The 144,179-nt window shown below is 47.0% G+C and overlaps 1 protein-coding gene across 1 annotated transcript; it reads right to left on the bottom strand.

The window, feature by feature from the left end:
- Positions 1–42,447: 42,447 nt before the first annotated feature.
- RAB18 (RAB18, member RAS oncogene family) lies at positions 42,448–116,606 on the bottom strand. Its single transcript, XM_082257727.1, has 7 exons — positions 116,383–116,606; positions 84,685–84,740; positions 81,505–81,566; positions 73,988–74,060; positions 70,826–70,944; positions 56,602–56,668; positions 42,448–42,903 (listed from the first exon to the last, which is right to left on the bottom strand). The coding sequence occupies exons 1-7, from the start codon at positions 116,448–116,450 to the stop codon at positions 42,731–42,733; spliced, it is 618 nt and encodes a 205-aa protein (XP_082113853.1). The 5' UTR covers positions 116,451–116,606; the 3' UTR covers positions 42,448–42,730.
- Positions 116,607–144,179: the final 27,573 nt, after the last annotated feature.

Genomic DNA, 144,179 nt, shown 5'->3' with positions numbered 1-144,179 from the left:
ACACACTCCGGGCACCCCACGGGTCATGTCGCCGCCGAAGAAGCCCTCGGATGCAGCGGCCAAGCTCGAGAAGTTTCGCCGGCAGGCTGGGGAGGCCCCGATCCAAGATGGCGCCGGGCCGTCCACGGCCGCGGGATCGAAGGGTGGCGCGGACACAGTGACAGTGCTGGAGGCAATCTCTGCATGCCAGGCATCCTTAACCTCTAAGATCGACGAGGTAAAGGTAGACATTTCTTTAATCCGGCAAGATATGAGGCAGTTGCGGGAGAGGGTCACGGAGGCGGAACATAGGATCGGGGGAATGGAAGACTCCCTCCCCCCGCTGCAGCACACCACCGCTCGCTTGCAGGACCAGGTATCTCAAATCCTCGCCAAACAGGATGATATGGAGAACCGCCTGAGACGGTGTAACCTCCGCTTCATTGGGCTCCCTGAGGGATCGGAGGGTAGAGATCCCAACACATACCTGGAGAATCTCCTTATTCAAACATATGGCCGGGACTTATTCTCCCCCACGTTCGTGGTGGAGCGGGCACACCGCCTGTCAGGCCGACCTCCGCCCCAGGGAGCTCCCCCCCGCACATTTATCGCCAAATTCCTCAATTACCGAGATCGAGACACTATACTTCGTCTGGCTAGGGAGAAGGGGAACATCCCAATGGGAAACAGCAGGGTGGCAATATTCCCGGACTACTCGGCTGAAGTACAGAGGAAGAGAAAGAACTTTATGGAGGCCAAACGCAGACTCAGGATTAAACATCTCAAATATGCAATGCTCTACCCGGCCAGACTCCGTGTTGAAGGAGAGGACCGGGTTCACTTCTTTGACGATCCGGAAGCGGCCATAGCGTGGCTGGAGCACCTTGAAACCCGCGACTGAATTGGGAAACCTTCTGACACTGGAATCTTGCTTCCTCATGTTCTTCTCCCCCTTATTAATTTAACTTTACGTTCCCCCTTGTTTTTCTCCCTTCCCCTTTTTTTTTTGTCCCCCCCTTTTTTTTTTTTACATTCTACTCCACTCGCTGTGTCTCTGGCTCTGGTCCGAGCCTCGGCTGTCTCTCCCCCTCCGAATCACCAGCTGCTGAACTCTGTGCCTTGGCCGTGACCAGATGGAAACTGTATACATGCACTAGCCACCTGACACCGAACAGTACTGCTTCACCTCCCCTGGCTGAGAGGGTCCATTTCTAGGTGATGGGGCTAGCGAGCCCTGCTACGTTCCAACACGCCTCAAGCCCCGGGAGAGAACTGTGACATGCTGACCAGCGTTATTTCGCCCCTGACACCTGCTGGGGCCAGGTGTATGGCCCCCGTCTGGCCAAGACTCCCAATTTTTGTTTACAAGATCTCCCTTTTCCCCCTTTGTTTTTGGATGGCTATGGCGGGGGCCTTGCTGTTGTTTTTGGGTTTTTTGGGACTACAGGCCCGCACAAGTTGGGGTGGGTGCAGTGCGGGGTGGGGGGTTGGGGTTTTCTTTTTTTTGTTACGTTATACTGCAACTGTTTATTGGACCGTGCATGGATGTTTTCTGATACCATTGCTTTTCATTTACTGTATCCCCGGTGTCGGCCCGGGGGCTGTGTGGAGCGACTCGCCTTGTGGCCTGGTTCGCTGCTGCGCACGCGCCCGAAGTCGACAGGGGACATGGCATTTCCCGAGATCCCTGGGTGCACTTGATATCCTGCTACAACTGTCCCATGATGGCTAATATTAAACTAATGACGTGGAACGTCAGAGGACTGCGTGATAAGGTGAAGCGCTCCGCGGCCTTTGCCATCTTGAAAAAACATAAGCCTGACGTACTGATTCTTGTGGAGACGCATTTGGAGGGCCGTATCCTATCCCTTAAGCGTCCCTGGATAGGGTGGGTATATCACTCTGCCCACACCTCCCACTCCCGGGGGGTGGCGGTGCTGGTATCCAAACATGTCCACTTCCAGCTCCAGGGATCTCGGGTTGACTCTCAGGGACGATTTATTTTTATGTCTGTGCTGATATTTGGTGAACCGTGGCTGCTACTGGCTTATTATGTACCTCCGCCGTTCGCAATGGCTGTGATCACGGAGGGATTGACTTTTATGGCTCAAAACCCGGGAACTCCTGCGGTTTGGCTCAGGGACTTTAATACTGTGATGGACCCGAGCGTTGATAGGATGCAGGCGACTCCACACGCGAGTGGGACCCCCACCTCCACCCGATTCGCACGCTTGATGGAGAGTGTGGGCCTGGTAGACACGTGGAGGATCAGGTACTCAACTAGACGGGAATATTCTTACTTCTCCACTACCCACCATTTGATGTCCCGTGTTGATTTGATTCTACTCTCTAAAACTTTACTTCCCAGACTGCTGACAGTAGGGTTCCTCCCCAGGTCCTTGTCAGACCACTGCCCCTACTGGGTGTCGATCGGGCTGCCACACGACAGGTCGCCCCCGGCCTGGCGTCTGCGCCCGCTTTGGCTGTCACTGTTGCCGGCGGAGGCCTCGCTCGACACCCAGTGGGAACGATACTTTAGTGACAATGTGGGTACGGCGTCTCCCTTAGCGATATGGGAGGCCTTTAAGCTTCACGCCCGCACTACCCTGATATCCCACATTAAGGCCTTCAAGGCTGGATCGGCGGCGGCGCACGACAGTGCGGTAGCCGACCTTCGGGGGGCGGAGGCTGCCTTCGTAGCCACTCCCTCCAGCGCTGGGGCCTCCCGCCTTAGGGAACTGACGAGAGCAGTTGCTCAAATTGAGCTTGAACAGGCTAATAACAGGATGTTTTTCCAACGCCAGAAGATCTTTGAGCATGGTGAGAGGGCCGGGAAACTGCTGGCTTATCTGGTTCACTGTGAAGACAGGCCCCCAGTTGTTATCTCACTTCAGACCGAATCGGGTGACTTGGTGACTGACCCCGTGGTTGTTGCTGACAGGTTCCGATCATTCTTTGCGGATTTGTACAAGTCTCGAGCCCCTGATGACCTCACGGACATGCATTTGCTACTGGATGAGGTTGAGTTCCCTAGGCTTACTGATGATCAGTGTCTAGTTAGAGGCTCCGATATCGGCAGATGAGATTGCTGAGGCCGTGTCCAGGTTCCCCAGGTCTAAGTCCCCAGGGACGGATGGACTCCCCATTGAGTTTTATGCCCATTTCTCCGAACTTCTCCTGCCGCAGCTACTGAAGTTGTTTAATGCCATCTTTGAGGAAGATAGGTTACCCGCGTCCATGAAGGAGGCATTGATCGTGCTGATTCCTAAGCCGGGTAAGGACCCCCGATTCCCGGAGTCGTACCGCCCGATCTCCCTCCTTCAGGTGGACGTTAAAGTGCTTGCAAAAATTCTTTCCATCCGCTTAAATCGGGTCATCTTGTCACTGATACATGGAGATCAGACAGGCTTCATGCCCGGAAAAAACACATCTTTTAATCTTCGTAGATTACATATGAACTTACAGGCTCGGCATGAGAACTCGGGTAGTAGGGTTGTGGTGACACTGGACACGGCCAAAGCTTTCGATTCTGTGGAATGGGGCTTTCTCTGGGCATGCCTTGAGAGGTTCGGGTTTGGCCCGCGGTTCATTAAGTGGATCCGCTTGATGTATAGTGCTCCGGTCGCCAAGATTCTTGCGAATGGCAGGACCTCAGAATCGTTCCCGCTTACCAGGGGTACGAGACAGGGCTGCCCACTCTCTCCTTTACTATACGCCTTGGCGGCCGAACCACTAGCCATTGCTATCCGTAACCACCCCGGTATTGAAGGACTGCGTATGGGATCCCTGACCGAAAAGCTTAGCATGTATGCGGACGACACGTTGTTGTACTTGGCGGACTCAGACGCTTCTCTTACCACGGCCTTGCAATTGATAGAACGCTATGGCAGATACTCCGGCCTGCAGATGAACTGGGACAAATCCCAGATCCTGCCTGTTGATCTTTCCACCCCGCCCCGGTCCCCCTCACCCTTACCCCTACAGCTAGTATCGAAGATCAAATATCTGGGAGTCATATTCACGACTGACCCCCGCGATTACATCCGGGATAACGTCCAACCCCTTTATGACCTGATCAAAGCCAAAACCCAAATTTGGGCAAGGCTCCCCCTAGGTGTTATGGGGAGGGTGAATCTTGTAAAAATGGTCCTGCTCCCGAAAATACTCTATATTCTCTGGCACTCCCCGATATACCTGCCGTTAAAATATTTCAAACAAATGGAATCCCTTCTTAAAGCTTTTGTGTGGGGCCAGAGCAGGCACAAGCTTGCCTGGCGCAAACTTAAAAATCCCTCGAATCTGGGCGGTGTGGCCCTGCCGGATTTCAACCTCTACTACCTAGCCGCCCAATTGTCCCACCTGTTTCACATAGATAAAACCGACAGGACACGTTTTCTGCAGCTCCTGTGCCCCAGGTGGTCCCAAATGACTGACGAACCACTGACTGTTATCCTTCGGGGGGTGAGGGGCTCCGAGATTGCAGGCGAGACGGACTCCTTGCTGTATCATTATGGCAGGGTCTGGGAGGTGGTTATGACGAAGATGCAGTACCCAGCCCTACACACTCATACCCCCCTCTGGCACAACGCGACACTGGCAGAGTTCGTGTCTGTACCGGACCCTGAGCTCTGGTGTAGTAAAGGGATTCACTCCCTCTCACACTTGCTGCATGAGACGACCCTGCGCACATTCGCTGACCTGAGCTCCACCTTTGACCTCCCAGCCTCTATGCTTTTCCGATACTGCCAGCTTAGACATGCGTTTAGGGCCCAATTCCCGACCCCTCCCCACCCTTTGGAGACCCCCTCTATGATAGAATTCCTTAAGAGTACCGACCCCCAACACATGATTTCCATCTTGTACGCTGAACTCCACACTCCCAGTTCCACGGCGCTCGCCTATGCAGCTAAGACCCCCTGGGAGGCAGATGCAGGAACTATAGAAGATGATGAATGGGATGATGCTCTGGGGTCGTGCAAAACTGTGTCTCCCAAACTATCGGACCGACTCACCCAACTTTTCATTCTCCACCGAGCATATCTAACCCCCATTGGCCTCCAGAGATACAGGCCTGAAGTGTCACCCAGTTGCCCAATGTGCCGGTTGGCTGTGGGCACCTTTTTCCACCTCCTCTGGAGTTGTCCTCAGCTCCAGGGGTACTGGAAACAAATCGTTACTTTCCTTCATGACAAGATGGGCTCCCCGGTACAGCTGGTCCCCAAACAGTGCCTGCTGGGTATATACCCAGATGAGGATATGGACAAAAGCATACTTATTTTCCTTCAGACCACATTGTTCATAGCTCGAAAGCTGATCGCCCGACGGTGGATGCGCCCACTTTCGGTGCCTGGAAGGCTGAAGTCAATGCGGTCCTACCGTACCATAAACTCATGTATAAGAACAGGGGAAATCTAGCCAAATTCACTAAGATATGGGATAGGTGGGTCCAGAGCCCGGACACGGGGAGCTGAGACGCCTCCTGCCCATGACTGTGACCCCCGCAATTAGCAGATTCTACTTTATGTGTGCTCTGTGCCAGTAATGTTAACCACTGTGCCCGACTGAAGTGCCTTGCTTTAACTGTACCTACATGCATGGTCCTTGTTGACACTTGTTGAATTTCTATGTTTATCGTTGTAAAACTTGTTTTAATTTTTTTTTCCAATAAACTCACTGATTTGTAAAAAAAAAAAAAAAAAACACACAAGACCTCTTACTAAATACCTTGGATTGTCTACTTTCCAAAAAGGGATCATTTGGGAGGCATTTGTACTGTCCTGGCATTTTAGGGCCTCAAGAAATGAGATATGCAGTCAGTACATCGATTTTCAAATTTACTGTATATACCATAGTTTGAAGACTCTAAAACGTTAACACAGCCTAAATAATGTACACTGATTTCTGATACACAGAGTACCAACAAACTATAATTTCATTTGGGTACAGTGTTGCATGCCTGAGTAATTGTTATTTAAAGTGTGACAGTGCTGAAAACTGAAAATTGGTCTGGACTTGATGTGATTAATATTTATTAATGGGACACATAACTGGGGATGTGGCGGGTGCTGTGTCCTTTGCCTACACACCTTGTCCTTTCCCAGAAAGTTGGGAGGTTTGATTTACATAAAAAGGACTGGGGTGGCAAGTGGTGAGCAACAACTCTCTAGGCCTGGAATTCTTTTTACACAATGCCCCCCAAAAAGAGAAACTTTTTGGTTTCTTGTAAAAATAATTATTTTTTTTTAAACAGAACTATCACAATATGGAACACAAAGAATTTATACAGTAATGTGAAATGCTCCCTGTTCCTTGAATATCAATAAATGTCTTGCATAAAGTGAACATGTTTTAATTTAAAGTGACACTAAACAATATCCTCATGGGATGGCAAGCATCTATATTATAGATTTAATAAATAACTTACACCAGACAGCTTTCTTGGATAATAACTTGGCCACGGCCTTTATTTATTGGTTTATAAATTAATTAACTCATTAATCCATCAATCAATAATTTTTCACTTTTACCATTAGCATAACTTTGCAATACATAACACAACTACCCAGCTTTGACGCTCGGGTTATCACTTAACCATATAAAGACACCTCCATATTTTTGTCCCCCTTCCGAAAAAGGTGACCCTACCACATAAATTTATAAGGCCGTGACTTAATATATATTTGGGCGGGCGGGCGGGAAGCTCCGCTCCGGCTGATCTTCTGAGGCGACTGACTCCACGCCCTCGCTCCCACTCCTATATATAGCCTGCCTCGGTTCCAGAAACTTCGGTCACCTGACCTTCCGCAGGCAGCTATTTTAGCCAATCAGAGTCCTCCAACCTCCGTATCTCCCGCCTAGACGCTCTATACAGGGGGGAGCTAGAAACTGCCTATCTGCAGCCCTCCCATGAGGAAAAAGTAGGAAAATGGGGTCCTTGAAACCCCTTTCCCTTTTTCCATTCATGGGATGGCAAGCATCTATATTATAGATTTAATAAATAACTTACACCAGACAGCTTTCTTGGATAATAACTTGGCCACGACCTTTATTTATTGGTTTATAAATTAATTAACTCATTAATCCATCAATCAATAATTTTTCACTTTTACCATTAGCATAACTTTGCAATACATAACACAACTACCCAGCTTTGACGCTCGGGTTATCACTTAACCATATAAAGACACCTCCACTAAGTCAGGAGGTACTAACCTCCTGACTACCCCACCAGCCCGCGGCCAATTCTATAGCTGTCTGTAAGCCTAAATTCATTATATCCAAACCTATATCCGAAAGATGTATCCCATCTTTCCAATACAGGCCCGGAATACCCCCTTCCAAGTCCATATGCCTAAAGGATATGCCATAACCTATACTCATGAATTTCTCTATTCTATGATTGATTTTTCTCCTCATCTTCTCAAACACCTTTCCTACGTTATCTTGCAACCAAATAAGTCGAGGGATGATCTCAGAAAATACTACAACCGTACCAGGTGAAAAAGCCTTCCATTTTTTGATAACAAAACATATTTTAAAGAATAGGCTCACTGTTTTTATTCTCCCGATGTCATTACCTCCTAGGTGGATTAACAGTATGTCCGGTAATGGCCAACCATAACTCAGTCTACCTAGCTCGGTCATCAGATTGTCCCAGATCATCCCTCCCTTACCACACCAATATAATTCAAATAAACTTGGGTCCAGATCCAGATTGGTTCCATAAATTCTTTCTGCAGCTCTTTTGTGGGCCCAGCGGACATAAGAGTGCCCAACGATCCAAACTATTAACTTCTTACCTGGAATTAGAATGCACATAGTTAGATCTGACATATCTCTGATAGACATTTGACTTCCACCTGCCAATTTTCTTTATGTTATCCTCTCCCATTCCTAAGTTTGCTGCAGCCGTGGCTGCCCCAATTCTGAATGAGTGGCAAGATAAACCTTTATTGCACAGCCCTAAGACAGCTAAAATTTTTCCAAAGATCCTTCGAAACTGAAACCCAGTCAGAGGAGACGAATCTCTATGAATAAAGAGCCGTGACCCCTTTCCAGGCCTCACCTCCAAGTATGTCTTCAATGTTTTTAACGGGCATATGGATTCCACTGTACACTTTCTTAGTAATATCCATGTCCCCTTACCTGACTGGTCTGTCTTAGACTTGCGCAAAAATAATTTTAATTTATCTTTTTCGAAAACTACATCCTCAAATAACAAACCACCCTCATCTCTTTTCGATCTAGGAACCAATTCTGATATTCGCAAGGCTGCAAAAAAACAAACAGAAAATGCTGCTCTCAACAATTTAACTTCATATTCTGAAAAACATACTCTATCAGCATATTTACAAATATCTCTTAAGTTATTCACAGAGATTGGGCCTTGATAATTTATCCTAGTTTGTTTCTTTTTGTATCCTTTTAAAGCTTGCTGAACTGAAAAGAAGGATAATATAGACTCAAAACCCTTCAGTTTCATAAAATACGATACTCCATATAAGGTTTTGTTAACATGTGACCAAGACCATTTCTTTTGAAGTAAAGATTCAAGGAAACACAATACCAATCTCTCTGAAATTGCCATCCGTCCATCATTGGTCTCATGTAAGAATGATAACCACAGTGACCAGGAGCTGCAATAGCTTTTCCATGTTGAGTACGCCAGGGAGTTACGAATATTCTCTTGGACTAAACTAAGTCCCATAGATGCCCGGGACATTTCATACCCACTTTGTTGGCCTCCGGCACCAGTTCGAAGAATTTGCTCATCTGTAAACGTGAGAGAGCGTCAGCAATAACATTTAGTTTACCTGGAATATAGCGTGCTTTTAACCAAATGTTATACAACAGGCACCTGGAAACTAAATATCGAATCATTGAAATAACTGGTTGTGATCTAGAATTTAAACAATTTATTGCGAATAATACTCCCTTATTATCCGTACTCAATAGGATTCTCCTGTTCTGAAACTTCCGTCCCCAAATCTCTACTGCCACTATGACTGGAAATATTTCCAACAATACAATGTTTTGTAACAGACCTTTTACTTTCCATTTTTCCGGCCATCTCTCCGCACACCACTCATTTCTCCAAATGGCAGAGAACCCGATAGAACCTGCTGCATCCGTGAACAAACAGAATTGTGAGTCTGTAATGAATTCTTCTTGGATCACTGTTCTACCATTGAATGTTTGCAAAAAATGTGTCCATATCAGCATATCCTCACGAATATCCTGAGTCAGCCTAATATGCGAAAATGGACTTTTCAATCCTGCCATTTTAAGATACATACGCCTTGAGTATATTCTCCCAACTGGCAGGATTCTAGTAGCAAAAGCCAGATTACCCAAAAGCTTCTGCAGTTCTTTCAGCAAAACCTTTTTCTTCCTAATCAATATTAAGATGAGATTGTAAATTTTATCCAACTTGTTCTTAGGTAATCTAAATTCCATGTTATTTGAGTCTATCAAAATTCCCAAAAATTCTAATGTTTGAGAAGGGGGTACAGTTTTTTCTTCAGCTAGTGGGATGTTGAACTGGGCACAAATATCTCTGAACGAGTTTAATAGCTGTAAACAGCTACTAGAATTTTTTGGGCCCAGAAATAAAAAATCGTCCAGATAATGCATTGTATATTTGGAACCTGATTTTTCTTTCAAGACCCATTCCAGAAAGGTGGCGAATGTCTCAAAATATGCACACGATAATGAGCACCCCATAGGTAGAAACATGTCAAAATAAAATTTATCTTTAAACATGAAACCTAGCGAGTTGAAACAACTCGGGTGAATGGGTAACAACCTAAATGCTGACAAAATTTCAGCTTTGCTCATCAGTGCTCCCTTGCCCAGTTCCCTCAATAAAACTATCGCCTGTTCGAATGAAGCATATTCCACCGAACAATCGTTCGGGTCTATCTGGTCATTAAGGGAACTGCCCAAGGGAAAAGATAAGTGATGGATTAGCCTAAATTTATTCAGCTCTTTCTTCGGCAGGATACCCAAAGGAGAAATTCTAAAGTTATTAAATGGTGGATTACAGAATGGGCCTGCAACCCTACCCGCTGCAATTTCTTTATTTATTTTGTCTTCTACTATATGCGGTAATTCCTCAATTGACTTTAAATTTCTCACCTTTATACAACCTTTTCCTTCAAAAATAGGTAGTCTAAAACCCTCTGCAAAACCCTCATAAAGTATGTTGGCCCTCTGTTGATCTGGGTATTTGCACAGCCATGTTTGCATTTCTTGCAGGTTCACCAGGAGTTTGCCCCTTAAGAAATGGCTCTTTTCCTGATTGCGTATTGGCTGCCATTTTTTTAAAACATTTAGACACGCTATGTGCTCCAGCGCAAAAAGCACACTCGTGTCTAAAACGGCAATTATGTAGCCACTTACAATTAGAATCATTAAATGCAAAGCATATACCTTTCTTATAACTTGTGACCTGATTTGTTCCCATACTTACTGGTCTGGCAATTTGTGGTCTCTGTGGGATTAATAGGTTAAGCCACAGACCCACATCTTTACAACCCCACTGTAACTCTTTATGCACAGACAACTTTTGCCGGAAAGATTCATCGTATGAGAACCAACCAACACCTCCAAAATTCTTGTATGCCTCAAGAATGATTTCCACATGATGGAAAAGGCCTACTGCTTTACTAGGCTGTTTTTCACACAATACACCTGCAAATATGCAGAACGCCTGCAGCCAGTTACTAAAAGTTCTAGCAACCGGTCTTCGCCTATCCTCATCATTTTTCTCCGGCTTTAGGAATTCCTTGCTAGATGGAAGTAGGGATAAGATATCCACGAATTCCCCATTCCAAATCTTTTCTTTAATACCTGCACCCAGGTGAAAGCCCAGAGGAGAAGGTGAACAGGGCATACTTTCCTTCAACACAATTTCAGGTACTTTCTCCCTGAAACCTGTTGATTTCTCTGGCACCAATTTCCCCTCCTCCGGGTTTTGCCACACTGAAGATACATTCCCCGGTTGTACTTTACTGTGTAAACTATTTAAGGAATTGACTATAAGATTTAAGGACTGGTTCAAGTTTTCAAATATAGCCACATTTAACTCACCCGGCCCGGCAGTACCCGGTTCTTCCAAAACCTGCATTTCTTCTGCCGGCCAATACAAAGGGCTGTCTTCTCTATCGCTCCTCCGGCAGCTGCCACTGAGGCCAGCAGTGGACCTCCCTGCGACAGCTCCGGCCTCTGTTACTTCATGTTGCCATGACGCTGCACCCGCCTCTTCTTCTCTCGCTGCTTCTTGACTTCCCCGCCTTCTACCAGCCTTCCGTTCTTCCACCGGTGGGCTGTATTGTCTTCTTGGCGTCCTTCTTCTCTTCAGCCGCTCTTCGGTAGTTGCGGCACTGTCTTGTTGTTCCAGTCCCGGTCCTGTAGTATTCTGGTCCGTCATGTTTTCTCCTGCAGACACCTCCTTTTTGCCCCGCCGTCCTCCGCTCGGCCTGCCTCTCTTTCCGCCTCTTCTTCCGTCACCGCTGGCTTCTCCCTCCGCCGTCCTCTTCTTTTCTTCAGGCAAGTCTCTTCTTTGCGGCCGTCCTTCTTCCGTCTCTTCTTCTTCCGTCAGCTCCAAACAGCGCCGCAGCCACTTCTCTCCACCCTCAGCTTCAGCCTTCTCCAGCAGCTGGCGAAGTAGTGTCTTCATCCTGAAGCTCCGCTCCGGCTGATCTTCTGAGGCGACTGACTCCACGCCCTCGCTCCCACTCCTATATATAGCCTGCCTCGGTTCCAGAAACTTCGGTCACCTGACCTTCCGCAGGCAGCTATTTTAGCCAATCAGAGTCCTCCAACCTCCGTATCTCCCGCCTAGACGCTCTATACAGGGGGGAGCTAGAAACTGCCTATCTGCAGCCCTCCCATGAGGAAAAAGTAGGAAAATGGGGTCCTTGAAACCCCTTTCCCTTTTTCCATTCATTCTCCAAAATGAATCCATACACATCCACTACTTAATGGCCTTGTAATCTAGGTCTGATGACATTTTTTTTACATAACTTTCTTAACTCCTTGGAATGTCCTTCGTGAGCGTCCAAACCTCACGTTTTCCACCATACTTACAAAAAAAAATAATATTTTGGAGATCTGAGAGCAATAGAATGTACTGTTTGTGTTAAGAATACATACTTTAACCACTTGTTGCATAAGGCTGTGTATATATATATATATATATATATATATATATATATATATAGCCACAATCCTGGTATTGTTTTTTAGAGCTGGTGATTGGCTTTCACATAAAAGTGATCAAAGCATCTCTACAGTTGCCCGATCACGTTTAGAGGGCACAGAAAGGGGTCTTCCCCTCCCATCTCTACCCATCACCGGGCTCTCCTGATCCTGTCGCGCATGCATATGTATATGGTGATTGTAACACACGTGAAGTATCACTGCAAACGTAAAATTGAGAACAATAATTCTAGTGCCAGAGCTCATGTTTAATTTTAAACCTGTAAAGACTTTTTTAAGGGTTGCCTATGGATAGTTTTAGGGTACCCTAGTTTGTTACCATTTCACAAGGCTTATGGCATACTGTGCCAGGGGGTGAAATAGATATTAAATTATAAAGTGATACTAAATAGCATGGCAAAAGGGGTGTGTGTGATTCCTGCGCTGTCTGGGGTGGTGAGAGACTCCCTGATGCTGCGCCACTGATACTGATACTACACAGTCAGACAGATATTGTTATGGGGGTAGTGGTGCGCTTCAGGGGCTAGATGTTTTGTCTATCTCTAAATTTAATTGGTGAGTACAAGATCTGGGTGTGTATTAATAAATTTCAAGCAAAGTGCTAGGTGCTGGAGTGGTGCCGATGTGTTATAATATTGAAAAAGTAATAAATAATAAATAAATAAATGAGTAAAGTGCGTTGTGTTTCCAAAAACTCTCTGTGAGACCTTAATCGGTATGTAGTCGTAATCGGTATATAGTAATGCACTTACAGTGTTGAGAAGATAAATTTGCGTAACGCGTAGGATGAGCCCTATACCCGGAAGTGACGTTACGAACGGAACTCGATCTATAAAGCGGCGGTTGTTGTGGTTTATGCGAATTTATCTTCTCAACACTGTAAGTGCATTACTATATGTATGGCAATAAAAGTATAGATTTACTGCACCATGATAGTCCTTTGTTCTTGAGCCAAAAAAGGAGGATAGTACAAAGAAAGCGGACCGAACCGGTCATCTATAGGAGTCCAGGATACTCTAATTTAAGGGGAAAGAAGACCGGTGACCGAGATCCAAAACGGACAGAGGCCAAAGGGAGCAACATCTAGCCAGAGTCTGGATATATATCAGAGGCACATTTTTCTTGCCTTTAAGGTGAGAGTTTAGCGCACATAGAGGTGACACACAAGGTGGAGGACACAGTCACTTTATTTATACATCTAAGCACGTCCATAAAAGAATAACAACACGTTTAAACTTTGGAACACTTTGGATTTTATTTCTGGAAAAGACTTTTTTATGTATTTCTACCGTATTTATTTATCTTAGTCTCACTTATTGGGAGCACTTTGGAATATTTTATAAGGTTACTGTAGGAGGCATGCAGCACTTTAAATGAGCACCTATATATATTCAATTTTTATCGATCGATTTATTTGATGTTATTCATTTTTGATGATGATGTATGAAATTGATGGTATATTTATTTATTGAATTTGTGAAGAAGACACCGTCAGTGTATTTGGATATCTAGTCGATTTACATACCGATTAAGGTCTCACAGAGAGTTTTTGGAAACACAACGCACTTTACTCATTTATTTATTTATTATTTATTACTTTTTCAATATTATAACACATCGGCACCACTCCAGCACCTAGCACTTTGCTTGAAATTTATTAATACACACCCAGATCTTGTACTCACCAATTAAATTTAGAGATAGACAAAACATCTAGCCCCTGAAGCGCACCACTACCCCGATAACAATAAATAGCATGGCATCTCAGTAGCAAATTCTGTGCAATCAACTGAAGCAAACACCTTCCTGGCATTCAGTCATTGCCCCTGAAGCACTGGCAATACATGCGACAGCAATAAATGTGCATTTTAATCTATCTCTCCTTCCCATTCTCTTCTAGCCCATCCTTCCCGGTGTTACGCTTTGCTTACCTGGTGAAGCCAGTTATACTCACCAAGTCCCCCCAAACAGGTCACTCGCTACCACTGTTCCCACCAGCGGGGATAGCTAATCTAGTGCCACACATTAACCCTCATCGGTAGGTCCCCTTCACTTCTCTTGGCCCAACATTAGTCCTCTTCTGGAACCGTGAGGGAGCTCCCTTTGCTGGCTGGCCAAAGGGAATAGTCCATGTCACCCGGAGAAAGGACCCCTTTCAGGAAGTGAATAGAGAGAAGGACCAGGCGCTGGATGAGCACATGACCACATCTTAAGCTAAGTGAAAACTGAGATTTTGTGAGTTTTTTTTAAACCCAGCAGTCAAGAGTGTGGGTGAAGAATGTTCATTTTATCCTAGAGTTGGGCTTTAAGGCTTATCCATCTGCTGGCAACCGGCTAAACATGCACACTTGGCATGTGGGGGAAGGAGGGAAAGCAGTTGCCAGACACCTTTGGGGCTGACTTATCAAGGGGTAGAATCAAGAGCACTTGTTATAACAGGAATGATCAGTATTTTCCCCCAGATGTGTTGCCCAGAGGTAACTGGCAACATCTGCTGCTGTCCATAGAGATAGGATTAATGCTTTATCTAGCCGAATCATGCAAATGCCATATCACATTTATGGTTATTGCTAGTCTAGTTCTTTTTATATAAATGAAATAGACTAATTAGGCTTACAAGCTATTAAACTTGTTTCCAATCTTCAAGGGTTTTGAAGATACCTTTAAAAAAAAAAACAACTCTTTTCAGACAAAGTGAATTTATTTTTTTATACCTTCCTCTGTAGACCTAATGCCCCATACACACCTGCAGATTATCTGCAGACTTTTGTCTGCAGACTTACCTTTTCTATGTAGTGCAAGGGCCTGCCGGATTGCATACAAATTGAAAGTGTTTAGGTTTGACCTCATATTATATGGTTTTGGTAAGTCTGCAGACAAAAGTCTGCAGATAATCTGCACGTGTGTATGGGGCATAACAGATCCCACTCTCCCCATCCACAGATGTATACTTACTGAGAGCCAATGCCCTCTACCTCCTGTGATTGTTGGAATCCTGCCCTGAGAGCCTCTCCTCCTGGCTCTGCTTGCACAATAGAGCCGCATGGAAGTCAATGGGGCTTATCCTTTCATCAGGACAACGCGGTGGTAGATAAGCCCCATAAAAGGCTATAGGGCAGTGATGGCGAACCTTGGCACCCCAGATGTTTTGGAACTACATTTCCCTTGATGCTCATGAACTCTGAAGTGTAGTTGAGCATCATGGGAAATGTAGTTCCAAAACATCTGGGGTGCCAAGGTTTGCCATCACTGCTATAGGGGATCTACTGTGCAGGTACAGCCAGATGGAGAAGGCTTGGTGCACTGGATGCCAAATACAGGAGGCTGTAGTATGCATCTGTGGAGAGGAAAGTGCGCTCGGTTAGGTCAGCTGAGGGGAGCAAAAAGCGCTCGCTCTCTAAAGAGCGCTTACTTTTTAAAGCTAGCTATACATACATAGATTTTTCTTGTTTGGCCCATGTGTTGAACAAGAAAACTCTAATTGAGCCCCCATCCATGCTAAATAGCCTGAATGGAGGAATCTCTCCTGCTATTTAATGTATCCAGACAGTCAGTACGGGCAGCTGTCGGAATACCTGAGCAGTGACTGTACCTGATTGGATGCAGTCACTGTACGGCTGACAATATTCCCGAGAGTCAGGGTCACCCCTGGCACAACCAATTCAGCTGGAATCGTCTAAAATTTAAGCTGCACATGCATGCACAATCTAGTTCACCATGTGAGAAGAAAACATTTATAGCATGCATTCTTCAGTCAAGCAATTCAAACCTTATTGACAAAATATGTCCAAAGAACCATTTGTAAGCCCATACCCATAATGCAGACATCTTCATAGCCAATCATTTTGAACACAAAGCCCCTGTGCTAATTGTGGAAATATCCACCACATGCAACTGTCACAAAACTTTAGTTTAAATTGTAGATACTTGACCTCATGAAATGTATATGTCCTATCAATGTGGGTCTTCTAGAGCTCAGCTAATTTTGTGATCCCTGCCATATGTATTTGCTCCTGAATTATAGCTGTACACCAGTGCTTAATCTGATTTATAAAGCAGTTTATTGCTTTCACGTTCTCCAAATGTCTTTATACAGGTTCTTTAGTATCCACACTGACACTGAAGCCAAGAGGTTTCTCCTCATTATCATTTTTAGAACATTCCTTGTGTGGACAAATATGGTTTTAATTTTTGAGACATTTAGGATGCTGTATTTCTTTTCTACAGGTTATAGTGTCATTCAGAGTTATATGTACATCACTGTACAAAAAAAAAAGCTCTCAAATCCAGCCACGGAGCCAGGGATAGCATGTGGTTCTGATAACATGTCCACCACAACACGGTTAAGTGCATAGGCATAAAACAGACAATGCAGAAAATAATTCCAAATCATTTACAGTTCAGGAATCATTGCAGGTATACCCAATAAAATTCTAAGGCCCCGTTCACATAGGGGCGACGCTACTTCGCACCGCGACCTCCGAGGTCGAGGTGCGAGCAGCGCGCCGCGACCTCGGAGCGGCCGCCACGGACTTCATAACATTGAAGTCTATGGCGGTCACTTCGCCCCAAAGAAGCTCCGGACCCTTTTTCTAGGTCAGAGCGACTTGTGTCGCTCCTATTAGAACGGGTCCGCAGCTCCCCTATGGGAGGCGACCTGCGGCGACCTGTGAGGCGACCAGGTCGCCTCACAGGTCGCCCTAGTGTGAACCGGGACTAAATGTGGTAAAACTCTCTGAAACCCTTTACATAGGTAAACACCAATATTCCAAGGAGGCACTACTTTCAAAGAATTGAAAAAAAAACATAGTATGTGTGTTGGTATTTAACGCGGTTGTAAAGCTTAATTTGTTTTTTGTAAAATAACCAAAATGTTATACTGACCTGCTCTGTGGGCAATGGTAGTGCACAGAGCAGCCCCGATCCACCTGTTCTGGGGTCCCTCACCAGTGCTATCAGCGCCTCCTTTTTTTTTTTTTGGTGCGCCACCATAGGAAGCCGCTTCCTGCGATGGTACACCCCCCTTCCCCAGAGTTTGCTGCACTTGAATGAAAACAGCGGGAGGCAATACCTCCGGCTGTTACCTTGGAGAGAGGGGAGAGCTACTGCATTTGGGCACAGTGCTGGATCAATACAGGACTCAGGTAAGTATTTTACTTTAAAGTGGTTCTAAAGGCAGAAGGTTTTTGTATGCATTAGGCTAATCAATAGGCTGTCAATAGATGCAGATGGCAAGGCTGAGAAGCTCACTTGCTTGAGTGTCCGCATAGAAAACTGAAGCCAGAAGACCCAAGAAGAGGAGCATTATGGAAGCTATGTGTAAAACTTTTGTAAAGAGCAAGTAAGTACATGTTTATTAGGTTAACCTCTTGCCAACTAGCTGCCGCACTTTTACTGCAGCAGGTCGGCTCTAATACGCCAAACGGCGTACCTGTACACCCCCGGAGGCGCGCGTGCTGGTTGGCCAGAGGGGGAGCCAATCAGCAGGTCCCCCTGCAGGGACGACAAGGGCTTTGTTTGCAGGTAAGTGTCACATAATGTGCTAGTATGCAATGCTAGCACATTATGCCTTTACTTTGCAGGTAAAAAAAATAGACTTTACTTCCTCTTTAACTTCTTCCTGACCAGCCGGTCGTCTCTATTATGCGAAACTACATACCTGTACACCGCCGGAGGCGCGTGTGTGCGTGCTGGTTGGCAAGAGGGGGAGCCAATCAGCGGGTGCTCCAGCAGGGATGACGAGGGCTTCATTTGCAGGTAAGTGTCACATAATGTGCGAGCATGCTATGCAGGTTACTTTGCAGGTTAAAAAAAAAAGCAGTCTTTACTTCCTCTTTAACTTCTTGCCAACCAGCCGCCGCAGTTTTACCGCGGCAGGTTAGCTCTATTGTGCGAAATGACATACCTGTACTTTGTTTCATGTAATAGACGGGGCGTGCGCTGATTGGCCAGAGGGGGAGCCAATCAGCGGGTCCATCCGTAATCGCTCCCCACAGACACAAAACGGCGGTCTGCCTATGTAAACAAGGCAGAGCCCCGTTCTGGCACAGATGAACACAGGGATCCTGTGTTCCTACTATTTAGGAACACAGATCTCTATGTTCATCAAGTAAGTTCATCCCCCACATAAGCTAATACGGGTACCTGTGCTTATGGTGATATAAATTGAATAAATTAAGTAAAAAATAAATTAAATAAATTAAATAGTTTAAATAATTTAACGAGCTGCAGCTAGACAAGAAGGGTTACTTCTAGAATGATAATAAATATAAGTGTCAGCACTGCTCAAAAATGTATAATTAATTATTAATAAAGTGTATTAGTGCTAAATCAATCCCATAAATATAAAGTGCTAAATACTGTGAATAAAGTGTATACGTGCTAAATCAATTGCTCATATAACACAAAGTGCAATATATGCTGTGCAACAATATTTTTTTACTTTCTGCTATTAACACTATTGCTATTACACCGCCAATTAAAAAAATAAAAAAATCAAATTTTTTCATCAATTTAGGCCAATATGTATTCTGCTACATATTTTTGATTAACAAAATTCCAATAAACGTATATTGATTGGTTTGCGCAAAAGTTATAGCGTCTACAAACTAGGGGATAGTCATTTATTTTATTTTTATGTTTTTTTTTTTTTTTTTTACTAGTAATGGCGAGAATTAGTGATTTTTAGCCAGACTGCGACATTGCAGCAGACAGAACGAACACCTGACACTTTTGAGGGGAACAGTGACATTACTACAGTAATCAGAACTAAAAATATGCAATGTTACTGTACTGACACTGGCAGGGAAGGGGTTAACACCAAAAGTGATCAAAGGGTTAAGTGTGTACCTAGGGGGTGCTTTCTAACTATGTGGGGGATGATAATAAATATAAGTGTCAGCACTGCTCAAAAATTAATAATGAATTATTAATCAAGTGTACTAGTGCTTAATCAATCCCATAAATATAAAGTGCTAAATACTGTGAATAAAGTGTATACGTGCTAAATCAATTGCTCATATAACACAAAGTGCAATATATGCTGCGCAACATACACAAATAAATAAATCTATCAAACAAAAATTATTTACATTCTATAATAATAAATGTGCATAAAAATAAGTTATTTATATACTGTGCAACATATGCTCATAGATAAATAAATGAATAAATATATCCAACGGAAAGTCTCTTCATTTAATAATTATATATGCAAAGTTCCTTGCCTAAATTCTTCTGCAAAGTGCTCTTGTGCTCAAATAAGTGAATCCTCTTCACAAAAAGTGCCAAGTGATATCACACAGTGCTCCCCTCTTGATCCCTCACTCACCAGACTCAAGCGGGTAATATGCCTGTCACAGCCATCCACGCTGAAAGCTCTAGCTAGTAAGCACTTGTAAACACTCCAGGACACTCAATTAAGCAAGATATGTGGCTAAGGAATACTTTTTCTCTCTGTTCAAAAGGCTCCCCCCATAATGAAAAGAAGAATCTCCATAGTAAAGTACCTTCTGGCAGTTTTATTGCAAACAATTAAAAGTTACACTTACAAAACCAACGATATTCAAACGTCTTTACTGAATTTCCTGGTGTTGGACGCCGCTTCCACGTTCTGCGCTCCAAACACCGGATATCTGATCTGTCCCGATCCTCCACAGGAGTCTTGGCAGAAGTTTGAGAGGGGGGGAAGGTGTAAATCAGATGATACTGACTTCAAGGAGCCACTAATGCATCTGTGGCTTCGGGCAGAGGATCCCGAGGGCGTGCCACAAACCTCTGTACCTTCCTTGAAATGTGTACAGCAGAGAGGGCTGGAACAAATCGGTCTGCCCACCTTAGAATGCCGATTACGATTATTGTGCCCTCTTGGTGATTGACATGTGGCATTGTCCAATTGAGTTTGTAGCGGATACCCCTACAAATTGTCCAATGATCCAGACAAAGTTTGATCGCACGGAGTTCCAGTACATTAATCGGCAGTCTGGACACTTCCAGAGTCCAGAACCCCTAAGCACAATCCGTGCCGAGGATGCCTCCCCACCTGGACAGGCTTGCATTCGTTATGACAACCGTCCAGTACAGGGGGGGGGGGGGATTTTCGCTGTCGAAATGCCGGAGAACGAAGCCACCTCTAGAAACTGTGGATTCCTGTGCCATTTCACCAAGCACCCGCATGCAAGCCCGGAGGGATGACCATCTGCTGGACAACAGAAGCTGAATTGCCTCCTGCAAGGTCTGGAGTTTTTCCAGAGGAAGTAACACTCTGGCTGAGGCCGAGTCTAGAGTCAGACCCAGATAGTCCAGTTTTGTGGACAGAACCAGAGCAAGCTTCTGAAGGTTCAGAAACCAACCAAACTCCCTCAGTTCGCAGAGTAATCTCCAAGTTGTTCATCAGAGCAGTCGGAGGCTCTGCTCGCAGAAGATCAACCAGGTACCCCCAAACCGCAATCCCCCACTGATGCAACAATGCTAGCACTGGGGCCAACACTTTTGTGAAGACCCGAGGAGTGAAGACGAGACCAAAGGGTAACGCCACAAAATAATGCTCCTCGGCTACGGCAAAGTGGAGGAAATCCTCCTGATGTAGGGATGCCACTACCGTGTGAATGTACTCCATTAGGAACTTCTGTACCCGCACAAAGCAGTTTAGTGCCTTGAGGTCCAGAATTGGATGTACCTTGCCTTCCTTCCTGGGAACAGGTTTAAGTACAACCCCTGAAAATGTTCAGAAGTCAGAACCGGAACAATCACCCCTTGAAGTAACAAGTATTTCACTGCCCCAAAGAGACCCCGTAAGCGATCTGGGGACAAGTGCAGGTTTGAAGCGAAGAACCTTTTCAGAGGATCAGACCGAAACTTGATCTTGTAGCTGAACCAAATGACTTTGCGGACCCACTTGTCCTGTAACAGGGAGGTCCACGGATCTGGAAAAAAAGCGAAGACATCCCCCCATCCCAGATACGGGTGAGGGCGCCCCTCCATGCAGAGGAAGCCTTGTCTGCAGGTCTGGAAAAGCCCGCTTGTAGCTTGCCAGACCAGGTCCTCTTGGAACCTCTGGTGGAGGCCCTGAGGGTCTTTGATCCTTTGTCTTGAGACCTTGAGAGGCAAAAAGGCCTCTTATGAGCCAAGAAGAATGGCCCACGTTTACGATGGGGCTCCTTGCCCTTGGTAGCCCATGGAAGAAGAGTACTCTTCCCCCCTGTGAGACCAGGGCCGTCTTTTCCATTGGGCACGCCCGGCAGTTGCCCGGGGGCCTCACTTGCCTCACAGGGGCCCCACACACAGGGTGGCAATTACACTGTCCCCCCCAGGCCAGTCTCCAGATTAGTTTACCTGGTGGTCTAGAGATAATCCCCCCCCCCGTTGTCCGCCGGGCCCCCCCGCTGTCCGCCGGTGGCTCTGAGTCTCCCTGCACACTGGTTGCTAGGAAGGCCAGCCGATTGGCATCTAGCAACCAGTGACGTTCTGAGAGGACCCATCATGCACAGCGGAGGAGGACCCTCCTCGTCGGCTCGTCCTCCCCTCTCCGCACCTAGAAGATGGGCTCCACCCACCTCCTCCCTTCATGTGCTGTGCAGTCGTTGTGGAAGGTAAGCAGACTGCTGCAGCTGCTTGATTTCTTTTTTCTCACTATCTCTCCATCGACTGTCTGTGCCATCCTTCTCCTGCCCTATATATCCTCTGTGTGTGCCATCCTATTCTCTCTCTCTCTCCCTCTCCCTCTCTCTCTCCCCCTCTCTCTCTCCCTCCCTCTCTCCCTCCCCCCCCCCCTCTCTCTCTCTCTCTCTCTCTCCCTCTCTCTCTCCCTCTCTCTCTCCCTCGGAGACCCAGTGCACTGCATTGCCTGGGGGCCTATAAGGCTCTTAAGATGGCACTGTGTGAGACCCTTAATGATGTCATCCAAGGAAGCCCCAAACAGACGATCCCCTACAAGGGGGAGATCAGATAAGGCCTTCTTAGAAGTGATGTCCGCATACCAGAATTTCAGCCAGATAATACACCTAAGGACCACTGCTGATACAAACAAACAGACTTGAAATCAAAAGGAGCCACATCCAAAAAGGCATCACAGATAAAATGTTGCCCCTGGACCAACTGATCCACCAGCTCCGCAAAGGCAGGGGGAAGGTGTTTCCCCCTCCAGGTCCCCGCGCAAAAGTTAAGCCCACTCGGTCAGAGTTTGTGACACCAGAGCAATAGTAAATACCGGCCTAAGTGCCGAACCAGCCACAGTGAACATATGGTGGGCCGGATCGTCTGCCTGCCTATCAGGCGGAGCTTTATTTAACCTGGAAACTGGCGAGTCCACCACAGGTGGGAACATCTACTTTCTAAGCAGGGAATCCTTATAAGGATACCGCATAGCAAAATGCTCATGGGCCACAAGGGTGTACTTTGGACAACCCCACTGTTTTGTAACAATGTTGTCAAAGTAAGCGGAAAACGGGAACACTCTTGCCGCTTTGGAGGGCCTGTGGGTGCCAAGAGGGACCGGCGCTTCCAACACAGAATCAGCCACATCCTCCATCTTTAAAGTTTCATGCACTGACACGATAAGTGCATCCACCAGTGCCCTTCCATGCGTGGCTAGAGGAGCAGAGGAATCATCCTCACTATCTGAGCACTCAATGCGTGAACGTAGACCCAGTAGGGTGACTCTCGTCCGCAGCGGCTGAAACAGATTCAGGATCTGCTGAGCCAGATGAGGCAGAGGAGGGTGGGGGGCGCTATATACTAAGCTCACCCGGAAAACATAACAATCCGGGGGGGGCGCTGACTGCGATCCCGTTAAGGGGGCGTTGACCAAGGACCCACGAATAGATCACCTACTGGACCCCGCAAAAAAAACCAAGGGGGTCGCCCTCTGAGCCCCTTCATAGAGGCCAGCATAATAGGAAATGGCCCCCTTATAAGGGGGGCCACCAGCCACGATGCGGACGCGCAGGCAGGGTTCCCTGATGGGCCACAGCGCTAAAAAAGGGGCAAGTGCCCAACACAATAATAACGCCATGGCTGCCATCAAAAAATAAACTACCCCCACAGTGCCACCCCTCCAAGGGAGGAGCTAAGCTGGCCGCATAGCCTAGTAGACAGCAAGCTGCAGCCTAAATGTTTGTGGAGGCCCAGCCGCAAGCGCATGGATCCCAGCCAGGCAGGGGGCTTCAGTGTCCTCACTGGGGCCATCCCCCCAATGGAGACGTTTGACTCTGCTGCATTGCTAGTAGGCCGCGGCCTAATTTTTGTGGATGCCCAGCCACTTGGGCACGAGCCAACCACCCAGGTTTAGTGGAGGGGAGGGCGGATACCCAAACAGAGGGTAGTGGCTTCAGCCACCCTCACTGGGGCCGCCCCACATAGCTCCCAAACAGTAGGCTAAATTTTTGGCAGGATATGGCCACGTGAGGCGCAGACCTGCGGATGCTAAACCATCCATTTCCCTAGCCCAAAAACTGCAGCAGGGAGCCCTGGGGACATCCCTGCCCTAGTCACCAACCCCCAGGGTGGCAAGGAAACCTGCTCAACCACCCGTTGCGCATTCAGAAAAACCTGGAAAGACTGGGGGGACCCTCTGGATCTAGATTATCCAGTCCGTCACCCAGTCCAGCAGTTGATCGTAGATTCTCACAGGAACAAAATAACATAGATAGAAAAAAAAATTGCCAGGACCACTGGGTCCTTACTCCTGATTAGGCAGTAAAAAAACTGAGTGCCTATAGCTTAGAGTGGGAGTACACTCCCTGGGAATGCCCCATAGGCGTAGTCAAGCTTTTTCCTGCCTAGTGTCCTACTCCTGTAGGGGGCAGTATACACAATGGTCAAGAAGGTAGGGAGCTGTGTCCATCAATGAATGAAAGAGAAATGGGATTTTTGACTTACCATAAAATCAATTTCTCTGATGTTCATTGACGGACACAGCTCCTTAGAATTCTTGACTATTGGGTTATACTGCACCCTACAGGAGTAGGACACTAGGCAGAAAAAGAACTTAACTATGCCTGTGGGCAGTCCCAGGAGGTATACTCCCCCTCTCTGCTATAGGTACTCAGTTTTGTTACAAGAAGTGTCAGAAGTATTACAACTCCATAGAGGGGCGGGTGCTGTGTCAGTCAATGAACATCAGAGAAATTGATTTTACGGTAAGTAAAAAATCCTATTTTCTCTTTCATTTATTGACCGACACAACTCCTTAGAATTCTTGACCATTGGGACGTCCCAAAGCATTGTCAAACATGAGGGGTGGGAACAGCAAAAAAATTCCCAAGGCTAAACATTAGCCAACCAGGTAACAGGTTCAACAAAAAACAACTGGAGGCCACCTGAACAATGCTCCCCCAAAGATGGAACAGACCCTTTAAACAGGAGCCTGCAAAACCTTGCGGCCAAAGGAAGCATCCGTAGATGCCAGCACATCCACTTTTTAGAATTTTGTGAAAGTGTTCAACGACGACCGGGTGGTCGCCATGCAACCTGCGTGACTGATGCCTGATGACGGAAGGCCCAGGAAGCACTAAGCGCCCGAGTGCGCCGTGACAGGGAAAGGAGGAACTTGACCCTTGATAGAATAGGCCCGAGTCACCATTAGTCTGACACATCCTGAAATGGTCGCAGAAGAAGAGAACGGTCCTTATCTTGGCCCATCGGTGAGCACAAATAGTAAATCTGACTACCGAAAAGACTCTGTAGCTGCGGACACTCATCCCATTTTACCAAAAACTCCCTCGGGAAGGGATCTCGTATAGAACTGTGCAAGCTGAACCACTTTGAAGGTAGATAACATAAAGCCCAGCACCCGCATGCAAGACTGGAGGGAGGGGAAGACCACCTGCTGGAAGGTGGTAGATGAATAGCAGCATGCAACTTCTAGAGATTATCCAGAGAAAGGAACATTCTGGCTAGAGCTGAATCCAGAGTCAGAATCAAATAATCCAATTGTTGTCACATAGCAACGCCAGACCTGGGCCAACACTTTGTGAAGACCCGAGGAGCGGAGGCGTGACCCAAGGGTAATGCTACAAACTGGCAATGCTTCTTTCCGGAGGAAGCGCTAGTGTCAGGGACACATTGGAACGTGCAGGGAAACATCCTCCATGCCGAGAGAGGCAGAAAGTCCCTGATGAAGGGATGCCACCACCATACGGATGGACTAAATTCTGAACTTCTGTACCCGCACAAGCAGGATCACAGCCCTAAGGTCCAGAATTGGAGGAACCTAGCCCTCCTTCCTTGGGACCAGGAACAGGCTTGAGCCGATGCCCAAAGCAAAAGGTCATGCACCGCCCCAAAAAGAGCTTGCAAACGGTCCAGGACACACATTGGTAGAGAGAACCTTTCCGGAGGGCTAGAACTAAACCGAAACTTGTAACCCGGACAGTATCCATCGTGGACCCATTGGTTTATTTACCAAGGAGGTCCACAGGCACTGGAACCCAGCGAAAAATGCCCCCACGACCGCAGGCACGGGTGGGACTGCACCTTCAAGCTGAAGTAACCTTCTCTGTGGGTCTAGAAAAAAATCCTGCACTCTAGACTCTAGGCCTGCTAGACCAGGGCCCCTTGGAACCTCTCGAGGAGGACTTAAAACCTCTTGTGGGAAAAAAGAACGATGGGTCACGTCTGTGACGAGGTTCTCCTTCCTTCCCCGACAGTGGAAGAAAGATACTATTCCCCCCGTAAGACTTTCAACAATGTCATCCAGGGTAGTCCCAAACAGGCGAGTGCCTTGAAGGGGTAAGGCAGTCAGAGTTTCTTTAGAGGTGTGGTCCGCAGACCACATTGAAGAAACAATAAAAGCCTAAGCCCACTGCCAAAACAGATAGCTAAGAAATCAGGGGAGCCACGTCCAAAGAGGCATTGCAGACAAACTGCAGCCCCTGGACAAACTAGTCCGCCACTCAGCCAAGGGAGGGGGAACCTGCTCAATCTCAAGGTCACAGCGCAAAAGCGTAGCCCACTCAGTTAGTGTTTTTGATACTAGGGCAATGGCCAGGACTGGCCTAAACGTTGATTCTGCAATAGAGCATAATGCGGCCACAGGCCCCACCTTCCTGTCAGCCAGATCCTTAAAGACCAGAGATTCCTCTACCATAAACATGGCTGCCTGTTCAACCTGGAGACAGGGGAATCCACCACTGGAGTAGTGACTCCGCAAAGGGGTACCTCACAGCAAGGTGTGTGGAAACAACAAGAGAGCGTTTTGATGCTCCCATGCAATATAGACAAATTTGTCAAAAAAGGAAGGATAAGGAAACACGTTTGCTGTGCGAGTAGGCTAGTGAGTGCCAAAAAAAAAGGAGGGATGGCCACCTACGCAGCCCCCTAAGCTGCACCCTCCACCTGCAAAGTAACCCGCACAGATACAACCAGTGCATCAATCAGCGCCTCTCGAGTGTAGCTGCAGCTGTGGAGGAATCATCCTCACAAGCAGACAGGTCAGGGAACGTGCCTACCAACCCGGCAGGATGGGCACGTCCGCAGCGACAAAGCCAGATTTAGGATCTAGCAACAGATAAGGCATGGGAGAGCACTGCGGGAAACACAAACAAAAAAAAATCAGAGGGGGCTTGCCGATTGAGGCCTCACACAGAGGATGCCGACTGAGACCCTGCACAGGCGCGCCGACCACTGATGCTTCTCCAGGGGGAATCATCCTAACCATCTCCCACAGATGAGGCCGCAAAAAAAGAGCCCCCCCCAAAGGAGGGGCGCCTGCCGCCAGTGCCTTTCTGATGTGGGTAGTCTCGCAGGCAGAATCCCCCCCCTAGTGCCCCACAACACAGACAGGGAAGAGCGCCCTTAGCCCAATGGTGGCTACAGCTGCTAGTGACCTAGACCATCCCCACAGCGCGGCCCCTCCAGAAGCAGGGGTCCGGCTCAGCCATACAGCCTAGTAGGTCGCAGGAAGTGGCCTACATATTTGGGCCCCCGGCCGCGAGCGAGTGGACCGAGGGGACCTGGACCGATCACGGGAGCGCTTTTAACAGCCAGGCCATTAAGAGGGGAGGGTGGATATTTGCCCCCAAGAGTGGCATTTTTAGCCGCCCTCAATAGGGCTACCCCACAGAGCAACCGGCTGGTAGGCCGCAGAGCCGCGGCCTCAATTACCGGAGGGTCCGACCGCATGGATCGTGGACCCGCGGAAGCTCGGTTACCCGCCCTCCAGGCCTTACAGCATAAAAGGTAAGCCCATGGGAGATCCCCCCCCCCCCAGCACAATCAACCTAGAGGGTGGAGGGGGGACAGTGCGCCCACTAGATACCAAGGCCAGTGGGACACAGTGCATGTGGAAAAACCAGCACACAACCCCACCAGAGGAAGGGGGGGTGGAGGTGAACTCCGGAGGGACCGACCACCCAAGGAAGTACCCACGCCCCACTTACCATCCAGGAAGGAGGGAGGGGTCCATCTACTTACCAGTCCAATGTGGGTGCGGGTAACAATCCTGACAGAGCCTCCTCGCCACCGAAGTGGGGGGCTGTCGGCCAAGGCAACACTGAAGTGGACTATTGGCAGCCAGTCATATGTGTCCCCGTGAGACGTTTAACTTGCTGGCTGTTACATTGCAAAATGAGTCGGCGCTAATGGGAGAAAATTTTGCAATGTAATATCGATATTGGTATTTAGTGAAAATACTAGAGCTGGCTGCTTGTGGGATAGGATTTGATCCTAATCTCTTAGCCGTATAAGTTTCTTTATCAGCTGCAACACATTATATGAATTCCTCCTATTTGGATACCCAAGTGACAGCGCACATATCATCCCCCATCCTTACTAACTTGCTGGCTGCCCCGGTCCAGGATGGGGCCTGTCGCGGCTGACCTAGTACGGAGCTGTGGTCTGCTTGCACTCGCTGGCCAGACTGGGGTGACTACTGGATTTAGAATATCCAGCCTGTCGCCCAGTCTGACAGTTGATTGTAGATCTCGCAGGAGGAAAAAAAGCCACTTAAAAGAGAAAAAATTGCCAGGACCAGAGATCCCAGCAGGGAACTAGGTCCTTACCTGACTAGGCAGAAAAAAAAGCTGAGTAACTATAGCAGAGAGAGAGGGAGTATACCTCCTGGGACTACCCATAGGCATAGTCAAGTTCTTTTTCTGCCTAGTGTCCTATTCCTGCAGGGGGCAGTATAACCCAAAAAACGCAGAGGTGATCAAATACCACCAAAATAAAGCTATATGTGTGGGAAAAAAGAAGTACAGTAATTTTTTTTTGGGTATAGCATCGTACGACCGTGCAATTGTCATAGCAACGCAGTGCCGTATGACAAAAAATGGCCTCCTCATTAAGGGGGTAAAACCTTACAGTCCAGAAGTGGATTAATTAAGATTAGAATCACTTTATTGCAGGAAATGCATTAAGGTAAAAAAAATGCTTTGCCTTTAGAACCACTTTAAGGGGAGATAAAGCATATCTAAACCCATAAATAAAACATACATAAAGAGTTTTCAGATCGCCAATTCTTGGATACAGTGGTCGTATTTGTTTTCTTTTTTCCAAGTTTTATGTAGAAAATTGATGGCAGAAAGAAAAAAAAAAAGTGGTCCATCAAGTCTGCCTCCCTCACTTTTTACAATAACCTTTTATCTCAAGTGTGTTTAAATTCACCTGCTGTTGACCCACTTACTAGCTATGCTATTCCAAGCATAAACCACCACTCTAAGGTTAGTTTTGAACTTTGCCTATTAGATCATATTGGAAATAGTGCCCTTCTGAACCTTGTTTGAGGTATTTAAAGGTTTCAGTCTTGTCTTCTTTCCTGAGGTTTTAGATATCTTGCCAGACCAACCTTTTAACAATCTATGAGGAGGAGAGCTGTAATTTGGATACAGGAAAGCAAGTGGATGTAGTATATCTAGATTTTGCTAAAACATTTACCAAAGTACCCCACAAATGTATAATTTACAAACATAGCTCTTTTGGCATTGTTGATATTGTATGTACCCGGATAGAAAACTGTTTACAGATGCGTGTCCAGAGTATTAAAGTATTACCAAACCCACAACAGTAAAATCTGTCTGTATATGCAGAATAGCATGCTTGTTATACTCACTGTGGAACTTAGGGGTTAATCCTCTGCATTGTGTAAAAAGGCTCTTTGATCCTGTATACACAGATCCCCCCCCCCCTCCTGTACCATCAACCTGGACAAGCCTAGACAAGACACAGTCCGAGTAGTCGGCTGCACATGCTCAGCTTGGTCTCTATTGCTGGAGAGAACATTTCCTGTTTGATCAGAGCTAGTCAGGTCACATGGTATTGACATCACACATTTGGGCGTGTATACAGATCCTAAATGACAGCCCAGTCCCTCCCTCCTCCATGCCCAGAAACTAAAAAAAACACAGTGGGTGCGATGTCACTTCTTGATTCATGAATGATCTGCCTCCCATAAAAGAGCATGAGGACACAGGCTGTAGTGGATTTCAAAAGGCAGGGATTCCCATAAACAAGATAATATCACTGTACATGTTTTAGCAGTGTTCTTTTTTGACCTCTCAACTGCATCAGTTACAGCCTGCAGACGTGCATATTAAGATTAATATATTTAGAAACTTTTAAAAATAAATTTCCCAATTTCTAAATTCAATAATACAGATTGTGCCACAAATGTGTTTTCATTTTTTCATATTTGTGATCCTTCTTTCTGTGCCTTTCCCCTTTTTCCTCCCTCTCTCCCCCGTCATCCTCATTCCACCTGGCACCCCACTGCCACCTTGCTAACACACTACCCCCAGTCATCCTTATCCCACCTGGCACCCCACTGCCACTTTCCTAACACACTACCCCCTGTCATCCTCATCTCATCCTGGCACTCCACTGCAACCCAATCAACAACCTTCCCCCTGTCCTCCCCATCACACCTGGCACCCCACTGCAACCTTGCAAACACCCCACCCCATCATTCTCATCACACCTGGCACCCCACTGCAACCACCCCACCCCATCATCCTCATCACACCTGGCACCCCACTGCAACCTTCCTAATACACTACCCCATGTCATCCTCATGTTCATCACACCTGGCACCCCACTGCAATCTTGCTAACACCCCACCCCGTCATCCTCATCACAACTGGCACACCACTGCAACCATCCTAATACACTACCCAAAGTCATCCTCATGTTCATCACACCTGGTACCCCACTGCAACCTTGCGAACAACCTACCTCCTGTCTTCCTCATCACACCTGGCACCCCACTGAAACCTTGCTCACAATCTACCTCCTGGCATTCCCATCACACCTGATATTCCACTGCAACCTTAACAACCCACTCCGTCATCCTCATCACAATTGGCACCCCACTGCAAACTTGATAACACCCCACCCTCTGGCATCCCCATCTTCATTACACCTGGCACCCCAATGCCACCTTGCTAAAACCCTACCCTGTCATCCATCCTCATCCCCCCTGTAATCCACTGCTAGCTTCCAAACACTTTGACAAAGCAGCTTATTCCAATGTTAAGAGGACAAGGGTTTCTTCCCCACAAATGTGTCATGGCGGGTAACGTGGTCTGTGGACGGGGGCATATTGAATTATGGAACAATATGTTAACAATAGAGATGACACTCCAGGTAAATCTGTATATGCAGTAATGCATGCTTGTTAACCCCTTAGTGTGGAACCAAAGGGGTTAATCCTCTGCATCTTGAAGCCCAATAGGACAATCGTGGGGGAAATGAACATTTCTCCTACAAGCTTTTAGCACACACTGATACAAGTCATAAGATTGCTCTAACTACTATATACCGCTGCATATTTTCTGAATGGTTCAGATTTGTGAGTGTTGTGCCCCAGGACTCTCTTGGGACCAATTCGATTTACCTTGTTCATAAATGATGAAGAGCTTGGAATAAATTGTTTAATCTCAGTGTTTATTAATGATACAAAGATGAGCAGGGCAATAACGTCACAATATAGCAACTTTACAAGAAGACAGTTAAAAAAAGAGGGGTGGGCAGCTACTGCATGTGGCAGATGAGGTAAATATTCAAAAATGTTAAGTAATACAATTGGGAGCTGAAAATATGCAATCAAGTTACTCACTAGGAGAACCGCCAGGGGAATCAGGGATGGAAAAGGATCTAGGGATCCTTGTAGCTCACACAATCAGTAATAGCATGCAAAGCCAGGCTGCCGCAGGCAAGGCTATCAGTCTATCGTCATGCATTACAAATGATATTTACAAGCCTCCTTACATAAGGAAACAGATCTACAAATGTTTTGATGTCTGGGAATCCTTTATTTGAGGGGTACTGAATTAAAATTCACAGATTTTCAGTCAAATTTTCTTCCAGCAAAAGGTCCAAATTGCATCTTTGCACAATGACTCAAGATCCTTCAGAGCACAGACCCCTCGCCTGTTAGGAAGTTGAAATCTCTGCGGCTAGGCAATGCGTTCCCAACCTGCAGAGAAATGCATTGCACTGTAGCAAATGCATGGGGATGCCATTAATTCAAAATTTCACCTCCATGCATCAGCACCTGCAGTGCTTCTTTGCATGTATCAAACTGCATGGGGCTGTAGCACCGTGTGGTTCACTCAATGCGGTGCAATAAAAAAAAAAGTGGCCAGGGACTTCTTTCCCCATGTTTCTCGTGGATAGCGTAGCCCATTAAAATGAGTGGTCTACCCTACCCACAATGTGCACACTAACGTGCATGCACGTGTCTGAACTAAGCCTCATTTCACAATTCCGTTCTTACATCAGTGTCCTCGGTCCCCCTGCATAGTTTCCTCCACTTCAAAGTAGTGTTCTCACACCTCCCTTCACTTCAACCCCCCCAACAGTAGTATCCTTTGAGCCCCTTTACATCACCCCCTGATCCTTCACATGCGACCCCCCTTCTTCAGACTAGTATCCTCACCTCGCCTTTACATCGTGCTCCTGCCCTCTTTCAATGTACTACCTTATATAGAGTGGAATCTCCAATCCACCCCGCATCCTAGCTACCCATCATGTGCTTGTTAACTTGAGCAGCTCCTGCCCTACATCCAGAACTGCCATTCACTCAACACTCACTGCTTACTGTCCATTTCTGGACTTAGTATGGTTTGAGATTTAGTTAGTGTTACCATTAGAAAGCATACGGTTATTCTTTCATCATTATATTGGCCAAATATTGCAGCCACTTGTGGTTGTAAATCCTCACATATACCCAATGAAGTGAATAGCCTCAGATGATACACAGAGATGAAACAAATCCTCCTACATACATTTTACTTGTACATCTGCAGTCTTCCCCACTCTACACTCTTAGGAAAGTGCAGATCATGTTAAAAATCTTTATTGCTCTTTCAGCAGCATGTGGGTGGGAATACTGGACACACTGTGTGAGAGCTAATTGGAGGAAAGGGACCCCCCCCCCTCCACATAGGAATGAAGGAATATGCGGAGCTGTAGTCTGATTAGACACGGCCCCTGCTAATCTCCATCTAAAGCTCCCTCCCCGACACAAATTTCCAGCTACTGTTATCTCATGTGTCGGAGAACTTCTCAGAAAATGCTGATGACCAAGGAAAGGAGCAACGGAGAGAAATTACACTTAGAGCTTTGGAGAGAAAGAAGTAAACACTACATATATATGTGCTTAGCTCAACTCTTATGAATGGGGTTTACAACCACTTTAACTGTAATCTCATGCCAAAAATAAAAAAACTTAAAATACAAACATATCTATTAAAGACATAAAACTATAAATTATACTACTATACAAAATTCTGGTTCAGCCACATCTTGAATATAAAGTCCAGTTTTGGTGTCTAATTTTCAGGAACTGAACTAGAGAGAATGGAAATACACTCACCAGATTGAATTGCCTTTCACTCGCATGAAAATGCAAATAAGCTTTTAGGTCAATATCCACCTGGTAGTATCACTCCACAATCAGCAGGTCTCATCTCATGGCATGTGTGTGAGAGAAAACATAAAGCCTTCAATAGTGCATTAATTCCATAAAACATTTATTAAAATCCAAGTAAACCACTCACCTTTAAAATCATCTTGTACCTTGCGTGTAAATGGGTAGGTATCAGATAGGCAAAAACTCATCCCAGTCTCACCACCTCCACTCTGGTTTCAACTGTCATTGTAGTCACCTTCCACACTCCCCCATGATCAACACATGATGATTTTAAATGTGAGTGGTTTACTTGGATTTTCATAAATGTTTTAAGGGATTACTGCACTATTGGAGGCTTTTTGTTCATACTATCCGCTGGATATTGACCTAAAAGCCTTTTTGCCGTTTCATGGCAATTCAATCTGGTAAATGCATTTTAATTGGGGAGACATCTCTAATTTATTTACACTGCAATTCCCTACCACAACAACTGAAACCAAGGCTTGACAAATTTGCTTGAAATCTAGGAGCCAGCTAAAAAAAGTTAGCAGCCAGTTTTTTTTTTCACGCATGCCAAATGCTGACTGGTGGCCAGCTTTTAATGATGTTACCCGGCCTTCGGTCTGTGTCTACTTGGCTTGATGGTGTAAACGTCAGTGGTTCACTAGGAAAGGACAGTGCAGCAAGTTGGAGGTGATAGGAGAGCCAGTAACTGATGCCACCTTTCACACGTGTACCTCCGCTAAGCAGAATCCGCTTGCTCGGTGGGGATTTCTCTGCTAATCGCCACTGAGCAGGTGGATGACCGTTCTTGTTCGCTCCGCTATGCAGAGCGAACACTGACACAGTCCCGCACTCCTCTATGGGGCAGTCAGATGAAAATGCACTGCCTGTCCATTTCAATCTGATGCCATCTGATTCGAACCGTCTGACGGATAGAAAGTAGGACCACCATTCGTTTGTTTTTCGGCCACCAGGATCGGATGGCAGCAGTGGTCAGCGGACATCCGCCACTCCATAACTGAGACAGGAGGGTCTGATCAGGTCCAACTGAAAAACTGACAGACAGACCTGATCAACAGCCCATGTGATAGGGGCCTTCGGCTGTGTGGCATGACAGGGAGAGAATAAAAAATAATTAAAAATTAATTTTAATGGGGGGAAAAAAAAAACTGTTGCCATCTCAGCACCGCCAATGACTGCTTGTTGCAGCCCCGGCCACCACAAGAGGGCACCCGTTCCCCGATGAAAGTGTCTCCCTATAGCAGGCCGCAAAGCCTCAATTACTGGCCGGCGCAGCATCTTAGTCCGCACACCCGTGGGCAGGAGCCGCAGTGTAGCCCAGGCACCAGGCCACTAATTCTAGTCGCCAATGTGACCTGGCACCTGGGGTTTGTCAAGTCCTGAGTAAAACTAATGCCAGTACACATGATCGTAATTGATAACTGGACTTACATCAATATATACTGTACTGAGTTAAGCCTTTATACACATTAAAATTTGGACTTGCCCTCACTTCTAATAATGCTGGTTTAAATAGAACACCAACACAGAAGCCACATATATACATACATAGTTACATTTGTGAGGTCGAAAAAAGACACCAGTCCATCCAGTTCAACCTATGATGTGTGTGTGTGTGTTTGCTGTTAACCGTACATTGTATACCCCTGTATGTTGTGGTCTTTAAGGTGCCCATCTAATTGTTTTTTGAAACTATCGATGCTCCCTGCTGATACGACTGCTTGTGGACGAGAATTCCACATCCTTACTGCTCTGACAGTGAAGAACCCCCTACGTATTTTAAGGTTAAACCGTTTTCCCTCAAGTTTTAGTGAGTGGCCACATGTCTTATTGTATTCCCTTTCTCTGAAAAGTTTGTTCCTTATGCTAGGGTCGCCAGTACAGTATTTGTACATTGATATCATATCCCCCCTCAATTGTCTCTTCTCCAGAGATAATAAGTTCAGTGCTTGTAGTCTTTCCTCATAGCTGATGTCCTCCATTCCCCTAATTATTTTTGTTGCCCTTCTCTGGACTCTCTCCAGTTCCAGCACATCCTTCCTGAGGACTGGTGCCCAGAACTGGACAGCATACTCCAGATGTGGCCGGACCAGAGTCTTGTAGAGTGGGAGAATAATCTCTTTATTTCTGGAGTGAATCCCCTTTTTTATACATGCCAGTATTCTGTTGGCTTTGCTTGCAGCGGCTTGGCATTGCATGCCACTGCCAAGCCTGTTGTCTACCAGTACCCCCAGGTCCTTTTCCATCCTAGACTCACCCAAAGGTTTCCCTCCCAGTGAGTAGCTTGCTTTCTATTTCTGACACCCAAGTGCATTACTTTACATTTTTCAACATTAAACCTCATCTGCCATGTAGTTGCGAACCCCAATATTTTGTTCAGATCCGTTTGTAAGGTTTCCATATCCTGCATAGAAGATATTGGCATGCTTAGTTTAGTATCATCCGCAAATACTGAGATTGTACTCAATATCCCCTCCTCTAGATCATTTATGAATAAATTAAACAGGATTGGCCCCAGGACAGAACCTTGGGGGACCCCACTTTCCACACTCACCCAATCAGAGTACTCCCCATTAATCACCACCCTCTGTACTCTCCCCTGGAGCCAGTTCTCTATCCAGGTATTCACCCTATGGTACCTTCCTTAGTTTGTACAGTAAGCGTTTGTGGGGAACGGTGTCAAGGGCCTTTGCACAGTCCAGATACACCACATCCACAGGCTTACCTTTATCTAGGTGGCAGCTCACTTCATCGTAGAAAGTTAATAGATTGGTTTGGCAAGAACAATTTTTCATGAATCCATGCTGATTACTACTAATACCGTTTTCATTACTAAAGCCTTGTATGTGGTCCCTTATCATCCCCAAATCTTGCAGACTACTGATGTTAGGCTGACCGGCCTATAGTTACCCGGGATATATCTCAGCCCTTTTTAAAATATTGGTACTACGTTGGCTTTTTTCCAATCAGCTGGCACCATACCCGTCTGTAGACTATCCTTAAAGATCAAGAATAATGGTCTGGCAATCACCTGGCTGAGCTCTTTAAGAACCCTCGGGTGCAAGCCATCCAGTCCCGGTGATTTATTTATGTTAAGTTTCTCTAGTTTAGTTCTAAGTCTATCTTCTGCAAGCCATGGCAGTACTTTCTGAGGTGTTTTATTTAGTTTAGCCTTACAAACTGGGTTAGTGTAGCCCCCCGATTCTTTTGTGAAGACTGAAGAGAAGAAATTATTTAACACTTCCGCCTTTTCTCTGTCCTCTGTGGCCATATTCCTTTGTCGTCTTTTATGGGGCCAATGTGTTCTGGCCTTGCTTTCTTACTGTTTATATACTTAAAGAATTTCTGGGGGTTCTTTTTACTCTCTTCCGTTATATGTCTCTCTTGTTCTATTTTAGCTGCCTTGATTTCATCGTTACATTTCTTATTACACTCTTTGGAATGCTTGAATGCTGCCAATGACCCCTCAGCCTTGTATCCTATTACTAATACTGAAACTTATTGACCTATGGTCACTGTTTCCTAAGTTGGCCCATATTTCTATATCCGTGATCAGGTCTGTATTGTTGGTAATCAGTAGGCCAAGTACCGCATTGTTTCTTGTCGGTGCGTTCACCATCTGACCCATATAATTGTCCTGCAAAACATTTAGGGACTGCCGAGCATTGGCTGAATGAGCGGTTTCTTCTGCCCAGTCTATATCCGGATAATTAAAGTCCCCCATTATAATGACATTTCCCATCCTTGCTGCCAATCCTATCTGTAAAAGGAGGTCCGCCTCCCCCTACTCCCTCTGGTTGGAGGGCCTATAGCATACGCCCAATATTACCTTCCCTATAGTGCCTTTCCTTTTAAGTTCTACCCATAGGGATTCTGCCTCGTCCATAGCTCCATTATTAGCGTCATCCCTGATATTTACCTGTACACTGTTCTTAATATAGAGACATACCCCTCCCCCTTTTTTACCTCCTCTATCCCTGCGATAAAGGGAATACCCCTGAATGGTCGCCATCCAATCATGAGAGCTGTCGAACCAAGTCTCTGTTATCCCCACAAAATCTAAGTCCTCCTCAAACATCAGTAGCCCCAGCTCTCCCATCTTGTTGGCCAGGCTTCTGGCATTGGTATACAGACCTCATAATTTTGACCAGTTGCATACTATATCCTCGTTTGATGTTGTTTTTAGGCTGCTCTTGTGATTTTTTCCCCATACCCACCTTGGGTTTAGGAGCTCTGAACACCCTACCGTTAATGTCCCTAATTGTGCCCTCTGAATCTTGCTCCCCGCTGGCTAATTCTACATCTGTACCCTCCACCCATCACCTAGTTTAAAAGCCCCTCTAACTTTATGGCCATCTTCTCACCCAGTACGGCTGCACCCTCCCCAGGTGCATCTAGGGGAACACCACTACTCCGGTCTATTCTATATGTGCGAATATTAAAGGGTGCACCCAACCTCCACGTAAACATTAAAATAATAAATCATATTTTCCCATGCTAATACTATATTTTAATTTAAATGTGCAACTCACCACGGCCATCCTTTCACAATTCATATAAATCCAAAAATAAGAAATTATGAAAATATATATAAAAATATATGAGACACAAAAGTAAATAAGAACCATTACTTATCCAAAAAAAAAAAAAAAAACAATTCAAATCAAACTCAACATTAAAGCCGGCAGGAACCATGGCCTTAGTTTCAAAGATCCAAAACGATTTCCTGTGGCTTAAATGTCTAATAACCCCCCCCCCTCTTCAAATTCTTGTCACTTTCTCAATGCCCCAAAATTTGAGGCAACTGGGGTCCCTCTTGTGATGACCTCTAAAGTGTTTTGATACACTATGGATCTTAACATGTTCCCCTATTCAGACATGAAGGGCTCTTGAAGTTCTACCAATATATTGTACCCCCACCCACATTCTAACATATAGACCACACCTTGGGTGGTACAAGTGATCAAATTTGTAATGCTATCTTGTTTTCCAGTCACTGATGCTACAAAGTCTTTACGTTTTTTATTATTCACTTTTGAGCTGCTGCAGGTCGAGCATTTGCCACATGCATAAAAGCCGGAACAAAAAAGAAAACAAAACAAATGACTGTCCGGGTTCTTAGGAGGGTCAATAACTCCCAGGGCCTATTCATCCCGAAGCATTTTAAGCCTTTCTATAAATAAATTGGGGACGACTAGGCAATAATGGCCCAAGTACCCTGTCCTGCTTAAGTATAGCCCAGTCTTTGGTTACTATCTTCTCAAATTTCCTGTATTGGACATAATAAACCGAAATTACAGGGAAATCATTATTGTTCCTATTTTTACAAACACTGGTATTTGATACAATGATGTTCCTATCCAAAGTTTTAACCTTTTCCATTTCTCTGTCTAGGAAATCTTTAGCATACCCTTTTTGGTTGAATCTTTGAGCCAATACCCGAGACTGAGCTAAATACTCATCCTCAAATGGGCAATTCCACCTGAGACGTATAAACTGTCTCCTAGAGATATTGCATAGCCTCATTTCATGGTGACAACTATCCAATGGAATGTAAGTGTTCCTATCAGTAGGCTTAAAATGGTTACAAATTTGAAAGCTATCCCCCTCTTAAGATTTCCAAATCAACCAAAACCATATGATTCAAGTCAATATTCCATGTAAGGGTAATGTTTTAATCATTGTTATTCAGTTTACTCACAAAAGATTCCTAGCTAGAAAAATCGATTTCCCAAATCATGATTAAATCATCAATAAATCTCTTATAACAGAGGAGTTGAGGTGGGCGATTTTTAAAAACCACTTCCTCCTCCCAATGGGCTAGAAATAATTTAGTCAAACTTTGGAGCAAACTGGGTGCCCATCGCTACCCCCCTTGTTTGTAAATAGAAGGTCGGTCAAACCAAAAGACAAAAATTCAAACCATTGAGAAGGAACTTTCTATGCTTCCTTGGCAAATCAGAAGTGGTCAAAGTCAATTTTACTGAGTTCAAAGCATCATCATGGCCAATGATAGTAAAAAGCGAGCCAATGTCCACTGTTATCAAATAGCTAAAATATGTACTGGTAGGAGTGTCTAAAATTTGCATCAGATCTTTGGTATCTTTAAGATATGCATCGGTTTTAGTAACTAAAGGTTGGAGGGAAAAAAAAAATCAATGTACTGTCCCAATATTACGGTGACAGAGTCTATCCCAGTAACTATCGTACAACCAGGGGGTTGTTCTATACTCTTATGCATCTTAGGTAAAAAATAGCTAATGGGAGTTCTACAGAACAGTGGATCAAGATAAAGGGCTTTCTTATGACTTAGAACTCCTGCAATACTGTATGCCAACTGGAGAATCTTTGACTCCATTGGGAAAGGCATATTGGGACCTGTCTGGTCATATGAAGGAGGTGAAAGGCTGCTTGTGATTATGGTGGAGGGATTCTCACAGCGGCACCGGCATGTCCCAATTTCAAGCACTCATACACAGCGGTCATGATGAGGATCCTATGTGATGGACTTTTTATGATTATTTTATGAATTTAGGTTTAGTATAAATTTTGCACTGCACTACTTTATCGGATTGAATTTAGTTAAAGTTAAGGTGTTGTGTTTTGACTTTGAAGTGTTCAGCTTGCATATTTAGTTGTTATTTATTGTAAATTGCGCTGAATATAATTATTATTTCACATGCTTAGATAAATTAGGAGAATCAATATACACATGCTACATACTAAATGAGCAGCCAAAAGGAGAAAAGCAAAGCCAGTGCATACACAGTTTAGAAAACCATATTGTTATATCTGAAGTTTTATTCATAAATGCAAATAAGTTAGAATGTGCTTTCGGTAAATGGAATATGTCTTATTAAGCTGAAGGCAATCCTAGGTCCATTGTAACAGTGTAAACATTTTCAGCACGACAAATGGAGTGAAGCTTTTGGTATTAAATGAAAATAAACTGCAAGTCCATGTGATTGTTGTTATAAAAATGCTCCAATCCAACTAGATCAAAAACTACCAACAACAGGGAGTTTTTTTTCTAACAGTACTTTTACCTTGCAACAATATTGTTAGTGAAAACATTAGCATGTTCTTGATATGCCAGGGTTACACACCTTAATAAAAGGTTTTCCCTATAATCATTGCCTACATTTATTGTAATAAGACTGAAAACCACACAAAGTGGAGAAGAGAGGAATACTTTTCACAACATGCAATATAAAGATATCATTCAATTTAGTGTTACATTAACATGAAGAAGCATTTTCCAGTAGACCTATAATTGTCTGCATTAAAAAATTTGCTAATGATACTAATTATTTGGTATTCTCAAAGCTATGCATAACACGTGAAATAAAATGTAAAGACACTTGCCTAGAATTATTTCAGCAAACCTGCTAATCAGATTGTAAGTGTGAGATTTTCCTTTTAAAATAGAACATTTCATTTAAGAGACCCCAGTGTCATGGTAATCTCCCATTTGTTTCTCATACTGTAGATTGGTACTATGCAGAGAAAACTTATTCTGCTGTCAAATACAGTCCTCCAAGGAATACTTTTGCCTTGCTAGCATAACACATTTATTTTAAACCATAGAAAGTGCTACCTAAACTTACAAGTGGCAGTGAAGATTGGAAATACAACTTTTGATCTTGGTAAACCACGGGAGTAAGAAAGATTCTCCCTCTCATCTCTTATGTCAACAGAACTGGCCAATCCAGAGATTTACATACAAATTGAGATTACAGCCAAGTTGATATGGATTGAGCAAAGAATTTTTTGTCTGAGACGCTGTGGAAGATATTTCCCTACTTCCGCTCCTCAGTCCTCAAGGACACTGCTTTCAGATGAACTTTATGTTTACCGTCTATAGAATGCATTCTTCATAAAACGCCTTTAGAGAATCCACTGTGGAACCAATAACATCCACCAGTCCGTAATATCTTCTACTAGATAAATATACTCTAGCGATGAAGGAAAACTGAAAGTCTGGTTCACAGTAATGCCTGGAGATCCCCATGACAGGAAGTGACATCTCCTCAATGGGACAGAGGCAGCAATATTAACTGGAAAATTAACCCTTTCACACACTATTCAAAACCTAAAGTGGTTGTAAACTCTTACAAATACCCAGTAATGTGACTAGCCTTTAGATGATATACAGGGATAAAAAATAAAAAAATCATACATATCTTGCCCGTTTATCTACAGCCATTTGTCCTGTATAGCCTTCCACAACTCGCAGGTAAAATAATTTTTCTCTGCAGCACAAAGCAGGGAGTTGGAAGCTGATGTCACACAAACTGCAGCTCTAGAGCCAAGTGTAATTTGAGAACTGCAAGAAAGTGAAACCAGTTTCTCTTCACAGGCTCAGAGAAATCGAGCTGAGGGTATCTGCTGTGTCCTGGGGGGGGGTTGCGGGCATCTCCTGGGAGGCTGTAGTGTTGGCTTAACCTATTAGGAGTAAATCATGAAGATAGAGAGAGGAACGACACTTGATGCTTAGGATTCAACTGTAGTGGGATATGCTTTGTTCAATTTTCATGGCTGAGGTTTACAACCACTTTAGATTCTCTTAAAAACTAGTGCATTTGATCTTGTGAATGTCACTTCTAGCTCTTTCACATAACCCATGCTCTAAAGTAGGTTTACTGGCCTTTATCGATTGACATGTGATAGGAAACCATGGCTTTGCTAGAACATCTTCAATCACTTCAACTGTTTACTCAGGAGACAAGTACGAAGGTGAGAAATTCTCAAGAAATAAGTGTGCGGTGTACAAGCATTTACATACTACAACATTAATAATTATTCATCAAAAAGATATTGATTTCTTGGCAATATTATAGACATCTGCTCATACATACTTTTGTGTGCATCTAGAAACAAGAGGCGGTTTGGCTCAGCAATGGTCTCATAAGTATGTAAAAAGAGGAACTTCACAGCCCCTGTGCTTTCATTTTTTTATCCCCTTTCATGCAGAACTTTCTTCATAAAAACATATCTGCCAGCAATCTAGTGCTATCCTGCTGTGATCTGATGCCAAAAGCCAAGCCCCACAACTCCACATATCCTTCCTACTGCATCAGGAAATGTCTGTTTCTTCCAGGTGGTTGCATCAGGCTCCCAATGACACGTCGCCAGGTCCACCCTCCAACCACTGCGTGCCCTTGCTCCAGTAACCTCCTTAGGATATAACAGGGAAAGCAGGACACATCATTCTTACTTAGGCAAGAATGGAGGATTGGGGGAGGGGGTTCGACTTGTTTGTGTTTTCTTGAAGAGTGGAAAAATCAATTTTGGGACTGAAGGTCTGCTTTAAAAAGCTAAACAGATAAAGACAGCCAATGCGTGGAGGGGAAATAAAAAAAAAAAGACATAGAACACAAAGCTTAGAATGGTGAAGTAATGTATAAGTGTTAAAAAGTACATGAACAGGTGGCACTGCAAATAATGCACTGGCTAATGCAGCTGGCCACAAATAAAAGTTCAAAAAGTTTCGTGCATTCTTTGACTGCAAACTTGCTGGACAAAATTCTACAAATATCTGCCTCATGATACAAATATGTGCACACTGAAAAGGTCCCTAGATTAGCCATAAATGAGTTTATATATACAGGAAACTGGTATCACAAGATTCAGATTAAATAGAAGAAAAGTACAACTAGTTTATAGCATGGAGCAATATCCGCCGCATGTTCCTCCTCGGCCACCAGCTTCATCAGACAATCTGACGCCTTTGTTATGGGACTCGCTTTCCCAAAGTCCAGGAGTTTGTATAATCTTTTCAACAAGTTCTTCGAAGGCACACTGTACACCATCTCTGGTTTTTGCACTGGCCTCTGAAACAAGAGACAAACCAATATTAGGGTGGAAAACAGCAATAGGTTAAACCAGCTTCAAAGCTAAGTGATCAGTCTATAAAAGCAGTTACATAACATATAAAACAAACCGAAAACAATCTTTAAAGGCAATAAAGACAAATGTTAAATATTTTTAGGTGAAAATCTTCTGATTAGGTTGACTTTATCATGATTTTCTACTAAATCTGCACACAAGTGGAAGGCAAAGACAGATTCCCGAATCTGAAAAAAAGCGGTTTCCCATAATCAAAAGAAAACACATTAGATATAGTTAAAATTTACAGCTACAGTTTCTGGGGGTCAGCCTTGTGATTCTTGGCATACGGCGGAACACATTTGGCATCAAACATGAAACCATGAAAAATGGGTGCTGGACCTGGAGGTTAAGAGCCTGACCTCAAGAATTCTGAAAAGGTATGAGAAAGGTGTTTTGCTTTGTCTAGTGTAAGAGTCTTATTTCTGGTAACTCAGTCATACGATGAATGATGGGGCTTAGCAATTAAGTAAGCTCAGGAATTACAAATAGCAGCCGATGCTGCGCCAAATCACAGACTGTATGTAGGCCAAAAAAAAAAAAAAAAGACGACTACAAACAAAACAGAAAATTATAGGAGATGTTTAACACAGCCCACCAAACGAACCTGAGGGAAGACGGACAAAGACAAACTTGTATTATTTGCAAGAAATGAATCCCAGCTATAGACCAAGATTGTGAACACTGCAACAACAAAGGAGTGAATCATACAAGAGATCTAAGAATCAGCCCTAACTTAGTGTGATGTCATGCCCAACTTTGGCCAGCATTGCCCCAGGAAAAAGGATATCAAACACACAAGGCTCAGGAAGTGAGTCCACTCTTGGAAAAGGTGAACTTACATTGTGTCAAAACCATTACACAAATAATGTCTTCAGGGAGCTGTAGGCACCAATACGAAATATGTGCATGTTTCTAAAAGACAAATCAATAACATATTGTCTTCTCCAGATGTGGTCTAACAAAACAGAAAGGATGATCAAATGTGGATGTAGAACATACAAAATTGCTGTGGGTAATGACATTTATTTTTTTGTTTCCATTACAAATTAAAGGTTTTACAGTCAGATCCTATTTAAAAAAGATCACAAGAAATGTATTTTTAAGGCCCCTTTCCAGCTAAAGCACACATCTCTCCAGACTGTGACCAATATGTTTTACCTTTATCTAGATTGCAGATGAAATCTGGAATCAACTCTTGCACCAAAACTCCCGATTGCTTTTCAGAAAGTGCACCACAACCACAAGATGCAATAGAGGTCTATGGCTTTGTGCAGCTAAGCCACAGGAAAATTTTTAGTGCACTGGGCTGCACCCATGGTGCAGGTAAACTGCAGCACATCAGTGTGAAAACAGCCTTATAGGGGGCTCAGGACAGTAAGAGCATGTTTACATTTGCGCTTTGGGGGGTGGTACCGATTACCAAATCACTTAAGTGGCCCTCACTCTTCAAAAGGTTGAGCAGCCCTATTAAATGTAAATAGTACTTCGGTTACCATGGTTGTGAGTCCCTGGACTGCCCCCTCCCACACCATATTATCCATTAGCAAAACCACTCGTCACAGTGATCGATGGAAGGGAAAGGGGCCACGATCAGTGTTAAATCACCCCCCCCCCTTAGAAATCCCTCTCAGGGAACATGTTTAACCCTTTGATCGCCCCTGATGTTAACCCCTTCCCTGCCAGTGTCATTAGTACAGTTACAGTGCATATTTTTAGCACTGATCACTATATTAGTGTCACTGGTCCCAAAAAAAAGGTGTCAGTTCGTGTCCGATTTGTCCACCACAATGTCGCATTTCCACTAAAAATCGCTGATCGCCGCCATTACTAGTAAAAAAATTTATAAAAATTCCATAAAAATATCCTATAGTTTGTAGACGCTATAACATGTGCGCAGACTAATCAATATACGCCAATTGGTATTTCTTTTACCAAAACCATGTAGCAAAATACATATTGGCCCGAAATGATGAAGAAATTCAGATTTTTTAAATTTTTTTTCTTGGGTATGTTTTATAGCAGAATGTAAAAAATATTGTTTTTTTTCAAAATTGTCTGTCTTTTTTTGTTTATAGCGCAAAAAAATAAAAACCAGAGGTGATCAAATACCACCAAAAGAAAGCTCTATTTGTGCGGGGGGAAAAAAAAAAAAAAGGACATCAATTTTATTTGAGTACAGTGTTGCACGACCATGCAATTGTCAGTTAAAGTAATGAAGTACCATATTGCATAAAATGGTCTGGTCATGAAGGGGGGTAAACCTTCCGGGGCTGAAGAGGTTAAAACACTCTAGATATTGGGCTGTCGATGCACTCTACAATACATCAGAATGAACATGCAGGCATCCAGGAGTTTAAATGGAAGTTTAGGAGATTTAATCAGCCCACAGGGTCCCAAAATCTGTGGAGCAAAGGAAACAAAGAAAGGAGGGAATCTCTATCTTACTACACATATGCAAATAAAAAATATTATTTACATTGGGAGAGAAGATCTTCTTATGTTACAGCGGTCGTAAAGCTCATTAGTTCAAAGTAAGCATCAGCTTCCATACTGCTTAACTGACCTTTGAACTAGATCATGTGATTTTAGTGCAGGTCTTTTAGCGCTGACTTATAAAGGATATTTTTGCATTATGTTTCTGGTGTATATTCCATAATATAATGCCTTAATTCCAGAATTTCTGTAATCGGAGTTCAATTAGGGACCCATGGTTTAGTAATTATTGGACAAATATACAGGAGGATTTGGAGAACAGCAAACAAGTTGTTGGCTAGTCAGATAAAAGCCCCTCCAAATCTCATCATTCTTCAGTTTTGTACAAAAGCAATGCTATGAGCAGATCAACCCAAAGGGGTGCAAGCGGTTTCCCTTATATATCCTATTTTGTTTCTCATTTAGTAAGGGACATAGGATTCATAAATTCTTTGACAAATAGGATGTCCAAAGTAGTTCAAATGAGGGGTGGGCAACCGTAACAGGTCAACAACAACAATACGGTCAAACTAAGGGCAGTCTGCAAGTCAAAGAACTGCCTGAACAACCTTAAAATGGAGTTCCACCCAAAAGTGGAACTTCCGCTGACCTGCTTCATTTCCCCCCCCCCCCCCCCCCTCCAGTGACACATTTGGCATCCATGCGCATTAGGGAATCGGTTGTGAAGCTTAAATCCCCTGCAGCTACCTCTATAAGCCAGCATCCCTCCTCTTCCGCCGGCTTCAGGTGCTGCTGGCTCTTGGGGGGGGGGGAAATCAAAGACTGTTCTGCCCGACAGGCTGTACCGCCCCCCCTCCCCCATACCAGCCCCTGCACCCTCCATCCGCCCGGAGGCATCCCTCCCTCTCGCCCCCTGCAGCTGCTGACCGGTACTGTGTCCGGCCACCTGTCATGGCAAAACGGGGGGTGGGGGGGCTGCCCCCTCCCTGGAGCACAGTGGATGGATGCAGCCATCGCTACTGATGGCTCCTGTATCCACTGGCAGCTCAGTTGTTCACATAGTAAACCGAGAGTTTACTATGTCAGACTGTCAGTTTATGAATGAATAATGTCTCTATACGGACTCCTTATTTTATTCATGCAAAGTGCTGCAGAGAAAGGGACTTTAAGTCCCTTTCTCGGTCTCAAAAAAAAAAAAAAAAAAAGATGTGGGGTCTGTTTAGACCTTCGATATCTCACTAAAGACCCCCCCCCCCCAAAAAAAAGTAAAAAAAAAAAAAGACAACAGAAAAACTACATGGAGAGTACTCTGTCAAGCAGATCCGCCTGCTCAGCAAGGGATCTCTCTGCTGATCCCCACTGAGCAGGTGGATGAGAGGTCCACGTCCGCGCCGCTGATGCAGAACGGACATGGACACAGCCCGCTATTTACTATGGGTCAGCCGGATGGAAACGGCCTACCTGTCCATTTCCATCCAATCTGCTAGATGGATGGGGAATGGGATCCCTGTCTGTCTGTTTTTAGTGGACCGGATCGAATGCAGGCGGGGGAAACAGGCACATGTCCATTTACATCAGCTTCCCAATAGAAAACAATGGGCGGTCTGATTGGGCCCCCTTGAAAAATAGACAGGCAGACCAATCAGTCTGCTTGTGTGAAAGGGGCCTTGTTCACACTGGGCATACACAGCATACTTTTACAGGGATACACGGGCATACACAGCATACTTTTACAGGGATACACAAGTGTTCCATGCAACCCTGTGCAGGCAATACCATTGAGGTCATTTGGGATGTTGCAACTGCACGAACAGAGCCCTCGCTCTCAATTAGACATAAATGGGACTGCACGGAATACCTGTGCATCCCTGTGCAGGTAAACATAGCCCTCAATGGGCGTCCACTATAGTATGCCGCATGTGAATGATGCTTTAGTAGTAATTTAGCAGGAATTTTACAAGTCATGTTGTGTTAGTGTATTTTTTGTGAAACAGCAATATGATGAACATTTGCGCAATTATTGCAGGGCCCAAAAAAATCAGTAGCACTTTTTTTTAATTCTTCAGGTCATGTGCTATCAGAAAATGTCTGGTTTGATGGCTGGTTCACACTGGTGGGATGCCAGACATCGCATGTGATTCGCACCGCATTGCTCTGCAGATCACATGCAATGTCTGTGTGATGAGAATTCAGCCATACAAACTGAATTTGCATCGCATTCGGACTAAACTCGTGCAGGACCCTTTTTTTTATCCACACCAGAATTAGATCGCATGAGGGTTCTCACCCATGCAATTCGATTCCTGTCTCAAAATCACAGTTCGCACTGGCAGTGTGAACTGATGGCAATTCCGGTGCGAAGCTGGAACCCGCACTGGATTTGCAGGGTTTACCACATCGCACCAGTGTGAACCATGCCTGAGGGGCCTTATCAAATTCTGAAAGCTGCAAGTGAAAAATGTAACCTCTGGATTTTTAGAGTAAATGGTTTTTATTTTGTTTTGTGTGCATTCAGTTTTCACCATTTCACAAAAAAGGTACAATTTAAAATGTATAAATATTTGTTCAAAATGTTACTCTAAAATGTAAAACTTATTAACTCAATACAGTTTTACCTTTTATATTCAGAAGGAATGTTGTACATTTTGCCATGTATGAACCCACTATTAAGGATTTTAGTGTATTTTTAGCAAAAAAAAATTGATCTGGTAAACATTTGCGCAAATATCGTGGGCCTTAAAAATCTGTAGCACCTTCCTTTTATTATACTGGTCCTGGGCTTTCAGAAAATATATGGTTTGGGGGGTCTTTAACAAACTCTGAAAGTTGTAAGGGAACACTGAAAACCTTCAGATTTTTAGAGAAATGTGGTTCTTTACATTCAATTTTCACCAATGTGCAAAGAAGGAGTCATTTAAAATTACAAATATTTGTTATTTATTAACAATACAGGTTAAGCTTTTATATTTAGTAGGAATTTTGTGAAATTTGCGGTGTTTATATCAGCGAAAAATGAATTTAGAGAATTTTTAGCGAATATCCAAATTTCTCAAATCTAGAGATTTTCATTGTTCCCTTACATCTTTTAGAGTTTAAGACCCCCCAAAACATATATTTTCTGAAAGCACATGACCTGTAGAGTAGAATAAAAAGTAGGTGCTACTGATTATACTGCCCTGCGGTATTTGCGCAAATGTTTATCAAAATTATATATTTCCATTTTTGCATATGTTCGATTTTCACCATTTCGCAAAAAGGCACAATCTAAAATTTACAAATATTGGTTATTAATTACCTAAATACAGTTTACCTTTTATATTTAACAGGAATTTTGTAAAATGTCCTGTGCTATCTGCTATTAATGATTTTTGTGTATTTTTAGCAAAAATATTGATTTGATAAACATTTGCCCAAATATCATTGTGCCCTAAAAATCAGTAGAACCTTATTTGTATTCTACTGGTCATGTTCTTTTAGAAAATATATGGTTTTGGGGGGGGGGTCTTTAACAAACTCTAAAAGCTGTAAGGGAAAATAAAAAAAAGCAGAGGAAAAATTGTAAAAATGGCCTGGCCAGCTAACTTTACAAGTGGAGCGTAGCAGAGATTACGTAAAAAAAATGCATCGGTAGCAAGGGAGAGTGGAGCATGCCATTGCTACAGACACCAGTTGCCACATAACCGTGATGGCCTCTAAAGGGATAACTGTGATGATATTCGATCCAATAAGCACCTGTCATTTGGACCCTTCTGAATAGAAGTATTCATTTTATTAATAAAGCTTAGGTTGTAATACTACTCAAGGTGAAGTCTTTCTTTCCCTTTATACCATTATATGTATATTTGAACCCCTGCACACTGTGCAAGAAAGTGTTAGAGGGCTGAGGACCAGACTGAGGCTGAAAGCAGCAGAAAGCCACTGGAGCATTCACCACAATTGTGGTAAGAACAAGGCTTGGAAGGCAGAAGTTCTTTGGGAAGTGGACACATACTGCTTGCTGGAAGGCAGCAAAGATAGGGGAGCCAGTGCCGCATGAAGTACAGCTAAAATAAATAAAAAAAAGACTTGAGGTGCTGAGCGGCTGGAGTGGAATGCTAAAGAGGTTACCATCATAGCAGAGCACACTGGAGTTAAGTTAACCCTTGCAGAGGGGTGATGAGATGAGATCTGTCCTAAATAAGCAAAAACATGCCACACTGATTAAGGACTGTGCTTTCTAGAGAGCCAAACTGCAGGCATTGCTAGGAGTCTATAGTACATTTTAGTGGATAAACTGCTTTCTGTGAAAAATTCTTCAAAGAAGTACTTTCCTGTGCTCTACAGGTCCCAGCATTCAGGCCCCGTTCACACCTGAGCGATTTTCTGCTTGAAGTTTAAAGCTCTAATACGCTCAACAAACAAATTCCCTTTAATTTAAATGGCCCGTTCAAATCTGAGCGTTTTGTCGCATGTAGCAAAACACCTGCTGCTCAAAAAAGAACATGAGTTTCTTTTAGGCAGCCTGGAAGCAGATTTGCCCCATAGACTTTAATGGGAACACCTAAAAAAACACTCAACATGAGCGTTTTAGGAGCATTTTGTTGAATGTTTTCTTGCAAAACAGCAGTTCTCCACACCTAATCTCCTCCCCCTAGAGCAGCCTTTCTCAACCTTTTCAACACAGAATTACCATTGAAATACCTTTCCAATCTCGGGGAACCCCTGCTAAAAATGACTATATCTATAACTCATAATACATTAGTGTGATGGTCAGTGAGAAGAATGCCCCTTACAATTGTGGTCATTGGGAAGAATTACCCCTTTATAGATAGATAAAAGGATAAATGGTGTTAGTGGGAACTTATCTGCGAAGTAGAAATTGCTCAAGGAACCCCTTGGTAACCTCTGGAGGAACCCTAAAATGCTTGTAATAAGCTTGCAAAACTCTCAATAAAAGATGGCTGAAAATCACTCTGCTCAGGTGTGAATGGAGCCTCAAAGGGAACATATGTTTTAGAACTGTAGGTTTGAAAGGGGACTTGTCTGATCCAATCCAGCAATAGTGCAACAAGAGGCAGGGTATCCCCTGTGGGGACCCTTAAGAAATGGCAAAAGTGAATCTGACTGACTAAAAAGCTGTAGCCTAGAGGTAGACTTTAAATGTACATACCCCAGCCAGACAGTGGAGAGAAATGTCCCTGGAATGTGTCAGAGAAGGACTTAGAGAGAATTGGAGAATTGTCTTACCGTAAAATCAATTTCTTTGATGTTCATTGACGGATACAGCTCCTTATCTTCTTGACCATTGGGTTATACTGCCCCCTACAGGAGTAGGAAACTAGCCAAAAAAAAAAAAAAAAAAACTCGACTATGCCTATGGACAGTCCCAGGGGGTATACTCCCACTCTCAGGTATAGGCACTTCGTTTTGTTACAAGCAGTGTCAGAGGAAATCTAACTCCAGAGGGGTGGGTGCTGTGTCCGCCAGAGAAATGGATTTTACGGTAAGACAAAAATCCCATTTTCTCTTTTGTTCATTGACAGACACAGCTCCTAATGTTCTTAACCATTGGGACATCCCAAAGCAGTGTTAAACTTGAGGGGTGCGAACAGCAGAAAAAAAAAATTCCCCAAGGCTAAACCATAACCAACCAGGCAACATGGAGCTCAACCAAGAACTGGAGCTCAACTAAAAAAAACAATACACCCTCAACGAAGACCAGGTCCTCTACAGCAGCCTACAAACCTTGTGGCCAAAGGAAGCATCCGCAGATGCCAACACATCCACTTTAAAAAAATTTGTAAAGGTGTGCACAGACGACCAGTTAGCCACCATGCAAACCTGCATCACTGACACCTGATGACGGAAAGCCCAGGAGGCACTAAGCGGCCTAGTAGAGTGCACCGTAACAGGGAAAGGAGGAACCGGACTCCAAATTGAAAAGGCTTGAAACACCGTCTGTCTGATCCATCTGGAAATGGTTGCAGCAGAAGCAGACAACCCCTTCCGAGGTCTGTCCGTGAGCACAAATAGTGAGTCTGATTTCCTAAAAGACTCCGTAGCTGCTAGGTACACCCTAATTGCCCGAACCACATCCAAAGAATGCAAGGCAATTTCCTTAGGATGTTTTGGCCTGGGACACAGGAAAGGCAACACAAAGTCTCCATTGAAATGAAAATCCGGGACAACCTTTTGAAGGAAAGACAGACAGGGACGAAGAACCACCTTATCTCTGTGAACCAAGTAAGGTGAACGACAAGACAACGCCGCCAGCTCCAACACCCTGCGCGCAGAAGTGAGTGTCCCCAAAAAGCCACCTGCTGCGACAACGTAAGCAGTAAAACCTCCCTAAGGTTTTCAAAAGGAGGTTTCTGGCGGACTGAAAGCGCCAAATTGAGGTCCCAAGGCGGCAATGGAGACCCCACTGGAGGAGCCAAGTGTCGAACTCCCTGGATAAAAGTACGCACCACGGAAAATGTGGCCAATGGTCATTGAAAGAAGACTGCCAAGGCTGTGACCTGGCTCTTGATAGTACTTAAGGCCAGGCGCTGCTCAACCCCTTGTTGGAGGAAAGCCAAGTCCAGAGCCACCGAAAAGGAGTGAGGGTGAATCCCAAGAGACTCAGACCACATAATGTACGACTTCCATGTACAATGGTAGATCTTCTTAGAGGTAGATTTTTGAGCTTTTAACAGCGTAGGAATCACTGAATCAGACAAACCTTTATCTTTCAGCACCTGGCTTTCAACAGCCAAGCCATTAAAGCCAGCGACTGTAAAGCAGGTTGGGAGATTGGCCCACGGGATAGCAGATCTTCCCTGAGAGGAATTCTCCAAGGAACATCAGCAACCAGCAGTACCAGATTGGCGTACCATGAATCATGGTTGCTTTGGTTTTTTTTGTTTTTAAATTCTTTATTTAAAGATATGCCATAAGATACAACTATTGTAACATAACACAGGATCACAAAACGCAGTACAAAATTATAAGTTTAGCACCTGAAGGAGCGTCCACACTGGTCGATTAGTAACGACCCCCACAGATCCCTCCCATGCGCACATAAACAAAATATGAGATAGAGTACAAAATATCAGGCACATATCAACATTCCTTGTTATGTAGTATACAAAGGTGGAAAGAAGATGCTGACCCATGGGTCCCCATGCCGGACCACGGCCTCCACCGCCAATGGTTGCTTTGTTTAACCTAGAAACCAGATCGTCCACCACAGGTGGGGACAGTCCACTTTTTAATCAGGGAGTCCTCATACGTAAAAGGAACCGCATAGCAATATGCTTAGGGACCACAAGGGGGTGTTTTGGACAACCCCACTGTTTAGCAACAATTTTGTCAAAGTAAGCGGGAAAGGGGAACACTCTTGCCTCCAAGCGGCATCAGTCGAATCCTCCATTTTTAAGGTCTCACACACAGATACAATCAGTGCATCCACAAGTGCCTTTTCATGCGTGGCTACAAGAGCAGAGGAATCATCCTCACCAGCTGAGAAATCCATGTGTGTGGACACAGACCCAACAGGGTGACTTGTGTCTGTGGCGGCCGAATCAGATTCAGGATCTGATCAGACAGATGAGGCAGGTGAAGGTGGGGGATGCTTTTTGCTAGCCCGTTTCCGCACCAGACTCACCACGCACTGATCAGGCACCGCAGCACTAGGCTATCTGCACATACATGTGATGATCAGGAAGAGAAAGATTCAGGAGTCAGCATCAGGGGATAAGGAGGGGCTCCCACCGCCGAAATCACCGCCCATATTTGCTTCACAGTTATGGCCGCCGGTTTTAGCAATGAGAAACCAATAGAAAATGGCCGCTGAGGCAACACAAACCTGGTCGCCGAATCTACAGCCCACAGGCTACAAGAAAATGGTGGCACCACCCGGGGGTGCCCAGGAGGAGTCCCAAAAGTTCTGAAAATGACACCAGCGGGAAGGGCGACCCTGGCAGGAGCCCCCTCCCAAGAGCCAAACGCCTGGTCGCTGGCGGCAGCCCCCCCCCCCCCATCACCAGCCCCCCCCCCATCACCAGCTTAGCATCCCAGACCGACCTGAAAAGGTGGTATGGTGACCCCATAGGGAAGGGGGGGTAGGCAGATGAGGAGGGAAGTGTCCACAGGGACCACCGAGAGAGGGAGGGCGCTGCATAGGAAGGAGGAGAACCCCGGGGGTCTGTTGACCTGTAGACAAATCTGCTTAGGTGGTAGTAGCACCTGGGAGCCACATCTGCCACCCCCCACTTGTGACAGAGGCCTACTTTTGTTACTCATAGAACAACTGTGATGCAGGAAAAAAAAGGGGTGACTAAGACACCCTATGACCTTACTAATAATGTGCAAGTTAGTCAGCACACATAATGGTACTGATGAACCAACTGCAGAGCAAAAAAGGTTGAGGCCATTTGTGCCTGGGACACAGTAGCCATTCAAAACAGTATGCAAGTGAGCCAATACCAGCAAGAGTTACTAACAGTCAAAGTGCGAAGTAGGAAATGGTTAAAGGCAGTATGTAGCATTTCAGAAAGAGACGGCAACTCAGATAAACTATTAAAAAGAGACATTTTTCCCCCTTAAATTATACTTACCTAGGTGGATGAGGGATCAATGGAATGTTGCATCTGTGCCCCGCCTTCTCTAAGGGTGAGAGCTGAAGTGCTGGGCTATGGAGAGGGCAGAAGTGGCTGCTTCAGATTCTCAGCCATATGATCGCAATCTTTCTGCAGCCAGGACCAGCTCTGTGGCTTCAGCCCACTGTCAGCTGAAAATACACAGGAGTGCAGAACGAACTGTATTCCTATGATACACAGGAGACGTACAACCAAATGAGCTTTGGCTGTACTTCTCCTTTAAGTATCCATTTAGTACAACAGGTAGAAATCCAGTCAAAATAACTACATGTTTCAGCCCATAGAGACCTTAAACATGGCTAGGTCACCGTAGTCTGTCATACAACAGTATGCAAGCGAGCCAATACCAACAAGACCATATCAGGTCATGAACCAACTACAGAGTAGGAGTTAATGGCATTTTATCTAGGAAATCTTCAGGGACAGTGTTACACCAGGCAGCAGTAGCATGATGCTGAACAAGTGTAGCACCCTGCAACTCAACACGTTGCACCACATGCCTAGGTGAGCACTACGTTTCTATCATTTAAGATTAAGAACATTTTTTTCCACTAAAAAATTTGAAAGATGAACATTCCTAAATGCTTAGCATTTAAAAAGAAGAGCAGCAAAGCAATTATTGTACAAGTGTGCCATTTAGCAGATCAATCACACTACTAAAATTGTTACTGATTATTTACTACACAGACTGTACTAATGGCTCCCTATGGTGTGAGCTACACCAAGTAGAATGCGGAAGTGATTAATCACACACATTTGCGAGATTAATAAATCATTTTAACATGCTACCTGTGTATCTGGCATCAAAAGGAGCCATTTGTTCAATCTTTGTGGTGACCAACTGTTACTATAAGGCTTCACTCACACCACTGTGCTGCGTTAATGCAAATGTTACATGCACTGATGTGCTGCATTGCCACGAAGTGTAGCATGGCCCAACACATGGTATCCTGTCCATTGAGCGGTGATAGAATATAACCAGTGTGCTCCTACTCGGAGTGTACACTGTGAGGCTGATACTACAACTGTCAAACCTGAGATTATAAGTGTTTAGGGCAGGGCTGGACAAATCCAAGCCGTCAGGTCGCAGTTACGACTAGAAATTGCGGCCTGGCGCCCGGGTTTTTGTCAGCCCATTCACTGTTGGCACCAGCCATGAGCATAGTGTGCCAGAGCACAGGAGTTACCAACGATTGGCCGCAACACACGCCAATTGCTGGTAATCTTCCATCAACTTCCTCCTCCTTCGACCCTATTGGCCATCTGCTTAGATGGCAATGAGGCGTGCATCCGTGGTAACCGCATGGGATTCCTGGAGATCGGACTGAAGCTGCAGTGTGCCCGCACTAAGCACATAGCGGCATGGCTATAGATAGGAGCCCGGAGTTACTGAGGAGGGTGAAGGTAACCGAGGAGTGCCGGGGACTTCACACAGTAGAACTCCCAGCATGCTGTGTGTGTGCTCAGGACATGGAAACACTGCACACTTGGGCACAGTCAGTGGAGGCTCCTACACACGATGAACACTGAAATCAGACTTTAGAGAGCCCATCTAATGGGCGATGTGTTTATATTGATATTTGTAGGCAGACATTAACAGAGATTGCTAGAACATACAAGAAGTATGTATAATCAAGTACATTGGTGGTAAAACATGCATTGATTTTATCGGATTGATCAGAACGATTAAAACTGAAAATGACTGAATAGGCAAAACCTCCTTCCCCATAGATTTAGGCCCTCCTTCACAATGTCGTACACCTGTGCAGGGCTGTGTTTACCTGCATAGGTGTCCTATGTATCCTCATGCAATTGAAGTCTATTGGGGCACAACAGCTGCACAGACACTTTGTCCTATTGCCCTGCCCCCACCTTACTGCACTGTCCCTGCCTAGCGAGCCACTGCCAGTCACATGCATTGGTTTGTGGCTGTGGGCTGGAAGTGCTGTGCCTGCCATCGCTTTCACAGGGATGCGCAAATTATATCACTCAACCTCCAGGACATGCAGTTCCGGGCACCAGGCAAGTGTATTTTTTTTTATTTAGCCCTGCTGCAGGCTAGCAGCGATCGGGCACTTCTGATAGGGTGCACGTGCGCCCACCACCCTGACTGTTCTGCCATTCAAACTAAAGCTTTGAAGAAAAAAAAAAAAAAAACTGGCTCCTAGATCCAAAGCAAATTTGTCAAGCCCTGGTTGAGGGGACATCTCTGAAAGCATAAATAAATGTAATGAGTTTTCAATAGTGCCATTCACACTGTGCAATTACCCGTGTTCAGTTTAACATGGTTTAAAAAAATAGAATTCTGTGCATCTAGGATCTGATCTGTGCATCTAGGATCTGATCAAACTCTCTAAACCAGGGTTCCGTGGGACCTTAGGGTTCCTCCAGAGGTTGCTAGGGGTTCTTTGAGCAATGGGCAATTTCTGCCTCTCAGATAAAGTTCCCAATGACACCACTGTTCCTTTTAGCTATCTGTAAGGGGATAAGTCTTCCCAATGATAAGAGTAAGGTCATTAACAACTTTGGGTCATTAATAAAACAAAAAAAAAAATGTAAAAAGTGTTTTAAGGATTTACAGTTTCTTACCTATAAACAACATTGAATGTTTTCGTGCAAACTTGAGGCCTTCATTTCGGTCTACTTCTCGGTTGTCCTAAAAGAAAACAATCAAAAATTATATTAATATTAATTATATTTTATTGTATTTATATTAAATACAATTTTGTAACATCTTTGTTGGGTAATTACAGGGTTTGGACAAAAATATGGAAACACTACATGATTTGCAGGTGTGACAGTGACATGTTTCATGTTGAAAGTGGAAGTGATGTAACATTCTTTTACTTCCGCTGTGTGATGAGACACCGAGCCAACAGGTGGGAAGCCTCACTTTGGTCACTCACTGCGTGTGCTGCTAGTAATACGGAGTCATGTCAGAGCTTCAAAGAGGGCAAATTGTTGGTGCCGGCTTTGCTGGTGCCTCTGACTGACGTTGACAATTTATTTGCGTTGTCGCAAGGTACAGTATCAAAGGTTATGACGGCATATACAATTTCCGGGAAAAATGGGATATTTGACTTACCGTAAAATCCATTTCTCTGATGTATATTGACGAACACAGCTCCTCATCTTCTAGACTACGTGGTTATGCTGCAGGAGTAGGACACTAGGTAGAAAAGAGTTTAACTATGCTCATGTGGCAGTTCCAGGGGGTATACTCCCACTCTCTGCTATAGGTACTCAGTTTTGTTACAAGCAGTGTCGGAAGAAAAAAAAACAACTCCATAGAGGGGGTGGGTGCAGCTGTGTCCGTCAATGACCATCAGAGAAATGGGGCCTTCTGGATCTAGATTGTCCAGTCCGTTGATTGTAGATTATCATAGAAACAAAATAAAGATAGGAAACAGTTCCTTTCAAAAGGAAAAAAAATTGCCAGAACCAGAGATCCCAGCAAGGAACTGGGTCCTTACTCCTGACTAGGCAGAAAAACTATAGCTGAAAGTGGGAGTATACTCCCTGGGACTGCCCCATAGGCGCAGTCAAGCATTTTCCTGCCTAGTGTCCTACTCCTGTAGGGGGGCAGTATAACCCAATGGTCAAGAAGATAAGGAGCTGTGTCCGTCAATGAGTAATGGGATTTTTGACTTTCAATAAAATCAATTTCTCTGATGTTCATTGATGGACACAGCTTCTCAGAATTCTTGACCATTAGGTTATACTTCCCCCTACAGGAGGAGGACACTAGGCAAAAAAAGAACTTGACTACGCCTATGGGCAGTCCCAGGAGGTATACTCCCCCTCTCTGCTATAGGTACTCAGTTTTTTTTAACAAGCAGTGTCAGAAGTATTACAACTCCATAGAGGGCCGGGTGCTGTGTCTGTCAATGAACATCAGAGAAATGGATTTTACCAAGTCAAAAATCCCATTTTCTCTTTTGCTCATTGACCGACACAGCTCCTCATCTTCTTGATTATGTAGGACAACCCAAAGCAGTGTCAAAACACAAGGGGTGGGAACAGCAAGAAAAAATACTTCCCAAGGCTAAACATAGCCAACCAAGTAACATGGAGCTCAACCATAAAAAACAACTGGAGCTCATCTGAAAAAAGTAAAACAGCTTCAAAGAGGACCAAGTCCTCTAAACAGCAGCCTGCAAAACCTTACGGCCGATGGAAGCATCCGCAGATGCCAAAACGTCCACCTTATAAAACTTTGTGAGCGTGCGCACAGGCGACCAGGTAGCCGCCTTGCAAATCTGCATCACTGACAACTGACGACGGAAGGCCCAGGAAGCACTATGCGCCCAAGTAGAACGCACTAGGGCTGGGCAATAAATCGATTTATCGATTTTTTGGTTTGAAACTGTTTTTTTTTGTTAAACTCGAGTTTTTTGTACAATACTAGCCACTGAACTCCCCACCGCCGCGCCTGTGGCGCGCTGTGATACGTACAGTCTCCCCGGCCTGAATGTGACGTCAGCTGCGGGGCGGCCTGTACAGACGCACCGCCCGCCCCGCAGCTGACGTCACATCCAGGCCGGGGAGACTGTCTGTACCTATCACAGCGCGCCGCAGCCCCGGCCTGTACAGACGCACCGCCCGCCCCACAGCTGACGTCACATCCAGGCGCGGCGGTGGGGAGTTCGGTGGCTAGTAGGTGGCTAGTATTGTACAAAAAACTCGAGTTAAACAAAAAAAGGTCGAGTTTAAAAAAAAAAAAAAAACGTTTCAAACTAAACGTTACTGTGGACTAGGAGCTGGCTGGACTGGAGCCAAGGGCAGGCCCAGGGTGTGTGTAGTTACGCGGGGGCTGGCTGCACAAGGCAGAAAAAACTATTTTTGAAAAAACTCAAATTTTTGAAAAAAAAAAAATAGTTACTTTCAAACAAGTCAAACTAAAAAAGGTGGCCGGTTACTGACTGTGGACTCGTTCTCTGGACTGTCACTGTACCGATCACAGCGCAGCCCCTGTACAGACGCACCGCCCGCAGCCGACGTCACAACATCCAGGCGTGGCGGTGGTCCGTCAGAGTCAGACACACATATACAGCGCTTCTCCTTCCTCAGTCCTCCCTCAACACAGTGAGCTCTCCTCCCTCCCCGCTCAGCGCGACGCCCCCGCGTCTTCTTTTACTGTCTAATGTCTAGTGGTCTATTAAAAGAACAACACAGTCAAAAAATTCTACGCATTTTAACTCTTGAGGAGTTAAAATGGCAATAAAGTTGCACTTTTGACACTATATCTGATGTCTGCAGTCATTTTTTAAGTGCATTGGAAAAAAAAAATCAAAAATCGAATCGAAACTCGAATTTTTCTTTAAAAATCGAAGATTTTTTTTATAGGCAAAATCGCCCAGCCCTAGAACGCACCCTAACAGGGAAAGGAGGAACCTGACCCTTAATGGAATAAGCCTGAATCACTGTCTGTCTGATCCATCTGGAAATGGTGGCAGCAGAAGCAGCCAACCCTTTGAGGTCCATCCATGAGGACAAATAGGGAGTCTTGAATTCTTAAAAAAGACTCCGTAGCTGCCAGGTACACTCTGATTGCCCGAACGACATCCAGGGAATGCAAGGCAATTTCCTTAGGATGCTGAGGCCTGGGACACAGGGAAGACAACACAATGTCTTCATTCAAATGAAAATAAGAGATGACGACATTTGGAAGGAACGACAGACGCGGACGAAGAACCACCCTGTCCCTGTGTACCACCAGATAAGGTGAACGACAAGACAGCGCCGCCAGCTCCAACACCCTGCGCGTAGAAGTAATAGCCACCAAATAGGCCACCTTCTGAGACAACGCAAGCAGGAGAACCGCCCGAATATTTTCAAAAGGAGGCTTGTGGAGAACTGACAACAGCAAATTGAGATCCCACAGTGGCAATATAGACCGCACTGGAGGAAGTGTCGAACTTCCTGGATAAAAGGTATGCACCAAGGAATGTGTAGCCAATGAACGTTGGAAAAAAAAAAGGCCGAAACCTAGCCCTTGATAGTACTTGAGACCAGGCGCTGCTCAACCCCCGGTTGGAGGAAAGCCAAGATCTAAACCACCTAAAAGGCGCGAGGGTGAACCCTAAGAGATTCACACCACGCAATGTACCTCTTCTAAGTGCGATGGTAAATCTTCCTAGAGCTAAATTTTCTAGCCTTTAAGAGCGTAGGAATCTCCGATTCAGACAACCCTCTATCCTTCAGCACCTGGCTTTCAACAGCCAAGCTGTTAAAGCCAGCAACTGTAAAGCAGATCTTCCCTCAGAGGAAGTCTCCAAGGAGCATCGGCGACCAGCCGTACCAGATTGGCCTACCAAGACCACCGAGGCCAGTCTGGAGCCACTAGAATGACCAGAAATCATTCTGGCTCGATCCTGCAAAAGGAGTCTCGTCGAAGTTTGAAAGGAGGAAAGGCGTAAATCAGATGATACTGACTCCAAAGAACCACTAAGGTGTCTGTGGCGTTGGCTAGAGGATCCGGAGACCGTGCCACAAACCTCTGTACTTTTCCAGCAGATCCACCTCGGGAATACCTCACCGAAGAGACAACTAATGAAACCCCTCCAGATGAAGTGACCATTCCCCCTGGTCCAACGCCGGTCGACTGAGGTAAAAAAGTTTGCCAATTTTTCACTCCTGGAATGTACACAGCAGAGAGGGCTGGAACGAAACGTTCTGCCCACCTTAGAATACTGGTTACTTGCCGAGCCGCCAGGGCACTTCTTGTGCCCCCCTTGGTAATTGGCATAAGCCACGGCCTTGGCATTGTCCGACTGAATACGTACCGGACACCCCTGAAGACGAACAGTCCAATGATCCAGACAAAGTCTGATCGCTCGGAGTTCCAGTACATTGATCGGCAGCCTGGTCTCTTCCTGAGTCCAGACCTCCTGAGCACAATCTGTGCTGAGGATGCCTCCCCACCCAGACAGGCTGGCATCCATGGTGACAACTGTCCAGTACAGGGGAAAAAAAGATTTTCCCTGATGAAGTGCCGTAAATTGAAGCCACCAAACCAGGGACACTCTCATACTCCGCCTCAACAGGATCAGATTGTCTAGAGACTGAGGATCTTTTTGCAGAGATCTTGTGTGGAACTGTGCAAATGGAACTGCCCCGAAGGTAGACCCCATCAGGCCCAGCACCCACATGCAAGTTCGAAGAGATGACTGTCTGCTGAATAGCCTCCTTCAATTTCTTGATTTTTTCCAGAGGAAGAGACACCCTGGCTGAGGCCAAGTCCAGAGTCAGACGCAGATAGTCAAGACTAGTGGATATAACCAGAGCAGACTTCTGAAGATTCAGAATCCAGCCAAACTCCCTCAGAGTTCGCAGAGCAATCTCTAAGTAGTCCAACAGAGTAGTCAAGAGACTCTGCTCGCAACAGCAGATCGTCCAGGTACCCCAGTACCACAATCCCTCGCTGATGCCACAATGCTAGCACCGGGGCCAACACTTGTGTGAAGACCCGAGGACCGGAGGCGAGAACAAAGGGTAATGCCACAAAATGCTCCTCGCCCACAGCAAAGAGGAGGAAGCGCTGGTGACTGGCGCATATTGGGATGTGAAGGTAGGAGTCCCTGTGTCAATGGAAGCGAGGAAATCAACCTGGTGTAGGGACGCCACTAACGTGCGAATGGACTTCATTCGGAATTTCTGTACCCGCACAAAGCAATTTAGCTCCTTGAGGTCCAGAATTGGTTGTACCTTGCCTTCCTTCCTGGGAACTGTAAAAGGTTTGAGTAAAAACCTTGAAAATGTTTCCGATGTCAGAACTGGAACAATTGCCCCTTGAAGTAACAAGTCTTGCACTGCCCCAAAGAGATCCCTTAAGAAATGTGGGGACAGACGCAGGTTGGAAGGGAAGAATCTTTCCAGTGGATAAGATCGAAACTCGAAACTGTAGCCGGAGCGGATGACTTCGTGGACCCACTCGTCATGTATCAGGGAGGTCCACAGATCTGGAAACCAATGAAGACCTTCCCCCACCCCAGACACAAGTGAGGGCGCCCCAACATGCCGAGGAAGCCATGTCCGCAGATCTGGCAGAACCCGCTCGTGGCTTGCCAGACCAAGTCCTCCTAGAACCCTCGGAGGAGGCCCCGAAAGGCTTAGAAGCCTTGTCTTGAGACCCTGAGGGACGAAAAGGCCCCTTGTGAGCTGGAAAGAAAGGCCCCCATCTGCGACAGGGCTCCTTACTCTTGGAAGCCTGTGGAAGAAGATTACTCTTTCCCCCTGTGAGGCTTTTGATGATATCATCTAAGGAAGCTCCAAACAGGCGATCCCCCACAAATGGAAGATCGAATAAGGCCTTCTTAGAATCTGTATAGACCGGGGATACAAACTGGATTTACGGTTGCTTTTTTCAACCTGGAAACCGGGGAGTCCACTACAGGAGGAATCATCCATTTTTTAAGGAGGGAATTCTCATGAAGGTAACACATTGCAAAACGCTTAGGATTTGCAAAAGTGCGTTTTAGGCACTCCCACTGTTTTGTGAAAATATTGTCAAAGAAAGCGGGAAAGTGGAACACCTTCGCTGCCTTGGAGGACCTGTGGGTGCCAAAAGGTGGGCGCCTCCGATGCTGTGTCAATCGCATCCTCCATCTCGAGGGTTTCCCACATTGATCCAATCAGCGCATCCACTAGTGCCTTTTCATGCACGCCTAGAGGAGCAGAGGAATCATCCTCACTATCTGAGCGCGCAGGGTGCGTGGACGCAGACCCAGACAGATAATGTGCCTGCGGCGGCCGAATCAATTTCAGGATCCAATGAGACAGATGAAGCAGGTGAAGGCGGGGACGCTTCTTGCTAGCCCGTTTTCCCAGGACCAAATCTACCTTGGACACCAAGGACTCCAGGACCGCCGTCAGTACACTCAGTTGTTGGGACCCGGAGGGACCAACAGCCTCTGGGGGGGGGGGGGGGATCAGGTAGTAAAATATGCTCCAGGGACTCCATTAATGGAGAGGGGAACCAACACAAAAAAAGAAGTATCACACTGGAAGGGACACCCCACCGCACTAGTGGCACTACAAGGCCCAGCACAGAGCACTACCGCTGCTACAGCAGAGAGAGAGAGAATCCCACAAAAACTCACCACCACCGATCAGGCACTTATAGCACTGAACTAACTGCACACCATGAGGTGATCAGGGAGAGAAAAATCCAGGGATCAGCAGTGGAGGCTCCCACTGCCGAATCACCGCCCATCTGGCGTCAAAAACATGGCCGCTGTTATTTTCAATGGGAAACCACAAGAAAATGGCCGAAGAGTCTACACAAACATTGCTGCCGAACTGTAGCATTAAAAAAGCTACAAGAAAATGGTGGCACCACGCGGATCCGGGGGGGGGGGGGCTTGGCGATGGGTGCCAGCCCCAGGAAGGGGGGCCCTGGAGCAGACACCTCCACCACGTTTAGCCCCCTCCCAGAGTTCAATCATCTGTTCCCCGTCGGCACGCAAACCACCCACCCCCATCACCAGCTCAACACCCAACCCAGACAGACATAAAAAGGTATGTCCACCCCATGGGGAGCTGTGGGCAGATGGGGGGGCGACAAAGGCCTGCAGAAGACCACCAAGAAAGGGGGGGGGGCGCTGTCTGAGAAGGAGGGGAGCCCGGGGGTCCTACCATCCCAGGGAGGAGCCCACATCCACCCCAAAACCATCCAGGGGTGGGGGTGGACAGCTTCTTACCACACCAGGAACAGGATGGGCACCGCTCCGGACAGACCACTGCTCCATCTGCTCCATCGTAATGTGGGTGCTGTCAGCCAGTTGCGACTCAGGCCGAGGCCAGATCGTATGCACCCTCACAAGACGTTTAACTCGCAGGCCAGTGGGGTCTGTACGCACTGATTGTAGATTCTCAGCAGGAATAAAATAGAGAGGAAAAAAATTCCATTATAAAAAAAATAAAATAAAAATCGCCAGGACCAGAGATCCCAGCAAAGAACTAGGTACTTACCCTTGACTAGGCAGAAAAAAACTGAGTACCTATAGCAGAGACTGGGAGTATACCCCCTGGGACTGCCCCATATGTGTAGTAAAGTTCTTTCCTGCCTAGAGTCATACTCCTGTAGGGGGCAGCATAACCACGTAGTCAAGAAGATGAGGAGCTGTGTCCGTCAACGAACAAAGGAAAAATGAAGTTCGGTGGCTAGTAGGTGGCTAGTATTGTACAAAAAACTTGAGTTAAACAAAAAAAGGTCGAGTTTAAAAAAAAAAAAAAACACGTTTCAAACTAAACGTTACTGTGGACTAGGAGCTGGCTGGACTGGAGCCAAGGGCAGGCCCAGGGTGTGTGTAGTTACGCGGGGGCTGGCTGCACAAGGCAGAAAAAACTATTTTTGAAAAAACTCAAATTTTTGAAAAAAAAAAATAGTTACTTTCAAACAAGTCAAACTAAAAAAGGTGGCCGGTTACTGACTGTGGACTCGTTCTCTGGACTGTCACTGTACCGATCACAGCGCAGCCCCTGTACAGACGCACCGCCCGCAGCCGACGTCACAACATCCAGGCGTGGCGGTGGTCCGTCAGAGTCAGACACACATATACAGCGCTTCTCCTTCCTCAGTCCTCCCTCAACACAGTGAGCTCTCCTCCCTCCCCGCGTCTTCTTTTACTGTCTAATGACTAGTGGTCTATTAAAAGAACAACACAGTCAAAAAATTCTACGCATTTTAACTCTTGAGGAGTTAAAATGGCAATAAAGTTGCACTTTTGACACTATATCTGATGTCTGCAGTCATTTTTTAAGTGCATTGGAAAAAAAAAAATCAAAAATCGAATCGAAACTCGAATTTTTCTTTAAAAATCGAAGATTTTTTTTATAGGCAAAATCGCCCAGCCCTAGAACGCACCCTAACAGGGAAAGGAGGAACCTGACCCTTAATGGAATAAGCCTGAATCACTGAATAAAAGCCTGAATCACTGAATAAAAAAATCGCCAGGACCAGAGATCCCAGCAAAGAACTAGGTACTTACCCTTGACTAGGCAGAAAAAAACTGAGTACCTATAGCAGAGATTGGGAGTATACCCCCTGGGACTGCCCCATAGGTGTAGTCAAGTTCTTTCCTGCCTAGAGTCATACTCCTGTAGGGGGCAGCATAACCACGTAGTCAAGAAGATGAGGAGCTGTGTCCGTCAACGAACAAAGGAAAAATGAAGTCTGATAAGCACGGTCAACATAGTCAACTGACCGAGAGAGACAAAAAGACATTGCGCGGGATTGTAATTCTGATTTTTGCATGAAGAGTGGTATCAGATTCCATTATCCACCATCCAAGACTTATATTTGTCAATAACCAGGAAAATGCAGGCCGTCTTGGATGCCAAAAGTGGTCCAACACCATATTGGGTAACAATTTTGTTGTTTTACCATACTGGTTTCCATAATTTTATCCAACCCCTGTATACACAAATACAAATATCAGTCTGGTAATGATCCCAAGAAATTAAATAACTCCATTCCAAATACATTGCATGGATCTACGAAAACGTCATGCACAGTCCAGAATTGGACTCACACATGGACCTTACATGAAAATTTTGACACTCCTAGCCAACATCCGTAACTATACACAACAACGAGGTTATCAGACTATACAGGCCAGAAAAGGAGCATACATCAAATGCATAAAAATTACATGTTTTATTAAAAGCATCACAGTATTAAAAAGACAGAAGATATGGGGTCTCTGCACCCAATAAAAGAAGAAGTTTTATATGGCAGTACATTGCATGGGATTGAATCGTAAAAAATTTAGGGTGCTAATATGATCGATCCTCACAGCCCAACACGTTTCACCAGTTTGTTTTATCAGGGCCTATGAAAACCATATAGTACTCATCTACAAGAGAGCGAGCACCATATACAAACATTAATGAGCTACATACTAAATCTGCATACAGTATTCTCTACTTGCATTTATAAATTCAATGTGCATGACCCACCTCAATGCAAGACCACCAATGTCAGCTCCTTGGGCGGGTGCTGGAGCACCAAAGGAGAGGCTTGACCGGAGAGATCTAAACACCAAATATCAATGGTAAATATCCACCCAACCCAAATATTCCCCCCCCCCCCCATCCATCTAACAGACAGCATTTCCATATGCAGGTCTTACTGTGGACTGAGGGACATTTAAGTCAGGAGGAGGCTTAAACTGTCCAATGGTGTTATGCATCGTAGGATGCAGGAAGTAGCAAAAGGAAAACTTCATGCATCCTACAATACATAACACCACTGGACAATTTAAGCCTCAGCCTGACTTGAATGTCTCTCAGCCCATAGTAAGTCCTGCATATGGAAATGCGGTCCGTTAGATAAATGTACATTAAGTGAATAGTTACCATTGATATTTGGCATTTAGATCTCTCCAGTCAAGCCTCTCCTTCACTGCTCAAGAGCCCGCCCAGGGAGCTGACATACATGGGTGGTCTTGCATTGAGGTGGATCATGCACATCAAATATACAGTTGCAAGTAGAGCATACGGTCTGCAGATTTAGTATGTAACTCAATTATGTTTGTAAAGGATGCTCTTTCTTGTAGATGAGAACTAAATGGTCTTCCTAGGCCCATGATGGTGAAATGAGTCGGCATATGGGGGTCGAGAATATTAGTACTCTAAATATTCTTGCTATGCAATCTCATGCAATGTACTGACATATACAACTTATTTTATTAATTAGATAGGCACAATATCTTCTTTTTAATACTGTGATATTTTATTAAAACATGTAATTTTTATGAATTCAATGTATGCACCTTTTCTGGCCTGTATAGTCCGATATCCTTTTGTTGTGTACACGTGAACTTTACTTGCTCCCAACTTCCTAAAGTGCTGAGTGGGAAGGTCTGTTAGTCACATGATCATTCCAAGTGTAATATTAGTGTAAAAAATACAAAGGAAAACAGTAAGCCTATTAGAAAGGTTTAGGTTTAGCCAAACCTGGCTGGCTAAACCGTAGCGTTAAACTTATTAGGGGAAAAAAATTGGCCTTCAGGAAATATAAATCAGAGGGCACAGTATTGGCTTTCGACCAATACAAGGAGGCAAATAAGAAGTGTAAACACGAAATCAAGATGGCTAAAATAGACTTTGAGAGACAAATAGCGGAGGATAGTAAAAAAAAAAACCCAAAGAAATTCTTTAACCACTTGCCGACCGAGTACGGTAGTACTACTGCGGCAAAGTGGTTCGTTATCGTCTGACGACGTAGTATTAACGTCGTCAGACACTCCCCCTTCTGGGCGGCGCTTGCGCGCCGCCGGAGGCTCGCTCCCGCTGTTTTCATTCACAGCGGGAGTCAGGCCAGGGGAGGAGCAGCGGCGATCGCCGCTGCTCTGCCCCGATCGCCGGGGATCTAGTGTGGAGATCCGCCCGCTGTGTGTAAACACAGCGGGCGGATCTCCATAGTGACAGGGAGTGACAGATCGGACTGTTCAGCATAGCTGGACATCCGATCTGTCCATGACTCACACGGTCACCTCCCCCCCTACACGTCAGTAAGCACCAGGCATACATTAACCCCTCCCTCTCCAATAAAATTAACCCCTTCCCTGCCAGTGTCATTTTTACAGTAACAGTGCATATATATAGCACTGATTACTGCAGTAATGTCACTGGTACCCAAAAAAGTGTCAAAAATGTCAGTCAAGGGTCCGATCTGTCCGCCGCAATGTCGCAGTCCCACAAAAAAAAAAAAAAAAATCGCAGATCGCCGCCATTACGCGTTAAAAAAAAAAAACACCAAAAATGACAGAAATCTTTCCCTTTGTTAGTAAACGCAATAACTTTTGCGCAAACCAATCAAAATACGCTTATTGCGATTTTTTTTACCAAACATAGGTAGCAGAAAACAAATTGGCCAAAAATTTTTTAAAAAATTGGTTTTTACATCTTTTTTGGGGGGAATTTCATATAAAAAAAATGTTAAAAATATTGTTATTTTTTCAAAATAAACGCTCTTTTTTTGTTTATAGCGCAAAAAGTAAAAATCGCACAGGTGATCAAATACCACCAAAAGAAAGCTCTGTTTGTGGGAAAAAAAGGACGTAAATTTAGTTTGGGTACGGCGTCGCACGACCGCGAAATTGTCAGTTGAAGTCGCACAGCGCCGAATCGCAAAAAGTGGCCTGGACGGAAGACAGCAAAATCCTCCGGTGGTAAAGTGGTTAAATATATCAACAGCAAAAAAACTAGGGCAGAGCATATTGCACACATAATTAACGATGATGGGAGGATGGTTACAGAGGACACTAAAAAAGCAACCGTGCTGAATGCTTTTTTCTCGTCCGTTTTTACACAGGAAAAGGAGGGGTACACTAACCATGACTGTATGGTTAGTAGTAATACACAGGACTTGCCACTATGGCTAACAGAGGGTGAAATCAGGGAAAGGCTGGATAAACTTAACACAAACAAATCACCAGGCCCGGATGGCGTACATCCGAGAGTACTCAAGGAACTCAGTAAGGTTATATCCAGACCACTGTTCCTGATCTTTGCTGACAGTATTAGGACAGGAGATGTACCAGGGGAGTGGAGGAAAGCAAACGCGATTCCGATATTCAAAAAGGGTCAGAGGCATATACCGGGAAATTATAGGCCTGTCAGTCTGACATCAGTAGTATGTCAACTTCTGGAGTGGATGATAAGGGACTATATCGTAGAGTTTGCTAAAGACAATAGCATCATCAAAAGTAACCAGCACAGGTTTACAAATGGGCGTTCTTGTCAAACCAATCTCTTGTCAAACCAATCTCTTAACATTCTACGAGGAGGTGAGCTGTGAGTTAGATAGGGGCAGACCAATGGATGTGGTGTACCTAGATTTCGCTAAGGCGTTTGATACAGTTCCCCATAAGCGCTTAATTTATAAAATAAGGTCTGCAGGTATCGACAGCAGGGTTTGCTCTTGGATACGGAACTGGCTAAAAGGGCGTGTCCAAAGGGTGGCAATAAACAGCGCATACTCAGACTGGTCTTAGGTAATAAGCGGGGTCTCCCAAGGCTCAGTCCTGGGACCAACCTTGTTCAATTCATTCATAAACAGCATTGAGGTCGGGATCAGTAGTTCGATATCAGTTTTTGCAGAGGACACAAAATTGGGCAGGGCAATAACTGCACAGCATGAAGCAGATATCCTACAGGATGACCTGGACAAAATAACGGAGTGGGCAACGACTTGGCAAATGAGGTTTAACGTGAAGAAGTGTAAGGTTTTGCACTTGGGGACTAGAAACATAAAAGCACAATACACATTAGGAGGGGAACCCTTGGGGGAATCAAAAATGGAGAAAGATCTGGGAGTCTTGGTTGAGGATAGACTAGGCAACAGCATGCAATGTCAAGCGGCAGCTGCCAAAGCTAGCAGAATATTAGCATGCATAAAGAAAGGGATGTATTCCAGAGATAAGTCTATAATCCATTCACTTTATAAAACTCTGGTCCGACCGCATCTGGAGTATTCTGTCCAGTTCTGGTCGCCAGTCCTCAGGAGGGATGTGTTGGAGCTGGAGAGAGTCCAGAGAAGGGCAACTAAACCGATTAGGGGATTGGAGGACCTTGATTATGAAGAGCGTCTGCAATCGCTTGATTTATTCTCCCTGGAGAAGAGACGCTTGAGGGGGGACATGATAGCAATTTTTAAATATCTCAATGGGGATCTCAGCTTAGAAAAAAAGCTGTTCAGTTGAAGGGATTGCATGAGGACTCGGGGGCATACAATGCGATTAGAGGAGAAGCGCTTTAACCTCAGGCAACGTGGGGGGTTCTTTACTGTTAGGGCTACAAGATTGTGGAATTCTCTACCACAAGAGGTGGTTTCTGCGGGTAGTATGGTGGCTTTCAAAAGACTATTAGACGTACATCTCAAGGATCAGAACATTCAGGGGTATGTGAGATGATTACAGCCACACACACCTACACAGGTTGAACTGGATGGACTGTTGTCTTTATTCAACCTCACCTACTATGTAACTATGTAAGAAATCTTCTGCTTATTTTTTTTTCATGTTTGCACTAAGAATTTTCCAGAAAATTTAAATTAACTTTGAAATTTAAAATAATAATAATAATTTAAAAGAACTTTTAAATTATTGGAATGCTTCAATACGGATTGTTGATTACACATACTACTGTGCTATTCTTTTCCAGATATACCGTAACTAATGGTGCTGGGAGCTCAGCAATAGTGTTAGCTCAATGCTTCTGGGCTGTGTGCTCTCTACTACCTTCCCTGCTATTATATAAAAAGAATTGGTTCATACAAAATGGTGACCCCATTTACGTCTATTGCCGTGACTAATTCCATTCATAAAATAACCGGGACAGAAATTAAGCTTAGTGCACACAGGCCAAAGGTCATTGACATTTGACATATGACATTGGCTGGTTCAACTGAAACCAGCCGACATTTGGCCTGTGTGTACTGCAGCTGGCCTGACAGAAGCCAGCCCAATGGGGAATGACCGAAAACAGTCTGCCGATCGGCATCTGGTCAGGGCTCTAAGCCAATGACCGGTGTTCTCTGATGGGGACAGGGGGCTCAGCAGGGGAGATCGCTGTACTAACATTGCCTAGTTAGTACAGCAGCTCCTCCTGAGCGGGCAGTTTTTTTTCGTTCAGCCCACTGGGTTGAACAAAAAAACTAGTAGTGTGTATGAGGCTTTAGAGAGCACTGTCCCTAGTACCTAAAGGTGTCGGATAATGTACCACCAACAACTCCCCATTTTCATACCCGAAAAAAACAAAAAACAAAGCAGCTGAGTATGTCATTAAACAGTTAGCAGTGACTTACTTTGTCTATCTTGTTTCCAACTAACATTTTTACTATGTCATTTCTTGTGCAATAGGTCTCCAGCTCATTTAACCAGTTGTCCAGTCTTGCAAATGTGTCCCTTCTTGTGACATCATAAACTGAAAAGATAAACAGAAATGGAACATGGTGACTTTAAGAATGAAAAATACAAAGGTTGGCACTGTCCTTACACATAAGGACCACAAATGCCACTTGTGTACCAATAACCTAAATACAGCAAAAATGTTTTGCATAGAACTTGGACAAGTTAGGAGTCTTGGTTTTTAGTGCCAATTTTACTTAATGTGGATATAAACCCCATTCATGAAATCTGACCTGGGCACATATATCTGTAGTGTTTACTTATCTCTCTCCAACGCCCTAAGTCCCGTGTCTTTCTGCTGCTCCACTCCTCTGTTATCAGCATGATAACTTCTGACAAGCTCTCCAACACTGGAGATAAAAGCAGCTGATAATTTGTGTCGGGAAGAGACACATAAGCAGAGAGCTTGTCTATTCACAGCACAGATTTGCAAATTGATTTATTCCTCTGCCTATGTGGAGGGGGTGTGTGCCTTTTCCTCCAATCGGCTCACACACAGTGTATGCCTAGACTCCCCTCCCACTGCTGAAACAGATAGAAAAAAATTCTAACACAATGTGCACTTTATAAAGAATATAGAAAGCTGAAGACAGCAGATATAAATGTACAACTTATGTAGGGAGATTGGTCTCATTTCTGTACCATCCGAGGCTGTTCACTTCACTGGGTATTTGTGAGGGTTTACATTCACTTTCACTTATTGTCAGGGCAGAAGGTGATGGGAAATGTTTTCAACAGAAACGCTGCTAAAAAAAAATGCACACATTCTGGCAGAGAGAAAAAAAGATTAGAACTTTTGATATTTTAATTGTTGTTCATGCAACCCTCTCCCCATGCACACCTCTGTTTTGGAGAAGTAACACAGAGAGGAAGTAAAGCAAAATCTCCCAATGGAGGCATCAGCAGGAATAAAAATTGATAGAACAATAAAGTGTAATTAAACCCACATAATCAAAAACAACTCTCAGTACATGCTGTGCTGCATGCTGTTCATGCTCAAGTCACTATGGGAGTTGCTTTCTGCATAAAACCTGGGCAATCCTGCTGCTCACTGTCCCTCCCTCCTTGTCTGTGTCCCTGATGCAGCCAGAGATTGTGTGGGTCAGCTGTTGCCACATCTACTGAGCATGCTCCAGTTTTAGTTTCCTTCCAAGTTGTTAAGTTCCTCCTTTTTCCTATCTGTGCAACCCACATGTAAATATAGTCACACGGGGCGTATACACTCCAGATAAACGACAGCCTATTCCCTTCCTCCTACTTCATGCCCACTAAACAGCTATACACAATGGGGCGGGATATTACATGTTGATTGATAGAGGCTTCACCTCTCTCTTATTCCAGGCACATACAATTAATAGACACAGGCTGGAGAGGGGTGTGAAAGACAGTACCTCCCCCTAGGTAGCCCACACCATGTTTTTTTGCACAAAAATAATATACATTTGAGTTCAAATACATATTTGTATGATGATTTAAAACAATTATCTGATATTGTGTATTTTTCCTTTGCATTTTGAAGGCTTTAATGTTTTTTTTTTTTTTTCATGTGACCGCCAGCAGAGGACAAGAAGTTCCTCCTGCTGGTTTTTCCTTGTAGATGGGCTGATAAAGAGCCGGGTTACATGACAGCTGTTAACACAACTACAGTGCCATCATCCATATACTTAAAGAGAAGGGGTAATCTAACTCTTCCTTACTATATTTGGGGGGCATTGAGAACTCTGAAAATGAGAAAGGTGGGAGTGTCTTTTTAAATAGAACACAAAGACAATACTGAAACGCGTAAGCAACATAATTTTCCGCAAGCCATGTTATCTTTTAGGATCCCAACTTCCTACTGTGTTCCAAGTATTTCAAACTACTCAGACAAAGTCAGATCAGTTCATATGCCACTAACTACTCTCCTCTCTAAGCCTTTCTGCTCTAGATTTCTTATAAATAGCTTTCACTTTGTATTCTATTTGGTGTTAAATCTACTCAGTGTTAAAGGACTTTCTAAAATTCATGACTTGTTCTACAATTAACTCAAACACACCTATATGAATCTATTTCTGACAAAAAGCATGTTCTTCACTAGTGGTATTGTATGTGTTGTGTCTCTAGCAAAACTCAGAATATGTAGGACTCTGACAATAACACACACAAATGGTAAATAAATATGAACAAATGTGTGCACACACACACACTATTTGTCCGGCACTTGATGCTATCAGGGGGGACAGAATATGACACAGCTAAAAAGAGCCAAAATTAATGTAAAACTTCTTTTAAGTCCATAATATCCAATCCCATTTTCAAACATCTCCTGGTGAGACAGACACGAACTACCCAGCCAGACTGATTGCAGGCTAGTTATCAGCACCCCTAAAAGAAAAAAACAGAAATAATAAAAGAAAAAAAAGGGAGAAAGAAAATTGAGAAAAAAAAAAAAAAAAAAAGGGAACTACTCAAATAGTATGGTATTGGATCCACGTGTTCAAGTTACATTTTGTGCATTAAAGTGATTGTAAATGCTATTTTTTAAAAATAAACAGGTTTATACTTACCTGCTCTATGCAATAGAATAGCACAGAGTGGCTCTGAACTTCCTCTTCTTGGGTCCCCCTCCGGTACTCCTTGCTCCCCCTCACTTGCAATTCCCTCATAGAAAGCTGCTTTCTTTAGGGGCACTTGTGTGGGCTTGCATCAGAGTCAATAAACTCAGACAGTGGGACTTGGCCCCACACGTCACTGGCTTTGATTGGCAGCACCAGGAGCCAATGGTCAAAGGCTCCTGCTGCCTCAAAAAAGCCTGAAAGACCAGGAAGTGAATGGAAGGCAGACAGGCCCATCACTGGATCAAATGAGAGCTGCATATGGGCACAGCGCTGGTTTGAACGAGGGCACAGGTATGTATAAGAAGGGGGGTTGATACTGATAACTAAACATTTTTTACCTCAATGCAAGGAATGCATTAACTTAAAAAAAAAAAAAGAAAAAAAAGCTTATGCCTTATAACCCACTTTAAGGCAGACTTCTTAATGTGCGATCATTTAAAAAAAAAAAAAAAAAAAACTTACCCAATATAACACCTTGTGCACCCCTGTAATAGCTAGGAGTCAGGGTTCGGAAACGTTCTTGTCCAGCAGTGTCCTATAAAACAAATACAAAATGTCAATTAGATATCGTCAAAAAACTCAAATACGTTAACAAGTGAACTGTGTTTATATTGTACCATACCACCATCTAGTGGACAAAGAGCATTACTACATTGAACATGACAGTACAACCAATGAAAAGTCATGCTAAGATGAGCAATAAGGACCCAAAAAATCCACCAACAAATATACTGTAAAGTAGAACAATGCCTTCTTGAAAACAAAAGAGGGAAACATTTATCAAGCAAATTAGCAACATAACTGGAGTGGAGTGGGGTGGGAGGTTACTAAAACCAGTGTACACAGAATCTGGTGCATTTATGCATTGTCACAACCAATCAGATTCAAATTTTAGCTTGCTCAATTAAGCTTTGCCAGTAAAATCTGCTGCATGCACCAGTTTTACTAAATCTCCCCTAATTAGTTGCAAGTCATACTGCATCTCCTTTATCAAGTATTCCTGGGCAGCCAAGTGTGACAGTTTGCAAAATTCTAAAACAGATTTTGTTTATTATGGAAGATGAGAGATTTTCACTCAGAATAGCCAAAATATTGACACTTTGGACCCAATTAGGACATTTTGACTTAGGGGTGTACTCACTTTGGTTGCCAGCAGTTTAGACAATAATGGCTGTGTGTTGAGTTATTTTAAGGGGACAGCAGATTTACACTGTTATACAAGCTGTACACTCACTACTTTTCATTGTAGCAAAGTGTAATTTCTTCAGTGTTGTCACATGAAAAGATAGAATAAAATATTTACAAACATGTGAGGGGTGTACTCACTTTTGTGAGATACTGTGTGTGTATGTATATATGTGCTGTTCTTGCTACATCTTTGTGTGCACCCAGACCTGATTTTTCTCATGCTCCATGTCAGGCAACTTGTAGACATTTTGACAGAAGGGCAGGCATGCAATACCTATCTTCCAAGATAAATATTTATAGCATTCAGGAAATAAGATGAATTCCCTATGAAATGCAGACGTTTCATATCTTTCTGAAGCATGCGTTGCACTAAAGGGACAAGGGCAAAATATGACAACTCACGTTCATGTTCTACACCTGAGTAACATTTCTCTACTGAAATTGCACATTCAACCTTCACAAAATATAAAAATACAAGCTGCACTAAAAATATGATGCATAAGCTGCAAACCTATTGATTCACAAAGAAACGTGCATATGAATAAATGTCCGTGCATATAATTAAATTATATTAAATAAATAAATAATAATAGATGTCAGTGCGTACAATATAAATAATGAATTATATATCAGTGTTGACAAAAATGAACCAAATGTCCCAAAACGTGATGAATTTGTGAAAATAAGTGAAATACACAAAATGTCGCATCTGATGAATAATATACCATTAGAAATAAGAAATACCAGAAAGCAGAGATAATGGAGCCAAATCAGTCACCAAAGGTATGCCGAGTATCATAAAACAGCAGGGCTTCCGACAGGTAAGTGCAGGAGATATCCTGAAGGGGTGTCTAAAATTGGTAGAACAATGAGCGCTAAAACAAACAAGCCGGCCAGCTAATCGCTCTGCCCATCCTTCTGGGTAACGCTGGTGACGTCAGCACGCCGTGACCTGACGCGTTTGGGGTGCTAGGAAGCCGCCATATGACGAAACACGTCGGTTCACGACGTGCTGACGTCACCAGCATTACCCAGAAGGACGGGCAGAGCAATTACCCGGCCGGCTTGCTTGTTTGTTTGTTTTAGTTTATGTTACACAGAAAACACTATCCAATTGTAAGTTAGTCTGCCCTGGGGGAGGGAAGCCCGAGGTGTGCATATCAGATAAACATAGCAAACAATCTGGTACTACAAGTACCAGTATAACTAGAGCAACTTCAATAGTACACAATTAGAGAAATTAGTAAAGCAAGTGCTAATTACTCCTAACCATTTTTAAAGAAACCTTGAGGCTGTTGTTGCCGACTTCATTCCCTAAAAGCTGTTTGCCTAGTTATCATGATGAGAGGCATCCTCTGAACCTCTTTTTTTTTTTTAAACTCGAATGATCCGGGGGCCTTTGCATTCTGGCCGCACAGCTCATGCAACCATAGAGGCCTTTATGTTTGCCTTCTAGATTTGTGCATGATCCAGCATGATACAACTTCTAAACTTTTTCCTCTATTGCAGGGTGACTGGTCTTGTAGCCACCTCCCCATAAAACTCTCTAGGCAGCCTGTTGTTGGTGGATCTGCTGGGTCCTACCTGCAGCTCTGCTATCTGCAGAGACTATGTAGCACAGTGATGTCACCACTGCTATTACAAGGTAATACCTGATTCTACAAAGGCATTTGGTGCATACAAAGTGAATGTTCATTCCTCGTGGCTATCGATGAAAAAATGTATATTAACCATATGCCGACTGCCTAATGTACGTCATTTGGTTGGAGTTGCTTTATTAGGATGATGCCTGCAGCTAGTCATCAGCCAAGTATTGCTTTATTTCAGCCGACAATGGGCTTTTATGTAAAACATCTAGCCACTGGATTGCTGTTACAGGTCGGCAGAAAAGAGGGCCGATCCTCCTACCGCCCTCTGGTGCCTTTCTGGTTTTCCCTTTCCAACAGGGAGCCTGGGGATGAAGCCGGCGGTTCCGGCAGTTTACCACAGAGGTGATTCAGGACCAGATCTTCCCCATTCAGCTCTATGGGATTAGAAACTGGAAGCGATGGGTATTTCATCACTTCCAGTATCCTTCGTATGTAAAAAAGCCATTTTTGACTTGTAAAAAGCATCTGAGGCAAAACCCACCGCATTATTCTCAAACAACAACAATCATTTGGCAGTACAGTGTACACAGGCACCTGAAATTGTGCACTCCCCCAGCATTGTTCACGGCTTCCCTAAGTATTTTTCTTCTACTCATTAAGGTCTTCATACTTCCTGTGGCAGAGGCAGTTGAACCTGCTCAGTGAATATTATATACTGTATAGTACACTTCCATTTTGTAAACATCATTACCCACATATACATCAACATATCCTATTTTTATTGTTTTTTATTCACAATAAATATATGCAGTAATAAATTGAGTAAGATAAAAACAGAGAACAAGTGTTACACACCATCCAGTGTCTACTTGTTGTTCTCCTCCCTCCACTGACATAAAAATGCACACTGGGATGAACTGCCTACTTCTGCTTTACCATCAGAAATCAATGATAAAAACTGACCCTAACCTTCACCCTAAAGAGGAAGTTCCGCTTTATGCCCTCCTCCCCCTCTTCTTTTGTTTTTGGCATTTTTTTTTGGTGGGGGTGTGTGCAGCAGGTACCTGGTTTTGACAGGTATGTGCTCCCACTTATGGTTGGAACGCCCGCACTGATCCACCAGAAGTCCCCCTACCCCAACCAGCAAAACAGCACAGGTCCCAGAAGGCTGCAGGACCATTTACAAAGCTCAGCGCAGCCCACACACGTGCAGTGAGCAGCCGAATGTGAAGCCGCAAGGAATCATAGCCAGCTGCCCACAGTAAACATGCCAGTGCCGGGGACCCAAAGACAGGTGAAGCGGTTCCAGTGAGCACAGAGCTGGATCCCTGGACAGGTAAGTGTCCTTTTATAGAAGTCAGCAACTATAATATTTTTAGCTGATTTTATTTTTTTAATACAGGGCAAAGAACCGATTTAACTGCACACGGGTCCTGAATCCTGAAAACATCTTTATGACTCATGAATTTATAAAGGAAGAAGATAGCAGACTCAGTTTATAGGACACCTAGCCAAGACCACCTGTTGATTAGATTTTTATAATTCCTTCCAAGGCCCATCTCCTAACATTTCCCAATGTATATCTTTTCACATACCATTAAACTTACATTATGTGTACTTTGGCATATATTCCTCTTCCCCTTTTGCACTGAAAATTTATCTAATGCGGTTTGATGTCAAATATTTGCTCAGGAGAAAAGACAAAACATCAGGTTTGTTTTAAACTGATCTGGCCTACAAAAATGTAACAAGTAGTATGAAGTTCAGGCATTTTGTGGAACCTGCAAGAACCTTTGTTAGTCTTTAGGCCTATCCTTTTATCCTTCGGATCCCATGCTCAGGCTGGACAACAGCCCCACTCCTGAAACCCATGCATTCCTGTTCATGGTAGAAGTTAGACCAACAAACATTGTTTGCTCAATCTGACCTTTCCGGCTTACACCAATATGCAATATATAATATAATGCATAGTTATGATAATGTCTATATATTTGGATATTCTACTGCCATCTTATTTTAAATTTGGTTGATGCACTCGCTTTCTGTCTCTCTCTTCTGTGTTCCCTCCTGTCCCCTCCCATTCATGATGCATTTCCTGTTCCTGCTTCTTTATGCTTGTGGGAATAGAGATGGCCACATCTGTCTAGGCCTTTATACAATCTGCTCGCATCTGGGAACACATTACCATGTTTTGACCTGCAGATACATCTTTTAGTCATCTGCCACATTTTGTTGTCTGCTATACCTACTGCTTGCAATAAAACCTATGTGGATGGAAAGAAACGGTGTCTGGCGAGTTCAGCTATCTGATAAGGATTGTCCGTGGTGATTGTATCTGCTTATACAGGCCAAGAATAGGTCTCAGCAAGGGATAAAGCACTATTACAACAATTGGGAGTCATAATATAGGTATGAATATACTTATAATCCCTGTATTGTTTGTTTGCCTTACCTTGTATTGATGAACTCACATTATGTGACTGCGGTTTGTAGTGTCATGGCTGATCAATTCCCCTATGTCCATGCAGTAATCTACATACCTTGCCCCATTTACCAGCAGAACAAACAACTTCTTGTTCCAGGCCACATGCATGCCTAGAAATGTCTCTTTGCTGCATCACAAATGTTTTATGAAACAAATACATCTCTTCCAGCATAGCTCTGTTAATTGCTTTCACTTGCACTAGATGGAGAGACCCTGGAATTGTGGGATATGAAGATTTTTCACAGGGAGTGTTGATCCTTAGGCATTATTCACACAGGGCAGAGCGGGTGGATGACATCTGTGTCTGCTCAGTTTCTGCAGAGCAGGCACAGATAAACACTCACTCTGCTCTATGGGAGGCCAGGAGTAAAACCAACTTTGCTGTCTGTTTACACTCAACTTCCCTCCGATCTGATCCGCCTACATGGAAGAGGACAGATACGTTTGTTTTTTTTGGTGGACTGGATTGAACCAGGAGGTAGGCTGGTGTAAATGGACATGTCCCTTTACACCTGCCTGTCAATAGAAATGCATTGCCCTGAAAAATGGATAGGCAGACCTGATCGTCCGTGTGAAAGAGGCCTTAGATGACAGAGGTCATGCATTAACCTCTGCTGCAACATGCCTCATGTTTCTACACAGACAGAAATTTCTGACACCGGAATGTGATGATTTACTCTGCTATAGACTCTGTGTACAGGCTATTGACCACATAAATTTACATGATCAATGCAGGTGAAAAGCACAAAGAGCAGGTAGGAAGGTTTACAATGCTTGTAAAGTTCCACATTCCTTCATAAATTGTTTCCCCTTAATTATGGAGTGAACAAAGTGTGCATACTTTCTTAGGCAACACAGAGGCAAAACACTTTGTTGTTTCTAAATGGTCATCAATCAGATCAAGCTTTCAATGTGCCACAGATATTTTGCAGGTTGGAATGCGGTTGAGGCTTTGTGGCAGCACACAGTCATTCTTATGTTAAAGTGAAGATATCAAATGTGAAATGTGGTTAAGCAGAATAAAACATTGTTTAGAAATATCTTTATTAAATCTGGATTAAATGATCTGTAGTGCAGGAGGACTGCTTTATTTCTACGAAGAGCTCTTACTGTGACGCACCAAAACAGACCAAAAATTGGATGTGCACAATTTTTTTAATTACAATGCACCGTAATACACTGTACTGCGTTACTCTGCATAACAGTGAGCTGAAACACATGTGCATCATAGATGCATTGGAGTGCCAATGAAAATGAATGACATGCTTCCATGGTTACTACAACATACTGCAATGCATTGGTTCAAATAGCCCCAATAGCCTTGGCAGAAATATTAATATTCTAAAAGGCATCGTCTAAAAAAGCACCTACACAAGTATTATGGTTACTATGTGACCTGTAGTGGAGCTGCAGAAATACAATAAATCCAACTGACCATTAAGTGTGGATGTTTATTCACAAATCCTTTATAGAACAGTTGTGCAGCTAAGTGCTACATCCTAACAGAGCTAACAAACAGCAAATAATCAGCATTTGCACATTTAGGGCCTAGGTCTCCAGTTTCACAATTCTCAAAACCAGAACAAGTATGCAGCTAGGAAAGTCATAACTCTAACCAGCATACCGAGTTGGTGACTAGCATCCTTTTTTTTTTTTTTTTTTTTTTTTTTTTTTTTAACTGAGTAGCACACAGATTTCTGTAAATACAGGTTTTCTTTTAAAATATGTCCGATTCTAGAACTTTTCAGCAAATCTAACCTTATGAGCAAAGTTTGCTCAGAAAGGAGCTTTATTGCTGTTCACAGTACAAACAATGTTTCAGAGCACATGGTCCCGTCATCAGGCGAACAGTGACAACAGTAGTGCAATACAGTGCTTGTTTAATACAGACATAGACCCTCCCAAGATGCTTACCCATTCCTGCAAAGATAGGAATCAGCTGATTAACTCTTCCTGCTAACACTATGATATCCCCCATCATATGGGCCAGCAGACACTGATGGATTTTCAGGTCGCATACATGAATACAAAAAAAATGGCGGTGCAAGTTTGCAACTCATAACAGTGTTAGCAGACAGAAGAAAGTTTACCACATTCATGTGTGCACCATTGCCAGATCAGAAGTAAACCATCATCAAAACCAGTTGCTTCTGGTTTTGACTATGGCGCATGCAGTACTTGATAGCAGAAAAATTCCTGCTGTCAACTCCATGGCACAAATGGCACCAACACCAATCTGCCAACTTCTTTTATTTTTTTGCATTTATGTACGAGTCCTGAGAACTATCTCCTGACCCATGTGATGAGGAGATATCAGGGTGCTCACTTACAGGCTTAGGTAATTGTTAAGTATCACTATTGTAGTGATCATGTATTATGGGAGAGACGCTCTCCGATTGGTCTGTATATAATGGATTCTGTGTTGTATCACTATTGTCAAAATTTGCCTAATTAAGGGGTCACGTGCTTTGAAGCGTTGCTTGTACCGTGCATAATAAAAAACTCTTTTGAGCATACAATGTGCTGGGGAGATTGCACTTGAAGATTTGTGGCAAGCAGTACCACCCATCTTATATCACTGCAGCACTTGTCAGCACTGTGCTCCCTTTGCCTCTATAACAACTTACTGATTCTGAAATTTTTGAATTTTTGTATCCAAAAAAAAAAAAAAAAAAAAGGCACTGCATATAAATAACACTATTTTTCTTTGTACTTACCCAAATCGCCAACTTTGCTTTATTACCATCAACTGAAATGGTTTTCACCTTAAAATCAACACCTACAAAATAAATCATAGTCATATTATTTGTATTGCAAATAAGTGGCTGTTTTTTCAATCCCTGCACTAATATAAAATAGATCTATGGGTGACTTACTACCAATAGACAAGTCCTTTCATGCCCTCCCATCAGGTGTTATTCCTGGATGAAGGTATACACAGATGAGGAGAAATAAAGCCTTATTTGTAGAAGTGTTATTATTTATGGAGCAGCTCTCGCTCTTTGGTTTTGTACAGCCTACTCTTCCCTCAAATACAGTCAAGAGGCACCGCCTTCTTCTGTGATGGCAAATGGCTAAAATGTTTAGAGCTGTACAACTCTGGATAAAATAAGAGTCACGATTTTTTTGCTTAGAATAAAGATCATGATTTGCTTATGATTCTCGGCATAACATCATCTTTCACATTATACAAAAAAATTGGGTTAACTTTACTATTTAGTTTTTTAAAATTCATTAAAGTGTATTTTTTCCCAAAAAAATGCATTTAAAGACCGCTGTGCAAATACTGTGTGACACAGAATATTGCAACGACTGCCATTTTATTCTTTAGGGGCTCTGCTAAAATATATTCATAATGTTTGGGGGTTCTAAGTAATTTTCTAGGAAAAAATACTGATTTAAGCTGTTGTAAGCAACAAGTGTCAGAAAAAGGCTTAGTCTTTAAATAGTTAAACTGCCTTCATTTACAGACTGAAATTCAACCCTTTGATCTAAAAGAAAGAAATGATACATTGTAAAACATGTTTATAGTTCTCTCTGAGCCCTTAGTGCCCATTCACACTACCGCGAGTTGTCAGGCGACTGGTCAGCCTGACAAGCCGCGGTCCATGCAGTGCTACGGAAACCGTTCTAATAGGAGCGGCTCAAGTTGCTCCGATTTAGAAAGTAGTTCCTGTACTACTTCGGGGCGACATCGGAGCGACTTGCATTGACATTCATTATATGACGTCCGTGCAAGTCGCGCCGAAGTCGCGGTGCACACGACTTCACAGGTCGCCCCCGAAGTCGTGCCGCGGTAGTGTGAACCGGCAATTAGCAATGTTGATAAATATTTGCCTGAGGCTTTTTTATTTTTTTGACAGCTGTGAGTGGGCTGAGAACAGCTCTGCACTGTATGAATCGTTGAAATGCCGAACTAAGATCGTGAGAGGGGTTGAATCAAGTTTGCGATTTGTTAACGATTAGTCGTGTAGCGCTAAGTGAGATGTATGTAGTGAGAAGTTAGGTTTTTGAATCTCACAATCTTTTGAATCAATGAATAAAGCATTCTATTCACAATTTAAGAAAAAACTAAATTCTTTGGGAAGTCTTTTTTATTACTTTTATTTACACATAAAAGAGATTAGCCTTAAGGTCACTTTCACACAGGGCAGGCTCAGTACTGATCAGCAAGGGGATCCACTCACAGATCACCTGCTGATCTGAGCAGAGCCAGCTCTGTTCTATAGGTTGCTGAGTGTAAACAGATTCCATTGTCTGTTTACTCCCGACTACCCTCCGATCTGCCAAAACGGAAGGGGACAGATCCCCTTTCATTTTTCTTTAAACAGACCAGATCAGTCCAGGAGGTAGGCAGGTGTAAACTGAGAAGTGTCCATTTACACACACCAATTCATTGGAGTCAATGGGGGACCTGATCAGATCTCCCATGTGAGGGGGGTCTAAAGGGCATTTAGAGGAGGACCTCCATTAGGATCTTCAAGAATGAGAAGCCTGCCAAACAGCCTGCCAAAAAGCAGAATCCCCAGAGAACAAAGTACGTATGGACTCACGTAGGCTTACACCCAGTGGGTCAAAATCAGCATGTATAGATAGATGGAAAGCCAAAAAGCAGCCAGATGGGCTCTCAGATAAGGTCGTTTTAACAGTGGAAAATCCAGATATTAGAGGAGCCACAATTTCTTCTCCATAAATGCTCCTCTGTTGCTTCTTCCAGCAATGCCCCCCCTCTACTTCCCATGGAATTTCCTGTGTGTACCTGACCTCACTTCCTGTCTATATTGCTCCTCTAATATCTGGATTTTCCACTGTTGAAACTACCTTATCTGAGAGACCAATCTCTTCAGGCTGCAGTCACGGTTGAAGCCCAGCTGGATATTCTTTGGCTTTGCATCTATCTATACATGCTGGTTTTGACCTACTGGGCGTAAGCCTACGTGAGTCCACTCCATCTGGTAAACCCCCCTCTGATGCTGGTGATAAAAAAATCACATGGAATAACGTTTGAAGATTCCTACTTTTTGAATTTGCACTTTGGACTTTTTTTCTATTTATTGCAATGTTTAGCCATTATCAACGTGGTTCTATTTAGCTACATTATATGTATGTTTAGTACCATTTATCACACAGTTTATTACTTTGCACTATGTATGCATATGCACTATACATGCACTTTATTTTTCACAAATTTTTAGAGCTGCACTTTTTTTTATTGTCGTTTTACACAGGTTGTCTTCTGTAGTGCAAGCTGCTTCTCTTTATCCATTTTAGCGCAGTGTTCCTCTGTTTTTTATCTAACAAAGTACGTATAGCATACCAGATATGCTAGATGCAGTTCCACAAATTTAGAAGCCCAAATTATGGGTGTTTCTGTGCGGTAAGGTACAACCAGCATAGAGCCCCACCGCTTAAAAGCTAAAGCTGGCCATAGACTAATTGTCACTTTTAAAGGATTCCTTTATCCACACTATACAGAGCGTATCAATGGATCTCCTGCTGCGGCTATTGTATTTTGACAGCTAGCCCCGTCAACACTCAAACTACCTGAACAGTGGCTGCATCCAATTGTTTTTCAGTTTTCTATGTGCCTAGTGTCTATAGCTCCTGTAGGCAGCAGTATAACACTAGGTTGCTTAATCATCTGTAAGCTGCGTCCCTCAATGGATAATAGAGAAAATTAGGTTCATGAGGGAAACCATATTTGCTTATTAAATATACAGATTCAGTTTCTGCTTTTTAGCATCAGGATTGTCCAACTTCTGGAGCCAATTGTCTCCGGAAAAGGTTGTGTATGTATATGACCATAGCGTTCAGAGTAGATTTTCTAATTAATCCAATCTAGGTTTCTGGTCTACAGGCACCTTTACAAAATGCAATACAGCCTGAAAATCACTTACCAATAGTAGCAGCAAGCTCTGGATCAAAAGTGTCATCTGTGAATCTCAACAGAAGGCTGGAAAAAAAAAAAAAAAAATACAGAATTTAAAACAATTTGTTTGCATGCATCATACATACTGGGGGGAGTACAACTGGGGGAATTCATAGTGGAGACAGATCTGGGGGTTCTAGTAGATCATAAGATTAATATTAGCATGCAATGCCAAGCTGTTTTTTCCAAAGCAAGCAAAATGCTTGGTATGGAGAGGTATAGACTCAAGAGAGATATAATTTTGCCCCTGTACAAATTATTAGTAAGACCTGGAATATACAGTTCAGTTTTGGGCACCAGTTCTCAAAAAGGATAATCTGGGAACTGGAGAAAGTGCATAGAATGGCAAATAAACCGATAAGAGGCATGGAGGAGCTCAGCTATGAGGAAAGATTAGAGGAACTGAGTGTACTCTCTCTTGAGAAGAGGAGGATAAGGGGGGATATTATCAACATACAAATACCCAAGGGATCCATATAGTGAACTTGGCGTGGAGTTATTCACTTTAAAGCGGCTCTTCGATCATTTTTTCATCTTTCCATGTATTAAATCCTTTCCCCATTTTGTTTTAGCTTTGGATAGTAAAAATGGGATTTTTGACTTACCGTAAAATCTATTTCTCTGGTGTTCATTGACTAACCATTGGGTTATACTGCCTCCTACAGAAGTAGGACACTAGGCAGAAAAAATTCTGGCTACACCTATGGGCAGTCCCAGGGGGTATACTCCTCTCTGCTATAGGTACTCAGTTTTGTTAGTGTCAGAAGAATTGCAACTCCACAGAGGGGTGGGTGCTGTGCCGGTCAATGAACATCAGAGAAATGGATTTTACGGTAAGTCAAAAATCCCATTTTCTCTTTCGTTTATTGACGGACACAGCTCCTGATCTTCTTAACCATTGGGGCATCCCAAAGCAGTGTTAAACATGAGGGGCTGGAACAGCAAAAAATACATTCCCAAGGCTAAACTATAGTCAACCAAGTAAACAGGAGCTCAACCAAAATAACTGGAGCCCACCTGAATAAAAACAATACACCCTTAAAGAGGACCACGTCCTCTAAACAAAAGCCTGCAAAACCTTGCGGCCAAAAGAAGCATCCGCAGATGCCAACACTAGCACTTTATAGAACTTTGTGAAAGTGTGCACCGACGACCAAGTGGCCGCCTTGCAAACCTGCATCACTGACACCTGATGACGGAAGGCCAAGGTGGCACTGAGCGCCCAAGTAGAATGCGCCTTGACAGGGAAAGGAGGAACCTGACACTTGATGGAATAGGCCTGAACCACCGTCTGTCTGATCCATCTGGACATGGTCGCAGAAGAAGCAGACAATCCTTTCTGAAGACCATCCCGTGAGCACAAAATAGTGAGTCTGATTTCCTAAAAGACTCCGTAGCAGCAAGGTACACCCAAATAGCCTGAACCACAGCCAAGGCATGCAAAGCAATTTCTTTCGGATGTTTTGGCCTGGGACACAGGGAAGGCAAGACAATGTCATTATTCAAATGAAAATCAGAGACAACTTTTGGAAGGAACGACAGACAGGGGCGAAGAACCACCTTATCTCTGTGAACCACCAAGTAAGGTGAACGACAGGATAACGCCGCCAATCCTGCTACCCTGCGCGCAGAGGTGATAGTCACCAAAAAAGGCACCTTCTGGGACAGCGTAAGCAGGAGATTCTCCCGAAGATTCTCAAAAGGAGGCTTCTGAAGGATTGAGGGCACCAAACTGAGGTCCCAAGGTGGTAACGGAGACGGCACTGGAGGAGCTAAGTGTTGAACTCCCTGAAGAAAAGTATGCACCAGGGAGTGTGTGGCCAAGGGCTGTTGAAAGAGGACCGCCAAGGCAAACACCTGGCCCTTAATAGTACTCAAAGTCAGTTTCTGCTCAACTCCCTGTTGAAGGAAGGTCAAGTTCCGAGCCACCGAAAAAGAGGGAAGATGAACCCCAAGAGACTTACACGATGTACGATGGAAGATCTTCCTAGAAGTAGATTTTCTAGCTTTTAACATCGTTGAAATCACCGACTCAGACAAACTTCTATCCTTCAGCATCTGGCGTTCAACAGCCAAGCCATCAAAACCAGTGACTGTAAAGCAGGATGGAATATTGGCCCTTGGGAGAGCAGATCATCCCTGAGAGGAAGCTTCCAAGGAACATCAGTGGCCAGCCGCAAAAGAGCGGCGTACCAAGCCCAGCAAGGCCAGTCCGGGGCAACCAAAATGACCGGAATCCCTTCTGCCTCAATCCTGCATAGGAATCTTGGCAGACGCTTGAGAGGAGGGAAGGCGTAAATCAGATGATACTGACCCCATGGGGCCACCAGCACACCTGTGGCGTCCGCCAGAGGATCCCATGACCGAGCCACAAACCTCTGCAACTTTCTGTTGAGCCGAGACACCAACAGATCCACCTCGGTGATGCCCCACCGGAGACACAACTGAAAAAAACACCTCCAGATGAAGGGACCACTCCCCTTGGTCCAATGTTCTGCCCACCTTAGAATACCGGCTACCTCCAGAGCCGCCAGGAAAATTCTTGTGCCTCCCTGGTGATTGACAGAAGCCACGGCATTGTCCGATTAAATGCACACTTAACATCCCTGAAAACGATCCATTCAATGTTCCAGGCACAGTCTGATTGATCAGAGTTTCAGGACATTGATTGCTAGTCTGGACTCTTCCAGTGTCAATACCTCCTGAGCAGAATTTTTGCCGAGGACACCTACGTACCTGGACAAGCTGGCATCCGTAACCACTGCCCAATACAAGGGGAGGACAGAGACTGCAGATTCTTGTCCTATTTACCCAGAATCACCCTTTGCAGGGACCTCGTATGGAACTGTGCAAACGGAATCACCTTGAAGGTAGACACCATCAGTCCCAGCACCCGCATGCAAGTCCGGAGGAATGATCATCTGCTGGACAGCAGGAGACGAATTGCAGCCTGCAGTTTCTGGAGTTTGTCCAGAGGAAGGAGCACTCTGGCTAAGGCCGTGTCCAGAGTCAGACCCAGATAATCCAGCTTTGTGGACGGAACCAGAGCAGACTTCTGAAAATTTAGAATCTAGCCGAACTCCCTCAGAGTTCATATGGTGATCTCCAGGTTTTCCACCAGAGCAGTAAGGAGACTCCGCACAGCATCAGATAGAAGCTCCCCTCCATCGAGACCCAGTCCTATGCGACCTCGCAAGGTGTTTCCCTCGCAGGCCAGTCTCTGTCCGGTGCGGCTATCCCGTGGCCAACCTAGTGCAGAGCTGAGGCCTGCACGTGTTCGCTGGCCAGACCACTGGATCTAGATTACCCAGCCTGTCGTCCAGTCCGGCAGATGATTGTAGATCTCACAGGAAAAAAAACAGGAGAAATAAATCTATTTAAAAAGACAAAATTGCCAGGACCAAAGATCCCAGCGAGGAACTAGGTCCTTACTCCTGACTAAGCAAAGAAAAACTGAGGGGGCAACATAACCCAATGGTTAAGAAGATTAGGAGCTGTGGCCATCAATGAACGAAAGAGAAACATTTTTTTCCTGCAAGTATAAACCTTATACAGCCCATTCCCTCTTTCGTGTCTGGTAATAATGCTAATGACATCATGCACAGCTTTCTCTCTAACTCTCGTGAGAGTTTGCCAGCAAGGGAGGGAGGGATGAGTCACAGGACAGCCAATGAGAGCTGCGGATCTGGTGGGTCTGGATGAGGGCAGCGCTGACAGGGGACGCAGAGATCCAGGAGTCATCAAGAGAGGAGATGTGTGCAAGCAAGCAGTGGTGTGTGTGTATGCAGGAAGTGAACAGACAGCAGCTTCAACTGCCCACAGTTAAAATGGTTGCAGCCAGACTTCGTGGAGGGAGATTTCTGCAGCATATATTTGTCAAGTACAGAATTACAGTATATATATATATAAAATGCTATGTAAAGTGGTTGGAGGGAAGCTTCAGAATGGCAAAGATGTTTTTATGACAAATTATGTGAGCAGACTTAAGTTCCTCTTTAAGGTCATCACAGAGGACAAGGAGGCACTTTTTATCTCCAAATACAGAAAAGTTTCTTCACAGTAAGAGCTGTGAAAATGTGGAATAGACTCCCTCCAGAGGTGGTTCTGGCCAGCTTAGTAGATTGCTTTAAAAAAGGCCTGGACTCTAATCCTAAATGTACATAATATAACTGGATACTAACATTTATAGGTAAAGTTAATCCAGGAAATATCCAATTGCCTCTCAGGGGATCAGGAAGGATTGTCCACTGCTGTAGTAAACGGGATCATGCTTTGCTGGGGTTTTTTGCCTTCCTTTGGATCAACTGTGGGTATAGGATTGTAGGTTTTTTTTTTTCTTTTATTGTTTGAACTGGATGGACTTGTGTTTTTTTTCAACCCAACTAGAACTATATTTGAAAGGTAAACAAAATTAAAAAAAGGCTCATATTTAACCCTTTGATCGCCCTAGGTTAACCCCCTTCCCTGCCAGTGTCATTATTACAGTAAGAGACGGTTCACACTGGGGCGACCTGTCAGGCGAATGCCATAGAGAACCTGTGGACCCGTTCTAATAGGAGCGACACAAGTCGCTCCAACTTAGAAAAAGGGTCCGGAGCTTCTTTGGGGCGACCAGGAGCGACCTGCACAGACTTCAATGTTATGAAGTCCGTGCCGGCCGCCCCGAGGTCGCGGTGCTTGTAAGGTCGCCCCGGCAAGTCGGATCGCTGTAATGTGAACCGGCTCTAACAGAACATATTTTTAAATCTGATTACTGTAGTAATGTCACTGGTCCCCCCAAAAGTGTCAAAAATGTCAGTTAGGGGTCCGATCTGTATGCCGTAATCCCGCTTAATAAAAAGAAAAAAAATTGCTGATCGCCGTCATTACTAGTAATAAAAATAAAAATGACAAATCTTTCCCCTAGTTTGTAGACACGATAACTTTTGCGCAAACCAATCAAAATACTCTTATTGAGATTATTTTTACCAAAAATATGTAGCAGAATACAAAATTGGCATAAAATGATGAAAAAAAATTGATTTTTAAATTATTTTTTTGGGAATGTTATATAGCAGAAAGTAAGAAATATTGTTTTTTTCAGAATTGTCACTCTTTTTGTTTATAGTGCAAAAAAAAAAAAAAAACGCACATGCGATCAAATACCACCACAAGAAAACTATTTGGGGAAAAAAGGTCATCAATTTGTTTTGGGTACAGCGTCGCATGACCACACAATTGTCCATTAAAATAACAGTGCCAAATCGCAAAAAATGGCCTGGTCATTAACAAGGTAAATCTTCTGGTCCAGAAGTGGTTAAAACCACTTTAACTAAATGACAAAGCCTTTGGAAATATAAATAGTGCTCAGGTAGATCTAGGATTCTAGGTCAAATCTATTTTTGAAGTGTCAGTAAACCCAAAAATAAATCTATCATAAAATCCCTATTTAGTAAAACATACACATTATTTACATTTTTAAAATGTTGCGGTTTTCAAAGAATACCTGATCTTGCTCATTATTTGGATTTCCTTTTACCTGGTGTCAACAATCAGCAGGCTTATAAATCCTGTGCTGCAATGTCACCATGGTGTGTCATCGTTGCACAGGTTTATGAAAAAAAAAAAAAGCTGCATTTTGGCACAGCGTGCTTTGTTCCATTCCATCTAATGGCATATCGCATGCTGTCAGACATGCAATTAGTACCAGCCTGACTGGGGCAGCAGTGCCTCCACTGGCAGTGATCAGCAGGGGAACTCTCCACTGGCAGCGGGAGGCACACCGGTCTCTCACACTGGAGGTACAGACTTGCTTTATCGGAGTCAGGCGATCGCGGAGATGTCCAGAATGATCCCTCAGTCTACAGAGACTTTGGAGAGTTCAGTGTGATTAGGAAACTTTGAAATCACAAATCTTTCAATATAATCACAATGTGCAGGATAAACTTATGTTGCTTCTCATTCATGTCTTCTGCCCCTAATGGTGCAAAGCAGAACCATAGAGTTTTCATGGGTATAAACTTTATACCCATGAAAACTCTATAGTTCTGCTTTGCACCATTAGGGGCAGAAGACATGAATGAGAAGCAGCAATGTCATGTGACCAGCTGAGGCTTAGTCCCACCCACCGACCCAGCCCATGCAGAGCGGAGGAGAGCGATATTGATGCGTGACCTGCACAAATTGCATGAGAAAGAGCATTTTTGCGAATAATTTCGTTTATTGGTGGATTATTTGTGGTTTATGTGCACAGCCCATGTCTGAACATCCATGCTCCGGCTTTTCACTGTGCACTGAAGCCTCATCACACGATTGTGGAAACTCATCCTTAGGTTTCATTTTGAGAGGAGGCATTTTTTTTTTCTTTTTAACAAACTGCACTTGAACCCAAGTCCCAGGCAGAAAAAAAAAAAAAAAAAGGAAAAAAAAAAAAAGTCTATCTTGTGCAGCCATTTCATGATTATTACCTATAAACACAGCTTTTACTGTTGGCTTGTTAAAACAGAAGCAACCTGCGTTATTCAAGCTTGATCTGTTTATTGCTTTAATATGACAATAAAAGCAGCTATTATTAGGTGTTCTGTATTACTGGAATAGTAGCATAAGTGAGATCCTTGTTTATCCTGCCTGTCATTTAGATAAATGAGCGACTTCTTTTTGTGTTTGTAGTAATGCACACAGAAAAGTGCGACCAGCGAGCCACAATGCTAGACAAGGTTCCACAGATAAATTGCAGAATTATTACTGCAGCCAAAATGATTTGTGAGTGGGATAGAGTTAAAACAACTGATTTTTACTTCCGTGTCCTGGCTGGGGAAAAAAAAAAAAAAAAAAAAGAAAAACACACCATCTAGAGATCTAATTTACATAATGCAACCTTGCGCAACACCAACATGTTCCAGAGTGATGATCACATCAGTAAACACTCTGATCTGTAAAGCAGAGAGGTTACGTATTTCATTCCTCTGGCTCAAGCAACATCAATACCAAGAACTGTCCTACCCCACCCATCCAGAATCCAATGGAGAGGTGCTTCACAATGAGCAACTCCCTAAATGTCAACTCTGAATGCTTACTGAAAGGAGTTGTAAAGGCAGTTTTTTTTTGTTATCTTAATGCATTCTATGCATTACGATAAAAAAACCTCCTGTGTGTAGCAGCCCCCCTCAGGCCCCCCAATACTTACCTTAGCCCCATCTCTATCCAGCGATGTCCATGAGTCACTCGACCATCCGGGACTCTCCCTCCCATTGGCTCAAGCTGCTGTCAAAGTTAGTTATCCAATCAGGAGAGAGAGTGGGTGGGGCTGAATGGCAGCTCCGTGTCTGATTGGACACTCAGGTGCACGCATAAGAAGCTGCTTGCTGTGGGGGCTTGCGATAGGAGGGAGAGGTCAGGAGCAGCAAAGAGGGACCCGTGAAGAGGAGGATCGGGGCTGCTCTGTGCAAAACCAACTGCACAGAGGAGGGAAGTATAACATGTTTGTTATTTAAAAAAAACACAAGACTTTACAGTAACTTTAAAAGGAGAAGAACCTTTGGGAACACGTTACATGTTCCACCAATTTTTTGGGTGGAAAATGTAAAATGTTCCCAGTGCTGCAGCCTCTGCCAACTGCCCCCTCCCTGTGGCAGAAGTCCAGGGAGAAGATCACCGTGCTAGCTGCCCCTATTTAAAAACAGCACGCCCGTGCGGGGCTCTGCCCAAATGGCCGCGTCTACAACTACAAGCACCAACATCCTTAATGGTTGTCACAGTGCCGGGACAAGGTCACCCAGCGCCCAGGGCGAAGATGCCAAAACACTTCCCCCCCCCCCTCCCTAAAGGTGATGGACTCGCCAAGCATGTCCCCAGACCTAAACCCTATTGAGCATCTGTGTGGCATCCTCAAACAGAAGGTGGAGGAGCGCAAGGTCTCTAACATCTACCAGCTCCGTAATGTCATCATGGAGGAGTGGAAGAGGACTCCAGTGGCAACCTGTGAAGCTCTGGTGCTGGAAAATAATGGTGGCCACACAAAATATTGACACATTGGGCCCAGTTTGGACATTGTAACTTAGGGATGTACTCACTTTTGTTGCATGCGGTTTAGACATTAATAGCTGTGTGTTGTTATTTTGAGGGGACAGCAAATTTACACTGTTATACAAGCTGTACACTCACTGGTTTACATTGTAGCAAAGTGTCATTTCTTCAGTGTTGTAACATGAAAAGATATAATAAAGTATTTACAAAAATGTGAGGGGTGTACTCACTTTTGTGAGATACTGTATAAGTCAGTTGGGATGCAGCAGCTGCAAAGACTGTGTGTGTTTACAGCCGGAAAGCTGCATGAATGTCAAATTGGGGGTAACAGCTGTGTCCTAATTGACATGAATGGACTGCTTGTACGGGGATGCATGGAACACCTGTACACCCCGGTGTGGGCAAACATGGCCTTCATAAGCATGTACCCTGTAGTATGCCAGTGTGCCTGAGGCCTAAAGCACTGTCTCAGCAATATGTAGCTTTACCTCTGAAGGACTTGGTCTGAGCAGTTTTTTTAACTAGCTACAGAATTGCTACCCAGGTTATTATATGCAGTTGCGGATGACCATGGCAAACTACAGACTGGTAGATGGAGACATACTGTACCCAAACACACCACCTACTCTAAGCCAGTTACACATCACCAGGGAATATAACCTGAAGCAGTTCACTAGCGTGCCATTGCCTTTCAGTGGCAGAAAGAATTTCAAGGAATAAATCCCTGGTTCCAACATTATGGAGATAAATCCACAGGATAATACAATATTTTTCCCTGGCAACGATCACCCATCTACTATGGGTGTTGACATGTAAAATCAAAGACTTCGAATACTCTCCAGTTTATATTAAAGTATACCTAAAGGCATTTTTTAATTTTGGATAGAGTGGAGAGGGATTAGAACTCATGTCAGGTTTTATTGCTGTCTGCGCGTTAGAGAGATTCACCCTCTCTATTTGCCCTGTTTACAGTGATCATCAAAAGTGAAAGTAAAAGTATATTCCAATTGTTAGGTTGACACCAGAACACTTCCTGTTTAGGCTATAGGACAGGAAGTGAAGGGTAATTTCCCCAATGGAACACAGATGGCAAAAAAAAAAAATCTGACAAATGTTGTTATAACCCTCTCTTCCTCTATCCAAAATGAAAATTTTTTTTTTTGATTTTAGGGACACTTTAATTCTTGCTCTGTCCCAGGAACAAACCTCACATTCAGCAGCAAGTGGGACTTTACAGGGATTATTGATTTAATTTAAACAATCTTTATTTAGAAGGCTTCATTCACATGTGAGGGTAGCGATCACGGGCAGAATCACCGCGATTCTGCCCGCGATCTGGAAATCATTGCAAATCGCGGGACGCCTGTGCGTTGCCCGTGATTTGCAATAGCACCCCAAACGCTGTTCGATGTTGCCGCGATTTGCGCCTGCCGATTCGCGGTAACATTGCGCAAAAAAAAAAAATCGCGGGACGCATGACGCCCCAAAGAAGCTCTTGTACCTTTTTTGGGCGTCATGCATCCCGCGATTTTTTTGCGTGATGTTACAGCGATTCGGCATGCGCAAATCGTGGCAACATCGCACAGCGTTTGGGGTGCTATTGCAAATCACGAGCAACGCACAGCCGTCCCGCGTTTTGCAATGATTTCCGGATCGCTACAGAGCCCAGCATTCCTGCTTACCAGGGCCTACTGTACTACAACTAGGGGGACTACAGAGCCCAGCATTCCTCCTTACCAGGGCCTACTGTACTACAACTAGGGGCACTACAAAGCCCAGCATTCCTCCTTACCAGGGCCTGTTATACAACAACTAGGGGGACTACAGAGTCTGTAGTAGTCCCCCTAGTTGTAGTATAACAGGCCCTGGTAAGGAGGAATGCTGGGCTCTGTAGTGCCCCTAGTTGTATTATAGCAGGCCCTGGTAAGGAGGAATGCTGGGCCCTGTAGTGCACCGACTTACCAGGAAGCAGAGCTGCAGCCAGTTGTGGATGAAGTAGTGGTAGGTGTATGGAGTAGGGCTCGGACAGGTCCTGGGTGATGAGCCTCATGTCGGGAATTTGGAGCTCGGACTAGTGCAGTGCACGGTACAGGCGGAAGGCAGGGCTTCCTCGCTCCCATGCGGTCAACTCAGGCTGTCTGCCGAGAACCGCACCGCTACCAGAAGTGTACCGAGCTGGGAAGGCCGTGACTTCAGGCGGCCGGGCTGTCAGAGCGGGCGGTCGGGCAGCAGCATGCCAAGTGGGCATGCCGTGTGTATCCCGGGGCCAGAGAGAGCACTGATAGCTCCGCTCTCCTTCTCTCCCGCACCGCGAGGAGGAGCTCCGTATCCCACAAGCCCGGCCAGCGCCGCCATGTCACTTCTGTCCCCGCCCCCGGAAGTGACGTCATTAGGTAATCGATTATTCAACCACCCCGAATCGATGCAGAATCGCGAGGGGTCGCATCGCGATGCATCGATTCGGCGATTATATTCAGCAGCCCTAGTGGGAGTCCTATTGCTTTTCCGTAAATGTAATATGAGGGATTTAGTTACATTTATAAGGCGAGGAACTGGGGATCTTCAGTCTAACGTTACAGAAGTAGGTGTCTCCTGGAATAACATGGCCAATGGAGAGTAGGGAATTCTGATCACAGAGATTTATGTTACAACACACTTCAGTGTTACTGTTATCTTATACAATTTTAAAAGGAAGTGGGCCAAATCCTGCAAGATTTAGGTTATCATACTATCACTCATAGCACAGTCTTTAGGTTTCTTTTGTTCATTTCCTAATTCATCTACAGGAGGGGACTCCAAACTTTCTAAACAAAGGGCCAGTTTACTGTCCCTCAGACTTTAGGGGGGCTGGACAGAGTAGAAAATGGCCCAACGCCAGTGGGAGTAGAGCATATCACAGGATTAATGGTCAGTGGCAGTAAAAACTACATAGCACCTGTGGTCAGTAAGAGGAGGAATAGTGCCCTCACCATGGGCGATAGTGGGACGAATAGTGCCCCACCATGGGCGATAGTGGGACGAATAGTGCCCCACCATGGGCGATAGTGGGACGAATAGTGCCCCACCATGGGCGATAGTGGGACGAATAGTGCCCCACCATGGGCGATAGTGGGACGAATAGTGCCCCACCATTGGCGATAGTGGGACGAATAGTGCCCCACCATAGGCGATAGTGGGACGAATAGTGCCCCACCATAGGCGATAGTGGGATGAATAGTGCCCCACCATAGGCGATAGTGGGACGAATAGTGCCCCACCATGGGCGATAGTGGGACGAATAGTGCCCCACCATGGGCGATAGTGGGACGAATAGTGCCCCACCATGGGCGATAGTGGGACGAATAGTGCCCCACCATGGGCGATAGTGGGACGAATAGTGCCCCATCCTGGGTATTAGTGGGAAGAATAATTGCTCCATCATTGGTATTAGTGATGAAAAAATTCCTTGATCATTGGTGTCCACAGAAGAAATGGTGCCCCGATGTTGGTGTCAGTGGAAGGAATGGTGCCTCATCGTTGGTGACAGTGGAAGGATTAGTGCCTTATATAAGTGCCCCAAGAGCCAGATAAAAGGTAAACAAACAGCCACAAACGTCAGGTCGTAGTTTGGGGACCACCAGTAAAAATTCACTGTCAGTATATGATTTTGTAGTTTGGAAACATTTACGCTATTATGAAGAAACTCATACAAGGATGCCTACAGTTAAGGTATAACTAAAGGTAAAACTTTTTTTTTTTAGTTTTGGATAGAGTGCAGGGTGATTAGAACACCTGTCAGTTTTTATTGAGGTCCGTGTCCCCGTTAGGAGATTCACCCTCTCTATTTATCCTGTTTACCATTTTCATTGAAAGTGAAAGAAAAAAGAAAATCCCAAATTTTAGGTTGTCTCCAGAAAAATAACAGAGCAAAAATCTTCCAATTGGGACACTAGTTTTGGTGACCTGAGGGTCCCCAAGGAATTCCTTTAAATTGGTTGTAAAGGCAGAAGATTAATCTTAATGCATTCTATGCATTAAGATAAAAACCTGCTTTGTGCAGCAGCAGCCCCCACCCCCCCCTTAGCCCCCTAATAATTACCCGAGGTCCATCTAGATCCAGCGATGTTGCACGAGAGACTGGGCTGTCTGAGACTCCCGTCCTCATTGGCGGAGACAGCAGTGTGGCGCCATTAGCTCCCGCTGCTATCAAAGTCATTCACCCAATGAGGAGAGAGGGGGGGCAGGCTGCTTGCTGTGGGGGGAACTTACCAGGAGGGAGGGGCCAGGAGCAGTGAAGAGGGACCCGAGAAGAGGAGGATCTGAGCTGCTCTGTGCAAAACCATTACACAGAGAAGGTAAGTATAACATGTTTGTTATTTTTAACGAAAAAAAAAAAGGAGGACATTAGTATCACTTTAATTTGCAGGGATTTCCTCTCACTTCCTGTTATGCCTTTGGGACAGGAAGCAGAAGCAAAGAGGAAATCTCTGCAACTGGACACAGATGGAGAAACAAAATCTGACAGGGGTTATAGCCCTCCCTTGGTCTATCCAAAATCTGATTTTTCTTTTTTTTTTAATCAAATTTACTTTAATAAAATGCTTTTGGAGTAAATCTATCTAAAGATAGGTTTTCTATATAAGATAAGATACATTAATAATTTAGTTTATGCAGTATGAAATGGAGCTTAGTTATGTAGCATGAAGCTGTATATTCTGCAACATTTACATTTTTGTTAAATTCATTCAATAAATCCAAGCTCTGCAAACGGAGATAACATGCATTGCATTGATGCATTTACACAATTTCACAGCAACCATGAGATAATACAAAGTTCAGGAATATTCCTTTATCCCATTGTTTCGTAAATCTAGGTACACTACAAACTGTATGATTGACTCTGTTTGGATATCGAGGTTTTACTGACCTGACAGCTTATTATTCCAAATAGGAAACCTTCAATTTGTTTGCAAATATTAAAGATTCTAGCTACCAGCAAGAATAAGTCCTTACATTTAAAGAGCACCTATCATTTCAGATCCATCATGGCTGCCCCTGTTATTGGGCATCTACCCACCTGCTCTCACCACGTCCCTCACCTTGCTGTGTCACTGCCGCATCGACAGCCGTCCTATTAAAGTGAATGTGACTGTCGGTGAGTGAACAGCGGGTCAGAGGAGGAGCTGCTGCGGGACAGAGAGGACAGTTGCTCTGTAAAGTGGAGTTCCGGCCTCAAAATCGAAAAAAATCGATTTTGGGCCATCCGCTTGCTGAGTGCAACCTGAAAAAGAAATGGATACTGGCGATTTTTTTTTTGGTCACTTACCTTATTATAGAAGAAAATATACTCACCTTCCTTCCACTTCCTCCCTCTGCAGCCGCGGCCTGCGCTGTCACTTCCGGTTTGCGATGACTCCTGGGAGCTGAACGTCATCACTCCCAGGAGTCAATGCGCCTGCACCGGCCCCGATCGTCCCTTCCGGTGCAAGCGTGTCATTCCCTGCTAAACAGCTTCTGGGCATGCCGCGCCTGCACCAGAAGTGATGAGCGGGGCCGATGCAGTGCATTGTGGGACTCCGACGTCACGGAAGAGGACACGAAGAGGGACGCTGCGGCTTCAGCTGGCCACACCTGAGATGGCAGAGCTGGAGAAGAACTTTTCAAGGTAAGTATTTCTTCTTACAGGTAAGTGCGACCCGGGACAGTTCAGAGGCTATCCATTATGGAATGTACTAACCCTGACTGTCCCAGGGGTATTTTTAGCTAAAATTGACCCCCGAGGCCGGAACTCCGCTTTAAAAATTAGGATTTAAATTGAGTTGATTTAAATCAAGCCTTTTTACTAGTGATTTAAATTGACTTGATTTAAAATCAAATCCACCCTGATCCAAAATGAAAAAAAAGTTTTGCCTACAGTTCTACTTTAACACATGAAAAAGTGTTTAAAGCCCCTTTTACAGTGTTAAAGCCTCCAGCAGATGCGCCTGCTCAGAGAGGACACAGACACAGCCTGCCGTCCTCTATGGGTTGTCAGATGGAAATGGATGACCTGTCAGTTTCCATTCAAATGTCATTGGATCTGATCCGCCAGACGGATGGGGATCCTGATCTGTCTGTTTTTAGGGGACAGAATCGGACGTCAGCAGGTGTCAACAGACACATGTCCATTGACATCCGCCTTTTCCATACTGTAGAGAGCAATGGATGGTCTGATCGGGTTTGCCTGAAAAACTGACAGGTGGAGCGATTGGTCTGTCCGTATGAAAAGAGGCCTAATGCTTAAAAATGGTCACATACATGACATAATATAACCCTGTGAAAGAAAATTTCATAATGCCACAATGAGACTAAAGGAACTATTACAACATGACCTTGGACATCCAAGCCAACTTAAATATAGAATGAACTTTGGAATAATAAGCCAAGTGTTCATAGGAAGTACAGTGAGGTCTCAGCATTTACCTGTAGGCAGCATAAAAAGGTGTAAAAAAATTGATTGGGTTCCTTAAAAATAAAGTTTAAAAAAAAAAGCATATAATTATAAGAAGGAGCGGCAGTCTATTTACAATATACATTAATGTGGAATTAACAGCTTAGTAAGCCATGGGCTCATTGTAAAAACATGAGTGACTCATACAAAACACTAGGATTTGACTCTTCAATAATAACTGTAATTAAAAGGTCTTTTTATATACCAATTGTTATTTGGTGCTTTTACTGCTGAATTATTCATCAAGCATATAGGTTTTTATTTTAAAGTCTGTTTTTATAGGAGTTCATAGCACATCCTTCCTTATTTAAACTGAACTCATCAGTCATTTTAAGTGTTTAACTCTTAGCTCTGCCTACACACTGGAATCACAAAGTGCTTACTATCACCCGTGCAAGCCAGAAATTCACTACGAGCCTCTCTGAAGCTGGTTTCACATACACTATGTACAAAGATATTGACATCATGCTGAGGAATTAGAACCAAACCTCAAATATGTAAGTGGTTTCACCATCCTGGGACACTCATCCCCTTCTATATCTTGTTTCATGTTTTAACTTGTAGCCTAGATTTCTTGCACCAAGCAGTATTTCTGTCTACAACTGGGCAGTAGAGCTGCACGATTCTGGATAAAATGAGAATCACGATTTTTTTGCTTAGAATAAAGATCACGATGCTCGGCGCAACATCATCTTTTACATTATACAAAAAAATTGGGTTAACTTTACGGTTTAGTTTTTTAACCGGTTGCCGACCGCCGCACGACTATATACTGCGGCGGTCAGCCCCGGCCAGGCAGAGTGACGTAGGGGGTACGTCACTCGCCTGTCACTGACTTGTGAGCCAATTGCGGGCGGGCACGCGCCCGCCCGCCCCGGCTCGTTCACTGACAAGTCAGTGCATGTGACCGGCGGACCCGATCGTCCGCCGGTCACTCACGATCGCTCCGGTGAAGGGAGAAAGGCGGACGGCTTATATAAACAAGCCGTCTGTCATTCTCCCCTGTGTAAAAATGAAGATCAGACGGTTCTACTATGTAGGACCGTTGATCTTTGTTTTTACACCAATAGCCAGGTCCCTTTACAGTTAGAAACACGCCCCTAGGACACACTTAACCCCTCCCTCTCCAATACAGTTAACCCCTTCCCTGCCAGTGTCATTTTTGCAGTAACAGTGCATATTTATAGCACTGATTACTGCAGTAATGTCACTGGTAGCCCCAAAAGTGTCAAAAATGCCAGTCAAGGGTCCGATCTGTCCGCCGCAATGTCGCAGTACCGCAAAAAAAAAAAAAAAAAAAAAAAAAAAAAAAAAAAATCGCAGATCGCCGCCATTACGCGTTAAAAAAAACCCAACAAAAATGACAAAAATCTTTCCCTTATGCCCCATACACACGTGCAGATTATCTGCAGACTTTTGTCTGCAGACTTACCAAAACCATATAATATGAGGTCAAACCTAAACACTTTCAATTTGTATGCAATCCGGCAGGCCCTTGCACTACATAGAAAAGGTAAATCTGCAGACAAAAGTCTGCAGATAATCTGCACGTGTGTATGGGGCATTAGTTAGTAAACGCGATAACTTTTACCAAACATATGTAGCATAAAACAAATTGGCCGAAAATGTTAAAAAATTTTGATTTTTACATTTTTTTGGGGGGGAATTTCATATAAAAAAAAATGTGAAAAATATTATTTTTGCAAAATTGACGCTCTTTTTTTGTTTATAGCGCATGATCAAAAAAAAAAAAAAAAAAAAAAAAAAAAAAAAAAAAAAAAAAAAAAAAAAATCGCACAGGTGATCAAATACCACCAAAAGAAAGCTCTGTTTGTGGGAAAAAAAGGACGTCAAATTCGTTTAGGTACAGCGTCGCACGACCGCGCAATTGTCCGTTAAAGTCACGCAGAAAAAAAAAAAAAAAAAAACGCAAAAAAACCCCTGGTCTTTTAGCAGCCAAATCCTCCGGGCCTTAAGTGGTTAAAAATTCATTGTGTATTTTTTTCCAAATAAACTGCGTTTGAAAGACTTCTGTGCAAATACAGTGTGACATAAAAGATTGCAACGATTGCCATTTTATTCTCTAGGGTCTCTGCTAAAAAAATAAAAAAAAAAAAATAATTTTTTAGATTTTTTTTGGGGGGGGGGGGGGGTTCTAAGTAAGTTTCTAGCAAAAAAAATTCAGATTTTACTTGTAAGCAATAAGTGTCAGAAAAAGGCTAAGTCTTTAAGAGATTAAACTGCTCTCACTTAGGCTCCATTCACATATAAGCTTTTTGGATCGCGGGCAAAATTGCCGCGATTCTGGCCGCGATCCCGAATCATTGCAAGTCGCAGGACGCTCGATCGATTCAAGTGAATTGCAATGGCATCCCAAACGCGGCGTGATTTTGCTGTGTCGCCTGATGAATCACGGTAAAATCACGCACACAGAATGGCGGGAGTTCATTTGGGCAACAGGCGTCCCGGGATTCTGTTTGCGTGATTTTACTGTGATTCATCAGGCGACAATCGTTGCAAAATCGCGCCGAATTTGGGGTGCCATTGCAAGTCACGGGAATCGCACGGGCATCCCGTGACTTGCAATGGTTTGGGATCGCAGCCAGAATCGCAGGAATTCTGCCCTATATGTGAATGGAGCCTTATAGACGGAAGTTCTTAGCTTTGATCCACACGTTCACATGTGGGCGTAGCGGATTGCGGGCAGAATCGCCGTGATTCTGCCCGCGATCCGCAAATCATTGCAAATCGCGGGACGCCTGTGCGATGCCCGTGATTTGCAATGGCACCCCAAACGCTGTGCGATGTTGCCGCGATTTCCGCCTGCCGAATCGTGGTAACATCACGCAAACAGAATCGCGGGACGCATGACGCCCAAAAAAGGTACAAGAGCTTCTTTTGTGCGTCATGCGTCCCGAAATTCTGTTTGCGCGATGTTACTGCGATTCAGCAGGCGGAAATCGCGGCAACATCGCACAGCGTTTGGGTGCCATTGCAAATCATGGGCATCGCACAGGCGTCCCACGATTTGCATTGATTTCCGGATTGCGGGCAGAATCGCGGTGATTCTGCCCATGATCCGCTACGCCCACATGTGAACGTAGCCTTAAAGCAGTAGTGTGACTTTTACTTTAACTACAGGTAAGCCTATAATAAGGCTTACCTGTAGGTACAATTAATATCTCCTAAACCTGCATGGTTTAGGAGATATTTGCACTGCATGCAGCCGCTGACGCGAGCGGCGCATGTGCTCTGAAGGTCCGGGGGGACCTTCAGAGTTCCTTGCCGGGAAGTGCCGGAAAATGACTCCCGCGCGCATGTGAGAAGAGACGCAGAGGGATCATGTCAGCTCCCACAGCGGTGTCCGGGGGTCCGTGTCGGGGCTTCGTTCTAAGGTAAGTATTTCATAATGAGCTAGTATGCGATGCATATGTATGCCTTTGTCTTGCAGGGTTTTTTTTTTAAGTATACTACCGCTTTAGGCTCCTTTCACACTTGTACGACTCCAAAGTTGCACCGCACCTTTGATGCATCTTTGACGCAACTTTGGATGGGTGCAACATGGATACGACTTTGGCTTTGACCAGTTTTAATGGACAACTGTTGCACACAAGTTGCATAGTATAACAATTTGGTATGACTTTCATGCAACTTCTGAGGGTTAACATTGAAGTCTATGGCCCTGAAGTTGCATGAAAGTCAGACCAAAGTAGTGCGTGAACTGCTTTGAAGTTGCTGCAACTTTAAGTTGCGCATATATGAATGGTTATCATTGGAAAACATGGGGAACGACATGTCGTGCAACTCTGATGTCCAAAGTTGCATGACAAGTTGCACAAGTGTGAGCCCCCATTCACATTAGGTCGCTCCGACTTCTGGGGTGACCTGTGAATTCACGTGCAACGCGACTTCAGCGCGACTTGCACGGACTTCATATAATGAATGTCTATGCAAGTCGCCCCGAAGTAGTACAGGACCCTTTTTCTAAGTTGGAGCAACTTGTGTCGCTCCTATTAGAACCGGTCCTGTACTACTCAATGGACCCGACGGTGCGCGACTTGCCAGGCTGACCAAGTCGCCTGACAAGTCGTAATAGTGTGAACCGGCTCTAAAAGGGGCCTTAAGGCTGCATTCACACTTGAGCGTAGCGTTTTCGCGTTTTTTTACTGCGATTTTAACGCAATTTTCAGGCGTTTTTGGAGGCAGGCATTGACATCTATCAAAAACGCTGGTAATCAGCCCAAAAAGAAGCGCTAGTACTTTTTTCAGCTACAGGCGTTTTGCAAAACGCTCAGATGTGAACAGGGGCCATTTAAATGAATGGGGTTTTACTTGTTGGGCGTTTTGGAATGTTTTTTTGAGCATTTTTGGAGCTGAAAAATGCTCAAAAATGCCCAGGTGTGAATGGAGCCTTAAGAACGAGATGATATATTGTAAAGCATTGTGTTTATAGTTATCCTGCAGCCTTAACAATGTTGATAAACATTTGCAGGAGGCTCCTTTTTTTTTTGACAGCTGTGAGTGAGCAGAGAATCGAGGAAAACTGAATTTTTGTAAAATCTTACCGTAAAATTCCTTCCTCTGACAGTCGCTAGCTTGCTCCTGTGGATACCTGTGTCAATACCCATTGGTGAAGACTGTATGAGTGGGCGGCGACTGTCAGAGGACGTAAGAGAAATGCCATTTTAAGATCGTGAGGGACGGTGAATTGAGATCATGATTTTTTTTAACGATTAATCATGCAGCTCTACTGGGCAGAGTGCTAAATATTTTCTACACTTCACAAGCGTCCCATGACTGTGTGCTATGTAACCTTCCTTTACTTCTCCAACATAAGGGAAGAAAGCTGCAGAGTGCTTAGAGACAGAATGGCACTCACTGATATAGGTTATTGCAGGTTGAGATGCAGGACCACTCAGCAGATGAAGATTCTGCTAGCCTTCATGCACCCTCGCCTACATTTATGGTGGCAAAATCGTGCTGCAATTTTGCAGTGCCTGGCCATCAAAACGTTCCTATTCTTCCACGTTCAGGAGAGGGAGATTGAAGCTCCTAAGGCTTTTATGGAGTTGAGTTTAGGCGCTTTGGCAAAAAAAAAAGAAATGCTAAAAGCTCCTAAACTCAAGTTTTTGAGCTGCTAGTGTACATGAAGCCTTAAAAGTGGATGTAAACCCTTACATTTACTCAGTGAAGTGACTGACCTCAGGTGATACAGAGATGAAACAAATCCTCCAACATAAGTTGTACCTGTTTATCTGCAGCCATCTCTTTTCTGCATCTATTCGAAGTGCAGAATTTACACAGCTTGTCTGAGCTGTCAGAAAAAAAGTGTGGAGAGCCTAAGGTATAAACTGCAGAGCTCAGTGAGAAGAGCTCTGAGAGCTGATTGGAGTGAAAGGACACAACCCCCTTTACACAGCACACAGGAACAGAGGTGAGACAGTCAATCACAGGCTGTGTGTTAAGAGATCTCTCCCCTCACCTTTTTTCTCGGTGTCAAGAAAACTTGCCACAAGTGATTCATGCTAATAGCAGAGGAATGAAGCAGCAGACAGAAATTACACTTAGTGCTCTAAATTGAGACAAGTACACACTATAGAGGGATGTGCTTTTTTCATATTTCATGTCTGAGGTTTACAACCACTTCTCTCCTCTCAATCACAGGCTACACAGAGATCAGTGGGAGTCATTGGCTGCCAGTCAATTTTAGTGAGGAGAGAGTAGGGGAGGCAGGGCTGAGCTGCACTGTGTATGTATGGATGCAAACAGCTCAGTGCAGGAGTGTGCGCTTCCCCGTAGCAATGGGCTTGCTATGTTGGCGCACACAGACGAGGAGGAACCAAGATTGCCTCCGGCAGAGGACCCTAGAAGATGAGGTTCAGGGCTGCCCTGTGCTATTAATACCCTTGCACAGAGCAAGTAAATATGACTTTCGTTTTTTTAAAGGAAAAAAAAAACACTTTAGTATCTCTTTAACCTCCCTGGCAGTATTATTATGTCAGGAATTATGTACCAAAAGCGGTACAATTTTTTGATATTTATAATATATAAAATATAAATATTATATTAATAATAAATATATTATAAAATATATTATAAAAAATATATTATATATATATATATATTAATAATATAATTTATAATTTACAATTTATAATATTTGATATTTTTCGGATACTAAGGTGATACAGTGCTTCCTCTCAGATTACACAGTATCACAGTATCACCTCCTTTTTATGTGTTTGTGTAACATTTGAATTTCCCTCCCTAGTTCCGCTCCCATGCACCATTGCTGCTGCAGGGAACGGAACCAGGAAGTCATCAGAACGATGGACGAGCGGCGGGGATCTCGGCGGCGATCACAGCAATGGGAGATCATCGCTGGATTGCCAGGGGAAGGTAAGGAACCCCGCTGCAGGCTCTGCACATCTACCCCGAGCGTGACTCGGGGATACCGATGGTAGCATGAAAAAACCACCCTGAGTCACGCTTGGGGTTACCGCTAAGGGAGTTAAAGCACTCTCAATCTGACAAGCAGAGCAGGACGTTTCCTGATAAATAAAACCCATTACTTAAAATGGTTCAGAAGGCTAGTTTTTTATTTTACCTGAATGCATTCTCTACATTCAGGTAAAAAAAAACCCAACCAGTTTCTTTGTACCCACCCCCATCCCTAAACACTTACCCAACTCCTGTCATCGCTCCAGCGCTGTCCCAGGTGCAGCACCGCTCCGCTTACTTCCTGGTCTCACGATAGATACCGAGAGCAGTGGGCACCATAGGCTAGGCGGTTTACTGGCGCTGTGTGTGTCTATGAACGCACACAGTCTGAATCAAGAGCGCACACACACGAGTGCCCCCATAGCACACAGCTTGCTAAGGAGGCATCCAGAGGAAGAAGAAGCAGACATCACTGACAGGGACCTGCCAAAGAGGAGGAAAGGGACCTTTCTGTGCAATATTGTTGCACAGAGCAGGTAAAGTATAACGTCTTATTTTAAGAAAAAAAAAAAATCTTTAATAAAACTTTATCATAACATGTTAAAAAATAAACTAGATCAAGTGAGAGTTCTAACATATTCCTACAATAAAAACAAAGATAAAAAAGCAGTGTAAGAAGACATAATCGTATGTACAGGCCTCTGACTCACAGAACGTCTATTCATGGTCATGAGACTACAAGCAGCATGAACAGGTAAACAAAGTTCTCCAGCACAGGACATGAATATCTTCACTGCAGCACTGAGCACACCTCTAATGCCACATCACCAAAGCTGTACTCTGATATTTACTTTAAGAGGGGGTTTATAGGTCTTGTCTGTGAGCACAATGCTTCATCTCCTTATCCCCAATCCTTACATCCAATATTAGAAATTCCTGCTAGAAGCAACTATTGGATTTAAGGAAAAAGAAAGGACAGATCCATTCAGATCAAAAAGACAATTCCGTATCAGATTAAAAAGTGTACGGTGCGTAATGCCAGATTTGATGGCTGGTCTACAGGCAGAGGCCGATTCTTATGGCTGTCCACAGACAAATACAGTATAAAGGATTTCCGATTTTTCCCCATTTATACTGGTTTGTTGCATATTGGTTCTGGGTAAGACATATAGAAGCCACACAGCTCATATTTCCAGAAGAAAGCCAACAACTGCCTCCAAAATTCTCTCATTGCAGGTGTTCTTAAGGAAGGTTACATCCCCTGTCAGATTATTTTTTTGCTGTGCATCCTCCGGGAGAGATTTCCCTTTATTTCCTGTCTTGAAGGCACAACGGGAGATGAGAGAAAATCTCTCCCACAGAAGAGGATATCCCATCTTAGACAGCGGTCACCAGAATGTTTGTCTCCACTGGAAGATTTCCTCTCACTTCTTGCTCTCAACTCTATTAACAGCTTTTTTCTACCAGGTGGCTTCAATGGTGCCTTGGCAAAACACCTAGAAATTGCCCATAAACTGTATACAAGCCTGCCTATTAGTTACACAAAGCCACAGATTAGGTGTCCCAACAACCAATGATGTCATCAGCTAACAAGGAGGATGTCGGGCACCTATACAGCATCCTTGTTTGCCCCTCTCCAAAAGGTGTATTTGCTTTGGAAGAATAAATCACCGCTAAATGTTGGGTGTCCTACTCATGTGGATGTTGCTACATTATGCAAAACTATTCGTTTTTTAAAATTTAGAAAGGGGTGTTTTGGGGCTGTGTGGAATTTTAAAGGGTGCCTTTACTGGAAAAAGGTTGAGAAACACTTCTCTATAATTTCCAATTATCTATCTCAGTGACAATGGTCACCAGGACAAATAGAGGGGTCAATACCGCAAGTTCCATTCAACCTGACATCAAGGGTCTCTTTCCTACCTTGGCAGTGGGTGATCTTTAATGCTGCAAGGAACCATAATGACATGGCAAAATTCTCTGCAGCATTCTGCAGTGAGCCCAGGAGGATGAAACCCCAGGTTGTAGGTCCTTGACACCACAAGTTCATAAGAAGTGGGTCCTAGGCCAGTATAGAAAGGGTTAACAGTTTATTGGCATTGATAACCGAAAAACAAAGTACATAAAATGCTTACATCCCCCTGGGCTGGAGTGGATAAGGGCACCTGGCAGCAAGCAACACAAGTGCAAGGAGGTCAGTCTGCCAGGACTGCTGAGAAGTGTGTGCACTAAGCCGGAAACCTGCCGGCGTGAGGATGAAAGGACTCTGCTGTAAGTTCCGTAGCGGTGACATCAGCCGGACAGGCGCCACTTGTGGGGAAGTACCAGGAACCAGGGTGGACCACAAGCTATATGGTTGCCATGACTACATGTTTCGCGCAATGCGCTTTATCAAGTCATTGTCACTGCTCAGCAGTCCTGGGAGACGGACCTCCTTGCACTTGTGTTGCTTGCTGCCAGGTGCCCTTATCCACTCCAGCCCAGGGGGATGTAAGCATTTTATGTACTTTGTTTTTCGGTTATCAATACCAATAAACTGTTAACCCTTTCTATACTGGATGTTCACCTGACTTTCTTATCCATTGCATCCCGGTGTGGTTCATGCGCTGCCTTCCTCATGTACTTTTATCCATATCAGCACCCTTCCTATGCTCGTTCGCTAGCAGCAGAAAAAAGCTGGGGAGCCTCACAGGCTTATTTCTATCCCTCCACCCTAAAGGCACCCAGGAGCGCCAGATTTGTGATTATTGCTTTGCTTCCTAAGCCTAGCTATGAGGTCAGAATGGACGCCTCGTCTTCCCCCACAGCTGTCCGACAACATATCTAGGAAGGAGACAGCCACTCCTGGCTCCGAACAGTTTCCCCGAGACAAGTGGGGGCCAGAGGGATGGGAGGTTGACATGTTCCTGGTCCCTCTACTTGTCTCAGAAAAATACTTGATGTCAAGACAAGCAGCCATTGAGAAGAGTCTATCCCCTTCCCAACTCTGTTGTTAGGTGGCCATGAGAGGGGAGGGGGGTAGTTTTTAAAATTTTTGTTACACTTATTGGTTCATGGGAACAAATCTGTGATCGCAGCGATGGGAAAAATAAACCTATATTATGTATTGTAGGAATGCACCGAAATTTCGGCCAGCGAAATTATCGGCCGAAAATGAGCATCAAATCTCATTTCAGCCGATAATGGGTTAACATTGCCGAAAATAAATATGGCCGCCGTGGGGAAGGAGGAGGGCGCAGCGCAGCCCAGGTTTTAAAAGTCCCGCCTCTGGCCGGCCGTCCGCCTCTTAATGACGTCCCTACTACGATCTGTGCATTAATGGACATACCAGGCGGGGGGGGGGCGGGGCGAGCGGCCGCTATAGATAGAACTATGTGAATTATCCCTGTCAGCTCAGCACCACTATGTGTGATTGAGAACAGAACTGACCTGACACCGGGCGGGGGGGGGGCGTTTTGGAGGGGCCGCTATTAGCTGTAACTATGTGAGAGCTTCACTTCCCTGACAGGCATGTATCTCCGCTGACAGGGAAGTGAAGCTCTCACATAGTTACAGCTAATAGCGGCCGCTCCCCCCGCCCGGTGTCAGGTCAGTTCTGTTCTCATTCACACATAGTCGTGCTGAGCTGACAGGGATAATTCACATAGTTCTATCTATAGCGGCCGCTCGCCCCGCCTGGTATGTCCATTCATAATACACAGATCGTAGTAGGGACGTCATTGAGAGGCGGTGCCGCCGGCCAGAGGCGGGACTTTTGAATGAAGGACACCCGAGGAGGGGGACGCTGAGGCAGTGGGGGGGGGGGGGGGGAGCTGAGGCAGCTTACCAATGGTATTTGTATTATGAAGCATGAGCAGTTAATGTATTGTCACTGCAGGTCACTCATCTATTAGTGATCGACCAGTGGCAGGTAATTAACCCCTTTGTGCTCCATTAGTGCAACCAGTATCAGTGTTAATTAACACTGGTTGCACGGATACTGGTTGCACTAATGCAGCACAAAGGGGTTAATTACCTGCCACTGGTCGGTCACTAATAGATGAGTGACCAGCAGTGACAATACATTAACCCCTCATGCTTCATAATACAAATACCATTGGTAATTAAATTAACCTCTTGCCAACCCATCACAGTACATATACTGTGACAGGGTGGCAGCGACAGGTGTACGTCACTACCTGTTTTTGGTGTATGCCCCTGTTCTATCCATTTTACATTTTTTTGGGGGGAAAAAGTAATTTTCGGTTTCGGTTTTCGGCCAAGGGCATCCTGCATTTTCGGTTTCGGCCCAAAATTTTCATTTCGGTGCATTCCTAATGTATTGTATATTAGGGCTTGACAAATTGGCTTTGAATCTAGCCAGCTAAAAAGTTAGGAGCCAGTTTTTGTTTTTTAAATCATCTGCCCAGCGTCCAGAACTGCATGTCCGAGGCGTCGGACAATAAGAATTGCTCATGCCTGATGCCAAGTAAAAAAAAAGACAGACAATAAAAAGATTTTTGTTATAAGATTAATAAGTCAAATAAAGTCATTTTTACAAATAAGTCCTTTTTCTCCTTCACTGATGTGGCGGCGCTGATGGGCACTGCTGAGGCTGCAGGGTGGCCATGTGGGAGGAATCCAGACCGCTCCCGTGTCACTGTTTCGACCTAGCGCCTGGGTTTTGTTGAGCCCAGTTGTATAAAGAATTATACTTCCATGTATGCAATATACTGTACAATACTTAAGAATTTAGATAACGTTTGCTCTGCATTATTCTTTTGTTGATTGCACAAGTAATAAAAGAAGTAAAGAACCCTATTAAATCAATCCATTCAAGTACAAGATTGGCATGACATTTTTTGGGGGTCTCCTTACCAAATTGGCTGACTCAATGATGGTGTCATGGAATGCTATGATGAATGATTTTTCAGAATTCTGTATGAACATTTAAAGGACAATCAAATCAAATATGGAAAGTTTTATCTGAGGATGGAGAATAAATGATCCCTACAATTTATAGAGAGTCGTAGATGCTCATTAGAAATAGGTTTCCTCTCTGTGCAACAAATGCTGCAGCTTGCAGCAGACTCCTGTCACCGTCAGGAGTATATAAATCTCTGGCAAAATTGCCTCAGACAGAATTTAGTCTGCTACACAATATATACACGTGCAACACAATTTACTTCAGTATGAAAAGAGGTCTTATGCTGGCTATACACCAGTAGACATTTTTCAAAATCTATGATTCAATATTCTTCAATATTGTAATGGTGGGGGGATCAATCTGATGCTTTTTTACTGTAGTGATGAGAAAACTCAAAGAAGCAAGATGGAAATGCGTTTCTTGAATGAAATAAAGTGTAACTGTGAAAGTGGTAGTTTGGGGATAATAGTACATATTAGGGATAGACTGATATTATTTCAGGGCCGATACCGATTTTCCAGCCACCTATCAGGCAGATAGTTGATATTAGGTGCCGATATTCTGCACATATAACTTGTTTTTTTACACTGTCCTTTTTATTTATTTTTTGGATCACTTTAAGTGCCGGTTCACACTGTTCCGACTTGTCAGGAGACTTGGTCGCCTGACAAGTAGCGGACCGTGCTGTGCAATTGGAACTGTTCTAATAGGAGCGACTCAAGTCGCTCCGACTTAGAAAAAGGTTCCTGCACCATTTTTTTGCAAAGTCGGAGCGACTTGCATTGACTTCCATTATGTGAAGTCATTGCAAGCCGTGCCGAAGTCGCGGTGCACGGGCGACGGCATCAGTCGCCCGAAGTCGTGTCGCCCCAGTGTGAACCGACACTTATTGCTGTCACAAAGAATATAAACATCCCTTGTGACAGTAATAGGCAGTGACAGGTACTCTTTATGGAGGGATCCGGAGTCTGCAAGACCCCCAAACCCCTCCTCTGCACTTAAAAGCATTCAAAACTTCAACTTTGGCTGTTTTGAATGCTGTCATTTTTTAAAAATCTGGTGCCTTTAAGGCTCCAGTAACCGTAAGTGATGTCATGACATCGCTTCCAGCTTACTACAGAGACCCGATTAAAGCCAATTCCGGCTTTGTTCGGGTCTTCGGCCAGCTGGCGTATGTGCCGGCTGGGTGCTCAGGTCTCCCAGTGGGATGGGAGACTCAGGCAGAGCAGCGAGAGGCACCGGGAGGGGGTGGGGACACACCCCTCCCATTGCCTGTAATAACAGCCGAGTGGCTGCTTAGCAGGATCGGTTGTTTCTTACAAGAAAGCTGACCGTCTGCTCTAGAAAACCGTACCGGGGTGATGTCTGTAGCTGCAGGAATCACTCCGGTACAAAAACTTGAAGCAATATTGGCCATATGTGGCCGATACCAATACTTCAAAAAAAGTCGGCCCCCACCGATAATTGGTCAATCCCTAGTACATATTGTAATGGAACCTGTTCTTCTGGAATTACATTGACTTAGCAGGTCTGGACAAATTTGTAAGGGCTTTTGAACAAAATTAGTTGGCTTGAAGTTGAACCAAATCTTAAGAAATGCAAGCAGACAGGCTCTTCATGAATCAATACATTTACTTGCCTGTTCATACTGCTTCTTGGGCCTCAAGCACATTGAATGTTTTTAACACCGTTCTTAATGGTGTCTGGCATTTTTCTGTTTCTAAACACCCCTGCGTGTTAGCCCGTGTGTCCATGTATACATACATAGTTTTAAAAAACAGGAAACAAAACCCAATGCTAGAATTAAAAGGCATCTAGGAAAAATGGCCAGTGTCCAGTTTGCATGAGGCCTTGAAGTGGATCTTCGCTTGCCTCCTGACCTCCATTTTCTTTTTTTTTCCCCTGCTTACCAGGTTGTGAGTTATGCACAATTCAGATACTCACCCAGGGTTATCCTGCCGAGATCCTCTTCTCTGCTGCCACCTCTCGGGTCCTGTGCCACCATGTTCTTGCGTGATGTCATCGGGAGGCTGCCGTCTCTTCTGGGATTGGCAGGTGGGCCTCCCGATGATGTGCCGCTAGACACGCCCTCTCCTCCTTTTGTGAATGAAAGATTATGCCTCCTGAGATGCGACATACATATCAAATGAGGCAAAGGGAGCACAGTGCAGGTAATTTGCCTAGGCAAGAAACGAGTATAGGGGCAGGTCCAAAACCTTTCCAAAAAAAAAAAAAAGGTAAACAAAACCCAAAATAAAAGCAATATTTGTTTAGCGAAGTGGAGGAGGGAAGTTTGACGGGTAAAGATCCTGGGCAGTTCAGTTTACATTCTAGCACAGTGCCCAGGTGTCGCAATGAATGTACTCTTATGCATTTTCAGGATTGACGTCATCCCACACAGGTATACTAAGATAACCGAAGACCGACAAAGGAAAGAAGCCAAGAAGAAGATGCCAGCAAGGAAACTCTTGGACATTGGACTGTTTGAGCAAAGGTAAGTACTGTTGACTTTAGTTTCACTTTAATAATAATAGTAAGCAGGAATGAGCTTGGGTGTATTTGACTACCAGTCCAAATCCAGGTGAGCCAGTCAGGAAGTGGTCCCTCTACTGGTCCAATCATAAGCAGCCGAAGCATTCCTGCAAGGCAGCTATACCCATACATGTCCCTTGTATATGTGCAGCTGTGGGGTGGGGAATGCCTTGGCACGTACAGAAGATAGCTTTCGGATGTGCTCGCTTATGTGGGTTCCGACTGGTATTCAAACACACCCAATTTCATCTTTAATGGCAAAAACGAACACTCTGGTGAACAATTTTTCTGAATTTCTGCAATATCCAAATGAAAATATTCATAAATTTGTCGCAGCCATTCCTGCAGAATGTAAAAGTGCCGCATTTAATGTGGACCTTCACCCTAAATTACATCCTGAGTTACCGTTCCTCCTCCCCCCTCCCTCTTTTACCAGTAGACTTTTTTTTTTCCCAATACATTTTATTCCTGCTGCAAAGCAATACTTACATCACCTACATGAGGCATTCTCAGTTCTCACCACACCCCTTACCACATGCGCACATGTGTTGCATTGCTCGGGCACTGACAGAACCCTGCAGCACATTTGCACATGTGCCAGTTTCCTTGGTCATCTGTACATACAAGCTTCCTCACGCACGTGTAAAAACTGACAACAGCAAAGTCTAAAACCTTCCCTGTCTTTGCACAAATGCAGATGTGCTGGGCAACGCTGGGCAGAGCTCCATGGGCTAATCTGTGCAAGCACAAGAATTGTGGTGTCGGAGGGGGCGGAGCTTGTCCAGAGCGCACTGAAGTTCCACTTTAACCACTTGCCTACTGGGCACTTATACCCTCTTCATGCCCAGGCCAATTCTCAGTTTCCAGCACTCTAACACTTTGAATGACAATTGAACGGTCATGCAACACTGTACCCATATTTTTTATCTTTATTTTTGAGACATAGAGCTTTCCTTTGGTATTTAGTCACCACTGGGGTTTTTATTATTTGCTAAGCAAATTAAAAAATACCAAAAGTGTAAAAAAAAAAAAAAAAAAGGTTTCTTCGTTTCAGTTATAACATTTTGTAAATAAGTAATTTTTCTCCTTCATTGATGTGAGCTGATAGACTGCACTGATGGGTACTGATGAGGCAGCAATGACGGGCATCACTGATGGGCACCGATGAGGCAACAATGATGGGCACAGATTAGGCAGCAATGACGGGCATCACTGATGGGCACTGATTGGCGGGACTGGACTGATAATCACCCCATGTGTGGATTTGCCTGGTATCGGCTCTTCTCTCCTCATATGATGCCAGCTGTTTACACTGTGATTGGACACAGCTGATTACATGGTAAAGATTCACCGTGATTGGGTCTATACCCCGATCACAGATCACTGCTGATGCGCACCGCAGGGGGTGCACAGGAGGACATCATAGGACGGCCTCCTGGGCAAAGGACGGTCGCGCTGTAGCTGTCATTCGGCTATAGCGTAATCGTGAACTAGTTAAAAGAGTAGTACAGCCAAAGCTTGTTTGGCTGTACTTCTATGGATCACAGGACTTTGTTTTGCACTCCGGTGAACCGTTTTCAGCAGAGAAGGCACCGCGTCATCACGACAATGGAGTCTGGATCCGCCAGGTGCCTGGACCGACACCAGGCTCAGCCTCTCAACAAGCCGCTGAGAGCCTGAGCAGGCCACCCCCCGCCCCTCCACAGCTCAGCGCTCCTATGAGCGAGGAGGGGGGCAGAGCGGAGAGCTGCTGGCTGACAGTGACCAGCTCTCTACTCGGGGAGCTGTAAGAACCTAGTGCTCAGCGGTGTTCGATCGCTTGCTTCTCAGTGTAGAGGTGCCGGGGGACCATTGCTGCATCCACCTAGGTAAGTATTAAAGCGGAGTTCCACTCAAAAGTTATCTGCCCCCCCTCCAGTGCCACATTTGGCACCTTTCAGGTGGGAGATGGGTACATGTTTTTGACAGGTACCCTTCCCCACTTCCGGGAGGCGCTGTCCCTCTGAAGTTTGGCCCCCCTCCTTTTTCCTCCGCCGCTGGGCCAATTACAAAGCGCAGCACAGTAGGGAACCAGCAGTGAAGCCGAAAGGCTTGCGGGTTCCCTTACCCTGGATGGCAGCGGTGTCACCCGAGAGCCGATACGAAAATCGGCTTCGGGTGCTGACATTACGGACTCCCTGGGCCGGTAAGTTCTACTATTTAAAGGTCAGCAGCTACAGTATTTGTAGATGCTGACTTTTCATTTTTTTTAAAGGGGGGGCAGAACTCCGCTTTAATCTTAAAAAAACAAAAAGCATAAACCTATACTTCGCCTTTAAAGCGGAGTTCCAGCCATTTCACTCACCTGTCCAACGGTCCAGCGATGCGGCCGCCCGAAACCTCGATCCTGTCCCTCGGCACCGGCATCACTGCTGTGGGCACCCAGCTGTGACAGTTTGCGGCTTCACAGCCGGGTACCCACTGCGCATGCACGAGTCGCACTGCGCATCTTGATTGGCCGGCAATCTTCTGGGACCTCTGACGTGTCCCAGATTGCAGGGAGGGAGGGGGGAGAGGAGAACTTCCGCTCAGGGCGCCGCGGCGCTCCGAGCGGAAGTGGGAGCGGGTACCTGTCAAAACTAGGTACCCTCTCCCCCCCCCCCCCCCCCCGAAAAATGACATGCCAAATGTGATAGGGGGTTAGAATACCTAAAGCGGAAGTTCCGCTTTTGGGTGGAACTCCGCTTTAAAGCAGAACTAAACTCATCTGTATAACTGCTTCTCAAAGCAGCTAGATTGAAGGAACATTGTGAATAACTGCCACATCTGCTTGTGTTCCCAACCATTCCATGAAATGCCCGCTGTCAGAACTGATCACATGTGCACCGCCATGGCAACCGCAGATCAGACAGAGGCCAAGATGGCCGCTTTCTTGGCTGTAGAGGATAGGAGGGTTTAGTTCCCCTGGCTGACTACCCATGAATTTGTGGCCGGACTTCCTCATCTTGCCATCACATCGGTGGGAAAACGATTTACTGAACCGCCATGAAGATGTCACCATTAGAAGTGACAGACTTCGCTGGCCACTAATACGCCCATAACCGCCCCAATATCAGTGACAGGTCCCATCACCTGCTGTTTGCTGGGAGAGATCGGCTTCACTATGACCACCCTATCCTGTGAGTGATCCATACCAATCCATGAGACATATAGACATTACACACAATGCACCCCATCAGGCCCCAGCCCCTGTGTGAGCAGACATGACACTGGCAGCAGCCTGTGATATGAACCCAGTCACTGCCCAGGCCCTGGCTGCCCATGGCGGCTCTCCTTACCTAGACTTGCCCACCCCGCTCTCCCCAATGATGAGGATCTTCAGGGTGGTCAGAATATCTTCCTCCATTCTTCCCCTCTGCCGCTCCGGCTCTGCGCAGCTCCAACACTGCGCGCTCCCAGCAACCTTCTACCTCTCAGCGCGCGCCCGAATGGACTCGGAAGATGACAACAGCCAGGGAAGGCACGCTCCCGCAGCCAGACGTCTCCCACTTCCCCTTTCCGTGCGTGCCTGCGTGCGCGCTCTCGCTGGTGACGGTGAGTTGTGTCACAGCTTAGTTTCTGTCTCGCGGCCTTCGTCTTCCGGTGACTGAGGACTGTCACCTCTGGTAGCTGACGCTAGGTGGCGCTAAAGGCCTATATATAGCATCAATGGAGAAAGCTTTGACACACATTACCTTTACTTCACGATTCCTCTTCACATGGTGTGCTGGGGGTGAGGTGACACAAGGTGTGCTGGGGGTGAGGTGACACAAGGTGTTCCTGGGGGTGAGGTGACACATGGTGTGCTGGGGGTGAGATGACACATGGTGTGCTGGGGGTGAGGTGACACATGGTGTGCTGGGGATGAGATGACACATGGTGTGCTGGGGGTGAGGTGACCCAAGGTGTGCTGGGGGTGAGGTGACACAGGGTGTGCTGGGGGTGAGGTGACACAAGGTGTTCCTGGGGTGAGGTGACCCAAGGTGTGCTGGGGGTGAGGTGACACAGGGTGTGCTGGGGGTGAGGTGACACAAGGTGTTCCTGGGGTGAGATGACACATGGTGTGCTGGGGGTGAGGTGACACATGGTGTGCTGGGGGTGAGGGGACACATGGTGTGCTGGGGGTGAGGTGACACAAGGTGTGCTGGGGGTGAGGTGACACATGGTGTGCTGGGGGTGAGGTGACACATGGTGTGCTGGGGGTGAGGTGACACATGGTGTGCTGGGGGGTGAGGTGACACAAGGTGTGCTGGGGGTGAGGTGACCCAAGGTGTTCCTGGGGTGAAGTGACACAAGGTGTGCTGGGGGTGAGGTGACACAAGGTGTGCTGGGGGTGAGGTGACACATGGTGTGCTGGGGGTGAGGTGACACATGGTGTGCTGGGGGTGAGGTGACACAAGGTGTGCTGGGGGTGAGGTGACACATGGTGTGCTGGGGGTGAGGTGACACATGGTGTGCTGGGGGTGAGGTGACCCAAGGTGTGCTGGGGGTGAGATGACACAAGGTGTGCTGGGGGTGAGGTGACACAAGGTGTTCCTGGGGTGAGATGACACATGGTGTGCTGGGGGTGAGGTGACACATGGTGTGCTGGGGGTGAGGTGACACATGGTGTGCTGGGGGTGAGGGGACACATGGTGTGCTGGGGGTGAGATGACACAAGGTGTGCTGGGGGTGAGGTGACACATGGTGTGCTGGGGGTGAGGTGACACATGGTGTGCTGGGGGTGAGATGACACATGGTGTGCTGGGGATGAGGTGACACAAGGTGTGCTGGGGGTGAGGTGACCCAAGGTGTGCTGGGGGTGAGGTGACACAAGGTGTGCTGGGGGTGAGGTGACACAAGGTGTGCTGGGGGTGAGGTGACACATGGTGTGCTGGGGGTGAGGTGACACAAGGTGTTCCTGGGGTGAGGTGACACATGGTGTGCTGGGGGTGAGGTGACCCAAGGTGTGCTGGGGGTGAGGTGACACAAGGTGTTCCTGGGGTGAGGTGACACATGGTGTGCTGGGGGTGAGGTGACCCAAGGTGTGCTGGGGGTGAGGTGACACAGGGTGTGCTGGGGGTGAGGTGACACAAGGTGTTCCTGGGGTGAGATGACACATGGTGTGCTGGGGGTGAGGTGACACATGGTGTTCCTGGGGTGAGGTGACACAAGGTGTTCCTGGGGTGAGATGACACATGGTGTGCTGGGGGTGAGGTGACACATGGTGTGCTGGGGGTGAGGGGACACATGGTGTGCTGGGGGTGAGGTGACACAAGGTGTGCTGGGGGTGAGGTGACACATGGTGTGCTGGGGGTGAGGTGACCCAAGGTGTGCTGGGGGTGAGGTGACACAAGGTGTTCCTGGGGTGAGATGACACATGGTGTGCTGGGGGTGAGGTGACACATGGTGTGCTGGGGGGTGAGGTGACACAAGGTGTGCTGGGGGTGAGGTGACCCAAGGTGTTCCTGGGGTGAAGTGACACAAGGTGTGCTGGGGGTGAGGTGACACAGGGTGTGCTGGGGGTGAGGTGACACATGGTGTGCTGGGGGTGAGGTGACACAAGGTGTGCTGGGGGTGAGGTGACACATGGTGTGCTGGGGGTGAGGTGACCCAAGGTGTGCTGGGGGTGAGATGACCCAAGGTGTGCTGGGGGTGAGGTGACACAAGGTGTTCCTGGGGTGAGATGACACATGGTGTGCTGGGGGTGAGGTGACACATGGTGTGCTGGGGGTGAGGTGACACATGGTGTGCTGGGGGTGAGGGGACACATGGTGTGCTGGGGGTGAGATGACACAAGGTGTGCTGGGGGTGAGGTGACACAAGGTGTGCTGGGGGTGAGGTGACACAAGGTGTGCTGGGGGTGAGGTGACACATGGTGTGCTGGGGGTGAGGTGACACATGGTGTGCTGGGGGTGAGGGGACACAAGGTGTTCCTGGGGTGAGGTGACACATGGTGTGCTGGGGGTGAGGTGACACAAGGTGTTCCTGGGGTGAGATGACACAAGGTGTTCTGGGGGTGAGGTGACCCAAGGTGTGCTGGGGGTGAGGTGACACAAGGTGTGCTGGGGGTGAGGTGACCCAAGGTGTGCTGGGGGTGAGGTGACACAAGGTGTACTGGGGATGAGGTGACCCAAGGTGTGCTGGGGATGAGGTGACCCAAGGTGTGCTGGGGGTGAGGTGACCCAAGGTGTGCTGGGGGTGAGGTGACCCAAGGTGTGCTGGGGGTGAGGGGACACAAGGTGTGCTGGGGGTGAGGTGACACATGGTGTTCCTTGGGTGAGATGACACATGGTGTGCTGGGGGTGAGGTGACACATGGTGTGCTGGGGGTGAGATGACACATGGTGTGCTGGGGGTGAGGTGACACATGGTGTGCTGGGGGTGAGGTGACCCAAGGTGTGCTGGGGGTGAGGGGACACAAGGTGTGCTGGGGGTGAGGTGACACATGGTGTTCCTTGGGTGAGATGACACATGGTGTGCTGGGGGTGAGGTGACACATGGTGTGCTGGGGGTGAGATGACACATGGTGTGCTGGGGATGAGGTGACCCAAGGTGTGCTGGGGGTGAGGTGACCCAAGGTGTGCTGGGGGTGAGGTGACCCAAGGTGTGCTGGGGGTGAGGGGACACAAGGTGTGCTGGGGGTGAGGTGACACATGGTGTTCCTTGGGTGAGATGACACATGGTGTGCTGGGGGTGAGGTGACACATGGTGTGCTGGGGGTGAGATGACACATGGTGTGCTGGGGGTGAGGTGACACATGGTGTGCTGGGGGTGAGGTGACACATGGTGTGCTGGGGGTGAGATGACACAGGGTGTGCTGGGGGTGAGGTGACACATGGTGTGCTGGGGGTGAGGTGACACAAGGTGTTCCTGGGGTGAGATGACACATGGTGTGCTGGGGGTGAGGTGACACATGGTGTGCTGGGGGTGAGGTGACACATGGTGTGCTGGGGGTGAGGTGACACATGGTGTGCTGGGGGTGAGGTGACACAAGGTGTTCCTGGGGTGAGATGACACATGGTGTGCTGGGGGTGAGGTGACACATGGTGTGCTGGGGGTGAGGGGACACATGGTGTGCTGGGGGTGAGGGGACACATGGTGTGCTGGGGGTGAGGTGACACAAGGTGTTCCTGGGGGTGAGGTGACACATGGTGTGCTGGGGGTGAGGTGACACATGGTGTGCTGGGGGGTGAGGTGACACAAGGTGTGCTGGGGGTGAGGTGACCCAAGGTGTTCCTGGGGTGAAGTGACACAAGGTGTGCTGGGGGTGAGGTGACACAAGGTGTGCTGGGGGTGAGGTGACACATGGTGTGCTGGGGGTGAGGTGACACATGGTGTGCTGGGGGTGAGGTGACACAAGGTGTGCTGGGGGTGAGGTGACACATGGTGTGCTGGGGGTGAGGTGACCCAAGGTGTTCCTGGGGTGAGGTGACCCAAGGTGTGCTGGGGGTGAGGTGACCCAAGGTGTTCCTGGGGTGAGATGACACATGGTGTGCTGGGGGTGAGATGACACATGGTGTGCTGGGGGTGAGGTGACCCAAGGTGTTCCTGGGGTGAGGTGACCCAAGGTGTGCTGGGGGTGAGGTGACCCAAGGTGTGCTGGGGGTGAGGTGACACATGGTGTGCTGGGGGTGAGGTGACCCAAGGTGTGCTGGGGGTGAGGTGACCCAAGGTGTGCTGGGGGTGAGGTGACACAAGGTGTTCCTGGGGTGAGATGACACATGGTGTGCTGGGGGTGAGGTGACACATGGTGTGCTGGGGGTGAGATGACACAAGGTGTTCCTGGGGTGAGATGACACATGGTGTGCTGGGGGTGAGGTGACACATGGTGTGCTGGGGGGTGAGGTGACACATGGTGTGCTGGGGGGTGAGGTGACACATGGTGTGCTGGGGGGTGAGGTGACCCAAGGTGTGCTGGGGGTGAGGTGACCCAAGGTGTGCTGGGGGTGAGGTGACCCAAGGTGTTCCTGGGGTGAGGTGACACAAGGTGTGCTGGGGGTGAGGTGACACAAGGTGTTCCTGGGGTGAGATGACACATGGTGTGCTGGGGGTGAGGTGACACATGGTGTGCTGGGGGGGTGAGGTGACACAAGGTGTTCCTGGGGTGAGATGACACATGGTGTGCTGGGGGTGAGGTGACCCAAGGTGTGCTGGGGGTGAGGTGACACATGGTGTGCTGGGGGTGAGGTGACACAAGGTGTTCCTGGGGTGAGATGACACATGGTGTGCTGGGGGTGAGGTGACACATGGTGTGCTGGGGGGTGAGGTGACCCAAGGTGTGCTGGGGGTGAGGTGACCCAAGGTGTGCTGGGGGTGAGGTGACACAAGGTGTTCCTGGGGTGAGGTGACACAAGGTGTTCCTGGGGTGAGGTGACACAAGGTGTGCTGGGGGTGAGGTGACACAAGGTGTGCTGGGGGTGAGGTGACCCAAGGTGTGCTGGGGGTGAGGTGACCCAAGGTGTTACTGGGGTGAGGTGACACATGGTGTGCTGGGGGTGAGGTGACACATGGTGTGCTGGGGGTGAGATGACACATGGTGTGCTGGGGGTGAGATGACACAAGGTGTTCCTGGGGTGAGATGACACAAGGTGTTCCTGGGGTGAGATGACACATGGTGTGCTGGGGGTGAGGTGAGACATGGTGTGCTGGGGGGTGAGGTGACACAAGGTGTGCTGGGGTTGAGGTGACACAAGGTGTGCTGGGGGTGAGGTGACCCAAGGTGTGCTGGGTGTGAGGGGACACATGGTGTGCTGGGGGTGAGGTGACACAAGGAGTGCTGGGGGTGAGGTGACCCAAGGTGTGCTGGGTGTGAGGGGACACATGGTGTGCTGGGAGTGAGGTGACACAAGGAGTGCTGGGTGTGAGGGGACACATGGTGTGCTGGGGGTGAGGTGACACATGGTGTGCTGGGGGTGAGGTGACACATGGTGTGCTGGGAGTGAGGTGACACAAGGTGTGCTGGGGGGTGAGGTGACACATGGTGTGCTGGGGGGTGAGGTGACCCAAGGTGTGCTGGGGGGTGAGGTGACCCAAGGTGTGCTGGGGGTGAGGTGACACAAGGTGTTCCTGGGGTGAGATGACACATGGTGTGCGGGGGGGTGAGGTGACACAAGGTGTGCTGGGGGTGAGGTGACACAAGGTGTGCTGGGGGTGAGGTGACCCAAGGTGTGCTGGGGGTGAGGTGACCCAAGGTGTGCTGGGGGTGAGGTGACCCAAGGTGTGCTGGGGGTGAGGTGACCCAAGGTGTGCTGGGGGTGAGGTGACCCAAGGTGTGCTGGGGGTGAGGTGACCCAGGGTGTGCTGGGGGTGAGGTGACCCAGGGTGTGCTGGGGGTGAGGTGACACATGGTGTGCTGGGGGTGAGGTGACAAGAGGTGTGCTGGGGGTGAGGTGACACGAGGTGTTCCTGGGGTGAGGTGACACATGGTGTGCTGGGGGTGAGGTGACACATGGTGTGCTGGGGGTGAGGTGACACGAGGTGTTCCTGGGGGTGAGGTGACACGAGGTGTTCCTGGGGTGAGGTGACACATGGTGTGCTGGGGGTGAGGTGACCCAAGGTGTGCTGGGGGTGAGGTGACACAGGGTGTGCTGGGGGTGAGGTGACACAAGGTGTTCCTGGGGTGAGATGACACATGGTGTGCTGGGGGTGAGGTGACACAAGGTGTGCTGGGGGTGAGGTGACACATGGTGTGCTGGGGGTGAGGTGACACATGGTGTGCTGGGGGTGAGGTGACACATGGTGTGCTGGGGGTGAGGTGACACATGGTGTGCTGGGGGTGAGGTGACACATGGTGTGCTGGGGGTGAGGTGACCCAAGGTGTGCTGGGGGTGAGGTGACCCAAGGTGTGCTGGGGGTGAGGTGACCCAAGGTGTGCTGGGGGTGAGGTGACCCAAGGTGTGCTGGGGGTGAGATGACACATGGTGTGCTGGGGGTGAGGTGACACATGGTGTGCTGGGGATGAGATGACACATGGTGTGCTGGGGGTGAGGTGACCCAAGGTGTGCTGGGGGTGAGGTGACCCAAGGTGTGCTGGGGGTGAGGTGACACAGGGTGTGCTGGGGGTGAGATGACACATGGTGTGCTGGGGGTAAGGTGACACAAGGTGTGCTGGGGGTGAGGTGACACATGGTGTGCTGGGGGTGAGGTGACACAAGGTGTTCCTGGGGTGAGGTGACACATGGTGTGCTGGGGGTGAGGTGACCCAAGGTGTGCTGGGGGTGAGGTGACACAAGGTGTTCCTGGGGTGAGGTGACACATGGTGTGCTGGGGGTGAGGTGACCCAAGGTGTGCTGGGGGTGAGGTGACACAGGGTGTGCTGGGGGTGAGGTGACACAAGGTGTTCCTGGGGTGAGATGACACATGGTGTGCTGGGGGTGAGGTGACACAAGGTGTGCTGGGGGTGAGGTGACACATGGTGTGCTGGGGGTGAGGTGACACAAGGTGTTCCTGGGGTGAGGTGACACATGGTGTGCTGGGGGTGAGGTGACCCAAGGTGTGCTGGGGGTGAGGTGACACAAGGTGTTCCTGGGGTGAGGTGACACATGGTGTGCTGGGGGTGAGGTGACCCAAGGTGTGCTGGGGGTGAGATGACACAGGGTGTGCTGGGGGTGAGGTGACACAAGGTGTTCCTGGGGTGAGATGACACATGGTGTGCTGGGGGTGAGGTGACACATGGTGTGCTGGGGGTGAGGTGACACATGGTGTGCTGGGGGTGAGGGGACACATGGTGTGCTGGGGGTGAGGTGACACAAGATGTGCTGGGGGTGAGGTGACACATGGTGTGCTGGGGGTGAGGTGACACATGGTGTGCTGGGGGTGAGGTGACCCAAGGTGTGCTGGGGGTGAGGTGACACAAGGTGTTCCTGGGGTGAGATGACACATGGTGTGCTGGGGGTGAGGTGACACATGGTGTGCTGGGGGGTGAGGTGACACAAGGTGTGCTGGGGGTGAGGTGACCCAAGGTGTTCCTGGGGTGAAGTGACACATGGTGTGCTGGGGGTGAGATGACACAAGGTGTGCTGGGGTTGAGGTGACACAAGGTGTGCTGGGGGTGAGGTGACACATGGTGTGCTGGGGGTGAGGTGACACATGGTGTGCTGGGGGTGAGGTGACACATGGTGTGCTGGGGGTGAGGGGACACAAGGTGTTCCTGGGGTGAGGTGACACATGGTGTGCTGGGGGTGAGGTGACACATGGTGTGCTGGGGGTGAGGTGACACAAGGTGTTCCTGGGGTGAGATGACACAAGGTGTTCTGGGGGTGAGGTGACCCAAGGTGTGCTGGGGGTGAGGTGACACAAGGTGTGCTGGGGATGAGGTGACCCAAGGTGTGCTGGGGGTGAGGTGACACAAGGTGTACTGGGGATGAGGTGACCCAAGGTGTGCTGGGGGTGAGGTGACCCAAGGTGTGCTGGGGGTGAGGTGACCCAAGGTGTGCTGGGGGTGAGGGGACACAAGGTGTGCTGGGGGTGAGGTGACACATGGTGTTCCTTGGGTGAGATGACACATGGTGTGCTGGGGGTGAGGTGACACATGGTGTGCTGGGGGTGAGATGACACATGGTGTGCTGGGGGTGAGGTGACACATGGTGTGCTGGGGGTGAGGTGACCCAAGGTGTGCTGGGGGTGAGGGGACACAAGGTGTGCTGGGGGTGAGGTGACACATGGTGTTCCTTGGGTGAGATGACACATGGTGTGCTGGGGGTGAGGTGACACATGGTGTGCTGGGGGTGAGATGACACATGGTGTGCTGGGGATGAGGTGACACAAGGTGTGCTGGGGGTGAGGTGACCCAAGGTGTGCTGGGGGTGAGGTGACCCAAGGTGTGCTGGGGGTGAGGGGACACAAGGTGTGCTGGGGGTGAGGTGACACATGGTGTTCCTTGGGTGAGATGACACATGGTGTGCTGGGGGTGAGGTGACACATGGTGTGCTGGGGGTGAGATGACACATGGTGTGCTGGGGGTGAGGTGACACATGGTGTGCTGGGGGTGAGGTGACACATGGTGTGCTGGGGGTGAGATGACACAGGGTGTGCTGGGGGTGAGGTGACACATGGTGTGCTGGGGGTGAGGTGACACAAGGTGTTCCTGGGGTGAGATGACACATGGTGTGCTGGGGGTGAGGTGACACATGGTGTGCTGGGGGTGAGGTGACACATGGTGTGCTGGGGGTGAGGTGACACATGGTGTGCTGGGGGTGAGGTGACCCAAGGTGTGCTGGGGGTGAGGTGACACAAGGTGTTCCTGGGGTGAGATGACACATGGTGTGCTGGGGGTGAGGTGACACATGGTGTGCTGGGGGTGAGGGGACACATGGTGTGCTGGGGGTGAGGGGACACATGGTGTGCTGGGGGTGAGGTGACACATGGTGTGCTGGGGGTGAGGTGACACATGGTGTGCTGGGGGTGAGATGACACAAGGTGTGCTGGGGGTGAGGTGACACAAGGTGTTCCTGGGGGTGAGGTGACACATGGTGTGCTGGGGGTGAGGTGACACATGGTGTGCTGGGGGGTGAGGTGACACAAGGTGTGCTGGGGGTGAGGTGACCCAAGGTGTTCCTGGGGTGAAGTGACACAAGGTGTGCTGGGGGTGAGGTGACACAAGGTGTGCTGGGGGTGAGGTGACACATGGTGTGCTGGGGGTGAGGTGACACATGGTGTGCTGGGGGTGAGGTGACACAAGGTGTGCTGGGGGTGAGGTGACACATGGTGTGCTGGGGGTGAGGTGACCCAAGGTGTTCCTGGGGTGAGGTGACCCAAGGTGTGCTGGGGGTGAGGTGACCCAAGGTGTTCCTGGGGTGAGATGACACATGGTGTGCTGGGGGTGAGATGACACATGGTGTGCTGGGGGTGAGGTGACACATGGTGTGCTGGGGGTGAGGTGACCCAAGGTGTTCCTGGGGTGAGGTGACCCAAGGTGTGCTGGGGGTGAGGTGACCCAAGGTGTGCTGGGGGTGAGGTGACACATGGTGTGCTGGGGGTGAGGTGACACAAGGTGTGCTGGGGGTGAGGTGACCCAAGGTGTGCTGGGGGTGAGGTGACCCAAGGTGTGCTGGGGGTGAGGTGACCCAAGGTGTTCCTGGGGTGAGATGACACATGGTGTGCTGGGGGTGAGGTGACACAAGGTGTTCCTGGGGTGAGATGACACATGGTGTGCTGGGGGTGAGGTGACACATGGTGTGCTGGGGGGTGAGGTGACACATGGTGTGCTGGGGGGTGAGGTGACACATGGTGTGCTGGGGGGTGAGGTGACCCAAGGTGTGCTGGGGGTGAGGTGACCCAAGGTGTGCTGGGGGTGAGGTGACCCAAGGTGTGCTGGGGGTGAGGTGACCCAAGGTGTGCTGGGGGTGAGGTGACCCAAGGTGTTCCTGGGGTGAGGTGACACAAGGTGTGCTGGGGGTGAGGTGACACAAGGTGTGCTGGGGGTGAGGTGACACAAGGTGTGCTGGGGGTGAGGTGACACAAGGTGTTCCTGGGGTGAGATGACACATGGTGTGCTGGGGGTGAGGTGACACATGGTGTGCTGGGGGGGTGAGGTGACACAAGGTGTTCCTGGGGTGAGATGACACATGGTGTGCTGGGGGTGAGGTGACCCAAGGTGTGCTGGGGGTGAGGTGACACATGGTGTGCTGGGGGTGAGGTGACACAAGGTGTTCCTGGGGTGAGATGACACATGGTGTGCTGGGGGTGAGGTGACACATGGTGTGCTGGGGGGTGAGGTGACCCAAGGTGTGCTGGGGGTGAGGTGACCCAAGGTGTGCTGGGGGTGAGGTGACACAAGGTGTTCCTGGGGTGAGGTGACACAAGGTGTTCCTGGGGTGAGGTGACACAAGGTGTGCTGGGGGTGAGGTGACACAAGGTGTGCTGGGGGTGAGGTGACCCAAGGTGTGCTGGGGGTGAGGTGACCCAAGGTGTTCCTGGGGTGAGATGACACATGGTGTGCTGGGGGTGAGGTGACACATGGTGTGCTGGGGGGTGAGGTGACACAAGGTGTGCTGGGGTTGAGGTGACACAAGGTGTGCTGGGGGTGAGGTGACCCAAGGTGTGCTGGGGGTGAGGTGACACAAGGAGTGCTGGGTGTGAGGGGACACATGGTGTGCTGGGGGTGAGGTGACACATGGTGTGCTGGGGGTGAGGTGACACATGGTGTGCTGGGAGTGAGGTGACACAAGGTGTGCTGGGGGGTGAGGTGACACATGGTGTGCTGGGGGGTGAGGTGACCCAAGGTGTGCTGGGGGGTGAGGTGACCCAAGGTGTGCTGGGGGGTGAGGTGACCCAAGGTGTGCTGGGGGTGAGGTGACACAAGGTGTTCCTGGGGTGAGATGACACAAGGTGTTCTGGGGGTGAGGTGACCCAAGGTGTGCTGGGGGTGAGGTGACACAAGGTGTGCTGGGGATGAGGTGACCCAAGGTGTGCTGGGGGTGAGGTGACACAAGGTGTACTGGGGATGAGGTGACCCAAGGTGTGCTGGGGATGAGGTGACCCAAGGTGTGCTGGGGGTGAGGTGACCCAAGGTGTGCTGGGGGTGAGGTGACCCAAGGTGTGCTGGGGGTGAGGGGACACAAGGTGTGCTGGGGGTGAGGTGACACATGGTGTTCCTTGGGTGAGATGACACATGGTGTGCTGGGGGTGAGGTGACACATGGTGTGCTGGGGGTGAGATGACACATGGTGTGCTGGGGGTGAGGTGACACATGGTGTGCTGGGGGTGAGGTGACCCAAGGTGTGCTGGGGGTGAGGGGACACAAGGTGTGCTGGGGGTGAGGTGACACATGGTGTTCCTTGGGTGAGATGACACATGGTGTGCTGGGGGTGAGGTGACACATGGTGTGCTGGGGGTGAGATGACACATGGTGTGCTGGGGATGAGGTGACCCAAGGTGTGCTGGGGGTGAGGTGACCCAAGGTGTGCTGGGGGTGAGGTGACCCAAGGTGTGCTGGGGGTGAGGGGACACAAGGTGTGCTGGGGGTGAGGTGACACATGGTGTTCCTTGGGTGAGATGACACATGGTGTGCTGGGGGTGAGGTGACACATGGTGTGCTGGGGGTGAGATGACACATGGTGTGCTGGGGGTGAGGTGACACATGGTGTGCTGGGGGTGAGGTGACACATGGTGTGCTGGGGGTGAGATGACACAGGGTGTGCTGGGGGTGAGGTGACACATGGTGTGCTGGGGGTGAGGTGACACAAGGTGTTCCTGGGGTGAGATGACACATGGTGTGCTGGGGGTGAGGTGACACATGGTGTGCTGGGGGTGAGGTGACACATGGTGTGCTGGGGGTGAGGTGACACATGGTGTGCTGGGGGTGAGGTGACACAAGGTGTTCCTGGGGTGAGATGACACATGGTGTGCTGGGGGTGAGGTGACACATGGTGTGCTGGGGGTGAGGGGACACATGGTGTGCTGGGGGTGAGGGGACACATGGTGTGCTGGGGGTGAGGTGACACATGGTGTGCTGGGGGTGAGGTGACCCAAGGTGTGCTGGGGGTGAGATGACACAAGGTGTGCTGGGGGTGAGGTGACACAAGGTGTTCCTGGGGGTGAGGTGACACATGGTGTGCTGGGGGTGAGGTGACACATGGTGTGCTGGGGGGTGAGGTGACACAAGGTGTGCTGGGGGTGAGGTGACCCAAGGTGTTCCTGGGGTGAAGTGACACAAGGTGTGCTGGGGGTGAGGTGACACAAGGTGTGCTGGGGGTGAGGTGACACATGGTGTGCTGGGGGTGAGGTGACACATGGTGTGCTGGGGGTGAGGTGACACAAGGTGTGCTGGGGGTGAGGTGACACATGGTGTGCTGGGGGTGAGGTGACCCAAGGTGTTCCTGGGGTGAGGTGACCCAAGGTGTGCTGGGGGTGAGGTGACCCAAGGTGTTCCTGGGGTGAGATGACACATGGTGTGCTGGGGGTGAGATGACACATGGTGTGCTGGGGGTGAGGTGACACATGGTGTGCTGGGGGTGAGGTGACCCAAGGTGTTCCTGGGGTGAGGTGACCCAAGGTGTGCTGGGGGTGAGGTGACCCAAGGTGTGCTGGGGGTGAGGTGACACATGGTGTGCTGGGGGTGAGGTGACCCAAGGTGTGCTGGGGGTGAGGTGACCCAAGGTGTGCTGGGGGTGAGGTGACACAAGGTGTTCCTGGGGTGAGATGACACATGGTGTGCTGGGGGTGAGGTGACACATGGTGTGCTGGGGGTGAGATGACACAAGGTGTTCCTGGGGTGAGATGACACATGGTGTGCTGGGGGTGAGGTGACACATGGTGTGCTGGGGGGTGAGGTGACACATGGTGTGCTGGGGGGTGAGGTGACACATGGTGTGCTGGGGGGTGAGGTGACCCAAGGTGTGCTGGGGGTGAGGTGACCCAAGGTGTGCTGGGGGTGAGGTGACCCAAGGTGTTCCTGGGGTGAGGTGACACAAGGTGTGCTGGGGGTGAGGTGACACAAGGTGTTCCTGGGGTGAGATGACACATGGTGTGCTGGGGGTGAGGTGACACATGGTGTGCTGGGGGGGTGAGGTGACACAAGGTGTTCCTGGGGTGAGATGACACATGGTGTGCTGGGGGTGAGGTGACCCAAGGTGTGCTGGGGGTGAGGTGACACATGGTGTGCTGGGGGTGAGGTGACACAAGGTGTTCCTGGGGTGAGATGACACATGGTGTGCTGGGGGTGAGGTGACACATGGTGTGCTGGGGGGTGAGGTGACCCAAGGTGTGCTGGGGGTGAGGTGACCCAAGGTGTGCTGGGGGTGAGGTGACACAAGGTGTTCCTGGGGTGAGGTGACACAAGGTGTTCCTGGGGTGAGGTGACACAAGGTGTGCTGGGGGTGAGGTGACACAAGGTGTGCTGGGGGTGAGGTGACCCAAGGTGTGCTGGGGGTGAGGTGACCCAAGGTGTTACTGGGGTGAGGTGACACATGGTGTGCTGGGGGTGAGGTGACACATGGTGTGCTGGGGGTGAGATGACACATGGTGTGCTGGGGGTGAGATGACACAAGGTGTTCCTGGGGTGAGATGACACAAGGTGTTCCTGGGGTGAGATGACACATGGTGTGCTGGGGGTGAGGTGACACATGGTGTGCTGGGGGGTGAGGTGACACAAGGTGTGCTGGGGTTGAGGTGACACAAGGTGTGCTGGGGGTGAGGTGACCCAAGGTGTGCTGGGGGTGAGGTGACACAAGGAGTGCTGGGTGTGAGGGGACACATGGTGTGCTGGGGGTGAGGTGACACATGGTGTGCTGGGGGTGAGGTGACACATGGTGTGCTGGGAGTGAGGTGACACAAGGTGTGCTGGGGGGTGAGGTGACACATGGTGTGCTGGGGGGTGAGGTGACCCAAGGTGTGCTGGGGGGTGAGGTGACCCAAGGTGTGCTGGGGGTGAGGTGACACAAGGTGTTCCTGGGGTGAGATGACACATGGTGTGCGGGGGGGTGAGGTGACACAAGGTGTGCTGGGGGTGAGGTGACCCAAGGTGTGCTGGGGGTGAGGTGACCCAAGGTGTGCTGGGGGTGAGGTGACCCAAGGTGTGCTGGGGGTGAGGTGACCCAAGGTGTGCTGGGGGTGAGGTGACCCAAGGTGTGCTGGGGGTGAGGTGACCCAGGGTGTGCTGGGGGTGAGGTGACCCAGGGTGTGCTGGGGGTGAGGTGACACATGGTGTGCTGGGGGTGAGGTGACAAGAGGTGTGCTGGGGGTGAGGTGACACGAGGTGTTCCTGGGGTGAGGTGACACATGGTGTGCTGGGGGTGAGGTGACACATGGTGTGCTGGGGGTGAGGTGACACGAGGTGTTCCTGGGGTGAGGTGACACATGGTGTGCTGGGGGTGAGGTGACCCAAGGTGTGCTGGGGGTGAGGTGACACAGGGTGTGCTGGGGGTGAGGTGACACAAGGTGTTCCTGGGGTGAGATGACACATGGTGTGCTGGGGGTGAGGTGACACAAGGTGTGCTGGGGGTGAGGTGACACATGGTGTGCTGGGGGTGAGGTGACACATGGTGTGCTGGGGGTGAGGTGACCCAAGGTGTGCTGGGGGTGAGGTGACACATGGTGTGCTGGGGGTGAGGTGACACATGGTGTGCTGGGGGTGAGGTGACACATGGTGTGCTGGGGGTGAGGTGACCCAAGGTGTGCTGGGGGTGAGGTGACCCAAGGTGTGCTGGGGGTGAGGTGACACAAGGTGTGCTGGGGGTGAGATGACACATGGTGTGCTGGGGGTGAGGTGACACATGGTGTGCTGGGGATGAGATGACACATGGTGTGCTGGGGGTGAGGTGACCCAAGGTGTGCTGGGGGTGAGGTGACCCAAGGTGTGCTGGGGGTGAGGTGACACAGGGTGTGCTGGGGGTGAGATGACACATGGTGTGCTGGGGGTGAGGTGACACAAGGTGTGCTGGGGGTGAGGTGACACATGGTGTGCTGGGGGTGAGGTGACACAAGGTGTTCCTGGGGTGAGGTGACACATGGTGTGCTGGGGGTGAGGTGACCCAAGGTGTGCTGGGGGTGAGGTGACACAAGGTGTTCCTGGGGTGAGGTGACACATGGTGTGCTGGGGGTGAGGTGACCCAAGGTGTGCTGGGGGTGAGGTGACACAGGGTGTGCTGGGGGTGAGGTGACACAAGGTGTTCCTGGGGTGAGATGACACATGGTGTGCTGGGGGTGAGGTGACACAAGGTGTGCTGGGGGTGAGGTGACACATGGTGTGCTGGGGGTGAGGTGACACAAGGTGTTCCTGGGGTGAGGTGACACATGGTGTGCTGGGGGTGAGGTGACCCAAGGTGTGCTGGGGGTGAGGTGACACAAGGTGTTCCTGGGGTGAGGTGACACATGGTGTGCTGGGGGTGAGGTGACCCAAGGTGTGCTGGGGGTGAGATGACACAGGGTGTGCTGGGGGTGAGGTGACACAAGGTGTTCCTGGGGTGAGATGACACATGGTGTGCTGGGGGTGAGGTGACACATGGTGTGCTGGGGGTGAGGTGACACATGGTGTGCTGGGGGTGAGGGGACACATGGTGTGCTGGGGGTGAGGTGACACAAGATGTGCTGGGGGTGAGGTGACACATGGTGTGCTGGGGGTGAGGTGACACATGGTGTGCTGGGGGTGAGGTGACCCAAGGTGTGCTGGGGGTGAGGTGACACAAGGTGTTCCTGGGGTGAGATGACACATGGTGTGCTGGGGGTGAGGTGACACATGGTGTGCTGGGGGGTGAGGTGACACAAGGTGTGCTGGGGGTGAGGTGACCCAAGGTGTTCCTGGGGTGAAGTGACACAAGGTGTGCTGGGGGTGAGGTGACACAAGGTGTGCTGGGGGTGAGGTGACACATGGTGTGCTGGGGGTGAGGTGACACATGGTGTGCTGGGGGTGAGGTGACACAAGGTGTGCTGGGGGTGAGGTGACACATGGTGTGCTGGGGGTGAGGTGACCCAAGGTGTGCTGGGGGTGAGATGACACAAGGTGTGCTGGGGGTGAGGTGACACAAGGTGTTCCTGGGGTGAGATGACACATGGTGTGCTGGGGGTGAGGTGACACATGGTGTGCTGGGGGTGAGGGGACACATGGTGTGCTGGGGGTGAGATGACACAAGGTGTGCTGGGGTTGAGGTGACACATGGTGTGCTGGGGGTGAGGTGACACATGGTGTGCTGGGGGTGAGGTGACACATGGTGTGCTGGGGGTGAGGTGACACATGGTGTGCTGGGGGTGAGGGGACACAAGGTGTTCCTGGGGTGAGGTGACACATGGTGTGCTGGGGGTGAGGTGACACATGGTGTGCTGGGGGTGAGGTGACACAAGGTGTTCCTGGGGTGAGATGACACAAGGTGTTCTGGGGGTGAGGTGACCCAAGGTGTGCTGGGGGTGAGGTGACACAAGGTGTGCTGGGGATGAGGTGACCCAAGGTGTGCTGGGGGTGAGGTGACACAAGGTGTACTGGGGATGAGGTGACCCAAGGTGTGCTGGGGGTGAGGTGACCCAAGGTGTGCTGGGGGTGAGGTGACCCAAGGTGTGCTGGGGGTGAGGGGACACAAGGTGTGCTGGGGGTGAGGTGACACATGGTGTTCCTTGGGTGAGATGACACATGGTGTGCTGGGGGTGAGGTGACACATGGTGTGCTGGGGGTGAGATGACACATGGTGTGCTGGGGGTGAGGTGACCCAAGGTGTGCTGGGGGTGAGGGGACACAAGGTGTGCTGGGGGTGAGGTGACACATGGTGTTCCTTGGGTGAGATGACACATGGTGTGCTGGGGGTGAGGTGACACATGGTGTGCTGGGGGTGAGATGACACATGGTGTGCTGGGGATGAGGTGACACAAGGTGTGCTGGGGATGAGGTGACACAAGGTGTGCTGGGGGTGAGGTGACCCAAGGTGTGCTGGGGGTGAGGTGACCCAAGGTGTGCTGGGGGTGAGGGGACACAAGGTGTGCTGGGGGTGAGGTGACACATGGTGTTCCTTGGGTGAGATGACACATGGTGTGCTGGGGGTGAGGTGACACATGGTGTGCTGGGGGTGAGATGACACATGGTGTGCTGGGGGTGAGGTGACACATGGTGTGCTGGGGGTGAGGTGACACATGGTGTGCTGGGGGTGAGATGACACAGGGTGTGCTGGGGGTGAGGTGACACATGGTGTGCTGGGGGTGAGGTGACACAAGGTGTTCCTGGGGTGAGATGACACATGGTGTGCTGGGGGTGAGGTGACACATGGTGTGCTGGGGGTGAGGTGACACATGGTGTGCTGGGGGTGAGGTGACCCAAGGTGTGCTGGGGGTGAGGTGACACAAGGTGTTCCTGGGGTGAGATGACACATGGTGTGCTGGGGGTGAGGTGACACATGGTGTGCTGGGGGTGAGGGGACACATGGTGTGCTGGGGGTGAGGGGACACATGGTGTGCTGGGGGTGAGGTGACACATGGTGTGCTGGGGGTGAGGTGACACATGGTGTGCTGGGGGTGAGATGACACAAGGTGTGCTGGGGGTGAGGTGACACAAGGTGTTCCTGGGGGTGAGGTGACACATGGTGTGCTGGGGGTGAGGTGACACATGGTGTGCTGGGGGGTGAGGTGACACAAGGTGTGCTGGGGGTGAGGTGACCCAAGGTGTTCCTGGGGTGAAGTGACACAAGGTGTGCTGGGGGTGAGGTGACACAAGGTGTGCTGGGGGTGAGGTGACACATGGTGTGCTGGGGGTGAGGTGACACATGGTGTGCTGGGGGTGAGGTGACACAAGGTGTGCTGGGGGTGAGGTGACACATGGTGTGCTGGGGGTGAGGTGACCCAAGGTGTTCCTGGGGTGAGGTGACCCAAGGTGTGCTGGGGGTGAGGTGACCCAAGGTGTTCCTGGGGTGAGATGACACATGGTGTGCTGGGGGTGAGATGACACATGGTGTGCTGGGGGTGAGGTGACACATGGTGTGCTGGGGGTGAGGTGACCCAAGGTGTTCCTGGGGTGAGGTGACCCAAGGTGTGCTGGGGGTGAGGTGACCCAAGGTGTGCTGGGGGTGAGGTGACCCAAGGTGTGCTGGGGGTGAGGTGACCCAAGGTGTGCTGGGGGTGAGGTGACCCAATGTGTGCTGGGGGTGAGGTGACCCAAGGTGTGCTGGGGGTGAGGTGACCCAAGGTGTTCCTGGGGTGAGATGACACATGGTGTGCTGGGGGTGAGGTGACACAAGGTGTTCCTGGGGTGAGATGACACATGGTGTGCTGGGGGTGAGGTGACACATGGTGTGCTGGGGGGTGAGGTGACACATGGTGTGCTGGGGGGTGAGGTGACACATGGTGTGCTGGGGGGTGAGGTGACACATGGTGTGCTGGGGGTGAGGTGACCCAAGGTGTGCTGGGGGTGAGGTGACCCAAGGTGTGCTGGGGGTGAGGTGACCCAAGGTGTGCTGGGGGTGAGGTGACCCAAGGTGTTCCTGGGGTGAGGTGACACAAGGTGTGCTGGGGGTGAGGTGACACAAGGTGTGCTGGGGGTGAGGTGACACAAGGTGTGCTGGGGGTGAGGTGACACAAGGTGTTCCTGGGGTGAGATGACACATGGTGTGCTGGGGGTGAGGTGACACATGGTGTGCTGGGGGGGTGAGGTGACACAAGGTGTTCCTGGGGTGAGATGACACATGGTGTGCTGGGGGTGAGGTGACCCAAGGTGTGCTGGGGGTGAGGTGACACATGGTGTGCTGGGGGTGAGGTGACACAAGGTGTTCCTGGGGTGAGATGACACATGGTGTGCTGGGGGTGAGGTGACACATGGTGTGCTGGGGGGTGAGGTGACCCAAGGTGTGCTGGGGGTGAGGTGACCCAAGGTGTGCTGGGGGTGAGGTGACACAAGGTGTTCCTGGCGTGAGGTGACACAAGGTGTTCCTGGGGTGAGGTGACACAAGGTGTGCTGGGGGTGAGGTGACACAAGGTGTGCTGGGGGTGAGGTGACCCAAGGTGTGCTGGGGGTGAGGTGACCCAAGGTGTTCCTGGGGTGAGATGACACATGGTGTGCTGGGGGTGAGGTGACACATGGTGTGCTGGGGGGTGAGGTGACACAAGGTGTGCTGGGGTTGAGGTGACACAAGGTGTGCTGGGGGTGAGGTGACCCAAGGTGTGCTGGGGGTGAGGTGACACAAGGAGTGCTGGGTGTGAGGGGACACATGGTGTGCTGGGGGTGAGGTGACACATGGTGTGCTGGGGGTGAGGTGACACATGGTGTGCTGGGAGTGAGGTGACACAAGGTGTGCTGGGGGGTGAGGTGACACATGGTGTGCTGGGGGGTGAGGTGACCCAAGGTGTGCTGGGGGGTGAGGTGACCCAAGGTGTGCTGGGGGGTGAGGTGACCCAAGGTGTGCTGGGGGGTGAGGTGACCCAAGGTGTGCTGGGGGTGAGGTGACCCAAGGTGTTCCTGGGGTGAGATGACACATGGTGTGCTGGGGGGTGAGGTGACACAAGGTGTGCTGGGGGTGAGGTGACACAAGGTGTGCTGGGGGTGAGGTGACACAAGGTGTGCTGGGGGTGAGGTGACCCAAGGTGTGCTGGGGGTGAGGTGACCCAAGGTGTGCTGGGGGTGAGGTGACCCAAGGTGTGCTGGGGGTGAGGTGACCCAAGGTGTGCTGGGGGTGAGGTGACCCAGGGTGTGCTGGGGATGAGGTGACACATGGTGTGCTGGGGGTGAGGTGACAAGAGGTGTGCTGGGGGTGAGGTGACACGAGGTGTTCCTGGGGTGAGGTGACACATGGTGTGCTGGGGGTGAGGTGACACATGGTGTGCTGGGGGTGAGGTGACACGAGGTGTTCCTGGGGGTGAGGTGACACGAGGTGTTCCTGGGGGTGAGGTGACACGAGGTGTTCCTGGGGGTGAGGTGACACATGGTGTGCTGGGGGTGAGGTGACACGAGGTGTGCTGGGGGAGAGGTGACACATGGTGTGCTGGGGGTGAGGTGACACAAGGTGTGCTGGGGATGACAGGGGTGGGAAACCTCTTTTCTGCCAAGGAACATTTGGATAGTTATAACATCTTTTGGGGGCTGTACAAAATTATCAACTTAAAAATTTGCAATCGCCATTTATGATGTCACACCACTTTTTATAGTTTTAATAGCTAACTATCCAGTGTGTGTTAACACTTTCACCTCCCTGGCACTGACTATTCTCTGAGTCGGTCCTGACTGGGAATGCAAAGCAGTCCTGAAAAAAAAATGCATGCCAGCCGTGTAAGTTTTTGTGTCATGGTAGATACAAAATCACAAGCTCACTGACACACACATGCTCACTACAGGCAAGCTCATTGGCACACATATGCTCATTACACAGTCTGCAACTGCCCTCAACACAATCTGCAATCCCCACAATGCAATCTGGAATCCCTCACCCCCCCCAAAAAACAATCTACAATCCCCCAACCTCCCAAAACATAATCTATAATATCCCCCTAAAAAACCTGCGATCTGTATTCCCCCTCAATCCCCCAAAACACAATCTGTGATCACCCAGCCCACACAACACAATCTGCAATCCCTACAATATAATCAGACCGATCAGGTGAAAGGGGCCTAATGCTGCTTTCACCAGAGATGTATAGTAACTACGTAGAACTACTTCTCTACTGTACTTAAGTACCGAAAGGCGGTATCTGTACTTTCCTGGAGTATAATTTTTTTCTACTACTTCCACTTTTACTTCACTACATTTTTTCGATGATTTCAATACTTCTACTCCGATATTTTTTTTTTGTGCTGCATAGTTACTCGTTACTATTATAAAAATTACCACTGCCAGAACAGTAGATGGCAGGTGTCATGAAGCTCAAAACATGTGTATTATCAGCGCATACGAAAATAAATGCTACTGCATGCATAAATAAAAGCTGCATTTGAAATAATAAAAAACAATATGATGTTCAAACTTTTGACTTCTTTCTTTAATAACTACATAACACAGTACTTGTACTTTTACTTTCAGAACTTGAGTAGCAAAATTTAAAAAAAAACTACTTGCAATACTTAAGTACAAAAAATGTTGAATACTTTAGTACTTCTACTCAAGTCACTTTTTGATCGAGCACTTCCACTTCTACTCAAGTCACTTTTTGATCGAGCACTTGTACTTTTACTCAAGTATGGGTTTCGAGTACTTTATACAACTATGGCTTTCACACAGATGCACTGCAGTTTACCTGCTGGCGGGTACTGCTGGCTGGTTCTGTTGGTGGGTACAGCTGGCTGGTACTGCCGGTGGGTACTGCTGGCTCAGACTGGTACTGCTGACTGGTACTGTGTTGTGGGTACTGCTCCTCAGACTGGTACACTGCTGGCTGGTACTTCTGGCTTAGGCTGGTAATGCTTGCTGGTATTGTGCTGTGGGTACTGCTGGCTGGTACTGCTATGGATACTGCTGGCTCAGGCCGGTACTGCTGGATGGTACTGCTGTGGGTACTGCTATCTCAGGCTGGTACTGCTGTGGGTACTGCTGGCTCAGGCTGGTACTGCTGTTGGTACTGCTGGCTCAGGCTGGTACTGCTGGAAGGTACTGCTGGCTCAGGCTGGTACTGCTGTGGGTACTGCTGGCTCAGGCTGGTACTGCTGTGGGTACTGCTGGCTCAGGCTGGTACTGCTGGAAGGTACTGCTGGCTCAGGCTGGTACTGCTGTGGGTACTGCTGGCCCAGGCTGGTACTGCTGTGGGTACTGCTATAGGTAATGCTGGTACTGCTGGGTGGTAATGTGGTGGGTACTGCTGGCTCAGGCTGGTACTGCTGGGTGGTAATGCTCTGGGTACTGCTGGCTCAGGCTGGTACTGCTGGGTGGTATTGCTCTGGGTACTGCTGGGTGGTAATGCTCTGGGTACTGCTGGCTCAGGCTGGCACTGCTGGGTGGTAATGCTCTTGGTACTGCTGGGTGGTAATGCTCTGGGTACTGCTGGTACTGCTGGGTGGTAATGCTCTGGGTACTGCTGGGTGGTAATGCTCTGGGTACTGCTGGTACTGCTGGGTGGTAATGCTCTGGGTACTGCTGGGTGGTAATGCTCTGGTTACTGCTTTGGGTACTGCTGTGTGTACTTCTGGCGGGAAGTGCTGGCTAGAGAAGAGCGGCGCCGCGCTGGATGAAGAAAGAGCCGATGCTTCCTGTCTCCTGTCTTCCTGTCTCAGTCTGTCTCCACACAGACGGAGTGCATTTGATATCCCTCCACCTGTGACTCAGACTGTCAGAATGGAGCCGGTGTTCCGTGAGAATTACCTACCCGTGAGAAAAACCTGCCCTCGTCACTTCCGGTGCACGGTAGTGTGTGTAACGCGACAGTTACATTAAAATAGCTGTGCTGCAACATGAGTCATCTCCGCTCCTATCCCTGTCACTTCCCTGATGTGGGCTAGTAAATATAAAAGCGGCGGCGGGTGTATGAAAATATAAATCACGGAGCCTAGAGCCGCTTTTATATTTACTAGCCAAGATCAGGGAAGTGACAGGGACAGGAGCGGAGATGACTCATATTGCAGCACAGCTGTTTTAATGTAACCGCCGCGTGGGTAGGTTTTTTTCACGGACACCGTGATCATTTCATACTAGTGCGCATGCGCATTAGTCAGCTCCTCTGCTGTTCCATTACGTATCCGGGGCTGTGAGCATGCGCACTGCTACGCTGCTCAGCTGTTCCTGGCAGGAAGTGACGAGGGTAGGTTTTTCTCACAGGGTAGGTTATTCTCACGGAACACCGGAACTATAAAGCAAACATTGGCTCTGTTCTGACAGCTCCGCTGGCATACACAGGCTTAGCGGCACGGGGGGCCGGATGCAACGATTTCGGTCTGCGGGCCGCAGGTTCCCCACCCCTGTTCTAGGATGACGTCATATGATATTGCTCCTGTCTCATCAGGCTTGCACGCCTATGGGGGCAAGCCACATTTCTTGAGCTTTTAAATGCCAAATACGGTACAAATACCCCCCAAATTACCCCTTTTTGGAAGGTAGACACCCCAAGGTATTTGCTACCATTTTGAGTGCATGGAAGATTTTATTTTTACTTTTTTTTTAACAAAGTTGTGACTTTAATGAGATATACAGGGTTCATACGGTCATGAAAATCCTGGAAAAGTCATGGGATTTTGACATGACACTTTCCAGGCCTGGAAAAGTCCTGGAAAATGAGTAAACCCACTAAGTTTTGGAAAAGTCATGGAATTGTGTTGTGCAACTATTTAATTTTGTTTCCGGGCCCCCTGTATTCTGTGGGAGCGGGGGACAGTAAGTGGACTATTTTCTCTGTTTCGGGTTTAGACGGATTAATCTGCCGCAGCGCACTGCACAGCTGAAGCCTGATCACTGGCCTCTTCAATATGAATAGACCGTGACAGACTCGGAACTCTGCGGCGGATTGATCCACTGAAACCTGAAACTGAGAAGTAGTGCACTTACAATCCCGCTCTCAGGGGCGTACCAGCGGGGTGGTGGGGGGTTTTGCGTGCACTGGGGGGTGTCAGGCCGGTGTCCGCCGGGCCGCCCGCATCTCTGCACTGGGGGGGGGTGTCAGGCCGGTGTCCGTCGGGCCGCCCGCATCTCCGTGTGAAGAAGGCAGCTGCAGCGGCAGGAAGAAGGTCAGTGAGAGTGCCTGAGGAGTCTCGTGTGCTGGATAGGAGGGGGATGGGATGGGACAGCTGCATAGAGATGAATTGAACTTTCCATATTCCTCATGTCACTGAATGCTTGTTACTCCTCCTCTCAGAAGCTGCAGTAGGAATATGGAAAGTTCAATTAATCTATATGCAGCTGCCCCATCCCCCTCCTATACAACCTCCTTTGCTGGCCCCCCTCAGTGCTATTAACCCCACCCCCTCAGTGCTATTAACCCCACCCCCCAGTGCTATTAACCCCCCCAGTGCTCTTTCCCTCCCCCCCTGCTTTAGCCCCCTCCGTGCTCTTAGCCTGGCTCCCCCAGTGCTCTCCACCCCCCTGTGCTCCCTGGCTCCCCCCTCAGTGATTTCCTGTTCCCCCCCAGACAGTGCTCTCCAGTTCCCCCCCCTCCCCTGTGCTCTCCATCCCCCTGGTTTTCCCTGCCTGCCCCCCCCCAGTGCTCTCCACCCCCCTGCACCTTCCAACCCCCCTGCAATGCTTTCCAAACCCCCCCTTAATTCTCTCTATCCCCCCCCCCATGCCCTTCAGCTCCTCCAGTGCTCTCTGCTTCCCCTGTGCTCTCCGCCCCCCCCCTAGTGCTCTTCTATCATATCCGCAGTCTCTGACCTTCTCTTCTATCATGTCCACAGTCTCTGACCATCTCTTGTATCATGTCCGCAGTCTCTGACCATCTCTTGTATCATGTCCGCAGTCTCTGACCATCTCTTCTACCATGTCCGCAGTCTCTGACCATCTCTTCTACCACGTCTGCAGTCTCTGACCATCTCTTCTACCATGTCTGCAGCCTTTGACCACCTCCTGTATCATGTCTGCAGCCTCTAACCACCTCCTGTATCATGTCCACAGCCTTTGAAAATCTCCTGTACCATGTCCACATCCTCTGACCACCTCCTGTATCATGTCCGCAGCCTCTAACCACCTCCTGTACCATGTCCACAGCCTTTGAAAATCTCCTGTACCATGTCCGCATCCTCTGACCACCTCCTGTATCATGTCCGCAGCCTCTAACCACCTCCTGTACCATGTCCACAGCCTTTGAAAATCTTCTGTACCGTGTTCGGGGCCTCTAACCACCTCCTGTACGATGTCCACAGCCTTTGAAAATCTCCTGTACCATGTCCACAGCCTTTGAAAATCTCCTGTACCATGTCCACAGCCTCTGACCACCTCCTGTACCATGTCCACAGCCTCTAACCATCTCTTCTATCATGTCTGTAATCTCTGACCATCTCTGGTCTTTTATCATGTCTGCAGTCTCTGAGGTCTGGAGAGAAGTCAAAAGTGGGAGTGCTGTCGGGATGGGGATCACAGGAGAAGTCAGACATGTGTGGACTGGGGAGAGGAGACTAAAGGATAAAACCAGAGCATGGTGCATCTAAGAGGAGGTCAGTGACAGTGCTGCCCGGCCAGTCTGAGGGGGGGGTCACTAATGTAAGGGGGCACTGTTATAAAGGTTCCTCCTTATATCAGGACCCCCCCCCTCCCTTCCTTAGTGCATTCACTCTGTGGAAAGTGGTCTCTGGTCACCAGTGTCCCCCCCTACATCAGAGTTTTCAGCTTTTTCACCTGTGCGCCTGAAGTGACACCCGCTCCCAGCTGTGGCAGTGGTGCTTCCATCTCATCCACTGTAAAACAAGGGACCATTTTGAGTCGCGCTGTATCCAGAAACGAAACCCTAACTGCAGAGGTACTGTACACTACAAAGATTGTCATTTATTTTAGTAAAAATATGCTGGGTGTGACATGGATTTTCTTCTTATTTAACATGTATACATAGACATTTCATGAAACTTTAGGTCATGAATATTTACGTGAAGTCATGCAAAAGTCATGTGTATGAACCCTGGATATAGCTCACACATGCCATGGGTATATGTCAAAATAGACCCAAAAACATATTCTGCTACTTCCACGTGAGAGACTTTTTGGCAGTCTAGCCACGTACAGGCGCCCATAATGCAAAGAGCACCTTTAGGTGTTCAAGGGCAGATAATTACACATTGGTTTTCCTGACTACCTACCATATTCAGAGGCCCTAAAATGCCAAGACACTATAAAAACACCCAAAATGGCCCCTTTTTGGAAAGTTGACCCCCAAGGTATTTACTGAGAGGCATGTTGATTCTTTGGAAAATCTTCATTTTTTTTGCACAAAGTTGTCAATTTACATACATCATGTGGAATTACACCCCAAAACACATTCTGCTATTTCTCCCACATGTGAGAGACTTTTTTGGCAGCCTAGCAATGTACAGGGTCCCAAAATCCAATGAGCATCTTCAGGCTTTCTGTCAGGGAAGGCATGTCCATAGTGCAGATGGAGTTTTTCGATGCATACCTATGCCCAGGCCAGCTACTGACATGCCCACTCTTGCATTCATGCGCACGTCTGTCACTAATGCTGGCGCCAAGTGGGCTATTTTAACAGGCTTCTGCATGGGCTCATTGCTGTTTTTCCTGCAGCTTCTGTGTGTTTTTCCTGATTCCTTTGCTGACCTCTGATCCTGATCTGGCTTACTGCTGACCTGCGTTTGTCTGCTACCTGACCCAACCTCGGCTTGTGTTTAGATTCTGCTTCTGCCTCCTATTTCTGCGTGATCGACCTCCCTTTGCTGACTTGGCTTGTGATCTGACCATCCTCCTGCTGTCTGCGTCTATGCTTGATCTGTCTGACTGTTACCGACCCAACTTGTCTGACCCTGCATCCTGCTTATCCATTCTTCTACAGCTCTCAGTCCAGCAAGCTCTCATCTGGTTCCTTCTTCCAGCTGCCTACCACAGTCTGCCACCAGCCAAGCTATGTGCTAGCTCATTTGCCACCAGCCTGTTTCGCTGCCACATCCACCTGCTGCCACGCAGAGTACTGGACTGATTACATGCACTCATACCTCACCATACTCCTATGGCCGCTGTCTCACTACCAGTTCCCCCCCCCCCCTCCCCCGAGCCAGGGCTCTACGAGAGGCCTTCCTCTGCACGTAAGGCTCACTTACCAGATAACAAGACACAAAAAGATTCCAAACTCTCCTTACTGACCAGTCTGCGACCAACCAAATTGACCTGTCCAACAGTATGCGTTAAAAACGGGTTTAGTTGCACACATTTGCACATACATGTGTATGACCAGGTACCTGACACTTTCAAAGGACGTAACGTGTACATTTGATTTCTTGACTACCTATCACAGTTTCAGGGGCCATGAAATGCCAATATAATGTAAACACCCCCCAAATTACCCTTTTTATACATTTCAAGGTATTTAATAAGAGGCATGCTGAGTATTTTGTGGATCTCCTTTTTTTGTCACAAGGTTTTGAAAAAAATAAATAAAGAAATACATTTTTGTTTTCTTTTTGCAACGGAAGCAGGCCTTGATGCAGAGGCCAGGTTGGTCAGGACAGGAGGGACAAAAAAAAACAGGTGTGCTGCCTACAGACACAACATCTTTTTTGGGGTGACTTTTGTGTTGGTGTTTGGAGGACTTATAAGAAAATACCTCTCATGCAGCTGGCTAACTGCATCTGCATTTGGGTTTTGGGCCACAGCGCCTTCCGGATACAAAAGAGCTGAGATGATCGCTTCCTGAAATTTTAGGAAGGATCCAGTTCTTCCAGTAGCTTTGTATGTAATAAACAAATTGTATATAGCCAGTTGAAATAAATATATAGACACTTTTTTGTAACAGTGTCTAGCTCTGTGGGAGGCTTAATACAGCTTCATCATTTGGTCGTTGAAATCTACACCTCCCATACTTAGTATAAAGTCGTGGACGCAGAGAGGCTTTTCAACAACATCAGACGCCAAGGGAATTTGGACCATCGTGTCTGGGTAAATAGAAGACAGGATGAATACATCACATTTGTCCTTCCATTTTACTGCTAGTAGTTCTTCATTCCGCAAGCAGGCTTTCTCCCCTTTTTAAGTGAGGTGGTAACAAGCTGTTGGGGGATGCCCCTGTGATTAGGTCACATGGTGCCACAGCAATATGCTAAAAGTTGTCCACGTACAAATGGTACCCCATATGGAACAAGG

The sequence above is a fragment of the Pelophylax lessonae genome, assembly GCF_965119305.1.
Source record: "Pelophylax lessonae genome assembly, chromosome: 5".
Classification (NCBI taxonomy): domain Eukaryota; kingdom Metazoa; phylum Chordata; class Amphibia; order Anura; family Ranidae; genus Pelophylax; species Pelophylax lessonae.
The sequence above is the reverse complement of the archived record's forward strand: the minus strand, read 5'-3'. Positions and strand labels throughout refer to the sequence as shown.

What these genes read in the sequence shown, in the direction of transcription:
- RAB18 (XM_082257727.1), bottom strand. Translation starts at nt 116,450, where the DNA reads ATGGAGGAAGATATTCTGACCACCCTGAAGATCCTCATCATTGGGGAG. An exon ending in AGAGCTTGCTGCTACTATTG is followed by an intron (nt 81,567 to 84,684) that starts GTAAGTGATTTT and finishes TTTATTTTGTAG; the next exon opens with GTGTTGATTTTAAGGTGAAA. An exon ending in AAGCAAAGTTGGCGATTTGG is followed by an intron (nt 74,061 to 81,504) that starts GTAAGTACAAAG and finishes TTTGTTTTATAG; the next exon opens with GACACTGCTGGACAAGAACG.